Source organism: Pleuronectes platessa, chromosome 14 (assembly GCF_947347685.1).
Source record: "Pleuronectes platessa chromosome 14, fPlePla1.1, whole genome shotgun sequence".
Lineage (NCBI taxonomy): Eukaryota > Metazoa > Chordata > Actinopteri > Pleuronectiformes > Pleuronectidae > Pleuronectes > Pleuronectes platessa.
This window is the reverse complement of record NC_070639.1, coordinates 18221939-18366117: the sequence shown is the minus strand read 5'-3', so window position 1 is coordinate 18366117 and position 144179 is coordinate 18221939. Positions and strand designations below refer to the sequence as shown.

Here is a 144179-nt window from a genome sequence, read left to right as displayed (position 1 = left end):
GAACCGTGTCTCTAAACAATCCGAACTTCCCCTCACTACTTTCGCACACACGCATTATAACTGCCGTCGGGAAAGTTAAAGATGCAAACGACAGATTTCTGTTGTTTCCTGACAGAAAATTGTTTGCGTGACACAAACAATCATCTCCTAAGAGAGTGAGTCCCAAACTGTATCCTCTGTGTTGTTTGTACAAAACAGGGCAGTGTTGTGTACGTGTATATATAGCAAGAGACACAAGTTGCTCATTTGCAACATGAGTTAACACCCACTTCCTCTTCGTTGCGTTTTTGTTATCTCTTTTTTTTGGATTTTTCACAGTGAAGACAGCACAGGCTGTAACTGTTAATGAAAGCAGAAGCAGCAAAGTGTTAGCTCTGGATGTGAGCTATTGGACCAGAGCTTGGAGGAGGTGTTACCTACCAAGGTTACAACGTACCAGCCTGGAGCTGAAGAAGTCTCCCAGCTTCACAGAGCGTTCCTCTTTATTTTGGTGATAAGAGTTCATGAATTGGTGCTATGGATTCTGCTGATTGTAAAAATGCCAGAGAAGGGAAGAAAACCTTAGTTAGGATAGTAAACACAAAACTATTTGTTGTGTTCCATCTAACTTTACTTCATAGTGATAAGAGTTAGGGCAACTGAACTGGACTAAGAGGAAACATTGTGATAGTGGATGACATTGTAGATATGGGGGATTATAGGTTTATTGAGCTCATAATCATTAGCAAACACTATTAGCCCCGGCAATACAGTGTAGAAAACTGCAGGTTCTCCATTTTACCGATGAGCAGGTTGTTCATCGTATCAGCTGTGACCGATAAACTTGATGAAAGTCTCTAACATCTGGCAGAGGTAAAAACTCATTCAAAACTGGAATTATAGTGGAGATCCATCAGGCCAAGCCTCCTTTTTATACTAGTTAATTATAATCCATAGCTGTCACTTATATGCAATCAAATTACGCATGCCTGATTAGGCAATTCAATCAAACATCACCTCGTCTATGGACTGGAAATCGCTTCAGTAACTAGATACTGCAGCTGAACTGATGGGACTGTAAATGGATGACACAGAGCCAATGAAAGTCAATTACATTTTTAATGTGCTCAGATTTTAATAAAACATCATGCCTACAGCTTATTGAGAAATCCCTTTGATGAAAGGGTAAGACCTGGGGTAATACATTTTCACTATTTGAGCATGTTAAATAACAAGGAAATTCAATAACGGTCTGATTCATCTCCCTGCTGATCGTGTGTGCACCGTCCGTGTGCGGATGTGTGAGACTGTTACCATTTGAGATGTGTAGTGTTAAGTGTTAATAAGCTCATCATCTCACATCTCTGCACGTGTCAGTTTCTGTCCAAAGAAGTTCCTGGGACTTGTATGAGTGGGAAGTGTGAAGTGACAGGCAGACTTTAGCAGAGAAGTAAATTGTCTGTGGGTGAAATCATGTCACATTTGCATCTAACCGCGTGTCTGCCCTGACAACAGCTGTATTTCACACTAAAGCATTAGCTCGGTAGTTTATAGTTTCCTCAAGTGCTGTTTGGTTCCAAGAAAATAAATGTGATTGCAAACACTCATGGCTCCAATTGGTCACAAATGTATGTATGTGGTCACATTCACCATAAACCCACACAGAGTTCTATTTTCTAACCATTTTCAGGGTATTCTAAATATCCGATTAAGAAATAAATGATTTATGAGCCAAGGAAAAGTTTTGCCCCCGGGAAGTAGAAAGCTATTTGAAAGGGAATCTTTAGGGCTTCACGTTTTTCTTATGAAAGACCAAAGAGCCTAATCCTCTCATCCCTATTTCATTTATAGGGGCTGGCCGAGGCATTGTGCACGGAGCTGGCTCTGTAGCCTGTTGACCTTATTTGCAAATATTATTTCCCTTGCATGAGGGCAGCCTTGCATTCTTTGTGCTATAATTACACAAAACAATACTAAACCCAATTCATGACACAAACCTAAACAAACGACCTATGATTAGCCAAAATGACTATAGTTCATTATGTGGGGCCATGTCTTCCCTGCTTGATGCGAATTTATAATTGACAATTGTTATTATGGAACCAACATGCTACAGGAACTTAGTGGTTGTATAACAGTGCTAACTAGTCCTGTGTTGCTCAAACATCAATCAATTTCCTACAACCCTTATCTGGAAGCAATCCCAGCTGACATTGGGCGGAGTGCAATCTGGACAGATCGCCAGTGTCTCACAGGTCCAGCATAAAACCCTTCACTTTCATATTCACACCTACTCTCAATTTAAAGTCTCCAAATAACCTAACCACAATCTGGGTGTATTTGGACTGTGGGAGGACAGCGGGTACCCAGAGAAAACCCATGCAAACACGTACCAACAGAGTCTGATAAGCCAGTACATTTAACTACAGAAATATATACAAATATAAATGCACTACAACCCAAGCCTCATGAAATAGAAAGTAAACAATCAAGCAGTTATAGCACCAACCAACCTAAAACCCCCTCGGGGCCCAGGAGGTGATGTGGATAACCAAGAAGCACCATCATGCACTGGCACTCGAAACTGTGCCACATTTTTTGCAAGGAGTGATTCCAATCCCAAGGCTCTGGCGCTTGGCCAGGAGGCACTCAGCACCCGCACACGACACCAGACAGCGCCAGTCATTATCCCATTGTTTGGAGGCAAGCAGCCTGTCCCAATTAGATGCAAAGAAGCAGAGAAACGGGATCTAGTGGAACTGCAAACGAGGATGGAGGAGCACGCCACACAGCCTGCTGCAGCACGTTGGATTGAAATCACAAAGTACCACAAGATTTTGAAACAGGCAGATGGGCCATCACAGGGAAGACCTGCAACACTGGTCCTCGCACCCTGGGTGTCAGGGAGAAAGGGTTATATGGGATTGATAAAAGCTGATGGCAGCATCCAGCTGTTCAGAGGAGGAAGCATCATTTCATTGTGTTTCCTGCAGCTTCTTCCGTCTCTTGGACCTGGAGTCACACTAAACCCGATGATCACTGAACGTTCATCCATGTTTGAAAACTGCCAGGACTTGTCAATTGATTCAAAACATTAAGGCAGGATAAGTACAGCTTGAAATTGTATCTGGGTTGTGTCTGTCAGGTCTGTGTGCCATTGAGGCAGGTAGCCAAGACTTCAAACACTCTGTTTATTGTTGTCAGTACTTTCCGTGTAGCTAAATTTAACTTGTAAGAGAAACTCTGAATCCACTCGTCAGCGTGGACAGCTGATTTAAGTGTTTCGTGGCCTGGTTAAATGTACTTTCACTTTCATCTTTAAAGAACAGTAAGCATTTTAAATCTGCGAGTCAGAAAGTGTGAAGATGGAGCTGGATTTCATAGAAAATAGTCTCCTGCAGCACATTAGAGAGAGAGAGAGAGAGAGAGAGAGAGAGAGAGAGAGAGAGAGAGAGAGAGAGAGAGAGAGAGAGAGACTGCAGGGGAATATACTGAGAGATGGAGAAATAGGGGGAATGGTAACATCAGTAGAATACAAGCTTCTAAAGACCAGGGGCCCTGGGCAAACAAAACTATCATGCTAATGCTCCCACACACACGCACACACAGACACACACACCTTTTTAACGCACTGATACATATTTTGAAACTGTTAAGGCCGAGGTGAGGTCTCATTGCCAATGCGCTCACGTTTTATAAAACGTTCTTTCCAGAGAATGTGGCGGTTGTTGAAAGGGATTAGTGTTACATCTGTAAGTGTGTGGGTGTGTGTGTCGTTTACACACAATGGTACACGGTCAGACACGTGAATGGCAATAAAGTGTAAAAGAATAAATTAGGTGATGCGTTTGACACAAAGCCGTGAAGACATCAACGTCCCTGCTTGCACACACAGTCAGTGGTCGACACAGCGGCTCAAATGTGAACTACATTGAAATTCCATTGCTTGAAAAATCCAGTAGTACCTTGAACCTTCAGTTTATCTTTCCCTTGAACTGCAGTTTACTTCAAGTCAATTTGCTAACACTGTCCTGGGCCATTAACACGGCACTGAACATAATCGTCCACAGAAGTACTATTTATCCCTCGTCCTTTGAGTAACGCCCGACCCAGAAACCAATCATTTTAATAAAATAAGTTCATAAATCTGGAGTCAGATCATCAGTAGGAAGGAACAGATATGGCCGCTGAGAGCCACGAGAACTGAAATATTGATGCTTTAAAATATTTTCATTGGATTTGCTGAAAATAAGAAAATATAGCGAATACTAGCCGCCTTATAGTTGAAGGGATCCTGGAGAGGAGATCAGGGGCCAATTAAATGGGTTGTGTAATAAAATCTGTTACAGTATATTCGGATCCCTCAAAAATCATAGAAACAAACCTGGTGAACAGCTTAATGCTCAACTAATGAACACTCCATCCTCAGATGACATGTTTCAAATAGTTTTTAAGTGCCCCCCCCCTCTCTAGTGACGCCATTCTATACATCCAATCAGAGTTGAATATCTGAAATATAAAGTATTATAGTCTTATTAGCCCTGACAGAAGCCTTTCTTCTCTTTGTATGACATGTGCAGGTGTCTGTCAATATCAAGATGCTGGATGTCAATGACACTCCTCCTAACCGAATAGTCTTTGGCCCTGGTAACTGCAAAGTTTACATATCACGTTAGAGCCCCAAGGTTCATGTATTACATGTTCTCGTCTTATTTGTGGTTTTCACATCTACTCATCACACACATCAGACAGGACGCAGCAGCTGCATCAAAGAGGAGGAACTTCCCTCTTAAGCAGCTCCAATGGGAGAGGCTCCATCATCTTCAATCAAAGTCTACGCTGCTAACTGGTGAGGTATGCAACTTCCACGGGCCAGTAATTACCCGTGACATCATCTCATGTCAAATATCATCTTTTTTTTTCTAAATTCATAGGACACAAAAGGGCACATGAACTGATAACCGCTGCTTACCCCAGATTAAGTGCTGTGTCATCAGATCTGACGGAGCCGCTGCTGCACATTTCCATTAGAGCGACGGCAGGAGCAGCATGTTTTCACCAAAGGTCATGTTTTCACTTCAGGTGAACAGATCCTTACTTTTCTCATTAGATGTAATTACCACTGACACCTCAAAGACCGCAGGGGAATAACAGAAAAAAGGAGGGGGGGGTCAAGAGAGACAAGAGAAAGTCTATTCAGGAGGTGGAAAAAAAAGACGCATCTGACCATTATGAGGGAAGCGTATTGCAGCACTAATTCTATTATGTGCAAGGTAGATTTAGTGAATATAGCCAGTGATCCGAAGTTAATGGGGATGATGGAAGCCGGAGATCCAAGCTAAAGGCCAATGGGCCGTGGTGAGGCTGACTGGGTTTCCTTGACAGCTTCCCTCAGCTGCCTGACAAGTGCACAACGCCCACAGAGTATCCTGCGTGGCCCGATAGAAAGAGCAGCAGACAAATAAGCCCACTACTTGACAAAGACCCCTGAGATAAGGCTTGCTCAAGCTCCTGCATTTGTATTCCAAGTGGGTTGGGGGGGACTGGAGGCTAATGTAATTGAAATCTGTTGGGGTGTTTGGGGGTCAACAAATTCAATAGACTTGTGGGGGGGGGGGGAGTGTTTGTGTACTGAGTAGCCATGTGAAGTAGCAATAGCCCGGTCGAGCATGATGATTCTTCGGCTCAAATAATAGCTTCCAGATCCAACCGTCTATCAGACTGATGTAAAGAGGGCTGGCAGCAGGAAATCATTGTCGCTAACTTTGTCGAGGGTGCCGCCCACTAAAAGAACTTTCAGGATTTCTCTACTCGCGTTTTAAGCCACAGGGAAAAGCGCTGAGACTGAGGAAGAGACCCATTTCTGAGGAACAGAACCACATGCATCATCTTTACAGGTTTGAAAAGCAGGAACATCTCAACCAAGAACACTTTCCTCGAAATGAATGAAGCACAGAATGGACAGAGAGAAGGTGAGCACCACTGAAGGTCACTCACCTTGAGTGATTTGACCTTCTCCTGATGTCGATATGAGGCTTTACTGACCTGTGTCAGCAGAGGTAATGAGATTGAGGTATCACTGGATGCACCTAGCATGGTTAATCACTTGACAGCCGGGCGCTCAAGCACACACTCACACACACACACACACACACACACACACACACACACACACATAAATTCCCACATGTGCATCCACAGATGTTTTCATACGAGGAATCTATCTAGTCATCCACCCCGACATAAATCTAGAGTCCACACAACCCTGCTACAGTTATTCCACTGTTAATGACCATAGCTGTTTGTGAAGGGCTCTCATTCTACACATGCTACTCAGGAGGAATGGGTTGCATTTTAAAAACGTTGATAATTATACATTTTCTACGCAGATTGAATGTTTACACCGGCAGGTTCCCATGTGGTGGGGCGATATTCTCTCTGGAGCTGAAAGCTGCCTTTGCCTTCCGCCAGCGAGTCTAAATAAGTTTTGTTTTCTTTATGGACGTTTAAAAATAAACTGAAATCAAAAGCCAGGTTGAATAAAATAGCAGCAGAGAGGGTCTGTCGCATAATGAAACCAATTTTATTTTCCTTTTCAAAACAATTATTTACTTTTTAGGACTTCTCTTTTGTAGTGATCATCGAGACACATCCAGGCAGAACACCACACACATTTGACAAAATTAGGAAATGCTAAATTAATTACAGCAAAGTTGAAAGCAACTGTCAGAGTCAGTAAGTAAACTTGATTTGTGTTGAACTTGCTAAGAGTATTCCACAGGGGTCAATGACTTGTTATAGTTAACGTATGTGTTATTTAGAAACTGCTGCAAAGCTCTTGGAACCTTTAATTACCTGAAACAAACCCCCCTACCTCTTTCACCAATAACTGCTTAACTCGCAGCCAGTTTAATTATGATGGACACAACCCTAAAAATAAGTTAATCTGGTTTCAGACCTGCACTGAAGTGCGGATTTTACTGACCTTTTCCAAAAGGGCTGTAGGTGAGAGTGAAAATGTCCAAGTCAGCTCCTCCTGACTCCTGACTTTTCCTCCCAGCTTCCTTGTGAAATGTCAAGAAAAATGTCCCAGTGAGCCCAGGTGATGATGGAGAATGTCACAGCAAGCAAGTGGGCGTATTGATAACGTGATGGACATGAAACCAGGATGGGAAAGAGGCGCCACACATGTAGACGACACTGACGAACGTGTCAACTTGCAGAGACAACGAGATCCAAGATCTTTTGGCTGTGAGGGCCAACGCTGGGGTTGTGCTTTCCACAGTGGAATGAATGTGTCACGCTCCTGCTGCTCTACCCAGACGCCTCTTCTCACTTGAATATCCCAGACAGTCTCCTCCTGTCTGTGAACACGTCCGACCTGGAAAATGCTCCTGCTGTATTCTTCACATGTGAAAAGCAAATAGCGGAAAATTGGCTGAAAGTTCATGTTTGAAAACGGCCATTGTGTATCACTGAAAAAGCCGGTTTCAACACCAGAGGCTATTTTTTCCATTGAAATGCAGAGGAGAGACGCGTCTAGCCACAGAGGGTAGAAATACATTATTCTACCTGGGAAACTTTGAAAGTCTGCAGGGACTAAGTCACTGATATAAGAAAGACTTAAGGGAGCAAATCGCAGCTAACACCATGCTCAGACTTGGTAAAGGGTCGCCTGGATGACTGCAGGTGTGCAGCTGTTTTTTTAAGGAGCAGATGGTGCTGAATGTGGGTTAGCGTTCCCATGAATGAACCACAGAGCCCCAAAATAAATAAGCGGCAGTCAGCAATTTGTCTGGATGAGTCCGCGAGCGAGGCGAGTAAAGCTGTGATGAGTAAATAGGAAATTAAAAAAAATCTGCACCACCTCTCTGAAGGGCTCCTGTTGGTTTAAAACTGGCTTTGAACTTCCAGTGTTTGATGATTCTGATGAGAAAGAGGTCGACACAACAGGCCCACGCTGACACATCTCAGCTCAGGGTATTTTAAGGCAGCCATCAAAAGAGAGCTGTGACGCATGCTGTATTTTTAGATGTTTACAAAAACCTTCTGACTTATTTTGGATTTGCTGAGCAGACTTATGATCAAGACATCAAAAAAAAATATATATAAATCTAATTAAAAGATTGTCTGATGGATTTTTAAGAACGTATCAGATGGAAATTTTGACAGAAAACCTGACAGAGACGTGTCACCTCACCCAAAGCAACAGGTGAGAATCTCTTCAAACAGCAAACTCTGTGTCACTTTCTGACAGAAGTGAAATTTCTGTGCTTCTCTTTCGTGGCCCGAGTCAATTTCCTCTTGTCTGGTTTCATTATGGAAGACGAGTGAATCAGTAAACTGAGCTCAGACTCATCCAAAGATGATTTGGTAGAGAGCAAGAGAATTAGGCCTAAAAGAGAAAGAAGCAAGATTCCATTGAGAGACTTTGATTGGGGAACAACACCAAGTGTCTCTCTGGTCGATACCTCAGCATTCAAGTGACTTTGGCTTTTAGAAAGAAAAGCAAACTGGAAATAAAATACACACACCAGGTTGACTAGCTGCCTCTGCTTTCACATTAACCTGATTGGATAGCACCTGCAATTGAATGTCTGTTTAAACACAACTTGACTGGCTGGTGTCGCCTCTCGACTTCTGCCATAAGCAACGTAAGCAACACAAAGGAACCACAATGCAGTTGGGCAACACATGACGTCACTCCATTCAAAGTGAACGAGCAGCATTTTGGTTGAACCTGAGTCCAGCGTAGTTTCACGCATTACACTATTTCTTAAAGGTAAAAGTTCTGGTAATGAAACTCGCACCAGCATGAGAGTCCAGCAAACCATTCAACCTTCCTTCCCTCCAGTTCGTGCTCTTCTTCTCATACAGTCTGTCCTCGTACAGGCCTTCTCTTATTGTTTCTAAAGAGAGAGGCGTGCACAAACAACTTGGGTCTGGGTCACGGAGGCCTCACGGAATCCACTTATGTAATGATAATATTTTAGAGAATTTTTTTTTTCCGCCCTGTAGCTTTATTAAAAGCTGCCAAATAGATTGACTGATAGATTCAAACAGATTCTTGTTTGCATTCACTACCCGATAACTGATATTGGGCTTATCACACAGCTTACTGAGCTGCTGAGGAAAATTATTTCACAATTTATCGCTTCAAAGCCGCTGTGAGCCCGGTATCTTTTATTAAGTATTATTGCGGCGATGTACATATTCACTCCATGAAGCCCTTCTGAAGGCTTTGCAGATGCATCTAATCCTATTAGCATAAGGATGTCATTGACAAATAGCCTCCTACCTGCTCTGCCCTTTCATTGCGGATGTTCTTATAAACATAGAAAAACCAACCGTGCTAAATATGTGTGAAATAAACCATTTGTCCCCGGTTCATCTTTTTGTAACGAGCAAAGCAAGGGGGTTGTGTAACGTTCCATGTGCAACACAGAACAACCTGCATAGACTCAGTGTACTGTACAGAGATGACTGCAAACAGCTGTAATCAGTTTTGCCTCTCCAAGTGGCCACGGTTTGTCGTTTGGCTCTTTAAACAAATTAGAAACTGCGTCAACGATGTTAAAAGTTGGTAGAAATGTTCTAATGGGCCACTTTTCATTTATGAAAATCACTTTTATTAGCCCTTTTTTCTGAAAAGCCATTAGGGCATTTAAAGAATGCCCACACCTACACAATGTGGAAAATGCACTTAGGTAAGTTGCAGACACCGAGGGTGGCTGTGACTGATGTGATAAAACGGTATGTGGCTCAGAACAAGAGAAGACTGCTAATGTGTCACTTGTTGTTTTCACTATAACAACTAGTCTGTCGGAGCTGAAACATTATGGTTAAACAAATGTTCCAGGACTCTCTCTCCTCTCTCTCTTCTCTCCCCCAATCTTTCACCCTTATCTCCTCCCATCTCTCACTCTTCTCTCCCCCCATCTCTCACTCTTCTCTCCCCCCATCTCTCACTTTTCCCTTCCCTCTTTTCCACCCACCTCTTTTCCTTCCCTCACTCACACCGGTCGAGGCAGATGGCCACCCACACCGATTCTGTTTCTCAAGGTTTCTTCTGGTAAATGAGTGAGTCTCTCTCGCCACACAGTCACCAAAGTGCTGCTCATTATTGGAGCTGTCTGGTTTCTCTACAATTTCTAAGGACTCGACCTTCTGTGTAAAGTGCCTTGAGATAGTGTTGATTATGATTTGGAACTATAAAAATAAAATCGAATAAGGTCGCAATGTAAAATTGATAATAGAAAAGGCAGTGAATAGTCGTCACTCGGAGTGGAAAATTATGCTGGTTGTTAATGTGCTTGTTATCATAATTTCAGAGAGTTGCTTTAGTCTATTTGGGGTATTTTTTGTTTCTGTCTTGTAAAGAAAGTTATTGTCAAAAAAGTGGTCTTAAATATGATTGGACAAAACAGGATGGGACATGGGATAAATGTCCCATCATTCCAATGTAGTAATTTTCAGCCATCTAAATTCACAGTCATTATTAGTTGGTTTATTTTGTCACTATTTTGCCGTCTCTGACTCGGGGTCAGTTGATATAGCCCATCAGTCCAGAACGAAACAGCTCAACGACTCATAAAGTGAATTTCAACAAAGTTTCGCTGAGACAATTGTGGTCCCCAGAGGATATATCCTCAAGCATTGAATGATCGTCTGACTTTTCATCCTGTGTCATCAGCAGGTCAGTGTTTTTTTTTCTAATTCAGGAAACCAGTTTGAATGAACCACCTGGGTGGACACATATTTCTGAACTGACATTCATGGTTCCCAGAAGATACATCCTGATCATCATCAGGTCAAAGCATTCCTTTGTAATATGCATTGTGCAATATGCCATCAGCCTTAGCTTGATTTAGCATTAGTGCTCATTTGCAAATTAAATTAAAATAAGAAAGTTGGCATTCTAAACTTTAAAGGTGAACTTGGCAAACACTACACAATGCTATGGTATAAGTAGAGCCACTTGCCTTGCTGTAGGCTGCTCATTGGTCTACTCTATATTATATTGAATTTCTTTGTATATATTTAAATAATTAGGATGAATGCCACATTCATATTGTATACAGTACTGTATAAGACACGATGCATAGACAGTGTTAATGAAAATAAAGAGTGACGAGATCAATCATTTCAATACTCAATAAAATGAGCCGTTGGATGTGGGCTCTTCCAGATGGATCTGTAGAGTGAGAGTGAACAGGGGTTTGAAGTCACATAGGAGCCCACAAGGAACACACACAAAGCAAGTGGGAGAGTTCATCCCTCCTGTGGCTCCTCTCTCGCTGCCAGATGAGGTCTGTTTGCCAAGAGACACTGCTCTCTACTGTACAAACTGTAATGTAATCTCTTGGCCTTGGCTCCTGGTTATGTGCCCTGATAGGCTTGTAAAAGATTAATTATCACATAAACTCCAATATTAGCACAAATCCCAAATGATGCTGCAGGATAAAAAAAATCAGTACACACACAACCGCACACACACCATCACTATAGATCCCATGCTTTTCATCCAAATTCCTTATTTTCAAATATCACATTATCGATCGTTTATGGGGGTCGCTCACCCGGCCTGTAACTTGACCACGAGCTTCATCGGGTGGAACACACCCACCTGGCTTCAGAGGCTCCATGACACTGATACGCCGCTCTCGTGTTTCAATCTGGGCGGGATGCTATTAGCAGCGTGGAAGCGTCGTTAGGGTCACGTGACAGATCAATCAAGCACAGAGGTGGCTCACTCATTGGAGTGATTCACAGGCCCGGGCGCTTGTCCCCCGCTCAGCCTGAATCCATGCCGTCTATCTTCTTTATATGGAGCATTCAAGGCTGGAAATATGCATCTGTCAAACATCCCCCATTACTCCGGCTGCCTGTCACACCTGGGGCAGCTCCCAACCAAGCAGAAAAAAAAAGAGACTGAGTGTAGCTGTCAGCAGAGAACCCTCGGCGGACGGGAACACCCCCCCCCCCCTATTCCTCTGACTCTAATTTCCTCAAAAACGCAGATCTTTTTCTGGGTCTCCGGCTGAGTGCTGGGTTAATGACAGAGCCTGTGTCAGGGAAGTAGCTGAGGCAGCTTCTTTGTGCTCCAGATAACATTAAAAATTGTTTTATATTAAGGTACGGCAAAGCAGAAGCTCAATGTGCTATGTAAAGCACTACAGTCGTAATCCATCTCCAGGCTGGTGGCTGTGTGGCTGTAAAGGGAAGAATGCATCATTAACAGTGGTGTGAGAGCCACAGCTTGTATCATGGGTATTTTTTTTTGCAGAACTGTGTGCAGTGTGTGCCACCAAATGGAATCAGTGCAACAGAGCTGCTGGGCTGTGGGCTGTGGCCAGTGTGGTTGAAATGAGCAGGTTCCAGTGCGGGGTCCTGACGATTAGAGAACAGCTGATGGTTCAGCTCCTGCTGCTAATGTTTCCACTGCGGCGTGTCTGGATGTTCTCTCACCTCTGCAGCCGATGTCTTCTCACATCACAAAGCTATTTCTCTCATTCCTCGGCGCCCGTCCAAATGGAGCGCCGCAAACTATGTCATGAAAGAAATATAAGCACACGGCTGTATTACTTATGAGACCTAACGCAACTTTGCTCTGAGCTATTTTCAGATTTCATTTAAGTTCATCAGCGTGATGAATGTTCTCCTTGTGCAACAGACACGGGGCGGGAAGGCATCAGAGAATATTAGCTGAAGATGAACTTCAGAGATTACTTATCGGAGACGAACACCTTTCAACTCACCAGTAGCGTCCACATCAATCATTACAGTGGTGCGAGGCTCCTCTCAGTAATAACACAGCAGAGCAAGCATCCGCCAAGGCTCTAGTGAGACATGAATGAAGTGACACTAATGTGTTTAATTGCAGATGTACCATTGCATTGTGCTATTGTTAATTTAAACTTCAGGGGCTGAACATGAATTATTCTTATAATCCTTTATCCTGAGTGATTGAGACGAGAACAAAGGGCCACTTCAGTCAAATTTACATCTCAATTTGAGGCTCGCTGTTCGAAAGGCAACCATTTTCACCATCGCTATAAATATCAACGAATAACAATTACTACTTAACCTCCACTGTGACCTAACCCTGTATTACGCAGTGGTGGACTGAATCTAATTGCCGTTCCTCGCACACATGATTTAATGTTCCATGCACAGAGAGATATCAGTTTTTTGTCAATTAGTCAGGAGGGGAAAATCCATTTAAAAAATACAGCCACACATGTTCGGAGAAGCAGAGGGTCTGAGGGCAAACACCCTGCTTCCCTTCCCTCATCCTTGCACCACACAGAGAAAGAGAAAGAGAGAGAGAGAGAGAGAGAGAGAGAGAGAGAGAGAGAGAGAGAGAGAGAGAGAGAGAGAGAGAGAGAGAGACTCCCCAAGCGGCTTCTCTTTGCTGTAGATAAAGTCCCATCCGAACACTCCATAAATAAACCGAAGAGACAATCTTTCCTAGATCAGCTTCTGGATTCATCCTCAGCTTAGTTCTGGGAGGACGCCGGGCTCCAGATCAATAGATTGTCCACTCGTCACCTGCTGATCTGTGAACCATCACCTGAGCTCCTGCTCCTGCACTTCTCAACTCGCTTCCCACCACTTGCTTTGATCAGCGAAAGCCAATTCCCTCTCTGTCTCTATCTGCCGGTGCGTTTTTCTTTCATTTTCATCTGCCTCTGCCCATCGCTCCGTCTGTATGATGGGTCTTTTGTCTCATGCATGCTGTCCTCCACTCTCAGGTACACTCCCCCCCTGACTGAAGCCCGAAGTTGTCATTGCCACAGCTGACTTGCAATAAAAAGCACTGTGCCTCCACAGATGTATGAAACATTTCAAATTCATCGCAGCCAAACGGAGCAGGGAGAAACTTGAAATGGAGAGAAATCAATTTGTGCACGCTGGAGAGCGAGCCACCGAGGGGCTTCTGGCTCCTCCGATATAGCCCCTCAGTGCAAAGTGAATAAATCATTAAAAAAAGAAGAGGTCTTACCTGGGCTCTTGCTGAAGCCGCTGCTGTTTGTAACAGATCCTATCTCTGCTTATGGGACAGAGTCGGGGAGAAAAGGGAAGAGGAGGAGGAGGAGGAGGAGGAGAAGAAAGGGAAGAGAGAGGAGAGGGCGAGGAGAGGGAGCACAGAGGAGCGCGGAGAGAGAGGGAGAGGGAGAGAGAGAGAGGAATCCGAGCGAAGGCGAGAAAGTGTCTGTGGACACACAGACTGAGAGGAGAGAGAGGAGCGAGGAGAGAGAGAGCAGTGGCAGTGGCAGTGGCGCTCTCACACAGCGCTGCCGTGCACTGGGGGGGATATGCCGGCTCTGGGAGGTGGTACTTCTCAGTCAAATGACATCTGCCTCTCTCTTAAAAACCATTGGCTAAGAGAGATGATTTCCTAATAAGCTATCCCTGCTGTCTCCAAGTGAACACACCCCCCTCCTTCTTTTCGCACTGCACATGCATAAGTAGATGCGTTCACACACACACGCACACACACACACACTATACACACGTGCGCATACATTCTGCTCCTTCGCAGCCTATGAGGATTGTCTTGATCAACCCTTTTGTCTCTTCTCTCTCCTCCTCCTCCTCCTCTTCCTCTTCCTCCTCCTCCTCTACCCCCGGTGCTTTCATGTCTCTTTATTCTCTCAGGTCCTCTCCTATATGTGCATTGTCAGGTTTCTTTTTTTTCACAATTGTTGCAGGAACAAGTTCTTGTCTTGAAATTCAAGATTGCTTTAGCTTTCCATTGTGCCTTCTTTGGGAGAACATTTCCTGTCTTTACCAACGGCTTTTTATAACTGTTGTAACAAGAGTAAGCTTTTCTTACTCTATATATTGTATACACCCATCTCTGTAAAGTGTGTTGGGGTTCATCCGTTGAGAACTGAGCCCCCCGTGGTTTATCATATGCATGATGATCCCATCAACTTATACTGTTTGTGTGTTCAGGAATTGTTCCAAACAAACAATGAAACTATGATCTAATTGTTTGATTCTAATCACTTTGCATCACATTACTATAGTCTACTTCTATTTCAAATGTGTGGGATGTGGAATTTAATGGAATGCCAGATATGAATGCCCACGTCATTTTAAGTCTTCGAGTGTCATTGACTATAATGAGTAATTATAGCAAAGCTCTCATCGCCTACTCACAAAGCAACTGTTGTTGGTGGATCTGGGAATAATTATGTTTTAATATCCTTTCATAATAAAAACTTACGGGCTGTAGTTGTGTGCTGTTTAAGCCACATCTTGATTTAATGGAGATTAAAAAAAAAAAATGCCTTGTTGTATCTATTCCCTAAAGTGATTAAATATTGTTCATGTGCAAATTAATTTTAAAATGCTGTATGTATCTCTGTTTTTCTGTATTTGTAACTTTTAAACTAATTTACAAACCAATATGAAGTAAGAGACTATAAGCTGGGGGGAACTTATAGGGCTGTGACTTTTCATTCGATATTCGAACATTAATTTGAACACAGGGGGTAATATTTGTACTGTAATGATCTGTTCTATTGTGAAAAACGAGTTGTCATTGCTGCTCCCTCACATGGGACTCCCTCTTAGTTTTTTATGTAGTTTTTTGGTAGAGTCTCCTCACTCTCGTTGAAGGTTAAGAATCGAGGATGTCGCACTTTGTTAAGCCCTATGAGACAAATATTAATTTGTGAATATGGGTTTTATAAATAAAAGTTGATTGATTGATTGATTGAAGTAGTTTGCCTCATGGTCCAGCAGAGGCCGTTCAGATATATATTCACTTATTGCTTTTCCTCCTGAACTATCAGTCTATCGAGTCAGAAATAGTTTTTCTGCGATGAAAATGAAGGATGCTAGTGATGGAAGCCGTTCAGAGAAGACATTTAATTATTATTTCTAATATACTTAAAAGAATTGCATGTCATGTCAAATTCGGTCAAACTTGATTTTTAGATAAAGTGACAGACCTGGAACTTACAGCCAGAAATTGTCCTTTAGGAGTTGGTGGAGACCAAAACTGAGTTAAAATCAATGTTAATAGGAGGCTTGTGTTTGCCAAGTTACCAGAAACATGTGAATGTGGCTCCCTGTTGGCTGGTTGTGCAAATAGGCAACTGTTTGTTATCACCTCCAGTTTGTTGCATTGCCCCGAAAAGTCCAAAACACCAATGAATCCTGGTCTAAGTGAGGCAGGTGCAGTCGCTTCTGGATTCGTGAGTGTTTTCTTCTATTCACAGTCTTTTCTCATCTCAAACTATTCTATGTCTGTCTTTGTATGAGAAACAACAATAGCGATTCAACACATTCACAGACCAAGATATGTGACAAGCAATCGAGCAGTGTCAGTCAAAGAGGTCAAGCTCCAGGCAAATTATTGGATTTCAAATTGCAGGTGCATGAGTAACCCAAACAGCAGGAAAAGACACCGAACTGACAAATAAAAAAAGTGAATGGCTCAGCTCTACGCGGCACACTTACCACAGATGTACAAGCTTTGGAATTACCACGGAGCTGACAACCACTCCGGTAATGGAGGGAACAAACCATATTTTCAACATCTGCATGGCTTTCATGTTTTTTGACTAAGGATGCCTGCAAACCAAAGTTCCCACCTCCAACTGTTCCAACACTGTGCAGGATCTGTAATGATGTGGGCAGTCATTACTGGGCAGCCACGGTAATTGCATCACCTTACTGTTGCATAAAAGCACCGCTAAACAAAGTCAAGACTGGTTTCGTAAACAGCAGGAGATGGTGGATCTCGCAGGTCTCTACGTCCAAACAGCACTGGACTGTTCCAGGCTACAGAATGCAACACTCGTGTTAATAGTGAGCTGGAGGGGGAGTGCTACATGAGCAGCATCAGCAGCAGCAGGTTTGTGCAGCAGTAATAACAGACTTTGTAAATGCAAAGCAGGGGAAAAGCATATCGAGCATTACCCACTTAGATATTGAATACATGTTGCAGGAGGCAGGTAGACTTTGCCTACAGAGTTTGACACACATCCAAAACCCACTTTGACTACCGGGTGATGAAATATTTAGCTTTTAGCTGATGATGCAGGGAAGTTGTTTGTTTGCAGTGTAATGCATTTTTATTCTGCTTGAATATCCTCAAGCTATCGTTGCTTTTCATTTAGAGCCTGAATGAAAAGTCCATTTTGACCTTTGACCTAACTCTTTTTGAATCACCGCACTCATACCAGTCTGGCATCAATCTCGTTTTCCATCTGCCTGACAGGCCATCCACAAATAAAGTAGGTTTTTATTGTCCTGTAGATGTCATAGCAGTTAGCATTTTTTTCTTCAAATCAAATTTGTGGAAAATTGTGATTTGAAAGAGGGCAGTTTGTCAGTTGCAAGACGCTATTTCAGCTCCTTCCATAGACTCTATCTCTAGATGGATCCAAAAGTGAAGATAAACATCTGCGTCCTCCCCTGGTGGCTGGCTGCAGTACAGGTCATAAACCCGACCTCCTCCATGTTAGTAGATGGGAGCCAAACTAAGTCAAAGTACCTATAAAATAAACCTTTACAAATTATTATTGCAAATTGTTATTCTCAAACGGATTTATTAACAGTTTATGTTTCTGGTAAGTTTGATTTAAATTGTTAAACGCGATAAAAGGGCTCAAATGTCATTGTGATTGGCAGCTGACATACTCCTGCTTACACCACGACCAGTACTGCGCAGACTCTGGCTCCAAATCAGGTCAAGAGGGCCACTAGCCAAGATATTTTGGCTTCATTTTTCTTTTTTTATGGGCATAAGGGAAAAAGCATTGTCTATCTTTGTATAAATTATATTTGTCCGGGCTCTCAGTTAGAAATCTTTGTCTCCAGTTTCAAGTCAAGATGACTACGATGTCAACCCATTTAAAAGATCCGGAATTAATTTCACATCACACACACAACTATTATCCCCGAGCTGAGAAGTGGTCCCAATCACTATTCAACATATCTTGATGTGTAAAATCAGAGTAGCCACTTATCACTAAATTGTGCCACTTTTCATTTTGTATTCACTGCCTGATTGAAATAGCATTAGCATGTGTGAGTCATTCATCATTGGTGTATTTGTATCCTCTGTTGACACATCACCACCATTGCACTACACTACTGGTAGTTTCACATCCTCCATTATTGTATTTCTGAAGGAATCCTTTTGTTTGACCCATACGTTTCTCTCTGACCCTTTGTGGGATAATTGGCTGTGCTTGTGATAACCCCCTTGAGTTCCTGTCATTCTGCCCTGACATCCCTCCGCCGAACCATTCTTTTATCCAATGAGAAATATGACCTAGGATAATTGGGATTTTTCTCTTTCTTCAGCATCCGTCAACTTGCTTTCCTCGCTCCTCAGCAACAGGAAACTTCTCCTTGACAGGAGCCAGGAAGCAGCCGACCAATCACACAGCTCTGTGTGAACCGCAACGTATCTAACAGCGTGAATGAAAACAGAGTCAAGCTAATTAATCTGACGGCAGATTAGCCTTTTCCTTTCCTCAGGTGTAGATGGCCAAAAGATTGCTTTCATCATTTCCCTAAAAGAGTCGGTTCGCTAACGGTAAGGATATTCAGACAAACATTTTATCTTCAAGCTGTGAATAAAGAATCAGGGCCGACTTCCAGTGTTGTCCTTCCTTATTATTTCCTTTTGAAATCCACATGCGACTAGGCTGTGTGCTGGGGTGTGAGCGCAAGGCATCACTTTCTGGAGGTTTCACCCCCGCTCACAAAAGAGCACACGGGAGAGAACTCCTACAGTAATCTCCCAAGCTACACAGACTGGAAAACACTCCGAATAATCAGTCACAAACTGAAAAGCCACGGACCAAATCGAATATCTGGGGATGGTATTAATCCTGACAGTAAATTCAAATCACCACACGCTGCCGGGGCTGATAGCTGACTCTCTGCATCTCAGCCCGGATGCTCTGCTCCGCCCGTGGAATCACACAGAGTACTAGGGCTGGCTGCAGTTTGCCATCTGATTATGCATTTTATTTAAAGCCGCTCTTTCCAATCAGGCTTTCCCATCAGGTCGCCTGTCTGTTTGCCTTTGAGGCATTTAACATCCCATGTCAGTGTCAGTAAAGAGGCAAGCTCCTGCAGCCTTATCTTAAATGGTCGTGGTTAAATTAACTTATCATATGAGGTACCGGTGTTGTTGCTCGTCGCTATCACCTTCTTCATGCAATGTAATATCCCTTAAATTATATCACAGCTACTGGAGGGAGATGGCCTATCATCAATTTAAACCAGAACATATCCCTTGACATTTACCAAAGTATTATACTAATAAAAGGTAGCAAATAATCACAACACATATTTTCATAAAAAAGTATTGTGGAAAAATACTAAAAAACACATCTGTATAATTTAGAACGGTATTTCATTAACTGAGCAGACAGCACTCAAAAACCCTGATAAATAAAAACTTTTGTATAATGTGTCTTTTGTATCAATAAAATACAATTTTAATGTTACAAAATTGGTTAATATCAAAAGGTAAAAACATGGTTCAGTAAAAAAACACATTGTTATGGAGACTGACTGATGTTACTGGATGACCTAAGTTTGGAAATCACTTTTGCACATTTGATCAAAGTGCTATAAAATTGAGGGTTAATCTTTGGGCCTGACCAGATGGGAATACTCTGATTAATGCCATTGTGGACGTGCCTGTTTTTTTAACGCCGCTACACACTTGAACTAAACATTGGGCGTAAAGCAACCGCTGGTGTGATTGATGGGCTGAGAGCATAGTCTTCATTGTGCCTTTGACCCGTGTGTAATGGGATGTGGCCAGTTAAGCGAGGGCCGCAACATGCGTGCCGTCATCGTGGTGGGATTTGGCCGTGATTGAGCGAGACCACCGACGTGCTACCACAACAAATGCTGGTTGAAGATTTTAGATCTCAATGATAATAGGGGGGAGGAACTGACAGATAAACTGAGCCACGCTAAATGATCCGCTGCATTTTGACCTTGAATGCGACAGTTATGGTGAAGGAGATGATTTGATTCTTTGACGGCCGTGTAAAACCTGACCAGCCTGACGAGGTCAAACATCTTCAGTGGACAAACAAAGAATTATCTGAATGGTGCTTTTGGTTCGGCGATGTCCACCGCTCTAAGATTACCAAGAACTTACTGCTTGAGGTGTTATGGTCTTTTTTAATGGCCTTCATTTCAATTGAATCAGGCCAAACCCTCCAACAGGCCCTCGACTGACATGACGAAAATAAATAAATCGTCCTCTTCTTAAAATTATCTGGAGACAAGACACTGAAAGTACTATAGCGGAGTAAGACTAAATGACTACTTGTTGATAATGGGCTGAAGCCAGCCCCATAATGCCCAATGCATGAGTCCCCTTGCTGCTGAGTGGGCCCTGGTTCTGTAGCTCAGAACAGGAAAAAGAACATTTTACATTTCAACAAATCAATGGAAATTAATGCTATTCAACAAATGACTTAAGAACAATGGACACTGATTGCGGAGTTCATTCTAATGAGAACATTGATAATTGTCCTGGTGCACACTTGACACCGCTCACCCTCACCTGACTCACACGTGTTGTGTAGAAGCAGGCGTGGTACCTGCAGGGTCTTTGGGCCATGCAAGGGACTGAAGGTTTATAATGTCAGGAGGCAAAGTTTCGATGATGGTCCTGGATGTTCTTTATATCAATACACATTCACCTCAGTCTAGCTTGAAAACATTTAGGCAATATTCACCGTTTTTCTCCTGCTTTGCTTATATGTTCTAAACCAGTCCAACATTCATGCGGCTCTGGACAATTTGAAAATGTACCCTCAGGTACAGCTCTTATATAGAGGGATGGCCCTGCAGCTTATAAACCCACTAAACACTGATGATAGAAAATGATGAATTACTATATAGATTATTATTTAAGAGTGATTTTTAGAGAGATAAGATACATAGATCTCTTTATTTTTATTTTTTATACAATTATATGTGATACGTCCTTTCCTAACAAATATTCTGATCTAACATTTATCTTTTCATCCTTATATTGATTCCACTCTTTGTTCATTATATTTGTTACACTCTACCATTCCACGACTGACAGTTTCCGTTTTTGTGTAGTCTTCTTTTGAATTCTGTACAAATCTCAGTATTCCATAATATATACCTATATATTCTAATATATATTATGCTTTATGTGAGTCTCTGTGTTTTGAATTTCACCTGGCTGTAAGAACTCGGGAAAGTAATGCTAGATTTAATTTAACAGTGAACTTACTTAACTTACCTCATAGTTATATTGGCATTACTTTAATATTAGATGTAGCCCCCAAAAGTTTGAACCCCACAATCTCTTATCAATCATAAGCAACGATAGCAGAAGCAATCAATATGAAAGATTCCAAATTGAGTTGTAGTGATGTAAAGATCAACCCAACAGCATCTTCAAAACTTTTGCTTGATTTTTCACCTCATGAATCATATATATGCAATTTGGTGTCACTCTATAATTTTTCCCAGGTCATCCATACGCCCCATTGCAGTGCCACTATTCACCCACAGGGGGCCCTCTCCCCAGTTTGATAACCACTGGATTCAATGTTGGCTACATGCGTATTTAATAAGGTTTGTGGAACATGAACCATATAAAGTTAATGTTAAAATACTGAAAGTGTTTTTTGCAAAGAGTACAAGCAGTAGACAAGGAACCAGAGCTTTAATTGAACGGCTCCAGCTTGCAGGCTTCCTTTAATCACCCTTCATGCTCTATATTCACTTTCCTCATGCGACACACAAACACACACACCATACACACAAACACACACACACACACATACCTGAGCGCCCCCTTGTCCTCGGGAGACATGTTGACATGTCACAGCACAAGAAGCAGGTGTAAATGACAAAATGGAATTTAGCTCCTTTTGGTTTCAGGGTCCTGGCTCTGGTCCCTTTTTTCCACAGCAGACGTTTTGATTTGCCACAGCGAGGGAGAGGCACAGGTGAGACAAATCTCTATTAATGCTGCTCAGTTTCATCAGTTGTGAAGCACGACACCAGAACCCTGAGCTGCATCACCTGCATGTCCTTTCTAATGCTCTCAAATAGGATTTCTGCTCTTTCAAGAGCTACTTGCGGATTCACTGAGGCTGACTGGTGCATTTGAATCACCGAGCTGGCATTAATGCTATTTGCAGAACTCGTACTTGTGCAAGTCAAAATGTCAACCAAAGCAGTTCAGTAGAAATCATTATGGCAGCTAAGAATCCTGTTTCAATATTTAAAAAATGAATAAATAACTTTCTAAATAGATAAGTGTTTTTTAAGCGTGCTTTTAATATTTTTCCATTTTTTATCATGCAATGCATTTTTAGTGTTTGACACATTATAATATATTTTGGGCTGTTTCTTTCAAACATAAATTCTATAATTTTGTTTTAATGTTTCAATTAATTTTTCAATCTGTCCGCCCCCAGGCCCAGCAGCAGCAGCAGCAGCAGCCATCAAGGAGAATGTGGAAGCCCCGCAAAAAAACTGTGGCTGAAGAGGTTTGATCTTTCTTCATCAAAACATCAACATAAATAGAGTTCAATTTATTATATTTTTCTTTCTCTATTTTTCCTTCTCCCTCTAAAGGGTGTAATGAAAACAGTGCCAGCGAGAGACAGTGAGTAATTGCAGGCCTGGCAGTGTTATCCATTATAGCAGAGAGTGCCGGGAGGAGGGTGTGCTCACTGCTCACCCACAAATGCTGTTCCCCTATTTACATTTAGACAAGCCTCTTTCTGAAGCCCAGCCCCACTCCCTCATGACAGGGTTAACAGTCTTTTAATCTGCCGTCGACAGGCAGAGTCATGTGACTGATAAACTCAAGTTGTGGACAGTGGACGCGGCGGCTGTAGTGTTGGTGAAAGTGGAATAAAGCGTAAAAAATAAGAAAGCAGGTTTTCCTCTCTGGAAGGAAGTCACAGGCTTTTATCATTTTTCACCAACATTAAAAGGATCCTGCAGAGTGCTGCTGCTGGGCGGCTGAATGTGATCCATCATAAAAAAAAAAAATATACCAGGCAAGATTTATAAGCTTATTCATAATCATTGCTTCCAGATGTGATTCTTACACCAGCACGTTATCTTCCATTGTTCCTTCGGTTTAACAGCATCACTGACTGCATCACCAAGCTCATCACCTGTCATAATACACCTTTCCGTAGAGTTCACTGTTTTATGAAAAAGAAAGTCTTATTTACATATACAATAAAAAAAAAAAAAAACAGCTTCATTTTTGAGTGAAACTAAGACAAAGATCCAAAAGTACGGGAGGAAAATAATTTTTGCTATAAATATACAAATTCAAAATCTCTCCTGTATCTCAAGAAGCCTTCATCTTATCAGCTTCACACTTGGTATGCGTATTGTTTACAGCCCCTAAGAATTAGGTGAGATTTGGACACATTATACATTAAATATTAATAAACTTTGCTTTGTAGCAGTGGCGGCTGGAACTCGTCAACAACTGATTCTCCAGATCCTGGTTCTCCGCAACGAGTCAGGTAAAGGTCTAATAAGGATAAGAAGCTGAAATCAGAATGGGCATCAGCTGCAGTTTCAACGACTTGAAACCCAATATGATTTTGGATTTTGGACAAAGACATTAAAAGCATTCTTTCTGTCTTTGATGTTGTTTTTATTTATGTATGTATGTGTATGTATGCTTGTTCACATGCACTGTATAAACATATTTTACATTTAAATAACAAAAGAAAGGTTTGCTCCTGTATTATTGTATAAAGAGTGTTTATATCTTAATTATGTAAACTAATAAATAAAGTCAACCCATTCTAATAAATATAATAAAAACACAGAGTAGAGGGCTGGCATGTAATTACACGTATTATTGAATATATGCAAGTGACGTGGGCAGATTGCAGCACGTAGACAGACATGTGGCAGTTATGTGCAACAACCGTGAGCTATGTTTCACGACAAAACATGAGTGTTTGGTATTCCTCAGCTTGGTAGCTATATTTTTACAACAAAGAGCCGAGTAGACGCTGACAGTCCCTCCACCTCTCCGTCTGAAGCCAGTTTAAGTGCACACACAGAACATCCCGGCCGGAGCGGACAAATCAATCTAAAAATGCATTCAGTGCAACAAAGACAGGATTCTGCTGCAATATCAGCCGCCATTATAGCAAAGCAATTAGCCTTTATGTTGCTTTGATAAGGACCAATGCTCAGCAGTGGTAGAGTTGGTATCTGTGTGTGTGGACGTTGAATGGTCTGAGTCATGTGCAGTGAAGTCAAACGGTCAGTACCTTACAAAACCAGACCCTAACATAATACAATTATTAATAAGGGAGAACTATTAACTCGCTGGGTTAGAGGAGCAGGTGAGAAACAGCCTGTTCACCCTCTCAAACATCTCCTGCTGCTGGAAATACAAACTGGTTTGGCTCCAGAATAGCTCGGTGTGGCTTCACAGTGCAACAGCATCCAAAGCAACTTTCTGTCTCTGCTCAACTTTAATCTTAGTTCTTCTATTCCACTGCAGGACCTTCTGTGGGCTTTTCCTCAATTGTCTATGAGCATGTACAGGAAACATAAAAAGTTATCCTATCTTGCACTGGATTATTCACTCTCCTCCATCTCTCCTCCTGTTCTCCCACTAATGATTCACCAAATACTTTTAACATGATTTTAACTTTTTAACTTGATCCCCTCCTGAAACGTACTCGTCCTTCCTAACCCTCTGGTCTGCAAATGTTGTGTCGACTTCTCTGCTCTGAAAGAAAAATACCATCAAGCACATTTCCATCACTGTCTCATACTCTTATCTCCCCTTTCTGCACTTTGTGCACTGACTGAACTGAAATGAATTTATATTTACCTGGTATACACAGAAACACAATTCAAGCTAAACCCCACTGTTTCCTTGTGTCTGTTGGATGTAAATAGATGAAGCTGTTCTCTAACAAATTGCCCGAATCAAAGGGAACTCAGAGAGCAAATACATTACATTATATTAGATTAATTTAGCTGACTTTTTTATCCAAAGCGACCTCTTATAAGTGGATTCAATCATAAGGGTACAAACCCAGAACAACAAGAATCAGGCCAGTACAATTGTCTTCAAGAAAGCCAAACTACAAAGTGCTGTATGTCAGTGCCCTATAAGTGCAACTCAATATCATGTTTTTTTTGTTTTGTTTTTTTGTTTTGCTTTTTATCCAAGGTATAGTCTGAAGTATCTTTAGTTTGCGGCTGGAGATGTGCAGACTTTCTGCTGTCCTGATGTCAGTGGGGTGCTCGTTCCACCATTTAGGAGCAAGGACAGCAGAGACTGGTAATTTTGTTGAGTGGTTAGCTCCCAGTAAAGGAGCTGCAAGCCAATTGGCAGATGCAGAGCGGAGTGGACGGGCAAGGCTGTGAGGTTTGACCGTGTCCTGGATGCAGGCTGGACCCGAACCGATTGCAGTACTAAGCACCATCAGCTGCTTTATATTGCCAGATTCCTTTCATAAACATCTTTCTCTTATTTCTTAAAAAATGTAAAAAGAAATTGTAATGATGAGAGATGGCAATAATAAAAGGTATAACAGTGTTAGGCTCAGAGCTTGTTTCCCTTTGAGTGATGCCAAAAACATCAGACATTTTAAATAAAACTAATCTGCAGAGTAATCTTAGCATATTTCCTGTATGAGGAATGTTTTCAAATTTGATTGCCTGAGAAACATTCTTATTCCCTTTGAAACAACAAATAGAGGTTATGAAAATAGTCTCAAAATAATAGCAACAAATATTTCCTTTTGTTTCCATTCTGTTCATACGCTTTATCATATTTCTTTCCCCTGACCCCAGTAGGTTGGTTAAAAGATGATTGCTGTGACACTGAAATGTTCTCAAGCTTTCGTTTTTCCAGTCAGTACATCTCTGCTTATTCCAAACCACCACAATAGGACCATTATGAACTTCTACTACATTTATACAAGGAGCATATGCTGTTTAAAGGACGGAGCCTGCGGCTGCATTTTCCCTTCAGCCTTGGAATGCTTACAATAGGAATTAGAATTCAAAGGATCAATCACAAATTCAAGAAGCCATGCCAGGTACGCAGTGAGAATCTTGGGCATGACACTTTTTTTTTTTTTTTCCCGGTTGCTGAAAAGCCATTTGCAGTGACTGTATCAAGTAAAGCTGAAGGCTGAAGTACACTGACGCATGTGAGAGCTGCTGTGAGAAGAGAGCCATAATGGACACTTTCCACTGCCAGGCTTAATGGTACACTTACACAGACTCGCACATTTAGCATACATAACATCTGTGCGCCCTGTGATGCGTGTCCTCGGTGATGCAGATGCTGTCACGGAGCAGCTGACGGAGCTCATTTGCATTTGAAGGTCTGGATCAGGATTGAGATCTTGCGTCCGTGCACTATCTCACCTCTGCAGTCGGACATCAGAGCCCGGCTGGGGGCTGGATTTAAATTCAGCCTCACGAGCTGCAGTTCGTATAATCGCAGTCCTCCATTTTCTGAGTGAGCACGATTACAAATGTGTTTAAAAGGAAAGTACTGTAGCCATTCCAATTAATCCAATGTACCAGAAAATAGCATCTATTAAATAACTGCTCTGCCTAACTTGCATGGGTGGCTCGTAATCAGACACTCCTCCCTTTTGTTGTGGGGAGGGTTGGTTCTGGGAGACACAGTGAAGTATGAGGTACGAGGCCCTTGGAGGCCGGTGGGAGATGATTAAAGTGCTTCATCTAAAGGAATCATGTCGAAAAGCTAAAAAACTGACAACTCCGTAAGGGCTTTGTGTCTGTGGAGCATTATTTGAATTTTAATTTGGATAAAACATATTATGTCAACATATCCAAGCAAATATATGGAGGTGCAATGCGTCAAAAAAATTTAAACAAATCAACTCACTAATTATAGGAAATGAGAGGGGGAAAGAAAGATCAATGTTCCCTGATTGTTTAAGGAAGAAGCTAATTACCAAACAGAAAATGTTGAAATCAGTGTTGAGTTGTGTTAAAAGCTGAGGATTCAAAATCTTTGATACAAAAGAGCAAATTTAAGAAGAAAGGCACTTGCTTGGCTCAACAGTCGACTTATGAAACCACATTTAAATTCACTAAATCCACATTTTTTTTATATCTGCACTAATATGCACAGATTCATAACTATCAGTCGTGTAATGATTCTGTCTAAAGATCCTGGACCTGCCTCCTGATCTGGATCCACACCAGTATTTATAGAGTTCAACCCTAAAGTCAAGTCCCTGCCCTCCACAGACTATCATGGAAATCAGCCAAACTATCAAATTCCGACTAAAACATCATCTCCCTGCTAGAGATCATAATTTAATACCAAAGACAGATTTATTTGCTTTCCCCACCGATACTTTGGGTTTACAACAGCATCAATTAGCAAAGGATGAAACGTTGAACGCCTTTTTCCAGAATGAGCGTTCTACATCTCACTTCAAAGTCTCTGGCTGGGGATGAAAGAAGGTGAGCGGCTCCGGGACTGCAGAGCGGAGCAAAGGTAGTTTTAGGAGAAGAGTGAAACATAGCTTATGGTAAAACATATGAATTAATGCTCATTTAGATCCATTAGTAATGTTCATATGCTAATTCGGACGAGTTGTAGCCTCGATTTAAAACGATGAAATATATATTTGTTGAGGGCTGAAAGTAGAAGCAGTTTCCGACCCCTGTTTTAAACAGAACCTGGCAAAATAAAACCACCTCCGACAGTGTTACAGGGACATTTAAAAACAAATAAAATAAAGTTATTTTGATTCGGCAGCCGTAAGAAACACGCTGCTGTTGTGACTGTGCAGTGTTAGTGGAAAGTGCTTCTCTGTGGCCACTAAAAGCACAGTGGCTGTCAAAGAGGCCTGCTGCCACACAGCGTAACACTGAGCTAATGCTGTGAGATAAATTATAAACAAAAACACAGGCCCTGGACTGAAATGCAGCTAAGAGACACGTCGCACGGAGGATGAATAATTCAACTGCGTGTCGGAATGAGAAATTCGATTGGCCCGTGCGATCCGTGTTTTGAGGTGAACTCATCAGATCTGCCGCCTGCAGACTCAAGGTGATGTCTCCTGTGTGATGCTCCAAAGCCGTGAAACGTTGGAAGAGGGTCATCGGACGCAGGGGCTTCCTCCTCCTGGTTTGATGTCGGGATGATCGGTGGGAACAGACCATCACACGCGGGGAGGAAAATTTGTCTGAAATTATTCAGCGAGTCTTATTATCTCTGTGTGTGGGTGGCTGCCTGCAATAGTCTGCGATGTCGGGCCTGCATCAACAGTTAAAAACCACAGTAAGAATGGAGGAAGAGAAAACATGCAGCGTGAGAGTCGGGACTAATTTGAGATATAAACGTGAGATTTTCCTCCTTGAGAAACCCTCAGTGCTCAAACGAATGATGTCTACCTCGTGCACGCCTAATCTAGCTCCTTCCAGCTCGCCAAATCAGAAAAACATTGTTTAATTAACGTCCTTAAGGAGTTTTAGTCATATCAGCAGATCCAGCCGCTCCTCATCTCACCTGACAGTCTCCAGGCGACTGTTTGTCCCATTATTGCATCTTTGATACCTCGTCCCCGTGTCAGGTCGGTCCCCGGCAAAATTCACCCTGCAGTCAATCTCACCTCTGTCGTGATGCTGCAATGAGTGAGGTGGAGCGAGCTTGAGTGTGTGAAAAGAGAGGGATGGACACGTGAAGGAGAAAGACCATGAGGTCACAAGGTGGTGTTACAAGATGGCAGGGAGCGAACAAGCCTCCTGTACACGTACAAACACACACACACACACACACGGGGGGTGGGGGGGGGGGGGGGGCAGCATCAACTCTGACCACTGCAACCACGACATGAAAAAAAATAAAGGTGTTAGATATGAAACAGCAGCTCAGCGAAGGACGGACGAAACACCACAGATGGTAACTTTACAGCCAAGTGGTGTTCACACATGACATGACACACAAAATGTCCCTGGAAGTGATGTGTGCTATCCAACAGCAGCTGGACGGTCACTCCAAGAACTTTATTGTCTCCTCATATCCATGGGCCAACTGGTGTTGAGCACAAACACACACAAACACACACACACACACACACACACATATATATTAATATAGTCTTCCATTCAAACCTTTGACGATGAGAAGAAGATGTGCTTGGTCGCCGGTTACTTAAATTGTATTGGTTTTGGCTACACTGCTTTTTTACCCTTGAAACCTTTGTGGACTCAAACACTTCACCCACCCCCTCCATCGGCATAGTGGTGAGAAGACAATGAATGAATTATCATTTTTCGGTGAACTATCCCTTTAAGGTGAGGGTTGGGGCATGAATTGGTCACGGTGAAGGTCAGAGGAAAGGCTATGGTTAAGCTTTCCACAGTGATTTTGTGTGTGTGTGTGTGTGTGTGTGTGTGTGTGTGTGTGTGTGTGTGTGGGAGTGTGTGTGAGAGTGTTCACCACCAGCATCCACACATCTCAATGGAGCACGTCTCACTCACAGCTATATAGTCCCCAGCCACAGCAAGGCGACATAGAGCTGGAATTAAAAATGTGACGTGCAATCCTGAAAATGTCCGTTTATAAATTGTGGGGCAACTAAACGTTGGGAAATGCTCCCCCCCCCCCGTGCTTCGTCACACTGCCAAGGCAATTTCCTGCCGAAAAGGTTGGTAGTAAATAAAGTTAATGTGCTGAGGCGGCAATGCTACACCAACATGCTGTTAAACCAAGACATGAGATACTGGAGTGATTCTTGCCACAATCGGGACGTGTAGTCCTGAGCCGTAAATTAGGCCCGGGTAAGGATTAAGACCCAGAAGGTGAGCGTCGAGCCCCCATCCCAGAATATGTCAAGTGTTCAAAGTGAGACAAGAGCGACTTCATGAGGAGATGCCCCACCTGCTTTGTATCAAATGAGCCTCAAAATGAGTTGAGGTGCTCATGTTTTAATGTCTCTGTACAAGGGGGAAGCGGCAGGGAAGTGATCTTAACTCAAAATCACATTCAGGGCCATCAGGGTCAGCGTGCACACAGGAAGCTAGAGCTGTGGAGCTCCGTCGCTCTGTGATGCTGACGAGAGGCCGAGAGACCAGAGAGACCAGAGAGACCAGAGAGACCAGAGAGGTGAGAGATGAAATGTTCGGCTTTTTGTTAAAGGAGAGCTGACGGTGTTTTAGGCGACAGATTTTTTGCCTTAGATTTAAATCGGGTAAGGTCAATTTAAATAATCACACGAGGCTTTTAAGATGACAGCGGACGGAAGGGAATCAGGCTCACTGCAGCTTTGACATGGCATTTAATGACGGCGGGGGGGTAATGTGCAATGATCATTGAAACAGCTACTGACAGTTTAGTTTTTCAAACACATTTCTTGCCCCGAAATTGACGTACATCTTAAAATAATACCACCTCACGCTGTGTCAATGTCAGTCTTTAAAGGTTTTTCTGGATTCTGGTTCGCTGCATTCCAGAGAGTTGCTTGAGCCCTCAGAGCCACCGTACTTCTCAAAAACACTGCCAGCCACTGTTCAGGATCAAGTGGATCAGGCTCTTATTGTTAATGTGCTGCTCCTTGATCACACAATGAAATTCTCCTTGTGCCTGACGGCCTCTGGATGGACTCAGTGTTTTCTTTTCTTTTTCAAAAAATCATCCTCAATCCTTTTATCTCCTACTGCAATTTTCAAACTGAATAACATAATAAAAGACAGTGGACCGGGAGTGCAAGGTTTTTGTGGGTGCAGTGTCGACAGAGGCAGGGACTGTGCTTTTAAACACTGGATACGAGACATGAATATTAAGTTATCACATTACTGTTTAATTTTAACTGACATAACACAACAAATAAGAAACGAAAAAATGTTGTTCTGCAGAAATTGATCCCAGAAGTCAAAGAAAATTGGACTGTGCTGTTTAATTTTCCGATGCTGCACAGAAATCATTATTTCAACACCTCTAAATGTAACATGACCTAAATGACTGAGGACATACATGTTTTAATTATGGGAATCAGACCACAGAGCATTCACAGGCTCCTGGCAGCACAGTTCTAACCACAGAAACTATTAAACATTTCACCTGAGGCGACTGTGGCACAGTCCTGCATGATGATATCCTCAGTGTTGACTGAGTTTCCAGTAAAAACATTAACCTTTGGTCTTGTGGAATCATTTGTCCTGATTCTGTCTTAGTTTTGCTCATTTCTTCATCACTTTGCAGGTTTTAGCCGCCGGCGTCACCACCAGCTATACTCTGATTTGATTTTAGCCAGAAGGCGGGACTTTATTCCAAAGGTGCTAATCCCAATTTAATCATCCGGATTATGCATAGTCCCAAGCTTCAAAATGCCCTGTGATGGAGCCAAACGAGGAATCCTCAACTTCACAGAGGTCGCGGAAAAGTTTGTCAGATAAATTGGAATCAGACAAACACACACACAGACGTCTGAGGCCTTTTTTCCCTGCACAATATCTCCGAAATGATTCTTCAGGAATTTCTGGTTATCAGCGACCGGGAGAGAAGCTTTCTGAGCTGTTTCATCCCGGGCATTAAATCTCTCTCCAACCCTCTTGTGACGCTGCCGAGTGCTGCGTGGTTTTATCCCGTTAATGTCTCAGGAGTGGAAGCCAACTTCTCATGATTGACAGTTCTAACACTCAGACCTCTGCAGCGATACACTGTCGCCATCTTCACAGGATCAGCGCTCCATTTGCATTAAGAGTCTTCTGTCTGACGCTCAGACTTTTTTGTTTCACGCTGCCTGAATGTTAAACATCAATCTGGAAATTCAACTTCGTGACCAAATTACTTTGTGACCAAATTGCAACGTCTTCTATCTTCTTAGGAAAAAACACGAAACCTCACCCTATCAACCTTCAGCTGTCTGACGAGGGTTCAAGCTCCCTGCTGTTCCTCAAACTGATCCGACCTGGACCTCCGCTCGTCCCTCAGCTGTGGAGATGTGAAGTACAGCTGCTTCCATCGGCTCCAGCTCTTCAGAAGGACACAGTGGAGCTCAGTCAGTGGAGTTTCTCATAGTGTAACTTTATGGGTGACGATTTTTTTCTACAATATCTACTTTCTAGGAACTTAAACCTGACTTTGAAACTTTCACTAAGAATGAAGATCCCCTTTGAGGTTGAGGTTTTGTGTTTGGTTAGTATGACCGATTCAGACCTGAATATTTGTCTAAATTAATGGTTTTGTAACCTGTTCAAAATCCCATGATCAGGATCAACCTTTTTACCATCTTTTGTTATTAATGTCCGGCTGCAATCATGGCATCGCTCGGAGGGAGACAACGAAAAGAACAGAGTCCTAGCGAGCTGCTCTAGAAATGAGATCAACTGTGCAGAGTAAAAAATATAAATAAGAGATTTAAAAAACAATTGATTCCAACTTCTGCTGGAAAGAAATGTTATGATTGTGTATTCCATCCTTCAGGTATCGCCATTCTGTGCTAGGGAACACTTTTTGAAACCGACTTTTTCATATTTACTGTAGATGATGAAACACACAGATTCTGCATACACAGAGATGGAATGAGAGACAGTCACACAACTACACACTCACACAAATAATACCGCTAGTGTGTCTGTGTGTCTGTGTGTGTGTGTGTGTGTGTGTGCGCACTGGGCACTGGTTACTGGTCGCTCCTGCCAGATCCTCCTGTGCACCTGCTACTCATCTGTTAATCAAACACTCGTATGATTGCAGCGTTTAAGCTCTGGCTCTCCCACACGAACTCACCAGGTCCATCAGTCACATTAGCTGTGTCTCAATTCCCGACGTCCTCAAATGTCTGAAACCCAAATGAGACAAACTGGTCTTCCTATTGTGTCTCCAGGTTGTCGCTATAGCACGTAGCTGCAGACAGAAGAATGTTGAGTCGGTTGATTCAAAATGTTAAAAGCAGGATTTTATTAAACAAAATGTACCGATAGCTGTTCGATTGAGTACTTATATTTAAAAAATTGTCACCTTGCTTTTTTTCGCCATTACCTCTTTAAAAACTGTTTCGATTGGGTCTAGTCTAAATTGAGACACAGCTATTATGTGGTGATGCCACGGCCGGGCTACTGCTTCAGATTCTCTCTGTCAGTGAGTGTGTCTGTCTCAGTGTAAGAAGAACCTCTCTCTCTCGCTCTCTCTCTCTCTCTCTCTCTCTCTCTCTCTCTCTCTCTCTCTCTCTCTCTCTCCTGTGGTCTCTCACTTACCTCCCATGTCCAGGCTGCATCTCATCTGCCTTCGTTTGGAGACTCAAGTGGTGTCAAAATAATTGGAAAAATTAGTTCCTGAAAAATTCAAGTGAACTCCACATGAAGTTGGAACACCCACCTGGACGGTCGGTGAACATTTTGGTCCTCGAGTTGCTGAGTTAATGACGTTGTCTCTTCTGAACCAATTCACATAATGTTACAATGTTACTTGTGTGACCTTGTGTCCAATGCAAAGTGTACGTGTCTTTAAAAACGTACATCTCCTGGTGTTTTGATGATTAGGTGTACAAGTCTGAAATTATTCATATGCCTGCTACAGCTGATCCTTTTTCTTTGCTCTTTGTTACAATGCAAATATTGAAAAGAGGTGTCAGAGTGTTGTTTAAATGCACTAAACACATAAATACAACACATTTTGTTTACAGTCTCCAAACCATACAGTCAAAACCATTACAGGGCCTTGTGGAAACCACAGCCCTGGATTCTGGACCTGGGATCAGATCCGCAATTACTAGTTTTCACATCTTCTACCTGAACTGTACTGTTAACCTCTTACATCATTTTCTGTGGCAGAGATTTGTGTTCTGATCCAAGTCCAAAGGAAAATCTCATTCCCCTTTTACACCAAAGTTAGTGGTAAGTTCTAAATGCAGGTTTAATAAAAAGGCAATTGACTCTTTTCCAAGCCAGTAGAGGACTTTGCCTTTCTGTCATTTGTCCCTTGTGAGAAACGTTCAACGACACAAACATCCCAGAAACTGAGGAGCTCTGTCTCTGTCGTTGTCCCAGAGAAAACAACAAGTAAACAAACGTTCAGACACTTCCAGGTGTGTGTTCTGATGCTTCGTGCCTGACCTAAGTGAGAGTAACAACAGTTTCTGCCACGGGCAACAGAGTTTAATTATAAACTGCAATGAAAAGTGAAACTGCATCGTGAGAGAGACAATGCCTTCGCACCACAATGTGGCCACACGTGAACCAGACTTCCTTCAAATGTGGTGTTCGCGATCGGATCTCACACACGTCCTCAATGCTCCCCCCACCCCCCCCCCCATGATTGGAGCTGTCCACATGTGATTGGATCACCCTCGATGGATGTCTGAACAGGGCCTTTTTCCCCTTTTTCACCCTCGATGAGTTCGCTTGTCTGGGAGCTGCCGGGCTTCTTCTTCCCCCTTCCACTGTCACCGCCTGCACAGTGGGACTCAGGCATCTCGCTCCTCAGCGTCTGGTCGGGTGACTTCTCCGTAGCTGGCTGCCATGCATCTCGGTGACAGGAGACAGATGGTGGTTGACACAGGTCACCCATGCAGCGCAGTCGCGAGTCTGCTCCATCTGTGGCAGTTCTCAACTCCTCCACCTATTCATTATTCATAAACGAGTCAGTGGAAAGAGCCGTAATTGGCACAAATTACAGTCTACTGAAGCCTAAACGTGATGCAATTTACATTTCTGAGACATTGTTTTTAATGACTCATCAAACTTAGGAAGTGCAAGTTGGCATATGACTAATGCCGATTCAGAAAAGAGCATTACGCTGTTGTCATTTCACTCTGTTTCATCATGAAAGCCTCTGAACGGTTTCTTCCTAATAGAGCAAAATCAGTGGAATCCAGAACGTTACTTTCCTTGACAGTTCTGTGCAAACTCATGAAAAGAGGGGGTGAGGCGAAGCGTTTCACCTCCACTTCATTCAAACAAAAGGAGAAGCTGGCATGCTTTGCGAGGAATGTGTTGAATATCTTTAAGTGACGATGATCCTGCCTGTGCTGAAAACAAAATCACAAAAGTGTCTCGCTTTCAAGGTTTTCCCCCTCTGGTTAATAGCGTAGAAAGAAATTAGAGATTGCAGAAACGCTGTAATTGTAATGACACCACGGTCCAGAATCACTTTTAGTTTTTGAAGGCCTCGTTATGTCTGTTCCCATTGTCTCATGAGTTTCAGTGTATAAGTGGATAAAGTGTTCAATGGTTCGAAGGGTAAAGACGGGTGAAGCCTCAGACCTGCACACGAGTAACAGCCCCTCTCCACACTCCACCAGCCAAGGAACCCACCTTCAATTGTGCTTCTTATTTTTTTTTTATCACCACTTCTGGTCTTTTCAAATGGTGCGGAAACAATGAGCCTTCTCTCAATTTCACAGCAACCTTGGCCCCTCCAAGCATTAGCAGTCATTTGCGATTGTGCCCGGTAAGCATTTCAGCTGCTAGCTTTGCTCATGTTATTGCAATAAAGGGAAATGAAAACAGCAGAGTCCGGCCCCGATAATGGGCCGTGCAGCTGCTGAAGAGGGTACATGAGTGAACGGGAGATAACGGTCTATATCTTTTGCCGGGACGCGAGGGGGCTGTGGCGCTGGCAGGCCTTTTGTTCCCGACCTTCAATGCAGCGAGAGTTCCATTCTCTCCCGGTGCGAGGCCATTTCCCCTCCATCAGCAGCAGCACACGTAAGTGCAGGCCCCACAGACAGAGATGAAGGAAGGGACAGAGGAAAATCGGATGTGCCGAAACGCCGGCAGTTCCCCCAGGACGTGGAGGGGCTGGTTTAATGTCAGCTCTCCACCCCACGGCTCTGACAAAGGAGCAGTGTCCGCCTGTACAATGAAAGAAGAATGGCTCTGCCAGGCAGGAACAGACGACCTGGTGACTGAAGAGTTTCTCTGCAAACGTACGACCATTGTGCTGTTGTGATAACATACATTAAATCAAGTGGAGACTGAGAAGTGGTGTGGCTACCTGACAGCAGCCACGTGGGTTTGGCCGGGTGCAGACAAATAATCTGAGGTGATATTCGGATTGGATCAGGTTCGGTCACATGGGCTGGACTGTCTAATGGACTCTTTTAAACCTGATGTGTTTGTAATAGGGGGAAACATCAGGCTTGGGTTGGTAGACTGAAAACAGAATGCCTGTCAGCTTCAGGTTGGGCTCTATTCGTTTTGCAGGAAACAGCAGCCAGAGCCGCTCTCTGTTCGGAACACGGGTTTGGAATTCATTGATGTGTCATTTACCCCGTCCTGTGTGGGGGGGAAATGTTGGTTTAGATAATTAAAAAATTTAATAAATTACTCTCTTCAAAGTTCTATCAAAGCTATGACAGATTGAAAGAGATTTGATGAAAGTCAGAACATCACAAGGACAAAGTCGCAATATAAAAAATAAAAAAAAACATATTATGAGAACGGGATCCAAACTCCATGATTTCCAGTCTCACTGTTTCTGCTGCAAATCCCGATATCACACAATTTCAATCAATGATATTCTTGCAGCCGCCCACCAGCAAACATTTCCTCCTCCACAAAGGAGTCTGTGTAGTTCTTATTTAGGAAGAGACACAGTTTCTTGCATACTCTTTTCAAAGTCCTGATATTTATGATAATGTGGTGCTTCACTGCTGGTAAGACTGCTGGATTCTTTTCAACAGTTATTTTCCCCGAGCAGCTGCAAAACCAACTCCATCCAGGGATTGGATTTGGTCTCACAGGAGCCGCAAGCACAAGCAATTTAGCTACATGTGAAATAAACCATTCTGCTGGCAGTGGCATCTTTCACAAACAAAAATGATAAGAAGCTTTTAGTGTTCATAATAACTAAAACTCTGAGGCATGGCACACGAGCAGCAGAAGCCACAGGAAAGGTCACCAGGGTTAAAAAGGCCTCCTGAATAACATGCTGTAATAAAGCCTAGACCCTCCATCTCAGCCAGTTATTATGAAGCCCTGGGCGCAAACCAGTGTCAGCAGGCGGCAGACAGTCCATTAACACATTACCTGGAATGGCACATAAAAACTTTACTGCCAGGACATCTTTCATTTATCAGACGGTCACCTCTGGTTTCAAGGCCTGGAAGAACCTTTGTGCTCCTGACGGCTGATTTAGAAGCTTGATTTGAGGTCTAGACCTCTTCTCTTGGAAAAACGTGGTTGCCTTCAAAAGAAAAATAATCTCCATTCATTCCACCTCACCGAGGATGTACTTGGAAGCATGTTACCTTGATAAACGCCATTTTACGCCGATTCTGCTGAAACACTGTTCACGTCTATACCCAGTGGCACATTAAAACTTGTGGGATTATGCTTCCCTAATTTTTATTTTACATTATCAAACTAAGAACACACAAGGACCTCTGAATGTTGAAACACCCGCCAAGTAAAGAAGTGTTGTGAGCAACAAGACCTGGAAAACATTCAGGTAAAAGCCTTAATTAAAGCAAAAATAAATTAACACAATAATTGATAGGAATAGAAAATACAAAAGCAATGAAATGTTAATCATCATCAATAATTGAGAATTATAATCGTATACAGTGACAGTTAAAGAGAATGCCTTAGCTTGTCTTGGGTCTGAGAGGTTCTTATATGAATAGGTGACTCAAAATGTATTCAAAATATATTGATTACGTTTGTTCAACATGTTTATTGCAATTGAATAAATGTAGCATGTTTTTCCGTGTAGATGTTTGCCATCAATTTCAGACCTTTTCTTGCAGATTCAGTGATTTCATGTTTTCATTTTGTAAATTATCCTTGTGTCTCACTTTTGTGCATTTTACTTCCTGTCTGTTTTCCTTCCTTCTCTGATCAAAACACTCCACCCCGGTTACTCTCACCTGAGTTTTGTTAGCTCCTGTATTTAAACCCAGTGTTCCTCTGAGTTCCTGCCTACTGTGTTTCCATCTTGTTTATATCCTGTTGTTTTGTGTGGTTTACTTTGGATATCACCAACTGTCAGCTTGTTTAGCTTCAGGTGATTCAAATTGAAAAAACTTGCATGTGTGTCCTCATCTGTTTTCCAGTGTAACTTCAGATCTGCCCTGGAGTTATGACTTTTTGGACAGATAAGAAATTTACAGTTGGAATACTTTAAACACATGATGGTAGATATTGCTCAGTTAGTGGCCATCGGCTGTGCACTACCTTTAACAATTCATTGTGGGAAACAATGAGAGAACCATATAGGGTATAAAAAAAAATCACAAAACATTCGAAGACCACAACAAAATAGCAAACTCATTAAATAATGGATCATGTTGTTTTTTTTAACTAGTTGCCCTTTGGCCACAGTCTGCTCTCTGGGTCCTGTATACCACAGATCAGGGGCTTTTACCTTCTGTGTGTAGATTTGAGTCTGGCTCAGTCCACAATTCCCCGTCCAAACCCAACCAAGCTTGGGAAATCTAACCGAGCCCAACCCGAACCAAACAGGCATTCTGTGTTCTGTGTCCGAACCTGGTGTTTGTACTAAATAAAGCTTCTTATGATGTCAATACGTGAATATGACCCGACCCCAATGATTATTTAAATATTCCCTAAAGGCTCAGGTTGCGTATCAATGCTCTCGTGTGGATTTCTGAGGAGCTATTGAAGGATGGAAGTGATGGCAGCATTTTTTGTAATTGGAGGTAAGGGGTTGTCTGGCAGAAATTCATATCTCCCATAACACTATGGGCGTTTGACTAGTCCTGGATGAGCTTCTCTGTCTGTGAAGTTGATTTTACAACAGCATCTGTGCACATGCATTGTTTCCTACTCAGGGCATGTGAGGTAATGGAAGTTATTCTGAATTTGTTTTCCAGTAACTTGGTTTAACAAGACACACTGGAGGGAAGTAGGCTGCAGCGTCTTTTCCACAGCCTGCACCGTTGAAGATCGTGGGTTGTTGTTTGCCGTACAAAGATCTGTGGGATTTACAATGTATAGGACCCAGGTTTCCTGTAACAGAAGGTGCTGTGCAGACAAGAGTTCATAATGAGATTTTATATGGTCAACGTGGGCCGGTAGTGATCAGATGTTCCACGAGGTTATTGTGAAAACTGAGGGTGAAGTGTGCTGTGGTTTGCTGAACATCTCACAGTCTGGGCCACGACTTAATTGAGTTTAAAGTAATTACAGTATGAAGAATTGTGACAAATATTATACCTGTGAGAGCATAGGGCGCTGGATATTATTGCAGGCTGAACAAGGATGGGTTGATCTGGCTTTTGAAATTCAATTCTGTGAGCAGTTGTTGCACTTGCATGCGTTAGCAGGAAATGTATCTCTGTGGTGCTTGATGTGTTTCTTTCTCGCAATTCAAATTTAAAGGAAGTGGCACATGTAAGTCACACTATGTCAAAGTTGAGACCTTGTGTTTTGTCTCTACCAGTGTTTTCCTTCTTAAGATTTGTCTGTGCTCTGGTTTACAAGCTTTACTTTTAAACATATATAATGTTTTATGTGCAGCATCACATAACTGAAAATCAATTACTTGTAGCTGTAGGATCGCTTGAAGAAAGCTTCTAAGATTCATAATATGTTGGATTTTCTCTTTATGGATTATTTTTTAAAAGGTTTGCTTTAACTATGAAACTGTGCATGAACCATTTAATTTGACAGGACTGGTTTGAGATTTGGATTCAACTTTTTCGGGTAAAAAGCCACTGGTGAAAGATGTGTGGAAGTGGGCAAGATTTTCGGTCTAGTGATGAATTCTTCTGTCCTTTTTCGTTTTCTTACATTTTCTTACATTTTCAATTTTATTACAGGCAAGAGCAGCAAACCCTCTTTTGTGCATGGTGGCAAATCTCCTTTCACATTGAGTCGTCTATTTCGAAAAGAGTGTTATACTCGTATGAAATTGTCTCTGATTGTGTAAGCCATATTTGCCATCTGGAGTCATCCCCATCTCCACCAGGGGGATGACATCCCAATAATGCTCTAAAAGATGGTTGGAATTCACCATCTGCTATTTGTTTAGGTTCGTGTTAGCGTGTGCAAATGATGCAGAGTCTTGACAGGAGGATGTTATGTTGTGGATTGGATCTGGGTAGTGACGAGGAAACATCGTCGGCCTGTTTGTGTTCAAATATTTGTTTATGAATGGGGTCGTTAATCTTGTATCATCGTCATCACAGTCGCAAAGATTGGTGCTTTTAAGATCAGATCTTTGGTGAATCCCATCAATTTGTGTTTTCACATTTTGGTCGATGTTTTCATCATCTGAATAGCTTCACTTTTAAATGAGAATTTGCAGCAAACAGGATCCTTTTGTAGTTGCCCCTGTACTCCGGCTGGTTGAGCTCTTGTGCTGGCTTCTGCTTTAGTCACGTGTGATTTACTTAAGGTGTTGTTTTCCATTCAGATTGTAGGTCTCCTTCATATGTAAGAGTTTATATGGCTATTGTTCCGGATGTCTTCAGTCACTAGCTTGGAGAGCCAGGGCTTGTGGTCATTGTACCTGCTGAGGGTGGTTTTTGTTGGGATCTGCTCACAGAGGTTTTCCCAGTGTATTAGCATACTACACATAGAGGGGTTGTCCTTATAGGGCCTCTCAGTCGGTGGACTCCGTGATGGCCTGAGGTATTTCTGTTGCTGCTACAGTCCATCTCTTTACTAGAGTCCTGGATGCTTTAACCCTCTTCAGCGGCCGTCTGTGTGTTTGGACCATATGTATGATGCTATGATCCGAGTGTCCAAAGGGGGGCTCAGGGCGAGGAGCACTCTGCATATTTTATGGTGGAGTGTAAGTGCTTGAGTCTAGTAGCCCCCGAGTGTTGCATATGTCTCCAGCTGTTTGGAGCTCAGCTTAAAACTGAAATGGTTTAAACCAGAAAGTCTTTGCTATAGTGCATATTGGGGAAAAACATATGTATTTACACAAAGAGGTAAATATCGTGGCTACCAGTGAAGAGAGCAGTGCTATAGACTGTTGGGGATCAAGAGTCAGCAGATAATCCAACCAGCATGCACATTGAGCCAGGGGTCACTGAATGGCTTGAGTAGCTTCTCTGCAGTCACCAGAGATCAGCCTCACTGAAACCCGACGGGAGATTTGGAATTAATGTTTCACCACTTCACAAAATACAACAAATGAATATCTTATCTATGAGAATGGTGTGACATCCCTCCAGGAGTCTTCAGAGACTTGTACAGTTAATGTAAAGCAGCATTGAAGCTGTTCTCCCTCGGCTCATGTTGGCTCAACATCTTTAAGATATTTAGTTCCCTTTAATATGTCACATAACTGTTTTACAACAGATATTGCAAGTTTCTGTGACGTTTGAAATCTCTGGAATTGCAACTGGGAAATCTTTTCCTCCAAATGGGAAGAGTCTGGTTTGACGCAGCCCTTATATTGTACATCACTTGCCACTCGCATGCAAAGGTCAACAATTAATTATTAAAAACTGTCCCATTAATACCAATACATCGTTATCTATCTAAATGTCTGTAAAGAATTTTGTGAGTTTCAATTAGATGAACATTTTAGCGCTCTGCATAAAATCCACTGCCAGATGCAAAACTACTGTACCACATCTGGACTGTATACTTTCCTGCCGCTTACTATAAAAGTAATTATTTCTTTTCTACAACTTTTACTAGCAAGGTTGAAAAAAAAGGAGAATTGTAGTAGGACACAAAAACGGTTGTGAGAGAGGCTGGATGTTTTCTGCGAAGCTTGTAAGTACAAATGCCATGTTGTTAGGACAGGAAGGTCAGTTGTATCCATCACCCTTGATGAGATGAATGAGCACATGTGCTTCAACAAAAAGATAAACTGATTAGAGTCTAATTCTGATCCAAAGGAAAACACCGAGGCAGCCGAGTACCTTAAATTTAGGCCGTTGTTTCCACTCCCAACTCAAATCAATCTGTGAGGCAGAGCCGTAAACACTAAGCCTTTAATTAGTATGTTAAATGAATGCAATCCTGAACTATTATCCATAATTACCAGGTGTCTGAGATAAGGCTAGAAGTGGATTATTCATTCATTTATCTATTTTAATTAGCACAAAGGTGACCTATGAAGAGGGCTATTTATAACAATGATTATGTGTAGACGACTCAGAGAAAACCAAAAATATTTCTCATACTGTGACAGTTTCCTTTAATAACAGGCTTCTTTTTCTTTTTTTTACTCATTATACAGCTTTTCTCTGAGGGAATAAAAATGATTTATTCTGAATTCTATCTACCAATAAATATGTAAAGGATAAATACAGTGTATTTCCCCTCCAGGTGTGCTCTTTAGCCTAAACAAAGCTGACACAGACACAGGTCGGTGTGAAATCTCCGAGGGAAGTCTAGTTGGGGAGAGTCCCGCCCCCCCCCCCCACCCCCGCAGTCGATGCTTGAATAATGTATGAAGGATCTGGAGACATCACTTAGAGATGCTGCCAATATCAGCTGGGGCCCTGCCCACCCCTGTGGCTGCTGCCCTTTACCACAACCTTTAAAAGGTGGAATCCCTTAATACGCTCACTCTTATTTTCTAAAACACCCAAACGTGAAAATATAAACCATTCGGTTTCAACATCAATGATCAATATATAAATATTAGAATTGGTACTTCTCTCTTTCAGCTGTGTTTATTATGTTTTTATAAAGCGAAACCTGGAAGAAATCCTGTTTTCTGGCTATTTGTTTTTACATTTGGAACGTTTTGAAATATAACATGCTTACAGGGATTTCTTCTTGCAGATAAAAATTCTTCTTGTTATGTTGATTCGTACAAATCAGTTAAATATGGAGACCGGGATGAATTGCTTGAGATCGTTTCATGTAAGGCAAGTTTAATAAACTACTCATCTGAAACCTGCTTGTTCCTGAAAATTCATCCGTAAATATCCTGTAAAATAATGTCTGTTTGATTATTATACACTTGACCTAAATCTTTGAAAGGGATCATTTGGATCATATGTTTTAATTATTGTTTCTAAAGTAAATATAAATGTTTGTGCTTGTCCATTTCAACTGTCTGTCTCCCCACACTATCTGACAGGAATGTTACATATCTGGAAAATTCCAAAAATGTATCTTTCAATTAAATCGTGCAAATTGATTGACAAACAAGATTCTCATCCCATCTGCAGAGCTTTCTTCTTTCTAAACGTTTGACTTTGTTTGGAAATTGGTTTATCTAGTTTACCATTAGCTGCCTGGTTTCTTTTAATGAGCTGATGAATACACTGTTCAACCAAAGGGAGGTGAGGATGAATCAGATTATTGATCTAAGGCTTCATCAGTTGGAGCCAAAACTGGATCTAGTCTTTCATGGCTAGACTTATCAAAGGATTCAGTCGTTTGCTGTTCTTTTCATACACAGCACACAAAATGAATAACTTCAAACATTAATCGAACTAGCCCCAAATTTTTTGTGTCATTAAAAATAAAAAGCAGTTTCAAGGGTCCATGTTCCCTCTTTTCATGTTGACTCCCTACTGAGCATTTCTGCCCCTTTATTCTATTCTTTTTCATTCTCAGACAATGAAGAAGTTATTCTGTGTGAATGACAGAGACCATAATGAAGACAAAGGAGATAACGTTTTCTACAGTGGGAGACTTATTTCCCTTCGGATACAGGATATCATGGCTAATCTCACTTGGGGGTTTTTCAGATATCCACGTGACTATCGTGGGTAGATCTTATGAAGTGGACCAGTGCTTCACAGATGGTCTTACCAAGGGTTTTTAAAACATTAAAGACATTTGAGATTAAAGTTATGTGAATCTAATCCAGCAAAAATCTTAAATATCAATAAAAAATCTTATTTTAGATGCAAAGTCTTGTTTCCATTTGACAAGCACTTGTGTTAATCATATATGTGAACTGTGGCAGACTTAATTCTGATCATTCGCTCAGTCGGTGACACACAGACTTGAGAGACAGAAGCCACTGGGCAATCATCAAAAATCCAATCCACTGATAGTGAACGACAATTGACTCGACTCAATGTGGTACCACATAATGAACATGCACAACACAACAGGTGACCAGCCATCGGAGCAAGATCTTCCCTGTCAGGCAGAGATGGGGCTGGAGCTGGAGATGGAGACAAAAGAGACCCAGCAGACCAGGTCGAGGAGCGAGCCTGAAGTCTGAAGGAGAGCCAAGTTAGAGAAACTGAAAGACGTCCATCTGCCGATATTTCTGAAAGCGAAACCGTCCGACGCCGCTAGGCTTAATAAATTGGTAGACCTGGAAAAATCCTTCTCCGAGCTTGACAAACAAGCTAAAGATTCAGGAGCTTGTCTGTGGGGCCCTGGAAAGAGAAGCTGTCAGGCTCTCTACCAGTCTGGAGGCAGATCGTAAAAAGAAAATGCTCAGTAAAAAAAAAGTGTCTTACTGCCTAGCTGCAGAGCGAATGCACCTTGAGACTGGAGCTGGGAGTTCAGTCGCAGAAACTAAATGACGTCTATCAGCAGGAACTTGAGGCAGTGAAAAAGTCCAGTGCTGTGCCAGAGGCCGTCTTTCAGGAATGCATAGGACTGAAAAAAACAACTCGGTGCTTAACAAGCTTAAGATAGAGAGTGACAGCATCACGGCCCATTACAAGAAGTTGCCCGGATGGCTAGCAGGCTGGAGACGGAGACCAGAAGGGGATTCTTCCCTGAAAAGAGGAAGAGCATATTAACACTAAGCTGCAGATGGAGCGCCGTCAGGACAGTGGAACTTGAGGCAGTGAAAAAGGGGTGAGGGTCCCCCACTGGGAAATGAAAGGCCAGAGAGCATCCAACCTTGAGCTTGTTACTATACTTGAGGAAATGCTCAGTTGGGACCTCCAGAGAGAAACTGCCAAGTTCTCTATCAGCCCAGAGGAAGAGACTCAAAGGAGCAAGTCTCCGTCATTACAGGGAGAGTCTCATCCCACTGAGTTGCATAAAGGAGCAGACCTGAAGAGTGAGAAAAGTCAAAGTAGTTAAATAAAGTTTTCAGTTCTTACCACACTGATCTATGCCCGAGTGTGCATGTATCAGCGGCATGTGGCTATCATGGCTTCATCCCTATCTTGGCTTCATTTGTGGACAGCTGGAAGAAGTGGAGATGCGTCGTCCATCTTTATATTCACTCTATGGAAACAAGTTTAAAGATAAATTTAGAAGGGTCATAATCTCAAGTCCTTTATAAAGCGGTTTAGTCCATCTCTGCAGTTGAAGATCCAGACATGCTCCTGGTTTATGAAAAAGCTCACAGTGTACTCGGTGCTGAAGTGGAGCAATATGCTTTATTTTCACAAGAGTCTGGAAACTTGGTGATATTTCTCACTGTTCTTTAACCATCGGCTCCACATTTGACTCGTACACACCCTCAGCTCCCAGGTACCTATTGATGTCTAATTGAAGAGTCATACTTTAATTTACTGAATTGGGTTTTCTGTTAATTAGTATATAAAACAAACGATTAACAGATCTGTAGTCTGCAGCACGACAAGCATGATCTTAACTGTCAACTTTTGCAGGGAAAAAAATAAATCTGCATGATTTATTCAATCTGTAATCGTCTGTACTCCTTCCAGATCGGGCAAATATTTCAATGTATTCCTGCGTTAAAACGTCTCGAGTGTTAAGCAGTGTCAAGCAGATTCGAAATACCTTGAAGCCCAGTCCACTCATTTCTTTGTACTGCTTGTCATGGTGTCAGTGGAGGATTTTGCTGATGGCTGCTTTGGAGGCTGAGTCTTGGTAACTGTCCAAACTGGTCCGGCACTGTCTTTCCCCCGAGCAGACAGATTCCGTGACAGCTGTTGCACTTGTTGCACTTCTCAGCATTTTCCCCAAGTTATCAGGCTGTTTCCTGAATCATCGACTTCAACCCACAGGCTTGACTTCACTGCCTCAAAGGCTTGGAGCCAAGCAGCCGAGCGATACGTGACAACACTGAGAAAACCACCACGGCAACTTGAAACCAACCGGTGTAATAAGCAGGTAATTGACTAATTGCATTCTGGGTTGTGGTTACATTTTTTATGTTGAGAGAGCCTTTTCTTCTGAGAGCAGATGCAGAGAAGATGACATTTTGACAAGTTTGAAGTCGGAGCCGGGCGGAGCGGCATGGAAGATCTGACACAGTCACCCATGTAGATCTGACAGTTCACCAGTGAGAGATGATTCGGCAGAGTTGAGGGGGCGGGGGGGGGTTCATTATCTCCTAATTACACACGATAAAGCAGAGGCTTACTGAGCTGGAGGAGAAAAGCACCTGCAGACATGAGTGTGTCTCCTCAGATTCCTGTGCCAAGCCTGCAAAAATGCTTCATACCATCCAAAGGATTATCGTGTGTATGATGTTGTCTGACACCTTTGGGAGAAGAGCTAAAACCCCCAAAAGAGAAATGGGAAGGTGGTAATTGGTGTCGTCTGTTGTTACTGAAAGTGCTTTCAGCCCGTCTGGTCTCTAATCGAATACACGCCTCTGCTTTTTTCTCGGGAGGGGGCATTTGCAGTTGCTCCCTTCATCCAGAACCAAACTGTCCGCCAAACAGATTCAGCCGCTGCAATCGTGATCATGAAGCATCTGCTCTGCGGCCCGTGATCTTTTCAGAAAGTGTCAGACCCATCTGGCCACAGGACACAGAGAACCCTCCCAGCTTGACTGCATGTCACACCGCATTGTTAACAAGGAAAGTTTGTTTTTCCGCCGAGCCATGGTGCAGTTAAATGAAAAAACTTTTTCTTATTCCAAAATCCTCTCGAGCAAAATTCATATGGCGGGGCGAGCCCATTGTGGATGGCTGACACTGTGACAAGGATAATGTCCTTTGTGGGAGAGCGAAAGTCTGAAGGAAAAAAAAACAACCCAAAACAAAGCAGTGGCAGCTTGCTCCAGATGTTGTTTGTGTAAATGCACCCAACTGCCCACGGAGAGGAACGCTTCATCTGAGGAGCTTCTGAGAAGAGGCTCCTGCAGCGTGCTCCCCACTCAGCAAAGAGTCCAACGGCCTGGTTCCCTCTGCTACACACTCTCACTCCAAAGCATCACAATCTGTGTCTGACAGTAACACAAAAACTTGACTCATCAGTCGTCCAGCGCCGTAAAGGCATCACAGAGATTTGTCTATTTTCAAAGTGAGATCCAGTTATGATAGAGTCCAGATGGTGACAGCATGATTTCTCATCCGCGAGCCGGGTTGTGTGAACTAAGTTAGCCGTTACACAAAGGGTTTTCAAATTGGATTGCATTCGGTGCCTCATGTGGATATAGGCTCCTGTCGCTGAATGGAGAGGAGCCCCCCCTCCTCCGCTGCCGCTGTATAATGAGAATATACTCTGCCATCTAGTGGACGCCTGGGGAAGGACGGCACTGTGATGAGTTCCCAAAAACCAATAATGAGGTAAACAAGTAGCTGAGTGCATCCAAGCTCTGTGTTTATTTACCAGCCTCCTTTAAAAAAAAAAAAACGAATCTGTCTCTCCAAACAGGACTAAAGAAAAAAGCTGACTGGTGTATTAATGAGGCAGGAAGGCGGGGCGACCGGTTTAGAAAGTGTTGAGTATCTTCTCGCACCTGAGCATATAAAATAAGGCTTCCATTCATCTGGGAGTTATGAATATTGGTTAGGTAATATTGCGTCACTTTGATGGAACGCTGTCAGATGACCTGCAGGTTTACATCTGTCTTCACGGAGCTTGAGTACGAGTACAGGACCGAGTGGAGGAGTTAAAAACACACTGTTTATTTTCTCTTAACACAAGGAGCTTTATGCAACAACGTGCCGGAACAAAACTCCGGCACTCAAGGGTTAAAGAGGCTATTCATTTGGTTCATTACCAGTGAAATTACACATCATGCCAGTGATGTAGTGGGGCATCCTCTCTTTCAATGGAGGTCGGTTTTAGAGCAGAAACAGAGGGGGGACTCTAGGAGATCTAGACCCGCACGAGGAACTATAATAGCCGACACGTTGCACCTGATCTTCTCTCTCTATGCTCATCCGCAGCGGATCTCATCCCCCATGACTCTAATGGGAAGCAGCAGACGGACCTGGCCCACAGAAACAGACAGCGGACCTAGACTGGTCGGTGCATCCAATTAGCAATCATGGCAAATCCTCAGCCCGGGGCTAATGGAAATGTAGATAAAATCCACTGGACAAATTGGAGGTAGGATATAGTAAGGGACTGGCAGATGGAAACCAGGAGCCGTATAAGATGCTATCTGACACACACACGCTGACTGGCTTTGCCTCTGCTGACCAAGCACTAACATCAGTCTTCACCCAAAGAGCAAGAGGAGAAGAAGGGATAATTATGTCATATAACAATGAATTACACTGGCACCGGGTCAGAGAGCTGTGGCGTTTGTCAGCACAACTGCTTCCTTTATGTGATTTTCCAATTTGGTTGAGTCAAATAAAACCCTGGCAGTGGGGATTCTATTCACACGAGGCCATCTTTACCTCAACAAAAGGATTTAAAAGAAATGGAGAGAGGTGGCCGTCTCCCTTCTGTCACAATGTGTGAAGTCAAGCCGCTCTGGCCCTGACGCGGAGGCCAGACTCTGCCTCCTGGGTTGTATCTCGGGGCAGCAGGGAGATTTCATGTTAATTGCTTTCTAATTGCATCAATGAGCAGTGAACGGAGAATTGCATGCGGCATGTAGCGGCTGGCGCGACTTGAGGGCATGACTCAAAACACGTGGCGTCCCGCTCAGCAGAGTCGATCGCTGGGGACCGACTCTCCGATTGTAATAAAGCTCCAGGAGGCTCGGTGGAAGGGGGTGGTGGAGTAGGGTGGGGTAGGGTAGGGTGGGGGGGGTGGGGTGGGGGGTTAACTCTGCATGCAGCCGTAGGTGATTTGTCAGTATGGTTGAGAATGTGGAAATGTAATCGCGGGGGCGGATCGCTCTCTGGGTGTCTGTGCGTGAAGATGGTTTCCCCTGTATTTCATCACCTCAAATTATCCTTTATGTCTTCTTTCCTTTTCCCTTTCTGCTGTTGCTTGTAAGCAAAGAATTGATTTAGCCTGTTATTGTGGACTGATGAAGGTTCGGTTCCTGAAGAGGAAGATGACCTCAGATTATTTATTCAGTCACCAAAAAAATTTGAAATCAGAGCTCATAGCCGGTTTGTCAAACTGTCAGAATGTACGTGTTTGTTCTGTAGTGATCGACATGTTGGCACCGAAAACCTTTAAACTAAGTCATGGGTCCCTATACTTTGCTTTGGACTCCACAGTTGGAATTCGTCTCCTCCATTTGACTGGGATACACTGCACGCCATGTGTGCCAGATCTGTTAGGGTAAGCGGTGTGTTACATCTAATGAAGGTAATTAAACAATACTAATTAAGCATCCTAAACAAACAGCTAATTACCTCAACTCCCGCCTCTGTGAGACAGAGCAAAGTCGCCTCCTCCCGAACGTCTGAGGTGAGCAGGAAAGATTAGCCAATTTTTCTGGTTGGATGCAGCGTGCATATTCCTTTGTAGCCTGGCTGCCTTATAATTAGAGAACATCACAGAGAAGACACGGCTAAGGCAGATATTTACCTCAAGCAGCTTTTCATTTAGCCATGTCTGAGCTGCATTCAAATCTGCTCAGAGACTCTTTGTTGCCAAGCAACATGAACCTGGGGTACTTTATGGTATTCGAGTTTTCCTCTTAGACTTTGACGATTCATATCTGAGATATACACTGAAGATCCCGGCTTTGACCTCAACAAAGACGGGGATCTTCAGAATTACACGAAACATGACTGAGGGATTTTTCTGTGATTTGTTGTGGAAAATTTCTATTGATTTTTTTATTTATTAATTATTTAACTAGAATTATTTATGTGTAGAACAAAAGAAAGAGGGTATGAAATCATGTTCAAGAGAAAAGTACATGTCAGTATCACCATGTTGACATTCAGTCAGGATTTTTCTAAATCAGGGCCATAGAGGGGCTGCAATGTACACAGAGGGGCCATGTCCATGATTCACTGAGGTTCACATTCAAGTCATTGTAAACTGTCAGCTATAGCTTTGACCCATGACCCACAATATTGAATATATTTAGAAATTGATACTCCTGATAAAGTCTTAGAAAACAAAACATCTTAACACATTCTCATATTAATTGTTAATAAACACTTTATTAACACTTCAGGGGCCGATCAGGGGAACCATTAACTGTTTGTTTGTCTTTAATATCCGTTATGATATAAGGGCCTCTTTGTGGGATCCATCTCAGAGTCTTGGAACTGGGCAGAAAGAGTGCAAAGTGTTTCGATCACATATGACTCTGGAGATGCCAACAGGGGCGGGTCCAGGGACACTTTAGGGGCCAATCAGATTTCAGAAGGGCCCATTGCCACCCTGGCCCTTGACCCACCCCTGTTGGCATTTCCAGAGTCATATTTGATCAAAACACCTTGGACTCTTTCTGCCCAATCCAAGACTCTGAGATGGATCCCAGAAAGAGGCCCTTATATCATAACGGATATTAAATCATAACATTATATCATTATGTGTTCACTGTTGTCTCTTATGATCTGGTCACTTTCCTGGTCACTTTCCACTATTGCTAGAAAGCCAGTTTCGAGAAATTGTCAGCGGGGCCAAGCTGACATGTCCGAGGCCGAAGATTGTGAATGTCTTCATGCACAATTGAGTGGAAAAGTCGTTCCTCACTTTCGGATACGATATGAACCAGAGTGGCCCTCTCCCATCGTTGGATGCCGTCCAGATTAATTAGGAGACACCAGAGAACACAGAGTTTACTCCTGCAGCAGACTCCCCCCCCCCCCCCCCCCCCCCCCGCCTCGTCTGTCAGGGAGGCCGTCTGGAGTGGATATCTATCCAGGGGATCTCGGAGATCCAGAGCGCTGCATGCTTTATCAGGGATAATTCTGCGGCCCTACCTGCTGAATTTGTAAACAACACGGATCAATCTTGGAGGCGGCTTTTACAAATGGCTGCAGTTTCTAAAAATGACAGATCATTACCATAAAGGTTGAGGGGCAGGAGGGTTGCTAATATGGATCATGACCTGGAGATAAACTCAGATGGATTCTGAACAGCTTCATTGATTTCCCATGCATCAAGAGGACCAACCTCACAACATAGAGCCTCACAATAGGGGAAACACTGGGGAGAAAAGTGTTGAAAAAGACACACTGGAAGAAAAACCACATGGGACAAAGGCAGCCGCACATAATCAGTTTGTGATTAAACAGAAAGAGCTCCACTCTCTGTGTAACAGCAGCGGCTCCGTGTCGAGCATCTGCCCCAGAATTCTGCTGAAATCTCGTCTCTGCATATCAACTCCTTAATCTCCGGATGTGGAAATTTAACACTGCGCGGCGTCGAAGCGCAAACTCATAACGCCGGCTGAAAAGATAGAAAGGCTGATATTTTAGGCGTCTCTTTTTTTTCCTGCAGATCAACTGATGAAGAAAAACGTTCTTCGCGCTTTGATTCAGCGCCGTGTACGTACGGCCAAACTCCTGCTGCATAGAATATGTAGAATAAAACTAAAATGGAATAGAATGGGACATTTTAAGAACAACGCGCCTTCAACTTTTCAAAAGAGCTGAAGAGCCTGAGAAGTAGGGCAGAGCAGTTTCCCTTGTATGCAGCCAAATGAACCGCGAATTGCCTGAGGAGCCGGGAATCATACTCCAGGGTAAAGAGCAGGAAGGAAAAGTTCATTCAGTACTCAGATCAGCAGCGATGAGTGGCAGGTCATCGTTAGCATTCAGAAAACAAACAACGGCTGCATAAAGAGCCTCGCTGCTCGACAGGGGCCGACAAACAATGAGCCGGGAAGTCACCGGGGACCGAGGCTATATAAGAAGTAACGCGGCAAAGGGCAAGAGATTTAAGATTCTTCTGATAATGCAAATGCTCTCGGCTTGTAATTAGAAAGAGAAATTGATTTTACTTGGTGTGGGTGATCAGAGTCTAATACAGTGTGCATAGGAATTACATGGAACCTGTGATCTCATTAGTGGTTCAAAAGCTATGCAGAGGAATGAATTTATGACCTTTCAAATTCCTGTCTCATATTTAGCTCAGTGTCGGTTGTATAAAAAAAGGCTCTTATACTTCCTATACTGGCAGCCCCCCCCCCCCCCTCCCACACCATATACAACCCGGCTCTGTTCATTGCTGCAACAATTGAGCCGACACAGAACAATGATACCATTCATCAGGAGTTGTGTTTATGACCATCGGTTGAATTTAAATCAATAGTCGCTTCTCCCTGCAGCTCTGCTTTGGTCTCAACCAACTCCTGAAGAGGCTCGTTAGGATTAGCTGCTAAAATGTCCACTATCGATTACCAGCTGTGTCTGCAGTACAATAAAGACATCAGATGGCTTTACTAGACGTCCATCCATTCATTAGCTATACTTCTTATTCTTTGAGGTTGTCGAGATGAGCCGGAGCCAATCGTGCGTGGGCGTGCATTGATCCACATCGGACAGGTCGCCGGCGTGTCGCTGGGCCAACGTACAGAGGCAAGCAACCATTCACACTCACAGCTACAAACAGTTTAGAGCCTCGAATTGAACTGATCCCAATCCACCTGTCTTAGGACTGTGGGAGGAAGCCGGAGTTGTGTATAGCTAAGACCAATATAACACAGGGGGGGGGGGGGGGGGGGACATGCAGATTCCACACTGAGGGAAAGCAACCAAACTGGGATTCTAACTGGGAACCTTATTGTCCATTACACCACCTTGCCGCCCACCTGATGTACAATTAAACATAAACTCAGGGGGAAATCCCTTAATTTGAAATGAATGTATAATAATGAAGATGATAATTAAGATGGAAGTGAAGAATTAAAATAGAATTGCATGAGACGGAAAATAAAACCCACTGAATAATCAAAATTAATACATTTTAATACAATTCTAATAAAATACAACTTTTTAAAAGAAGTGCACAAGTGTGAAGCAAAGCTCTTTGAGAGGTGGCTTACCTGCTATCTCCAGATATGGTGTTATACAGCTCTGAGGCGTAATTGACAAAGGGTCCGTCTCTGATTTTCTTCCAGCAGTTGCAGGGAACCTCCATAAACCAGCAGCAGGCGATCCTAGTGTTCTCCAACTAAGACAGTTAATGAGAGAAATTGCGATCTCGCTCGGCAATTACCCATCGTGGGCTTTGTAGATTAGGAGAGGGAACTTAAAATCAATTCTTAATGTTACTGAACAACCATCCAGAGATGAAGAAAATGGACAAACATGCTCCTCTCTCTCTCTCTCTCTCTCTCTCTCTCTCTCTCTCTCTCTCTCTCTCTCCCTCCTCTTGCCCCAGGTTAATAGCTAAGCTGCAGAGTTTTAAATTAGTTACGAATGTTTTATCAGGAGTTTTCCAGTAATTGAATCACCTTGAAAGAAAGGGGTGAATTCGTTTTTTTTTAGTACTTAGGAAATGTTTCTCAGGAGGAAAATGTATGTTTTCATCGCCCGGTTAATGTGGGACTTGAATCTTAGATCTGAATCTAATATAACACCAGGATGTGTCGTTTTTATAAATAATCAATTGAGTTAATTTCTCCAGATTATTAAACAGCATTTCTCTTTTTGTTTTAAGGCCAAGCGGTGGGATCTCAGCTTTGTCCTTGATTCACTGAAGGAAATTGTTGCTCATCCATCCATTAGATAGAGAGTAACTGGTGGTGATGGATTGTGTAGCTGCAGCATCATTTAGCTCAGAGGAGAGACGTGCAGTTGTGGGTCATCGGCACATGGAAACGTGCGTGTGCTGTTTAATGAAGTCAAGGGGCAGCATGTGTAGTGAGAATAACAATGGATCCAGGTCGCTCCTGTGTGTAACGCAGAATTACGTGTTTCTCAGACTGAGACCTTTAAGACGTCTCCCTCCAGAGAGAAAGACCAACCACGTTTACAGACCACTGCTGAGGATCTCATGGTCAGCTGTATCAAACGTTGTGATTGGGTCAATACCTTGATTTTCTCCGGTGTTGAGTCTATACACTGTATATAGTAAGGAACAGTTAAATTGCATCTGTTATCTGTACAGCTTATCCTTTGAAAGTCATGAGAGTGCTGAGAGGTGGGGTATACACTAGGCAGGTGGCCGACATATGGCAGGGCCAACACATAGAGACAACCATTCACTCTCACATTCACTAATAGGGTCAATTTAGAGTCTCAAGTTAACAACCAATCCCCAATGTGCACGTTGGATATAGATGCTCATGCATTACTTTCTACGATCAGTTTCTTTTATAAGGATCATACAGCAGATGTTTAACAGGTATTTAGAGGGATGTTTTACAAGAGTTATTTCTGTGTTATCTTTAGGACATGACTTGAACAACTGGTTAACACCCACTTTAAAATGAAAACATCCAGAGACTATAGGTGAACGCATGAGGGGAAAAGAGGTGCACTCATGCAAAGCTCAGTTGATGTAATACAGATACAATTTCCATTGGTTACATCTTCTTTGCAGGGTTTTTATGTGTAGGTGTCATCCAGTTGGTTTATTCAGGAGAAATCAAAACAGTAAAGTTTCGACTCATAAATCCCCAGAAAGAAAAAAAAATGCGCCCTAGACCTGAGGGGAACTAATTACCTGTGGGATTGTGACTAGAAGCAACAGGCAAATGTGTTTCTTTGATTTTCATTAAAAAGTATTGGTTTGCACAGCTTGTTGAGATAGAATAAAATGGAGAAAAAAAAAAAAATCCTGCACAGTAACATGCATAATTTGACAAATATCTTTGACAAGCTGCACCACTCTCGTCATAGTGAGGTGAAAACTTTTTTTTTTTTTTAATTGGACTTACAAAAACAATCCCCAGAGAGATGTGCTGTTGTTTCTTTCTCTGGAGATGCAGCGTCCACATGTGAGCACATTGGTCCCTGTTGGTTCAGCAGGTCTGTTTGTCAGTTCATCCACCAGCAGCTTTACACAAGAGGAAGGTTTCATTAAACAGAAGCAGTTAAATACTACGTTCCGTCCACACACACACACACATAGGATGTTTTTTTTTCTCTTCCTCTGCCCTCAGGCCAAACATTCCTCTTGTACAACTCTCAATATGTAACAGGCAAATTAATGAGATCTGCTGGAGCCTTTCAGCCGGCGAGTGTCATCAGGTGCCGCAGCTGAGGACATGGCTGCTGTTATGCACCGACTTCTCCGGCAAACTGTATGTTTCGGATATTGCGTATGTTTAATATGCAAATAAACAGAGAGAGTGGGTGGAGCTGCCTCTCTGTATCTGTTGACCTGCAGGGGGGACGTGATTAAAGGTGCTGCATTCATGTTGTTGTAGAAGGAGGTTGAGACAGACTGTGTTTGAATCATAGACTGTATGACCTGGTTTAATTTAGATTAATTGATAAGGTTCAACATTTGCGGAGGCGTTATTCTTTGTAAATTTTAGGTACAAGGGGCAATGAGGAGTCCCCACTTGCCAGATGATTGTCTCACATACTCTAATTATCCTGTTTTCTTGGCAGACACATTATATAACAAACAGAACAGATCTTTTTGGATTTAGAACTGTGCTTATTGCTACACTTTTGACACTCCACTGTTTTCTCAATGTGGCGTTCACATTAGAGCTGCTTTCCCGACATGTGCTGAGCTCCTGAGATTATTTGAACTAAAATTGGGAGAATCCAATGTGAGATCACAATGGGGGATTCATTGCGAGGGAGTGGCGGAGTTGATGATGCTTCTAACAAGCAGCAGATGCAAACATTTCTAAAAACTTAAAGAAGACAAATATCTTCGACACCGTCAAGAGAGTTTGTGGTGATAAAGAAAATCAAGTGATTCTTCAGTACAGAGGCCCACTAGATGGACCGGACCAGGTGTTGAGTCAGCATGGGGGAATGGGATTTCTTTGTTTGAGGTTTTAGTTGTTATATATATTATTATTTCCCCGTATTTATTTCAAATGGTTTGGTCAGCCAGTATCTCCCCTGTAGGTCAGTTGTTTTATTTAATGTCCTATTTTGTTGTCAGCCTTTTGAGTAGAGTTTTGTTTGCTTGTCCTCTTTTTAATGGACCTAGTTTCTGCTTAATTTTTCTTTGTAATTGAAATTTTTTGGGGGATGTAATAAATCCCATCTTCTGAAAGATAATTTTGTTCTTAGAGTGCTTGGTCCTTGAGGCACATTAATGGAAAAAAAATTCAAAATGAAAAAAAACATGAAGAAAAGATGCTTTATCACTGACTCTGCAGTGCTTCATTCTGCCTCCAGTGAGCTGAACCTCCCATTCAGAGACCAGCAGCTCTTTACCCTCCTCCTACTCACACAAGCAAGCTCAGCTCTCTGTTTGTGGTAGTGCAGAGACAGATGGCTCCTGTAAATTACCTTAAAACACACGCACCGCCAATAATGGCTGTGTAAGCATTATGGGAATGATTCACCGCAAATCAATCTGAACAATACTGTCAGTGTGGAGAAGTTTTCTACAGCAAGCAGAATACTCTTGAGCCGTTCCATTGTCTGTCATCACTTGACATGACACAGAAGCAGCATTTTTAATTGTGTTTTCAGGGTTACACAGCCTGTCTGTCAATTCTCTTTATCTTCCCCCATCACCAAGTGGTTTGTGTTTGTGTTTTTGTTGCCAGAATAGTGCCGGAAAAAAACGGAATTACTACAATGCTGATCAGTAGAGTGCATATCTCCCCTGGAACTCAAGCAGGCTGCACCAAATTGTTCACATTTATACGTATCAGTTCCCTCAAGGTGAGTGATTTGATCCACAAGTGATTCACACCTGGGATGCTCGCAATAAAACACTTGCATTGTTAAAATAAGTGGAATAAATCCGCTTCTTGATCTGGATCTGCACCAAAATGTAGGTTCTCAACTGACCCATGTCACATTTGTCATAATCCATCCAACAAACAAACGGACAAGGATGAAAACACAACCTCTTTAGCCGAGGTAATGATTCCCAAGTTCTGTCAGTCAGTCATTCCCCAAAAAGTGTCACCCTGCAAATTAGGTGAGTTAAGTTTTCCTGCGTTCACAACAGCAACGAATCCATTTCCAAGTATTTTGAATGAGTGTAATTTAAGTTAGGTTTAGGAATTGATCTGATCTGAAAAGCTAAAAATGCATAGTGACATCACGTGAAATGACTTAAGAGACAAGCGGGTTATTCATTCACTATTCAGTGAAACCAGTCTAGGCTAAATGTGTTTTTTCTCACAGTGGGCCTCATCACATCTCAGGGTGTCCTCTGGAATCGTCTCAACAGGAACCTCCCTCACATTCTCATCTTCTCCGAGATAAATTGGCTGCCAGCGAGCTGGTTGGGATCACTCCGGTCCAAATGAAGAATGAGACGGAGGAGACGGCCTTGTCAATTTGTTCCCAATATCGCGGCTCACGGTGCTCCCCGACCTGCCCACTCCAATCCTCCACACTATAAAGAGCATCTCAATCCATGCAGAAAGGAGCGGAGCCATTAAAGCAAAGTCATGTCGAGACATTCGGCTTTAATTATCCGCGTATAAAAATTAAAATCCTGATATCCTGTCCCCGTGATGCCAGGGGAGGGCTGTCTACTGGACCCAAGGGGGCGGCTTTATTATGCAATAAACTCTGATGTGTGGTTTACTGCACAGTCACTTTGGCATATAGCTGTCACCTTTCCATTTCGTTCAGATAAATGCTCCCGTGGCTCCTCCGGCACCCCGTCTTCATCGCTTCACTCTCCTTTTGGAGACTTTATGGCAGTTTGGTAAAGGGAGCCGGCGCCCAGACAGGAGGGTTTAGAGCAGAGGGAATGAGAGCCGTTTCTCCAACAACAACTGATATAAATGCTGACAATGTAATTTAAAGGCTGGTGTAACCTTTGAACAAGCAAAGCCAACTGGTCCCCAAATAGCTTTACTGACATTTGGAAAAAACAATCTACATTTACCTTGATTTGTGTAAACCTATTTCCGCGAACAAACTGCCCGCGCCGAGAGATTAATGAGTTAATCCGAGCCGTTCCCTTGTCCTCCGGGTGAGGAGAGGAGGTAAATAATCATGGATGTGGGTGTCATTATGTACTGAAGGTCTTTAGTCCCCCTGAATGCTTAGTAAAATGAAAGAAGTTTATCTCAATTGTGGCTGATAAACAGAAAAGTGTTTGTGGAGACGAGGATGAATGTCTCAATGAATCAGGCCCGAGCAGACACGTGGATTAGGTATCAGTGGCCCACTTACAGTAGCCACTCAGGATCCGCCAGTGATTGAGACGGAGGTGGAGAACACTCCATCATGATGAGCTGCTTTTTTTTATCTTAAGGGGAAATTCCTCAGAGTTGTTCAAGTGACATCATATAGAGTCTGCAGAGCCGTGAGTGAAGCAGGACATTCTCACCGACCTGTCTATAATAACTATAGTAGCATCTTTAGTGTGTAAGGATTATCATGTAACTAAACTTAAACGGCTGATCAGCGATTTAATTTTCATGTGTTACATAAAAAGTCATATATTTAGTTATGATTCAAAGTTGCATGCAAAATAAATGCATAAAAGCTGCAGTAATAACATTGTATTTAATTTAATTTATTCGAGTGACAAAATATTTTCAATGAGCCAGAATTAGCTACATAAGCTAATTTTTGTCCCTAGCCAGTTGTTACAAGGCTAATAAACGGGCCGATCTTATATTATTACAAATATCTATGGATCATTTATAATTTGTGTAAATTCTAATAAATTAACAAATTAATCAAATGGCAGAAAAGAGAACCAACGATTAGACAGTACGGCCGATAATAATAATACGAAAACTAATAACCTACGATTTAATACTATGGCCGATATTAATAAAAATTGGTAACCCACAATTAAACATTGTGTGCACACTTTTATTAAAAAATTAAGATCGCAAATAAACAATCAAATAACCCATGAGTAAAGTACATTATGATAATTAATATACATTATAATAATCTAACAATACAAGGCAATTTTCCATCTCATTTGATGTTCCTTTGTGATAGAATAAAAGTTAGTAAAATCTAATGTATGAACAAGACATGATGTGTTTCTGTTTCCTTTTTTATCTCTAGAGAAACGAATCTTATTTCTCTAATACAACATGCTACAATTATTATGTGACCCTAAAATCCACATTTTAAATTTTAACAGACAAATAATCACATTCTGTAAGTAAAGAGAACCCAAGTCTTTACTTATATATTCAATAATTCAGATTGATTTACTATACACTGTAATTAATTATTTTAAATCGAGTAAAACTTTTTTTCTGAGCTGTCCAAGGTTTTAGTATTGTTAAGAATTCTCTCTAATCTACTCTTTTGAACTTTGAGTATTTATAGATGACATTAAAGATCCAGTCCAAAGTTCAACAGAGTTTCTATGACACTTTCTAGAGTGCGGTGTAGCTTGACATTCTTTCATGTCCGTCACAAACAAACACGTCCAAAACTACTTAGTAAGCCAGAGGACACGTGTGAAATGAAAACAACAACAGTGTCACGCACAGTACAACTTGTTCTACCCATTTGAGGAAGTGGTTTGCTCAGCTGACTGTGTCACACGCGATCCTCATATTGAAATCATTTCACTTTATATAAACATTAGTTAGCACGATGAACAGGGAAATAATTAAAATACCAATTGACATCTCATTTCCCTGTTGTCAATATTTAAACTCAGCATCCTGCTTATTTTCTCTATCCGCCATAATTCAACAAATACCCACTTTTCATGTTTTTAACAGGCTTGTTAATCAGACTGTGTAAGCCTGAAAGAAAAGGCTCTTCTTGTTTGTTCTTGTTAACTAAGGCCGGTTTGCTCCAAACCTACTGATGCATAGAGCCAAACAAACAGAGGGATCAGAGAGAGGCGGGAACACGAGGAGGACAGCGGCGAGCGGCGAGCACTGTTCACTCCGATGACACATCTGATGCTTTTAGTTTGGGATTAGGCTGCAGCTTGAAGAGCTTGAACGACTAAATCTCGGTCACAGCAGTCGACTCAGTGTCACTTTAATTCAGTCGTGTGGTTTCTTATAATTCACTGCACTATTTGTATTCTCTCTAATCTTCTTCCTACAATGAGAATACTGTAAAACAGCGAAACAAAGGAACACAGGAACAAAAGCAGAATGAGACATTTTACACAATATGTAGCTTCTTTGAAAACCAGTCAATGGCAATGCAGAGTATTGTGATGTAAGTTAACATGGTGCCACTCAGTCTGTGGGTTTATATTTATTGTTCGCCACCAACATCAATTACAAGCAATTATGTCCTGTATCATATAATACAGGGTTCACTGTAAAGAGGACCACATCTCGTGCATGTCTGAAAGCAGCTTTTGTGTCAGTCATATGTTTTCTCATGATTCACACATTTCCAGAACAGTATACAACAAGTTCTAAGTGGAAAATCTTAATTTAAAAAGTAAATAATAGGAATAATGGGACCCAACTATTATATCACTTGAAAAACGGAACAAAATGAAAACATAACGAACGCCGGTGCTGACAGTTTCCCTGTAGATGAAACTTGTTATTTCAACAATGAGTTGGATTCTGTCCTTCATACAACTTTAGAGACACATTTTTGTGTTAAAAACTTATTGATATATCCTAAAGTGGTTCCTATAATGTGGAAATAACGTTGTGCTCTAGCTAGTGTAGCCTGCAGACAAGAGCTTTAAAATGTTAATTACTGTGTGCAAAATATTATGACAGAATATTTGAAATTATTATAATGACATACAGGGAGAAGAAAAGTAGAAAACCGTGCATGTGTTGATCTGGAGAGGGAAATATTTTTGCAAAAACTAAATATCCTGCACAAATTGTTGTTTTCTTTAATGCCACGTTCTCCCCTCACACCACAACTGTAGGCCACCCATTACCACCAGAGAGGTCTGTAGAGTGCAGTACTATAATTTCGGTTTTAAACCGAGAAATCAAAACAAGTCAAGTTTAACACGGGGCGGCGTCATCACTCATCACAACCCACTTGTACAGCTTTTTATTTTGAAGGGTCACTTCACCCAAATTCAATTTTTGTCTTGACTGCAAAGCTGTGGAGGTAAATAGATTCATAGATTTATTCAATGGTGCTATCAGTGTGTAAATACAACAATTTAATGATTCATCAGCAATTACTCCTTCAAGAGATTTTGTGTTGGTTACTCAATTTCTCTTTCTTTCAAATAAATTGTAAGAAAATTGTAACACTTGGTCCGTTTTTGCACCGTGGTCCTGAAGAAACAACTGACCAAGCAAGGAGCTGTTTTCCTGCTTTCAAAACAAATGTAAACGTTGGGACAGGAAGCTGCTGCTGAACATCACTGGGCTGTGGTTGGATGACTCATCTGCTCAAAGGTCCAGTGTGTAAGATTTAGGTGAAAGGGATCTAATGGCAGAATTTGAATATAGAATAATCCTAGTGATGTTTTCACTCCTGTGTTTTATCTGAATTGTACGAATTGTTGATGAGCCCGTTAAATTTAAATACTTTATACTTACATCAGGTCCTCTTTACAGTGGCCGCCATGTTTTTTTACAGTAGCCCAGACTGGACAAACTAAACGACTTTTGAGTTTTTATGACAACCGAAGGCTTCCTAAGGTTCTCTCTCATGTTTGGAAGGGGAGGGTGAGGTGAGGGGTAAAAAGCTGCAACATGCAACTTCACCACTAGATGTCACTACATTCTAGATACTGAACCTTTAATCAGTCACAAAATACCTCGTCTACATCATTTGCTGAGAATCCATTTTTTTACATAAAAAAACATGTATCTTCAGAGAATGTTGTAATATTGAATTTAATGGTCACGTATAGAGTTAGTTCTGTATCAGTCAAGTTTTCAATGACATATATATATATAATGCAAAAAGATTGCAGATAAATATGAACGTAGTACCACCCAGTCTTTCAAATTATCCCTCTGCCCTGACACTAATTTGTGTGTCAAACCTGCACATGCATTGTTATCAATAATTATTTTTCAATTCAAAGAATCAGCCTCTCCACACTTCCTTCACTACACCGACGACAATTTTCAAAAAGACTCTTTATTAGGTACATTACAGATCAAATTTGACTGGTACCTTTTATTCTTTTGTGCGTTTGTTCTTGACATTTTACCCATGAAAGAGTGGCAATTAGTGTTCATGGCAACCATCCAGATCCGTCACTTAACATTCATCCTAAACCCTCATTTATCCCAGACCACCACATAAAAGCCATCACCCCCGCTAACTCTGAGTGGGAATTATTGGACTCGGTGGACAACAATGGACTCATTGCCGACAGAAACAATGGACTATTTTCTCTCAGGGTGGAATATTGAATCGGTTGCTGTGAAGTGAACATCACTGACTCACAAAAGAGGGAAATCTGACATATAGAACAATGACTGCGTTCGACTGGCCAAGGTCCATGTGACACAGTGACGATAAAAGTGAATCTGTGATGGCTGGGAGAATCCATGTGTGTAATGACACGTGTGTTTCCACTAGATGGCCCTTGCACCCTTGCACCCAGCTGTGCTGCCTCTTAAAGACTCATGTATGAACAAGATGTGTTTCTGTTTCCTTTTTTATCTCTAGAGAAACGAATCTTATTTCTCTAATACAACATGCAACAATTATTATGTGACCCTAAAATCCACATTTTAACTTTTAACAGACAAATAATCACATTCTGTAAGTAAAGAGAACCCAAGTCTTTACTTATATATTCAATCATTCAGATTGATTTACTATACGCTGTAATTTATTATTTTAAATGGAGTCAAAATTTTTTTTTTGAGCTGTCCAAGGTTTTAATATTGTTAAGAATTCTCTCTAATCTAATCTTTTGAACTTTGAATATGTGTAGATGACATTAAAGATCCAGTCCAAAGTTCAACAGAGTTTCTATGACACTTTCTAGAGTGCGGTGTAGCTTGACATTCGTTCACGTGCGTCACAAACAAACACGTCCAAAACTACAGAGTGAGCCAGAGGACACGTGTGAAATGAAAACAACAACAGTGTCACGCACAGTACAACTTGTTCTACCCATTTGAGGAAGTGGTTTGCTCAGCTGACTGTGTCACACGCGATCCTCATATTGAAATCATTTCACTTTATATAAACAACTTACAATCATCAGCTCGAGCAGAAAATAACCAGCTGCTGTTTTCTGGCCCCCGATGAACAACGGCCTGACAAATCCAACACGCTAAAGCCAAGAAAGACTCTGTAGGACGGGAGATGTCAGTCACTATCTGGCGTTGGACATAAATTGCTCTCTCCACAATGATGGATTTCCCTCCCAAGGCCTCTCATAAACATCTCAGAGCCGAACGGCTTTTTTTCCCCCTCGGCCTGTGGGCTCTCACTCACAATATTACAAGGTTTCTTTTGTTTCTTCTGGCAGCACGGCATCCTGGGATCCATCTACACAGTGCCACATGGGACTACTGGGTGTCAGAGGGCTGCTCAGCCTTGACGTAGCTTCCAGGCAAAAGCTGAGCCGCTCTGGTATCGCTGGTGCCCATCCCCTCGGTGATTTATGGTGCAGAGATGATGATAAAATAACGTTTCTTCTAAAGGAAACAGTAGACAGCTAAGTAAGTGAGGGAGGGTGGATAGTTGGGGGGGGGGTCGGGGTACTTTGTCCGAAACTAAAAAGTCGTGGACTGCAGGGCAGGGCGGGACGTGGGAGTGTGTGCAGGTGGTGTGTGTGGGCTCTCCGGCCTTCATGCTGCCGGGGTCAGCTTACCTCTCTGTCCCCACACGCTGACCTTTTAATATGGCCTATACCTCCTCTCCTTTCACCCTGGCTTTTATGGCCCCATGTAAATCTCTCTCCGGTAACACAAGCTTGTCAGCCCTCCTCTATCCCCTTTTCTTTGCAACGCATTTATCCTCGCCGAGAATTCAAAGAGGCGCGGCCGCAGAGAGAGAGAGAGAGAGAGAGAGAGAGGGAAGGGTAGAAAGAGAGAGAGCGAGAGACAGAGGGGAGGTATGTGGGTCTATACTCGACCTGAAATAGATTGAAAGAGGCTGAGGGATGATCAAAAAGGGAGAAAGTCTGGAGCGAAACCTTAGACATGGGAACGGCCGGACACCCAGATGAAAGGGCAGCCGTCCATCAATAAGTCATTAAAGCAGACATGTAGAACCCAGAGACAAGAACGCTGAGGATCCCAGTCGCCCCGGCTCCAGAGTGTGAGCTCACAGGGCGGCGAGGAGGAGGACGAGGGGCGTGTGCACGATGAGACTGATGCTCGCCCTCAAACGAAATAAAAGATGATTATGAAATTAATAACGAGGAAGTGATGAGCTCCATCTGGTGGTTATTGTTTTTTTTGTTTGGCCTTTAATTCTCTGTCAGTGAAGGTCGGAGTGAGGAGGTCACTAACCGCTCAGACAGGCTTCCCTTTTACAACGTGATGTAGAGCAATAAAGTACCACCCAGCTCAGTCTGGCAGCTTTTGTCTTCAGGGCTGTTGGTGCTCTACTTCTAGATAAAGACCAAAACACTCCACTTCTTCTAGTTTTCTGCAGCTGAAGATGACACATGTGGTTTCGTGTTTTTTAAATGCGCATTTCTGTGTGTGGTGCTGTGAGGGAAAAGCGTGTCACCGAACATTAATGGGCCTGTAACTTTATCGGCGGCGTCTCTGACCCTGATCTGTCTTAGTTAACTAATAAAAGTTCTACCAGTGTGACAGGGGTCAGTGCAGCAATTATTCATGTGGCTAATGTCACATGTTGAATCTTCTGGAGGGAGACGTAGAAGAAAAAATTAACTAGGCAGTAAATCCAGCTGCAGGTTCACTGACGGCCCCGCGCTAAGTTTTATCCCATAAAGATCTCGGCGCCGCGAGAGTGAAACCGTAGCAAATTCCTTTTTGCGGTTGTCGCCTCACAAACATATTTCATGATGTTTCCCGTCTGATATGATTGCCTTTTTTTTTTTCTCGGCTATTTCAGCCGTAACGCGGCGTATTAACCCCAAGACGCTTTAATAATTTAAATTGTGTTGTAGCTGCTAAGTGTTGTTCACATCACCTCTCCAAATTGCTTTGTGTTTTCACAGTGAGGCTGCCGTGAGGTGTTATATGCATCACTTCAAAATTACAGAGACGTAACTGCGCTCAATAGGCTCGTGCACCGAATCCTAATCAGCTCATAGACTCCCAGCTCTGAGACGACTAACGATTTGGGAATAGCTTTGTGTTGCGTCGTCTGTGGAAAGTAAAAAAGACTCGGGACCAAACAAAGTCGTCGTCCAAACGCCTTCCCTCCTTTTCAGCCGTTAGCCGTTGGTCACTTTAACTACCCACTCTCAGGGCCTTTCATGGCTCTGTGCCTTAATGACTCGAAAGTCCCTGGACAAACAGAGTCCGAGTGGAGGTCAGGCGGCTCCACTTTCACCCCTGTCACTGCGGGGTTGGTTTTGTTTGTTTGTTTGAAGGGCTCTCACCCGTTTGACACAGAAACACACCGAGCTAATCCCGAAGGAGGGGACTCCAGAGGCAGAGGGTTGTTGACCTCCAATTAAACTTCCAGGATGAAGTGAGCGGACATAATTTGGTCCGAATCGCCCGTATTCGCTCGTTGTGATAAAGTGTTAGATGGAAGTGCTCGTGTTGAAACTTAAAATAAAGCGATAGATTCAGCTCTGCCTCGGTCGGCGACCTTTGACCTGTCAAACAGAGTGGCTTGTTGTGAAATTATGTTAAGTGGAAACTCAACAGTACTCACTCTTTTCCCTTAGTTGCCCTTTGGAGACTCTGCACCGCTGAGGGTTTTAAATACAGTGGGAAGCAACCAGGAGAAATATGAAGTGATCATTCACACGGTGGATTCTGTTGAGGAGACACATTACTGCAGACAGGCCGTCAGTGGGAGAGTCTCTTCTGATTGGATAATCAGCTTCGCCAAGAGGGTTATGTTTTCTTCAGCCTTTTGTTTGTTTGTGTGTCTGTTTAGTTAGAAGCGTTACACAGAAACTGTCAGGCGGATTAGCATGAGACCTGCTGGGAGGATGTGGTACTGGTCGGGGGAAGAACCCATTGAATTTCGTTGGAGATCCAGGGATTTCCTTTTTTACTTCCTTTGACATTTGGGTTTTGGGTCATTTTCACCAATTTCCCAGAGAGTGATTCACGGATCTTGATTAAGAAAAAATAAACATATTCAGGGGAATATTATGTTTGAGGATTTCGATACATGAGTCTGTGGAATTTGGGGCAGATCTAAATAAAAACTTTGACAGAGTGAATTTAAATGTGGGTTCATGAGGGAACTGTTAAGGGCATAAACTCTACTGAGTGCTAATCTACATCTATTCATGTATTTCTAAATGGATTTATTTTCTTATATTGATACATTTGTAATCTTATCATTGTATTATAAATAGTTTTGCATTAATTTATCCTGTTAATATCCAGTCTGAACGTGTAATTTGGAGATATATCCTCTCAGAAAGTGATTAATGCACATTTGAGTCATTTACTACAACATGTTAACATTGTTTTGTCTAATCTGTGTTCAGAACTCACAACTCTGCTATTCAGGGGACTGCTATTTGTCAAATTTGGTGCAGCTTGATTACTTTAAGGAGTCTATAGGGCCTTGGTGGAGGAATGCGCCCTATTGATTGCTAGTCTAGTTACAATTTAAAGAGAAAGACATCTGTTGTTTAGAATTAGGAATTTTCAAATCCTGTTCTTTTTTATATTTGTGCGTCTGCCTGTGTGATGTGTCTTCTCTGAGCGTCTGTCTCCTCCCGCTCTGATTTTGCGTCCATGCATTTTGTTCCCCTCGCTTCTTCTGGTTAAACACCGATCTGTGGTCCCTGAATCTTCTGCAGTTTTTTAAATCTAATAAGGATCTCTGATGGACTCTCCGAGAACCGGACGCTGACGGGGGGAATAATCGGATGTGGAAACGTGGATTGTAGGTTTTCCTCCTCTGCGCTGGAGTGGACACGGGCTCGGTGTTTTGTTAAGTGATGTATCATGAATGGTGAGCAGTGGGGCAGCGCTGGTCTTTTCCTGGCTGGTGAGCAGCTAATGGTGCGGAGAGCATTTCCTGGCGGGGGAAGACAAACACTTTGGGCTATGATGCCAGATGTGCTGTCAACTTCTGTATTGTTGGCAGCAACAAAGCACACACACCAGGCTTAACCCTCGTCGGGGTATTCACACTCACAATGAAGACCACTGCCACTAACAATTGTGCTCCTTTGCGCCCGTCCGCCCACACGGGGGGGGGGGGGACAATAAAGCTTGAGTTTATTTTTCATATCCAGCATTTCAGCGTTTGTTTCCTCAAAACAAGATAAAACTGTCAGTGCAGTTAGACTTAATTCCTCATCTTCAACACGGCAGTTTCTTAGTTACTATCAACCGTCTTTACAAAACATGACGGATCAGTGTGTGAGCGTAAAGGACATTACAATTAAGTTGAGTCCTTTCTTAAAGATGCTGAGTTATTGTGATGAAAACAGTTGAGATCGTTTCCTGTTCTGACAAGAAAATCTGAATAGGATTCAAGTATCGAGTCAACACACACACACACACACACACACACACACCTTGTAACTTAGTGAGGACACTCATTGGCACGATGGATTCTCGAGCACATTACTCCCACCGTAAAGTAAATGTCTATAACCAAAACTTAACTTTCACCCACTCCCAGAAACCTTCAATCAGCCCTTTGAACACGAGTCAGAAACTGAGAATACGTCAAAAATCTCCTCAGATTCTTATCTCAAAATGGTCCTCCCTAAGATATATGTACAAGTACACACACACACAAACACACACACAGAGAAAGACAGACAAAGGTGAACACAGACACGACACACCCATACATAAATACTGACACGCACTCCCTCCCCCATCACTGATGGAGGGTCGACCATCTGCCCTCGGAAGCAGCGGCACAATGACCACATCACATGAGGCGACTAATGAGCGAGACTTTCTCTCTGCTGTTAAAAGATTCATTCGCTGCCTCTTTCCCTGTCCGACAGCCCCAGCGTGTCTCTGCAGCCCACGCTCATCCCCCCCCCCCCCCCCCCCCCCCCAAAGTAAGGCCCACTCTGTTTGTTTCCAAAGCAGCGGATCAACCGCCTTAGTAGCAATGACTTAATCACCTGTGGCAACACATCAGAAAGGTCGACTGCGTGCGCTGGCTAGGATATGAAACCGTTTTCATTGCATAAGGGTTCGTGGCACAACACCTTGTAGTCGTGTCAACAACAAAAAAAAAAGAAGGGGTGGGGGGGGGGAGCCAGTGTTTTGACACAGTCTGACGCCATCGTGGCAGCAGCCGCACGACGAGACGAAAACAAGCCTCTCACTCTCTGCAGCAGTCGATAGTTCATCTTTTCAGGAACCTCTCACGCAACCCGAGATCGAGGGGAAGTGCGACTCGGCCTGAGAGGACGGCCTCATGCTCCGTGGCTGAGTGGGGGGGTGGAGGCGTGGGAGGTTATTGATCTGGCACTGTGGACATCTGTGGCATCTCTTAGGTGGGTTGTCAGTCATCCGAGAGGGGAAGTGAGGGCAGAGTGGCAGCGGTGTGTACGTGGGACGGAGCAGGCAGACAACAGCGGCAACACAAACAGGTTCACCGGGAGTTCAGCCCGTTTGTCTGCACGTCCAACACCAGCCACTTGTTTTTCTTTCTCAACCCTTTCAGTCATATTTCTGTTTATTTCTCTGTCTCTGTCTCCCTGCAGCCTCGCTCTCAGCCGGCCTGTGTGTGTGTGTATAAGGCTGAAGTGTTCACATGCACTTGAGGAGTTACGTTGGCGTGTATAAAAAAAAAAAGCAGCAGTCAAAGAGATAAGTGGCGCATCTGCAGCTATATTTAAATTATCAAGGCAGTGGAAAATGGGGCTTGCTCGGGCCGAAGAACCACAGACGGTGCCAACAACAATGTAGATGCCTGACATTCTTTCTGAGATGCAGCCAAGCCGCCGAGCTGCATATTTGTGTATTTGTACGAGGTTTTTGTCGAGACGCTGTATTAATTACAGAGGAGATCAGTGTCCGTTGTAAACCTGCCTGTTTAGAACGGGCTCTTCTCTCTCGCCCCCTGTGTTGATGCTCCGGAGCTCCCTGTCATTAGTGAGTCCTCCTCAAACAGCTCGACAACACACTGTCACTTTTTATTGTTTGTGTGCATGATGTCGTTTGCAGAGCTTTTTTTTTTAATAAATAATCTAGATAAACTTCATCCTACCTGGTTTATCTGCAAACGAAGATTTTATATTCAGTTAAAAAGAAACTGAATTGTCTTTGTTACTCTTCAGGTGTGTGAGTTATATATATTATATATGTATAAGTTTAAAGGATTGTCTAAACCAGTGTCATTTTTCTATACATTGAGTTTCGGCTATTTCAGAGGAGCAATCGACACAATCTTCAGACCCAAGTTCACAACTTTTCATGATAAAAGCTCCCGTAATTCAGCTCGATAGGTTTTGTCGAGATGCTGTCACGTCTGGTGCTTAAGAGATTGTCTGATTAAAAAGATCACACAACATAAAATATACATTCAAAGATTTCTTAGCTCCGCGTTGCCCAGGTTTGTGTTCAGATTTACAAATGTTTTCGGGAGCATCTCCCACAAAACCACATCATATCGATACAGGACACACAGCGCGGAGATAGATGGGAGCACTTATCAGAGATGTGCATTATATAACCAAACCTAAAATGGATTCTTTTAAAAACTTGACTTATGTTTTCTTGCTGCCTCTGTGTTACAAAGTCGCTGCGCTATCATTATCTACTTGCGAGATATAGAAAAGCCCCGCCGATGATTTAGATGAGCGATGATGGAAGAAACGATCGTTCTCAGCATGTTATGGTGGCAGCCAGCCGGTGGGCATTCAAACACAGTCAAACGTAATGATTCACGGAAAGGACAGGGGGGGGGGTTGAGAAAAGAGCAACCCGATAACGAAAACCTAGCTGTGCATGATGACGGGAAAGCAGAAAGAGATAAAACACAGTGGGTGTTTCATGAGTCATCTTTACCGGAGCCATTGTCAGAGTCTACGCAGATGATGTTAAGGTGAGTAACACTAATAATAAGTCAGAACAACACAGAGGTGAGTGAGCTCAGGTTACAGGTGCAAGAGAAAGTCTGCTTTCTGTTTACCGGGGCAATTACCGGTGCGTGTGATTACATGCACCGGGCAGGATCCTGTTTGACCTGAGCAGCGCACACATGATAAAGTGTGATTACACGTCTGTGGTAACACAAATTAAAAACCAATTAATTTCACTTTTAGGTTAAACAAAGAGACGTCAACACCTCGTCCAAACCAAAGCTGTACTTCGGAGAGAGGAGAAGATGGATTCCTCTCCCGCTCGTGTCTGCTCATCAGATGAAGCAACAAACCAGCAGCATTACAACACAAAGACTGGAGACAGGCTTCCACAGCCCCAGACAAAGAAATGCCTCCAACAACGTCTAACGCTCACTTTCTAAAACAGAGTTCACATTTTTTGTTTCGCACAACTGTAAAAATGAAAACTGACCTCTTCAAGGGGAAGTTGTGTCAACACCATGACTGCCAGGGAACCACGTGCCCTGAATGTGAAGCGGCCGGGACATAACCCAATGTAAAACCAGTTGTTAGTACAGATTCAACAAATATAAAACATGCTAATCAGGGAGATTTATACATATTTAAGACAATATCTTTATCATCTTTAAATATTGGTCATTTACAAGCTATCATATTTCCCCTGGAAAAAGATTGATAAAAACAGAAGTATCACATGTCATTTAATCTTATGACAGTCAAATGGAAAAGTGCCTATGAAAGAGGAACTGCTGATTTGATATCATGCACTCAAAGTTTGACGTCACTCAAAAAACCATGTCACTGTGTTCTTTGAACGGCAGAAGCAGCAAACAGCAGGAGAAAATGATGACTGCAGCAAAGTTTAATATCTCTCTTTTCCTGTTTGTCTCTCTCTGTTAAAGATATATTTATATATGTGTGTTTGTATGTAAAAGCAGATGGAACACTCCCGAGGGAGACAGGGCCCCCCCTTTAATTCTATTACCTCGCACGCACACACAAAAACACACACATCACTCCAAGACATAAGCAGCCAGTTGATACCGCAGCGGGTTGTTCTTACAGATCCGGAGGTGCCCCGAAGGCAAGAGGCCCATGATGGATCAGACATTGATTTGATTTGAAGTGAGTGTGAAAGCCGCCCGTCCGTGCCCTCTGCCAGAGAGGTGAACCGTGATTGAGCAATGGCTGTCTGGAGGGTTCACTCAGGGAACTGTAAGTGGACAGGCTGGTAGCGGCTGCCAACAATCACCTTTTGTACAAAATCGTCCGGAAATGAATTGTTGATTCACAGAGAAAGAAACGGGGAGAAAAGTTCCCAGCTGCCACCGACCGCTCCGCCGCTGCTTCTTCTGCACAAACAGAGATAGAAGTTCAGGTCAAAGAAAAGTGAAGTATTATGTAGTTTTTGTTTTAAACTGATATTTTTCCCGGGATTAAAGCTGCAATGAGAGTAAATGAAGAATTCAACATAATATTAAAAGCAGACTCGTTGAGGTGAACATTCTATATTGAGTCTGTTCTGTGTGGGAGACTGTTGGTGTAAAGGATCAATTTAAATATTCTTTCTCATGTATTTAATGTTTTCTGTGATTTACTGTGAAGCCCATGTATTTTCTCTAGGAAATGTGCTTTATAAATAAGAATCGATTTATGATGCAAACGCGATATATATAGATAATATAGATTCAGTTTCACCAAATTCAGGCAATAAAAATGTAATTTCCTCCACCAAGGAGGTAATGTTTTTATCAGCATTTGTCTGTTTGTTTATTTTTGTTTTGTCTGTTGGTTACCAGTATTACTCAAAATCTACTGGTGGGTTTACTGTGAAACCCGATGAAAGGGTTTGGTATGAGTCAGGAAAGAACTCATTCAATTTAGGTGCAGAAGCGGATTCCTTTTTTCCCCCACTTTTTCTAAGATTGCGAAATAGGATGTTTGCTCTCACACTTAATTCATGGATCTTGTTGTAAGTTGGAAAAACAACTAGTTGAGCAGAATGATATGTGTTTGGTGCAGATTCAATCAAAAATCTGGAGCTAGTGAATTTAAATGTGGTTTAATAGGGGGGCTGCTTCTCTTAGTGCTGTTCTACTTTTAAAAGATGTGGTAGTTAGCCAAGAGTCCCCTTGTGTTTGCCCTCTGCCCTAAATGACAAAAAACATTGACATGGAATTTACAAAACCCTTTGGAAAACCCTTTGGAAAACCCTTTTCAATGTTTTCCTAGGCTTGATCTGCAACCATGTCCCCTATCTGTCATCTTCAGTGTCCCCACTGGTCTGTTCTCATTAAACTCTGAACAAGCAAACTAAGTTTCTTTTACAACCTGGTTGGCACGTCACTAGACTTCTCTCAGCCTCTCTCCATTGTAACACAACAAATGTCATGATCTTCCTCGAGCTTGAGAAGGTTAAACATTCTAAAAGGGGCTCAGATGATAAATTAGTTTCAAAATGGCAACTATTTATATCAGCTCCCTCCCGAGGCTACCTTCAGACGATGTGTTTAGTGGCTCTGTTGTTGTCCCCGTAATTTTCAGATGCTGTTTTATTTCATTTGCGTGTGTATTTACCATGTTTAATTCTATTTCATGCCTTTTATTTTATTTTAATATAGTTTTATTTTCTTTGGGAAAGTTTGATACTTTTTGAAGCCTCAATTTTTGTATTTGTTCACTTTTTGATCCAAGAAAAACTGAGATGTTAAGTTATATATTTGTTGTTTAGTCAAACCTGTTGGAAAAGTTGGTGAAAGTTGTCAAACTTTTGACTGACACTGTACTATTGTTTTTTTTTCATGCCTTTATGACATTCTCCTGTTTACCACTAATAAAATCCTGGTGCCGGTTATTCTCATCTGACATCCACCTACACACGATGATGAATCCAAACTTCACAGAGAAATCCTAATCTGTCTCCAAAACAGCAGCGAGCAGCTGTACCCGCCGCAGATAGAACCGGTGCCTCTCTGCTCCCTTCGCTGTCTCTTCAGATAAAAGCGCCACCGAGAAAAATGGAGCTGGGAACAGCGGTTGAAAAAGGTTATTAGCAAAAAGCGACGAAAAGATCAAAAGTAAAAGCAGTCATTATGCAAAATGGTTTCTGTCACTGTTTTACTGCAGCATATTACTGAAACGTTATCAACTCTACCAAGGAAGTTTTTGTTCAGTTTGTTTAAATGTGTAGACAAGGAATCAAATAAAGACAGAGCTCAAATATGGTGGGGAGCCTTATTAAGTGACAAAACAAAGGGATCACTGTCCAGAATAAGTTACTGCACAGATAAGTAGAATCAATATTGGAAGAATGCTTAAGTTTTTTTTATATTTTTGCATCTAATCTACATTTTGATGTTTGTTTTTTTTAAAACACATATTGGGTTGTTTGGCCTTGGTGGAGATATTTGCCCAACCGAGGTCAAACACTGTCTTTATTGATGCATTATCTTCCAAATAGAACCTTGAGGTCTAGTGCAGTCGGTAGAAATTGAGCTAACTGCTTAATTATATTTCTGTAATATTTATTAATTCATTCATCCATTTAGACAATGATAATTATTGGGAACGTCTGACAAATCTTAGTTTGAAAATGTCATTTGTAACTTATGAATGGGGCTTAATCAAACAGTCTATGGAGCTAAATCAACATTTGACTTATTATATGACAGGTGGTAAAGTCTGTTAAAGTAAATCAGCAGTTGAGGGGGAGAAATCCAGAAGGTGGTTACCTCAAAGATGTGCTAAAGCACAGCAGTTGAATAAACGTACATAGTTACATTACACCATCGGAAGTTTATACTTTACAGATGTTGTGTAATTGTTTGTCACCAGAATTAATGCAAAAACTACTGAAAACTTGGTGGGAGGATGTGATAATTCATGGATCTTGATGTAAAAATCAGGCAATATTTAGAGAAGTGATAAAAGTGTTTCATTTCAAGGCCTTGTTTCTATAAATGAATCAGTTTATTACGCCGCATGAAAGCTTTTACGTCTCCGGATGAGCAGGGAGTGATTTGTTTTCCAGCTGAAATGTGTCTGCGATAAACAGAGAGGAACAGAAAGAAAAACTTCATCCATAGAGCCTCCAACACTGAAGCACCCCAGTACAGTGGGGCTGACAGGTGGTTTCTGGGACAGAGCCCGGCCGAGGGGGCGCTCGATAACAACAAATTTACAAAATAAAACGAGTAAAGATTTCAAGGACGAGGACGTTGAAGAAGCGGGGTGTGTGTGTGTGTGTGTGTGTGTGTGTGTGTGGAGGTCACCGGGTGCTGTGCAATAAACACTCCAACTACACAAGGCTTTTTATCTGGGTACAAGACAAGAGTAAACAGTGAATCACAGTGAGACGCGGGCGCTGACTGAAACACACACGTTGCTCTCTCGCCGCCGTGCAGATGTTATGGATGATAACCCAGAGGCTTTGTTGACACTCCTGATAATTACTCATTCCGCCAGCAGCCTCACGGCCCTCCTCTCTCTGGCCACCACTGCTCAAAGCAAATATCCAAGTGTCCCGCTGCTTGACACATAATAATCCGTCTCAACCCTCTGAGTTCACAGGAGCTCGCTCCCTGCCCGAGGCCTGGAGCACCTCTGTCTGTCCTCAGCACGGGCAGCACTCCACCGCATCCTGCTCCTCCGGCTCGCAGTGCCAACGAGACGCCAACGAATTCATTAAAAGTTATTTACGGACAAACGGTTTTCGGAGGAGCGTGTGTGTTCCTGAGAGGAAGCCATGTGCACCATTTCCAGAATGAGAAATAAGACTCAAAACAAGCCGCACCTGTCATATCCTGATCAATGGCCCTTTCCTGCGGGGGGGGATACAGTGCTGACAGAGTAGCCAGCGCACCCCCGATTCCATTTCCTGCCATAAACAACTCTTCAGGCACAGTCCTGCTAATCAAAATGTCAGAAAGCCCCAGATGCTGATCTGGCTGCAGCAAATCCAGATGTATTATTTACTCCGCATCTTTGTTTACACATAACACAGTAATCCTTGCAGATTTGGGGCAGTGGGGTGGAGGGTGTGTGTGTGGGGGGGGGGGGGGGGATCTACAGTCTTTAGAAGAGAAAAAAATGGGAATTCTATTGTGCTGAGAGAATAAACCCGAAGGCAGCCGAGTACAAAGGGGCTGCGGGTCCCAGGCGAGCACCTTCAGAATCCGACCGAAGAGTCGGCTGAAGGAGGAAACTCTATCACAGGGCCGAGGGAGCACAGAGAGTTGGTTTGTTCAGCTATAAATACTGGTATTTTCTGTTTTCTCACCCCTTACAAACACAAGGGGCCCCTCCCTGCAGTACAAACACGAAGAGCAACAATCTTCGCCTCCTTTCAGTGGCATCGTGGAGCTCTCTTTTTTTTCAAATAACAGATTTTAGACGAGGTGCTTCCTTTTGTTTTCACGCTCGTTTAGTGTCACATCGCCGACCGGCGCCGGAGGAACACGCTCAGCGGAGAAACCCTGCACCTACCTGCATCTACTCCAGGTAGAGCAGAAAGTTGGCACGTCGTTTAAATTGCTTCACAATAAGGCTCCAGCCTGAAGAACAGGCAGTGATTAATTTGTGTGAGTCATGGAGCGAGAATGAGACACGAGGGCAGAAAAACAAAAATGTCTTTTGTGTGCGTTTAACGACAGTGATGGTTTATGCTCCCCTTTGCCCTTTACCTGGAGACGGCAGGAAGAAGAACATAAAACAACTATTTGTTTTCTTGTAGCTTCAGGCAGCTGACGTAGACGGTGTCATCTGTCAGACGAGGAGGCACCGGCCGGAGGCGCGGCAGCATCCCTCTCACCAGGTCTGAGAGATGTTTCTCCATCTCTGCTTTGTTTTGGGTCCGGTGCCGGATGCTTGCCCCCCCCCGTCCTGGATCAGGGCCCCCGTGTCCAGGTGGTGCCCATCGACGGGGACGCTCGCATGCACAAATCCAGCTTGTCAGTTTTCCATCCCACTGTTTAAATAATAAATGAAGCCCGTCTGAGTGGTGCAATAAATCAGCACTAACACCAAAGGTTAAAAATGTTAGGTATGCTTCATTAACCCAAACCCTGAGAGTTTGTGCTCAACTGTCGACTTGTTTATTATGACACTCCTCAGAAAGAGATGCTGAGTGACAGCACAGCATTGGTTCTGACTTATAAGCAAACAACAGTTCTTCAAAACATCAGAAATAAAAGATAAACTATTATTAAATAATAGGGCAAAATTGAATGGATTTTTCTCTCTGGCTCATGCTTCACCTTTCCATGAAATTTCAGGGGAATCAGTCGAGTAGTGTTTGTGAAATCTTACAAACAAACCCGTTTGGAAACATCCTTGGCAGAGGTCATTTAAATAATCCTTTTAGAGAATAAATGGATCCTTTGCTAAATAAAATGTAACCAATAACAGATTAGTTTATTTTGATTTACAGTGTTCAATAAACGTGTGAGTTACTGAAGACGAAACTTTATATCTGCCTCGTCTTTGGGAGATTGAAATAGAACAGATGCTGACATGTAATTTAAAAAACCCTTCTCCTTCAGGACTCTTGATGTTTGAAGTAATGAGGCAGTCTGGCCTGACAGCAGGTTGAATCTCACTCTCCCTCCTCTGGTCACTCGACTCTGGAGGGAGCTTATCTGCTGTCATCTGGCCCATTGTTCCCATTATCTGAGGTGATCAGCCCCTGTTCGCATCTGAGCACCTCCTCCACCGTGCACATGCAGCCAGATGGAGGACCTCCACCTGCAGAGAGCTTGAAAGAGCGCTCGCTGTGATCTTCTGTCGCATGGAGATTGCAGCGCAGGGATCTCCCCCATGGTCCGGATGAAATAGCATCTAGAGGAACTGGTTGAGTTCCCACTATACATGCAGTGACAGATGTATAACCTTGTTTCCCCAAATATTCCAGAAAGGAACTCATCATGCAAATTATAACATTAAAACATTGAAACGTGGGGGAGTTTGCATTGCTTTGGGTGATGTATTCACATGAGAGACAAACTCCACGAGGCAGAGGAGGCTGTTTTGTTTAATGCTACTGTTGCAAGGCAAAAACCACAGTGGAGACGTTGGCGAAAAAGGAAAGTGAACCCCGGTTGCGTTTATCATGGACTCATAGAAAACACCCTTCCTATGCCACAACTAGCTGCGTTTCTCAACCAGCTGTCAGGCTTGTTTTGGATCTGTGCCACATGGAGGATATATTTACCCCCCCCCTCTTCCTTAACTGCTCGAGGGTAGTGTCACCCATTTTCAGTTTTTTATTGGTTCATGCCCTCTTGACTTATTCTGCAGGGAGTCCGTGTCGGGACAGGCAGCAGCAGGATCCTGGGTAATCAGTGTGAAAATGTTATTTGGAAATTAGAAAAAAAGAATGTTCGCTTCCAGTCTTTTGCCCACCAACGTCGTCAGACTGGTGGTCGGGAAGCGTCTTAGTATTCAAGTGAGGAAAACAAATCTCCTGGGCTTCATTTTGAATGGGAGACCAGTGTGTATCACCATCCCACTGTGCTCCCCCAAAAATAGCTTTAGCAATAAAGTCAGTCAGAATATTGAATGCACTTTAATCTGAATATGGAGATACATAGTAAGGCGAATACTGAAAAGCTTTTTCTAATTGGGTGATGAGACTCCAGGAAGAGTTTGGGGACCTCTCCTCCTGCACTGACAGATTTTAAAACTTTGTTCAGAAGACTCTGGTTAATAAACAAATTAAAAATCATCGTTCATATGGACGGAGATTAAAACTGGAGTCAGAACACGTTTTAGTTTGAAACGCCATTTTCCAACTAAAACGATTTCTCAAAACACAAGAAATCGTTTTAGTTTGAAACGCCGTTTTCAAACTAAAATGGTCACAGAGAAGTCGTCTTCTACCAGTTGTCAGTCAGCTCACATTCTTGTGTTTTGGGGGCGTGGCTGACCAATGGGAGGAGGTGGGATTTATCGGTTGCATAAAGTGTAGCTTTCTGCCGCTAGTTTTTCCAGGATTACCAACCCTGGCTTTAAAGCTCAAATCCCCACCAGTGGAATAAACTAATGCATCCATTCATCTTGCTAACACAGAATTTAAAATGGAACTATCTCATGCAGAAATATCATTAAACAGCTTCACACTACATTATCAAACTCTCAAACACAGGAATGCCGAGAGTAATAATTAATGCCAGTTCTCTTGAGCTACAGGCAGAGTTTCTCCACATCCCCTTGAATTTCATCCAGTAGCAGTGTGACCTTGACTGAGGTCAGGAAAAGGATTTCTTTATTTTTTTTAAAGCTCCAGAAACACTTGCAAACCCTGCAGCAAAAGTAGGAAGTTTAAGTGGGTGTCGTTCAAAGATAAGGAGCGAGCTTTGTCTTTAAAGTGAAGTCCATTGTTCAGAACCTAAGCTCTTTCTCCAAACACAAACATTTTAAAGCAAGCAAGCAAAATGGAAGCTTTCACAAATATTTTTCTTTCTGTGTAGAAATATAATCCTCAATGTTTATCCGTGCCAGCTCTGTGATGGATTTCCACTGGCACTGACAGCTCCTACATGTCAGTCAAATGCTAGCTAGAGACTCTTTGTGAGATTACGGTCACTCCTGCACGATATCTGCATCCGACTCCTGTGATAGGTTTGAGTATCGTGTTTCTGGTGTCAGGTTTTACGCAACGAGGCTTGATTCGTCTTGTCTTGGCAGAAGACGAAAACCCAAACACAGACTCGGAGAGCATGAAGGGTGAGCCGCTCATCTTCTTGACTGAAGACCACCCCGCCGCCCCGCCGCCCCACAACCAGCCTCCTCCTCCCACTGGAAAAAAACAACAAGCCCTACACGTCAACCATGGAGGGATGGGAAAACAAAAGCGCCCTGAGAGAGCCTCGGCTGATAGATAGATAAAGAAGTTATGCATTCCTGGGTGAATAATGAACATAACTCAATGCACAAACATGCAGGGACATTCAGATCTTCTTGAGTCATTTATAAAAAAACATCAGATTCCACTTTTCAGCCCCCCTGGGAATATTACAGAAGTCGTGGCATTTAAATAAACAGAGATAAATACAAAATATATGCCGCAAAACTGATTTAATATTCAGACAGATTCTTTATATCGCGGTGACAGTGTAAATAATGAGGGTGGGGATGCCTGATGGAACAAACAGTGCTCCTAATATGTTTTTTTTCCGCAGTAAATCAAAGGAGCAGTGCGACTATCTCAACACACATTAAAGCCTCTTCTCTCACTGTAACACAATGCAGTCTAATGCATCGTCAAGCACACACACTTCTCCTGTGCAATGCAGGCCATTGAGTCGAAATACACGACAACCGCTATTCAGTGCTCAGACAAGAGATTAAAGGCATTCGAGTTGCCCAAAACCCTATTGTGCATGGGAAACACCCAACGTCAAAGCATCAAAGGCTCCATGTTGTTTTTCCATGTGTTGATTTAAGAAGGGGAAAAAAAGGTTTGGTGCAGGAAAGTGAAGGTGATATTTGAGCAGAGGTATCATTATGAAAATGTAAACCCTTGCCAACTTGCTGTGGGGGGGGGGGGGGGGGGGGGGGGGGGGGGGCAGGGATGAGTTGGAACTGGAGGGCTGGCGTTGACTGAACAGCACTCCCTCATTCTTCTCTTTATCTCCCTGGCATTCTTCTGCTTCATTTCAATAGCCATTCTTCACCGAGGACCCCCCACCCCCCCTCTTCCCCCCCCCCCCCCCCCCCCCCCCCCCCATTCGCTGTCGTTCACACTTCTTGTTATTTGTATTCTAAGTGGCTCACAGATCCTTTGTACTCCGTGGACGATAGAGATCTGAATCCTCACGCCGACTGTGGAGGCTGCAGATATCCTGCCGAAGCAAAAACAAAAACAAATTTAGGAAAAGATTCTTATTTATTATGAGGAGTGAAAACTCTCCTGTCGAGATCCTGCAAAACAACGAGCTCCATGTACACACACAGACGCCGAGAGGTGCACTGGAAAACTGGATTGACAGCAGTGCGCTGATTGCACGTAGCCTTTTCTTGAACTTGTGTTGTTCTTTCATTAACTACATTACTTATTTAAAGTCAATGAGCAGGAAGTTATGTGCAAAAACACCAAATCTCATGCTAAGTCAAGCAGAAAACCTGCGTAACAGTATTTTGATCCATCTGGGCCTCCATCCAATCCCACCTTTGGCTTCCACGTGTCCTGCACCTTTCGACATCTCATGCATCCTTAGGACCTTCTTTAAATCGCACCAGAAATAAGAATACATAACAGCAAGCTTGAATTGGAGGTAATTATTCCATATGTAAGAACAACAACATTCATGTCTTTGAACACTGTAACGCTTGGTTTGTTGTTTGGAGTTGGAATCGTCACGTGACAATGTCAGAACTGAAATGTTTCACGTTAGTAAAACGCTCCAGTGTCCCACAGCTTCACTCATTTCAAGAGTAGAAAACACTGGTTTCAGAACAGATGAGAAAACATTATGCTGTTTAAAAACAAGCTAAACTTCAGAAATCCAAGTAAAAAAAAAAGAAAAAGGAACCTTCAAGCAGTGAGTCAGTGGAATTTCACTCAGTAGAGAGGGTGATTTTGGGGGGGAATGTGAAAATAATAAACGATATATTCATGTATTTCAGCAACGCAGATGAAATCCAGGGGTCCTGCCTCCAGACAGATAACACAGCAACTGTCTGTGTCTGAATGCCGTTGATAAGAGCATCATACCAATACAGTGGCCTTTCTCTGGGCTGCAGATTCCCCCCCTGTTCCTCTCCTCGGGAGTCTGACTGCAGGTGGATGTGAGGACGCCGAGCACAGAGGATTAGTCCTCAGCCACTTTGATCAGGCCAAATTCAGGATAACTGCATTCATTTAAACCCACTGACATGTTTTTAACACGTCTGCCGCAGCTGAATCTGTAGATTGTTACAGCCACTGACGCTGTGTTATTATATTAGGGCAATGATCACTGGGCTCATCGTTTGTTTATTCGTCTGCACCGATGCATTTTCAACTTGTAAATCAACCTGTGTGAGAGTTTCCTGGGTTTTTCTGGCCACTCTCCTCATTCTGAAGAAACAGAAAATGAATAATGTGTATTTTTCACAAGAAAAATACAGTTTCCCCCACAACAGGGGATTTCAGCCTCACCAGCTGTGTGGAACCGAACATTTAAAAAATAAAAGACTTCCTGATTTGAATCACTTTTCCTTTCCTTTTCTGATTTTCTCGGTAACAATCATATGCAGCTAGTCTGCACCGGCTTCGTACTCTGTGCCAGTCACTGTGTTTTATGCTCACAGGAAATCACCTTTCAGCCACAACATGTATATCTGTGGTTTCCACAGGTGGTGATGTTTATGAGACTGTAAAGTGTAATGTAGCTGTAACAGAGCGGTTAAAGTTGCTTAATTTTACCTTAACCAACCTCTGACATCGTAAGAATAGAAAGTTGTGAAATGCCTCCCGTGCTTGAATGTTTTTTTTTTTAATATTACAAGCTGAAAAGGGGAACGAAGAAAAAGCTTATTATCATAACTCCTAATGCAAAATAGAGACACAAATGTTGTCCTTTGAAATGTGCTGACGTCCTGCTGCTCGGCTCTCGTGCAGCTTCAGGGAGATGACATCAGTCGAATCAATGATGCGGCTTGACTCGCTGAATCCATCACTTCTCTCATATATCAAAGACATGAACGTGCACGCCACATGGAGGATATTGAGTTTCATGGCACCGCCAGCTCCGTCTGTGAGGAGGGTGGCTGAGTTTCGTGTGGCCTGGGCCCTGTCATCGCTGCCCTAACTGAAATCAGAGACTTAAACATCTCACTTGCAGACGGTTTGGATAGAAATCCCACATTATAGGGCGTGTGGCTCTTTTCAAATACACCGGGGGGAGGTCACTTGGAGCGCAGACATAACGCCACTTGAGAAGTGACAGGGTGTGTGTAAAGGTGAGGACAGATCCGGACCTCAGCTGATGAAAACTGTCATAAGACCCAGTTATGAAGTGATTTGTAGAGAGGAAGACGAGACGAGGAGGAGACTAATCTTAATGTCATTCCTTTGCCCCGTGCACTCCGAGGGGGGATGTGGAGAATGAGAGACGGCTGAGTTATAAACCAGAGAAGAGTGTAATCCAAAGATTGCTCTAATTTCCCAGTACCACCTCCTGGAGGGACGTCTGAGGACTTAACATAGTATCTATTACTTTTACATCAGAGACTGTATAGAAACTTTGCAGCGTGCTTCTTAAGCTGTGGAAACACAATGAAGGTCTTCAGTTAGAAAGAATATTATTAAACTGACATCTGCCTCCATAATAAAAAGAAGTCCCTGCAGGAATTTAACTATCTCTTCATACAGTTTAATGTTGTTGTTGTTGTTCTGTTTAGATGTTTTTAAAAGATTATATCTGTGACTTGGAACATTATAAATGATTCCCAAGACTTGCCAGAACAATTCTAATAAAAAGAAAAGTTCTGTGATTCAAAATTTGCATCGAATTAGTCTTTATGTTCATATAACTATTTTAAGTTTAGTTTATTTTAGTTAAATTTAGTTTAGTTGGTTAATTTCTGTGTAATAGACAACAACTAAACATGTCACACTTACATACACATTGCATGCACAAATAAAAGCGCAGAAGAAGCACAATATTTTACTTCCTGCCCTTATATAGATGACATAACATAAATACAGCCACCCTTTTTTTCAACTTCCTTTCTTTTCAAAAATCACCTTGAAAATCCTCAATAGCTTAAACACTAGCTGTTATCACGACATAAACAAAGAAGTGCACAGTGTTTCATTATTTTCTCTTATACACTATACTTTGTAAAATGAACTAATCCACACATAAAGAAATACACATCTGTTTTTTTGTAGAGCATAGATAAGTATTCTTGAACTTATACTTCTTCCTCTGATCCTCGTCAGTTGATGTTAATGTAAACTTCTGGTTTTTAAGTGGCGACTCATTTCAAGGTTTTTAAACATAGCCGCTAATATATTGAAGCAAAACTACATCTTTAGGTTTATACACATGTGGCATGATGAACAACAAAATTAGGGATAATGGCTCAGACCTGAGGCTAATCTATAATTTAGGACTAATATAACCCTTCTGTTATGCCATTAACTAATTTACCAAGGTGGCCTAATAATTATATGAAACATCACTTTTCTTTCTTCCTTTTTTTTTTTTTTGACAGAAACAAACTTTCCCCCAGAGACGCCCTCACCTCACGCAGACGAGCAGCTTTAATAGTCGGGCCGTTTTTGGAAAGTAGCGCAACCCACTGCTCCTCCTCACGGGGGCGGGGTCACGAGACCGGGGGGTATTTATTGTGTTGGTGTCTCTCGGAGAACAGTTTGACCATCAGGACAGCAGACACACACACGCGCGCCCACAACGTTACAGGCAGAGTGTAATCATGCAGGTGAGTTTCTCTGTTGTGGCTTTTTTAACATGCAGCATGTAATGTGTGTTTCTGCTTCAGGCTGTTTAACGGTAATTGCTGCAGTTTATCATCTGTCACCCGTGTTTACTAAAGTTTAATTCACCATATCCTCACGTATTGTGTCTTTCTTTTTATAATAGTGCTTTTAATGATAAAGTTTGCACCGAGGAGAAAAGTCAAAGTCAAACTTTCTCTAACCAGAAATAAGGGATTAGATTTAGATTTGCTTTTTTGCTCAGGAGAATTCTTTCCTAGATTTTCAATGTTTTCTAACTTTGTTTCCTTCTTCTTCTTCCAGTACGACTTTGCATACGTGTATGAGAACGGCACTGACAACATCTCGGAGGAGTCCGGGGATTATGACCTGGGTCTCCAGGAGCCATGTGGGAGCCTGTTGAGCAGCAACTTCAACTCAATCTTCCTCCCCACCGTTTATGGAATAATCTTCATCCTGGGCGTCATCGGTAATGGATTAGTGGTTGTTGTGATGGGCTACCAGAAAAAGCTCAAAACCATGACGGACAAGTACCGGCTCCATCTCTCTGTGGCCGACCTCCTCTTCGTGCTCACACTGCCCTTCTGGGCCGTGGACGCGGCCAAATCCTGGTACTTTGGAAGTTTCCTGTGTGTGTCTGTGCACATGATCTACACAGTCAACCTGTACAGCAGCGTGCTGATCCTGGCGTTCATCAGCTTTGACAGATACTTGGCAGTGGTGCGGGCCACCAACAGCCAAGCCATGAGGAAGCTGCTTGCGGACAGAGTGATCTACTTGGGAGTGTGGCTTCCTGCGGCCCTCCTGACCGTGCCCGACATGGTGTTTGCCCGGCTGCAGGACACAGGGTCTTCAAACTACCTCTTCACAGATGAGAGCATGGAGACCGGAGAATCCAGGACTATCTGCCAGCGTATCTACCCACAGCAGGACAACCACATATGGGCCAGCGCATTCCGCTTCCAGCAGATCCTGGTGAGCTTCCTACTGCCCGGCCTGGTCATCCTCATCTGCTACTGCATCATCATCGCCAAGCTGTCGCAAGGTGCCAAGGCCCAGGTTCTGAAGAGGAAGGCGCTCAAGACCACGATCATCCTCATCGTGTGTTTCTTCTCCTGCTGGCTTCCGTACTGCATCGGTATCTTCTTGGACACGCTCATGACGCTGAACGTGATCGTTCCCTCCTGTGAGCTGCAACAAGTGGTGGAGATGTGGATTTCTATCACGGAGGCGCTGGCCTATTTCCACTGCTGCCTGAACCCCATCCTCTACGCCTTCCTGGGAGTAAAGTTTAAGAAATCCGCCAGGAGCGCTCTGACCCAGAGCAGCAGATCAAGTCAGAAAACGACTCTTATGACTAAAAAGCGAGGACCGATCTCATCTGTGTCGACCGAGTCCGAGTCTTCAAGTGTTTTGTCAAGTTAACAAACCCTCAGGACTGGAGTATGTGACTTCATATTCTCAGGAGAGAAAAATAATTAAGCTTTAATTTCAAAGAACTAACTACATTTTGTACAGATGTAAAAATAGATTTTTTTTATACAGTTTTATTTGTTTGCTTTGTGTCCTGCTATTTTGTGTCTTGTGAGGGTTTTCTATTGTAATGTAAGTTTGATGCTCCTTAGAGCAGATTGTATCTTAAGACGATGCCTCAATTCAACTCATTCAGCTTAAAAATCCTGGTCCATTTTCCCAGTTTTCATCTTTACAACCAGTGTCGCTGTACTGGGCATACGATGCCCATTTCTTCTTCTTCTTCTTCAGGGATTGGTAGCTGCTTTTGAAAACCTGTACATAGTTTGTAGCATTTGTGTGTTTCGCACTTACGTTGTGTGATTATCTGAAAGCTATTATTTATTGCTGTCACTCACACTGGAAGTTTTGTAAAATATAGAAAGTGCATGCTGTGTTTTTCTACCTTGTGTTTTTTTATGTAAAGAATAAAAAACGATTGCAGTGCTTCTCATAATGACAGTGTGGTGTTTGTCTTCACCTAGAACCAGCTCCTCCTCCCCTCAGGGGCCGGGGAGGGGGATGAGGTGTGTTCCTGTGTGTGTGTGTGTGTGTGTGTGTGTGTGTTTGGGGTGGGGGTTGGGGGTGGGGGTGAGTGGCTCTTAACACAAATGTCTCCACCTGATCTGGCAGTAAAGCAGAGGGAGGACTGAGCAGACAGGCCCTGTAATTGCAAGAACATCTGTGCACTTTTACATCTTAAGCAGCTATTGCACAAAAGCTAAACTCCTGAGTTATAATTAGCACCCACAGGCCTGCTTAACAAAGAAAATAGCGTGTTAAGTTCTCCTTTAACTTCTCTCCCGTTTCTTTTCACTCTGCAAGAAATAAAGCCCCCATTATTTACGACAAATAAGTTTAATGCTCATTACCTTTCCGGAGTGGGTCAACAGGTCAGCTCGGCTATTCCCCAACTCACAAAACAGAAGTAGACATGGTAAGACTCACAGATGATATATTCTGAGGATGCAAATAGACAAAGTTGAGGACTCATGCAATATATCACTGGTAATAAATCTTTTGGAATGATAAAGTGACAGAGTAAGACATAAAAATGACAAGTTTGAACCCACTCCTGTCAGTGTCTCCGTGGATTCCTCTTACATGATAGTGATTCGAGTTCAAGTTGGAGACCTAAAGGAAGCTGGGAACAATAGACGTCGGGGAGAATGGAGTCGTCAAACGGCCGCAGTGCAGCGTGGTGTTGGCCTCTATTCAAGGCTCCAGCGGAGATTTCCATTTCTTTACATGCTAAAAGGGGCTATGAAGGGCCCCCGTCAAGCCACAAGGTTAATGGTCGTGTTCGGTCGTCCCGGCCCTCTCACAGTGAGACAAGCTGAAAAACAAGTGGTGCTTTTTTTCACTTGGAAATGTTCCAGATGATTCGGGATTAGCATATGAGCTGTGCTGCCTCAGCAGGGAGACGTGTGCAGGGGAGATTTTTTGTGATTAACACTTCACTGGGCTCAAATGAATCCTTTCAACAGGAGGCCTTGATGGTGGACTGGGTCAATATCAACCAGCACATACACAGAACTGTGGTTCATGGGCAAACTGTAGGATTCACTGTAAACTGATAGGATGTGTCAAATATTAGGTATTGTGCATTGGAACTGGTGAAAACCTGAGGGGGTACACAAAGAAATAAGCGATAAAAGAAGACTTTAATAATCCTGAAGGAAATTGTTGTGCCAACTTGCTCCAAGATTACAGCAACAACAAAAAAATGCATTGAATTAAACAGTATTGAGGTGAAATATAAATGAAAAGTGAAAATTAAAAGTGTGTACAGAGTAGGACCAATGCCTGATGACAATGTGAGACAGTAAACTACTGATAAACAAAAGTGACAGTAGGTAGTAATGATAATGTAAGTAGTGATGATAATGGGTGTAATGATAAAGGAAGTATAATGATATTGGGATTAAGTCAGTTATATTATGAATATTGCACATGAATAGTAATATTGTGCATTATGCTCGAGTTTGTTTTAAATAGGTCAGAGCTCGAAGTGTGTTTTTTCCACGTCATTTCTTTCATTAATTTGATTATATGCTTGAATATGTATTTTTGACCTTTTTCTAAACTCTCACCGACTACATCATCATCATCACCATCATCATCATCATAAAATATACATATCGGGGGACACACTTCCCATAATTGTCCAGGATCCATATGAGTGCACTCCTGTAAAACCCTCTGGGAATTCAAGTGGGTCCTCTGCCATTCATAATTTAAGCTTTTGTTCTCTTAAGTGTGATGAGGAAGAAACAACATACTGCTCAACAGCCGCACATCTCTAACACTGCCAAAGTGTTAATTGTAGATGCACTAAGCCTGTCTGAGAAGATGATCCTGAAGCCATCATCTCTTGTGAAACGCAACAACACAATTTCCCTGTGCAAAGCTGCGAAAGAACAGATCTGTGACAGTTTTTATATCCGTTTAAACAAACTCACGAGGGTAAGTTGCAGTGCTTACTGTAGTAGTGAGGGATTCCTTGTTTGCTTTGCTGGGTCAAAGGCCAAAGCTGTTGAAGTAGACAGGAAATAGTTCCTACTGGTGATTCATTACCAACATCTTGAAGACCATTGTCCAGCTCATTTGGGTTTTTCGGCAGAGATGTGTTTTAGATTATGAGTGACAGTATTAGTACCCATAAGTACAGAATCCATTTTAAAGAGGCTTTTTGCATACAGAGGATGAAAGGAATACAAATACATGGGGGTTCCTTTTGGGCACTGACCCGCCCCACTAATGGCTGCATTGTTTTGGCTGGAGAAGTGAGCAGCAGGAAGGCTGTTTCCTGCGTCAGGAGCTCCTGTGGCCAACAGCCTGAGAAAAGCTTTGATGACACCCCCACTGTATTCAATCCAGCGGCGCTTGCTGTGCATGGCCGTTCCTGCAGAAGGTCACTGGATACCTGGATGTCCTGACTGCGACCGGTCACAGGCGTGAAAGTGATTTCATGGAGATCTGGTCGCATTTAGTGCTCATGTGGATGTGTGAAAAATGTGTTAAACAGGCCACACATGGTGGTCACATGTTGTTTTGCTGTTATCAGCTGTGCCAAGAGAGGTTAAGTTTCCATCTGTATGTTTAGCAGGATAACGCAAATGAGATTAGACATTTTTCTGAATTCTCCGATTTCTTCTCTCTGATGTTTGGCGGAGTGATATTTATGAGTGTATTTGATGTGGTGCGAATCAAAAAGAAAATCTGGATCTAGTGAATTTAAATGTGGTTTGGGCCTTGGCCGAGGTATGTGCTTTACTGAGTGACATTCTAGTTTACGTCATGTATTTCAAAATGTATTTTTCTTTATATTGTATTCATGCCTTCATATGGTCACATGTATAACTATAATTTGCACCTGTCTTTTTACTTTGCAGATAGGGACACTGAAAACAACCCGCGGCACACTGCCAATGGGTGCAGGCAAATCAGCTCCAATTATTGTCTATTATTACCATTTATTATAAATGTTTTTACATTTATTTATCCAGGTCACCTCCAGTCTGAATATATAGTTTGGAAATATATCCACATTGCTTAGAAGAATCACTTGTCAAAGTAGCCTGGGAATATGTTTGATTCTAATAAATGTACTTGTGACTCATTAACTGCCACAATAGACTCTTTGACTACGTTTATATTGTGAGTCATTTACTGCAAAATGTTTACATTGTGAGTCATTTACTGCAACATGTTCACATTCTGAGTCATTTACTTCACCATGTGCAACAGCATGTTTTACCCTTTGTAACACAATGGATGTGTTATAAGATACTATGTTGTATAATTTATTGTGATCATTATCTGCATAAAAACGTATAAGTTATTTAACTACATCCAAGGTAACGGCCGGACAAACTAGCTCAAGCGGAACCACAGTTTAGTCATTCGTTTCTAGCCGGAACCTAAAGCTTCCGATATTCGGTGCTCCCTGTAAACAGGTTCTTCCTTCCGGTTGCCGTCCATGCAGCGAACAGCTGATTTGGAGTTTCTCTCTCTCTCTTTCTCTCTCTGTCAGAACGTCGTGAAGTCTTTTCCTCGTCACTCCGTGAGACCGTAGCTCGACATGACGAAAGACGAAGTCCAGGGGTAAGAACGACGCGTCGCAGCTCACGTCTCACTCAACGCATTTTAAACCACCACTGTTAGCACTGTTAGCCTCTAGCTAGCGTTGCATTGACATACAGCAGATTGCATCATCTGACAGCTTCAGCAAATAAATCATTGCGTTTACCTCACGTGAGCACAAACGTCTGAAATACACTCAGTGTAACAAATAAACACAATCACAGCACGAGCCATGTTGTTAAACCCGCGTCACATTAATCTGCAGGAACAAAGTTTGCAAGTTTTGAGTTTGTGTGATTCAGACGCGAGTTGATCCAAAGTTGATCCAAGTCGAAATTGAGTTTCCGGGTGAATTCAGCAGATGCATAATATGAATATGGTTGATATGAACATGAAGTGTCATGGTTTATAATGAGCATTGTGTCTGAATACACGCAGCATTGAAATCTGAATCCTTTACAAACACAGATCATTACAATAACAACCTTTTCTTCCACACTAAAGTTTATATACTTGCACTATTACATGCATATAGGTTTTTAAGGGGAGTGTGCACATCCCAACTTGTCACTTCATGCTTTTCCACATTCCACTGTTGGCCTCCTGCAGTTTCCCCTCTGGTAATGAACCACTTTGCTTTTTGATAATACCAGATGAATAAAGACGTCACGACCTGGTGAGACGAAGGCCCAGGAAGAAGCGACGTGCTTGTCTTGACCTCCCCACTATTCTTCTTAATCATCAAACAATTAACACCAATTCAGCAACTTTTAAACTGAAGTGAAAGTTGTGGTTTAACACTCAAAACACTTGATGAGCAACAACACATTTTAGAAACGTGTTGTCGAGCATTAAAACCACAAATGTACAGTGTCCTCACCATGCCTCTGCTGTGTAGCAGCAATATATCGACACAAATCCTGTCGTATTGCTATTGATAAAAATACTATGGCCATTATTATCCAAGTTGTCTTTTCACCTATTTGTATATCGCTTTGGATGTAAATGCAATTTATCGAAGGTATATTTCTATATTTGTGCCGCCTCGTTTACTTTCAGTTTTGTTGTGACATATTGTACTTTTGATTAATGTCCCTGCGACGACTGATAACATTGAGTTTAATCTCCTCTCGTGTCAACGCTTGGGCTGTATTACACCTGTTGGGCATGTGTCATCATGGCATCTGGTACCCGAGCTAACTGACTGGTGGCAGTTGCCAACTCGGAATAGGTTGATTATGTTTAACCGTACAACATCAAATAACGTCTCAGACAGCGTCGGGTTAATTCGCGTTGTACAGCATTTAATAGTGAGGCTTGTTTGTGTATTGATATAACAGCAGACTGTGTGTTTTTTTTAATTTATTTTAACAGTTGCTCCCCAAACACAGACTGACTTCTAGCCTGAAGGCAACAAAGTTTGTAGACTCAGTTGAACAGACTCAACTGGCTGTTGGATCATAAATAACGTAAACAAGTCAAATAATCACTGTTTTAATGATCTACCTCACGTCTCTGTTTCAACCTGGTTCAGCCTCATATCAGTAAAACAGGAGAGCGCTGGGTTATCCCATTTTTTTATGTTAGTTCATTTGTTAGCTCCATTGATGCAGAAGCTTACTTCACACCTTTTCTCCTCAGAATTGAAATGTCTTAATATCTTGTTTTAATGATTGAAGACAAACGCTGGCTGTTGGGACAGTGTTGTATAGGGGAGGTATATAACCTGTTTTTTGTCTGTTGGGACTTGAGTTTCTTGTTTAGACTTTATTGCTATTCATAGTTGGCCTTTGGTGCTTGTTATTTCCTGCAACTAAATAGGAGCCGCTCCGATATTGCTCTTTGGCTTCCTTCAGGTCGACACACCTGGTCTAAGGAAAAAACCAAGCAGCCCTCATTCATTCGTTCCCCTGCAATCGCAGCACACTTTTGTTAGTGAGTTAGTGCAAGTCTGATTCTGCAGTGTGCAATTTAAGTTTATTATATCAAGTCTGTGACTCATTGGTTTATTGCTGCTTTATCTTTTTACAGCCTTCAGGTCTTTGACCTAAAGTAAAGGCGGATCACTTTCCTGGGAAGCGGCTTGAGACCTGAATCACTTGCACTTGTATTTTATTTTTCGTCTCAAAGGCAGTATATCTAATTTATTAAACATTGAATGCTTCATACGCACAACAGAGGCAAAAATTTAAAAAAACTAAAAGAAAACAAACATCTCCTGGTGAAAAAGCGGTGTCATACACGTAGAAATTGAAATTGACCGGACCTGCTGTCCTGTGCATTGTATTGTGAACTAATTGTTACATCTTGATAAGAGAGTTGTGTTGTGTTGACTTAGTCTACTGTCCTTTTTTCCCCGCAACAGAACAAACTTTACTTTCTAGGCAAATGTCGCTTGCTTATCAGGTCTGACATTGTGTTGACACTGTACGGGATCTTAACAAATAAAGACACCTTTACTTTCAGATAAGACTAAATGCTCTCATAATCACATAATCTGTGTTGTTCAGACTTTAGAAAAGTGGATTAAAAAAAGTGTAGGTGAGACCACTGTCTTCTCAAAGCATCACTGTTTATTCAGCCAGTCTCACACTGTTTGCTTTTAGCTCTCCAACCTCCCGGCCCTCCATTCACAAAGGCTACAGCTGTTTTGTCGTGTGAGAAAAAAAAACAATGGGGTTAAAAGTTGGGCAGACTTAAAAGCTCGAGGTGACCGTGGCTCAGGATTCATTTTCCCAGGCGGTCAACAACTTCCTCGTGGGGCGCAGGAAAAACTTGGTGGTGGAAGTGGACTTGCATGTTTATCTTTATGCCTCTTCCTGTTTCAGGGCGACGGAGGAGGAGCAGCAGGCCCAGTCAAAGAAAGGCCTGAAGAAACAGCAGAAGGAAGCGGAGAAAGCCGCAAAGAAGGCTGAGAAACAGGCCAAGCTGGTCAGTGTTGTGTTTTTGTTTCCCCCCTTTTTTTGGTTTGTTTCCTAACATCCGTGCCCCCCCCTCGTACAGCTGGTACGGCGGTGACGTGCCGGCTCGCTGGGTATTGCGGGTCAAAGAGGGTAGATTAGCCGGCAGGGGGGCAAGAGAACCCATTGTTTAAGTATTCCTGTCATTTTGGCTTTGTTTAGTTCTACCCAAAACAAAGTGCTATTTTCTTCTACACTAAGCACACAACATGTTGGGCCCCTTGTTAATGAGCAGTTGCAACCACTTTACACAGTAAAGGTCAGACTTACAAATATAGCAGCAAACATGTCCATTTCACTGCGGCGCACATTTGCATCATGGTTGCGGATAGTGGTGACATTTTTTTAAAGGTCACCGGAACTTACAAAACTTCTTCTGTGCATTGCCAACTCTCAAAGTCTTCTCATGCTAATACAAGCAGTCATCGCTTCCCCACATTTCAACTCTATAGCTGTTTCAAACATGACCTGCGGGTCCAGTCAGGAGAAGTGGGTACAGGCTTTACCCGCAGTTTGCTTTTCACACATGCACAACGCAGCGAGAGGTTCTCTGCAACAAATCCTCGTCAATGTTTTCTGTGTGTGTTGTTGCCCCCTTGTCACACCTATATATTGGTTTTGTTTGAGTTTTTTTGTGTCTTTCGAGCGTGAGAAGCCTCAACCCCTTACTCGCTCGTGGTGAATCTAGCGGGGATCCACTGCGACATTCACACCTCAAATTCACCTCACTTTCTACAGACTTTATACTAGGAGATCATCCAGAGCGTTTCACTTTGACTTTTGCTTTAACACAAGCATCTCCTCCGGATATAATACGGAGGATCTGCAGATTTCGATGCCTCAGAATCACTGTAATCTTTCATATACACGTGTAATTCAACATGATGGCTGAGACATTCAGACACTTCTTTATCTAGACATGGGAGTATTCTGATTAGGTTGTCATAGAGATGACCATAACCTAACTAAAACATGGAACAAACATGCATTGTGCTGTACGGTTACTGATGTGCTCAGATACACACTCGACAAACAGGCTGAGCTGCTGTGATGATCAGCTTCAATGCTGCTTTTCCTGTCTCGTCCCGTCTCTCACACTAAACAATCGTTTGGATCTGCAGTTGCGTAAAGTTAGATGTTAATGAGATATTACATCAGCTGCTCTCCTGAAACCGTATTTGAACTGTACTAATGTCTTACATACATTCCTTTGTCAGTGTACAGTTGCCAAATGACATCCATACAAAAATTGCAGAAAATATAATTGATTGCTGACATAAGGCACATCTGACGCATTTGGGTATGTTCAGACCTTAGCGCTGACCAATTGTGTTTGTGTCACTGGGGACAAAATATTAAAGTGTATTTCAAGTCTAGAATTTATTTTAACCTCAAGATTTGAGAAGCATCCAGCCGCAGTTTGACTTTTCCAAGACTGATCTGACACCTCATCCGTTTGTCTGTCATGCATCAAGTGGCCTTTAACGGTGAAAGCATCATGTTTTCCTCTCCTCGAGCCGGATATACCCGTCAGCATGTTTCTTGGAAGAAGCAGGTGTTGTCATCGTTTAATACACTTGCTACGTTGTCTGTATTAGTGTGTTGGAGCAAGTGTTACCTCGAGGAAAACCTGAAAGCTGAGTTGGAATATTTATTAGCCTTGTGATTTTGTGATGTGCTGACACTCGTCACGCTCCGGTGCCGGCCAGTTGCGTCAGGGTTTGAGTCGGTCCATATTCACTTGATAGTAAGATGCAATATCATCCATCATGTGACTGTATCATCACATCAAGGTTGGGTGATTCCAATTCACTCCACCGCCACCAGCCATTTCAGACTGCAATATCAATTTGCATAGAAAATGGAACTGTAACTTTGCCAAGACTCGATCTCATCGCACTGTGGGAGTCATTTGCCGGCGCAGAGATAAAAAATATCTGTCCACTTACGCTCTTTCTATTATAAAGCAATAGCTCCTGCTGCCATTGCTCATTCTGTGTGATGTGTTGTAATGGGTAGAAGAGCCGGGGATTCCAGGGATACGAGGCTTTGCTCCGGGACTGAGCCATGATTTATTAACTTTATTCAAATCCTTGATAGCAAAGGAGGAAAACGCAATTTACACGACTGTTGTGGCCAAACGTTTAAAGTTGCTCCATTTGAAGTTGAGTGTTTTTCAAGATTCCGATGATGTTTTGAATTTAATAGTCTTCTTGTTGTTATTTGCCCTTTTAAACCCCTGTCAACACTTTGTGTTTCAGGCTGCCGAGCAACAAACCACAGAGGAAGATGTAAGTATCCAGTAAAGATCATAGCACTCTGACCTGAGACCAGTTGTCTGTCTGTTTACCTCTGCGTTCACACCTTTGCTACAGTTTGAATACAGCTACCAGCAGGTTGAAGTCTGTTTTTCTCTGTCCTACAAAGATCAAGATAAGGCTCATTATCTGGTCTGTCTGTATGTTATCTCGCATGCAGTAGACAGACTGACGCACAGAAGATCAAGTGGTAGAACGTCTTTGGAGACATTGGACTGTTATTCAGCTGTTTGATGAAATGCCTGATCTCAACTGCTAACGTCACACTTGTGTTTTTCAGGACTTTGCCAAGGACCAGTATGGTGTGCCGCCTATGGTTCAGTCCCAACAAAAACTGGGTGAGTATTTAAGCCACGGCTGTCACAGGCAACAGCAACCAAATACCCATCTTTAGCAAAAATGATCCTGAATAATAGAAGAAAACCAAGGATGATTAGTTTGTTTTTGGTCAAGCATCTCATCTCATTTTCAGTTCCCAACTGTGGATGTGGTTCCTTTCATTTCACAGATCAAACGTGGTCTATTATTTTGAATAAAAATTAGCAAGAGGTAAAACCTTTGCTTTGCCCTATAATGTAATGACCATATACCCATTTCTCTATGATAATAATTGGTGTTTTAAGAGTTTAAACAATTTCCGCCTGCTCCTGTGTTGGTACATTTCCTCCTTTTAGATATTCCATTGTGTGTCTTCGTCTGCATAATATCAGCACAGTGACAGAAACATATGCATTCCAGAAGAAGTTATTTATTCACACCCACATAGTGTAAAAAAACGATTCAGTGAATACAGTACAGGCAGTAAACAGAGGGACTCCTTTGGTTGGAGTAAATGTCTTGTTTTATTATTATTTCAAGGTCTCTGAGTTTAGTTTGTTTGGCACTATACTCAGTTTTCTGTCAATCATCTGACACCAGAAGTGTAAATCGACCCGAGAATATAATCCTTGAAAACTTATTGTTTCCTTTTCTTTCTTAAGAGTTTCTCTCTCTTGCTGATTGTACGATATAACTGACAGTGTATTTTTATAACATTTGAACACATTAATGCTAAAGAAAGACAACCGGTACAAATGTAAACTCGGCTCGAGAAACCAAATGGGTTTCAGATCTCGTTCGTCTCTTGTGACCTTTACCTTCAACTTGTGCGACAGACAATGTGAGTCAGTGTATTGCACCTGAACCTCCGCTCTAGAAGTGAGGAAATGACAATATAATGATGAAATGGAGAACGCGTGCGTCCCTCAAATTTCATGTTTTGATGCAAGATTACATCCTGAACCAGAACGTCCTGGATAACACTCGCCTGCCTGTCAAGCGTTAGCGATGTAACATGATTACGGCTGATGCACATCAAGAAAAAATGCTTTTAGACCCCTTGTCCCGATAATTGCAGTAACTAATAGCGTGTGTGATAACTCCCGGATGAAGGAGGCAGCAGGCGGACCTGTCACGCTCGTCAGTCGGTCTGTCTGTCTGTCTGGATGCTCTTTCAGCTCCAGTGGCAGCAAACAAAGTGGGTCCTCCCTCACCTGCATGCCAAGCTCCGCCATAGGGACGGGGTGGAGGTGTGTGGGATGGAGGGTGAGGGCTTTAGTGTGGGTTGACGCAGAGTTCCCAGCCAAAACGGCGGCTCTGTTTTCCTTAGTGCAGCCTCGGCGTCTGCCTCCCCTGCTCGGCGATAATGAGGAGAAAGCATGGCTCTGAGTGACACAGGTGAAACTAGAGTCAATTTGTCATGAAGCCCACAAAGAATAGGTGCGTTAGACAGCTTTCAGCAGGCCTCCTAGTGTGTCTTATTTATTAGGCACGTCTGTAATTTGAGCATTTTATTGTGCATCCGTCTACACACGCACATGCATGCTCCCTCACATGTCTTTCTGCCTTTGGGGGTGTGTAGGGGGGAAAACGGGAGGGTGTTGAGATTCTTCTTACAGAGGTGGGGGAGGCAGGAAAGTTCCTTTTTTGAAGTAATAAAATGTCCATGTGTGCGTTTTGTGTGTGAGCCAGACAGGGCCTTGGTACGAATCCAGGACCTGACTCCTGAGAAAGCCGACCAGCTGATATGGCTGCGTGCCCGAGTCCACACCAGCAGAGCCAAAGGTGAGATCATCGCCCGTCTTGGTTCCCCATCTTTTGTTCTAGCACAACTTTCTTTTGTGAGGAGAAAAAACAGCCAGACGACCCACGTGCAAATCCTCTGTGTTCTCTACTGATATGTGTTAAACTTCTTCAAACCAGGTTTCCACATCGCTCACTTCTCTAAACTGCTCTTTGTGTTGTTAGATTTCTGTTGTTAGACAACTGAGATCCCTCTCTTTAGGCTGATCAATGTCAAGGTTCAGAAACAAAAAAAAGGAAACGGACAGATTCTACAGTGAGGAGTGATTTATTGGTTTGTCTGCCTGGCCGCAAAATTATGCAAAAACTACTGAAATGATTTCCATGGAATTAGGTAGATGCATGAGTTATGTGTCAGGAAACCCCAGCATGATTCTTCGAATTTTACAGTAACACAGAAATATGAACAAAACAACTGAACACAATTGTTTATGCCATACAGAGTTTTATTCCCCCTTGTTTCCATGTTAAGCAGAGTTTGACAACCTGAGGGTGTTTTTGATATCATTTCATCCGACTAGCTTGCCAACTGAAAGAACAGATATCTCTTTTAGCTGGGTTACAGCCACTGGCAGCCATGTAGCTGCTCTGCTTGAGCTCAGTGAACCCACCGAGTCTGCCAGGTTACTGCATCTCTGTATGAAACATCAAGCCTTTTTACTGCCCTGCTAATAAATCTGTCGTTACAAATAAAGTCAGGTCTCCATGATGATCTCCTTTGCCTCAGCCTTTCAAGATAACTTCCACAGTTCAGAGTCACTTCCCCTCCGCTCATGTCTTCATTCTGCGTGCCTGCTGTAAGGATGTACGTGTGAGCAGAATAACATCCTGATTCGGTCGGGGATGAGGTGCATCTGTTGGTGGGATTGTAGCATCACTGTTCTCCCCACCACCCCCCCCCCCCCCCCCCCCCCTCTTTCTCACGGGCAACAAACATCAAAGTACCTGGGTGGTCTGACTGTCCTCGGCCCTGAGTTTGTGTTGGCTAAGTTGTTTACACTGATTCTAGGTGTGTGTGTTTGTTAGGAAGGTAGCAATCAGCCTTTCGCCACACAGTGCTCTTCAAAGACAAGACTGTTCACAAATGTTTGACACTTTACCTGTAGATTACAAGAAACCTTCCAGCTGAGGGATACCCTCTTCATTCCGAGTGACACGTAGCCCCTTTGGACTGCACACACTGACGTAACAGTCAGAGTTAGCACCAGAGTTTTTATTGTGACAAGCTTCTTAGGCTTGAAAGAGCTTCTACCACCCTGGCACTATATGTTGTTGTTGTTTTGTTTTCAGGGAAGCAATGCTTTTTGGTCCTGCGTCAACAGCAGTTCAACGTGCAGGCACTCGTTGCAGTGGGAGATCGTGCCAGCAAGCAGATGGTCAAGTTCGCTGCAAAGTGAGTACAGAGACTGCTCTTCCTGTCGGAGAGGGCAAAGAACAATGGTGGGAAAATCCTGGGCCCTAATCGCCCCCGTTGATCCATTTTCACACATTCTGAGCGAGGTGGACGGTGTGGAAATCAATCATTTTTCACTTGACAACAAAAGCTGGCTGTTAACAGGGCGGGATACAGCAGCGTTTTAATGGAGCGGTTCCTGTTGAGATGGCAGATACAGCAGCTCGGATCAGAGGAGGAAGAAATACTTAAGACCCGAGCTCCATTAGTCATGTTCAACTCTGAAACTCCAGCCACATCACTGGTAGTCTATGAATTTGCACAACTATCAGCAGAAGTGCACTTTATTAAACGATTAAAAGCTAAAGGGGGTGTGGCTTTTGAAATAAGTAACATATTGGACTTTCACAATTAAATTCCGGTTATTTACTAAACAAAGTGCTTTAGTAAATTACTGTTTTCCTGTACTCCTGTTGTCTGATGAATTTCCTCATATGCCGGAGCAGTTGTGACATTTGATAATACAGCGACTTAGAGCTGTTTAAACCAGCCCGGTAGTTTGGCAGCAGCTGTTAAAGTCGTCCAGCGTCACAAAGAGCTGCCAACGAGACTGAAGACAGAAGAGAAGTGTCTGCTGTTTCAACCTCCCAGAGAAACCGACCAGAGTTGAAAGGGAACCGGCTTCATTAGAGCTGTTAATTAAAGAGCACGTCACTGATAGAGAATGCAGTGTCAAACTTCAATGGAGACGTTTCAGGCCCCGATCATTGTTCCCGACATGTGACCTCATACCCGGCGCGGAGAACGTGACTCTGTGGTCTGACCAGAGGACGAGCGTTTCTCCCTCGGATCATTCGGGACAGAGCTGCGCTGAAAATAAATAAACATTAAACAGTAGCACAAACATTTCTTTAGTTCCTGTAATACTTTGAGTTAATATAGTCATCCATTCCGGACAGACGGGGCCGATTTAATGTGGTGAATAATGAACGATGGACTTTATGTAGACACCAGCCTGAGTCATATGTAAACAAGTGGGAGCAACTAAATGTTTGATGAATTCCAAATGTGCATAAATTACCATTTAACTTGCGTTCATTATACCCGTGCTCCGTAAATCAGACCCTCGGAGCCTCTCAGCCGGTTGTTGACGTTCACAAGGATCTCAACTCGAACAAAAGTGCATCAAGTTTGTAATGAGGGCGAGGTCACTGCTGCCCACACCTGAGCCTCGACCTCTACTGACCCCCACTCTGCCAGTGTCATGGGGCCCTGACCAGGGTCGTAGTTCCTCTCAGTTGCTCATCGGAACACCGGCTTCTACATTCAGCTTTATTTTCTGTTCTCCTACAGCGAGAGGCGAGCAGGAAAAGGACGTGATCTCAAAGTGTGTGACATGGTGGAAAAGTTAACTGTCACACAGGAGGATTTTTCCATCTTCTGTGTGTGTGTGTGTGTGTGTGAATCAGCTATGTTTCAATAGGTTTTTGTAACCGATGATTTATTGTATGAGCGGTAGTTCCTTAATCTGGTTTTGCAATACTGCGGTTGGACGGTTAAATTATTGAGCCACACATCGCCACCTGGCAAAAGAGCGAGTGAAAGTGACGCCACAGGCAACATGGTAAAGTGACCAAGAGGCCGTCTGATGGTCACGGTTAGGATCAACATGTTATGTGTGTTTTTATTATTTAAACATTAAAGAACAGGTGGTTTCATGAGCTCCTGTGGCTTTCTGCCCCCCCGTGTCTTGTTCCACACACTTGGGGCGATGATTGATAAGCGGAGTAAGACCCTGGATTACAAGTCAATCCTCTCATAATCATGTCAAGGGCAGTGATGACATAGCTGAGGAAGTCTAATTTGACATATTGTATATCCAGGACATCCTCCGCTCACTCACACATTTTAATTAAGTGATCTTTAGACTCGGCAACCGACTCGAGCACCTCAGGCGTGTGGAGTGTAGAGCACAAGAGAACTGGGACTGATGTGGCCTCTGAAACTAGATTGACGACAATCATGTGTAGTTTTTGTGTTTTGTAGGTTCAGTTCACTTTTGAAGGGCTTTACAAGTCAGGGCTTTTTGATGAATTGTTGATTCAAATGATACATGTTTGAGTATGTGTGTGATCTTCACTGGCAGTGAGAGCAACAGGTGTACCACTGCGTTCAAGTCAGCTTTACTTTCCTTTTTCATAGTTTCCACAGCGTCTTAAAAGGTCTAGATATGTGATAAACTGAGTTTTAGGCCTTAAAAAATAATTAAATAAGTGAAAGTATTATACAGAAGGTCTAGTGTTGGACAGTTTGTTCATGTAATGCTACTTCTGTCACACGTTTCCTAAAGAGAAATGTATTAGGTCATGCATAGTTTTGAATTGCTGTCTGGGTTGTGGTTCTCTCTCAGTGGTATTAGCTAACTGTTATAAAACTTCTAACAAGACCAATGTGGAACTGATAACCGATCAGATCAGTCTACAAACATCCCAGACAGAATTTGGTTCCGGCTTCTGGCTCTGCATACCGACTGTTTCTGTCTGTAGCTTGAGATAACGTGGCATTTCCAGATTTATTCCCAACCAGGATACTTCACTTTATCTTCAATTATGGAAGTTTAATTCAGGGACTTTTTTTCCATATTCATTCATTTAATATGGTGTAATGAAGGTCTTAAATTTAATTTGTCATATTGACACCTAAGCCTCTGAAGGGTTGTGTGTACAAATGTTTTTGTTACAATGGTAAAACGTTTATAATTTAGTGTCTGGTATATCTTTACCATATCCTCATACAGCCCATCAACAATATATCTAAATGAAGTGCAGGTTTAGTTTAGTGATCTTAATCCTAAAGTTATAGTAAAGATACATCATCTCCAGCAATGCCAGCTTTACTTTATTAATGTCTCTCCACGTTATTCTACTGATTCCAGGCAGCACTGGCCCCAAATTAAAAACAGATTCGATGTGAAAATCGAAACTCTTGTGTTCTCTGAGATGTGTTTCTCTCTGTCAAGTCCCAGTCTTGGGTTAATCAGTCCGTTTCCCTCGGTGTACGCTGGATGTGTTGTCACCGGGCCCTGCAGCGGAGGTTATTAATGCAGGGATTTATTTATCTAACTGATCTCCGACTAGAGGGGAAGGACTTCGCCGGCAGCTGTCGTGGGGCTGAAGGGACAGCAGTTCCCCAACGCTCAGTCCCTCATTACTGCTTTTTAATGAGGAGGAGTGAAGGATTTCAGCAGGTTGCCCATCTGGCCCTGCGCTCCATGATGATCAGTGTTGTCCTGCGCATCTCTAATCTGAGTTGCAGCGAGGAAGCTGCGTGGGAAGATGGTTCCCCTTCAATACACTGTAGTTTACTTTCCTCTCAATATCCAACTGTTATTGTTGTGGTGCTGGGTACTTCCCACAAGCTCTCACTATGATTTAGGTTACAAGCCCGTTGCTCCAAGCTGACACTCACTTGTCTCGTAGCTGGACAACCCTCCTCATATTCACCTGCTTATATGGATTTACCACGATATACAGTTGTGAAAGGGAAATTAGGTAATTTACAATTGTCAATTAGCTGGTGCTGTTTTAATAGTGCACACCTTAGAGTCTGTGAACTTCTCTTTCACTCTTAAGTCAGTGTACCGCGTCACTCAGAATCTGCTGCGCGTGAGAATGACCTTCATCCGCATGCAGATGCTCCCCTGTGACCTCCATAGATTGAATTTATTCTGTGGGAGATGCTGTAATTTGTTGAAATTCTATTCGCCTCCTGGTAGCCATCAATAATTCAATTTTTCAGAGGAAAAAAACCTGCTGTAAACACTATCAATCATTTAATTTGGGCCAAAATGAAGTGATTGGTTTGCAGACCTGTCGGTCACAAACCTCCCGGCCTGTTCTCTTCTTGAGTCTTCAGCTGGAGAGACATACACCACTGAAGCAGAGACAAAAGCCTGAAGATGGCGAGCGAGCGATGGAAACGTCATCTTCTCGCGGTTGTCAGAAATGAGCCTAGCTTTGACAAGAGGCCCTCTTGTCAAATATGGGGAGTGGGACGGATGTATTGAGTGTGTGTTTTTAAAGTGTAACTTGCTCTTTTGACCTTTTCCAGGATTACTAACCCAAGCTTTAATAGACATTTGGGTCTGTTTATAGTCCTCAGAATCAGGAGTAGTGTGTAAAACTCTGATTTAATTGTGTATCTTAGTTCTCCCACTGTGACTCATTCTGCAACAGTCAAATTTGTCTACAGTATGATGTGTGGAAACTTTAAAACATTTTCCTCTGCGATGCAGCCTGTTGGTTTGAACCTAATGAAAGTAGATGGATGCATGTTGAGCAGAGAAAGTGTAGGAGGTGGGCGTGAGGTGCCGTTTCTGTAATGAAAGCTATATGCTCTTGTGGGATCTTAGTCCACTTTACCCCCCCCGTGTTTGCAAATGTCAACGCAGCCTTTGTTCTCTTCGGATGTGCAGTGAGTTGAATCAAAAACAAAACCCACCACCTAACTCAGAATCACTCACCCCACACTGTCCCGCACTGCACACCACGAAAAAATGAAAATGCACGTCGACGCGCGTCAAGAGTGTAAGTGAAATATTGTTCTCACACAGTCGGCCTCCCACACAGCAGTTTGTTTTCTAAGTGATGTCTGTTGTTTACCCTCCACCCTTCCAACTGTCTCCACCAGCATCACCAAGGAAAGCATCGTGGACGTGGAGGCGTCGGTGAGGAAAGTCGAACAGAAGATCGAGAGCTGTTCCCAGCAGGACGTGGAGCTGCACGTCGAGAGGGTGGGCAGAGTTTTCACTGCAGTCAACAGTGCATGTGAACACAGAGCAGATGATACAGTCTCTCTTTTTGTGCTCTACGTCTAAATACAAATACACAATCGCACACATCGATCCTCTTCAGAATCATTCAAGCAGATTAATGCTTTTCTATTCACAAAGGGACAACACAGATTCATACACTCAGCATTTAACTCCTCAGTTCCTCCCTCAGCTCAGGGCATGATCTTTATTTACTCCAAGCCTGAAAACAGGTTCAACTTTGTAATCCGTACAAACACTATACTAGTTACACTTGATGTAGTCAAGAGCTGTCGCACACTGTCCATATTAAGAAAATAACTAAACATGAAAGTGAGATTTGCTGCCTGGCTCAGTGGCTTGCACCGGATTCTACCCACCAACTGAACATGACAACCCCAGTGGTTTTCACACGCAGGTCAACATTTCACACCTAGATGAAGTTTGCACACGCTCGATCTCTTTCACTTTGACACATTCAAGTCGGTGTGGAGTCTGGGTACTTTCCATTACCACAAACATATACTGGAAACATTGGTGCGCTGTGACCCTGTGAATTTTAATGCTCTCGGTTTCCTTCTACCTCCCAGATTTTTGTCGTCAGCCAGGCGGAGGCCCGTCTCCCCCTGCAGTTGGACGACGCCGTCAGGCCAGATGGAGAGGGGGAAGAGGTGAGGAGGAGTGTAGGGAGGGGTGCAGGGAGGGGTGGAGGTCCTGTGTCACCAAAGATCCCTCTGATGGGGACACTCCGGTGCCATTTCTTCCCCCCCCCCCTTAAGTATTGTATTTGCTCAAAACCGAGGCTGATTCATCTTTCCCATTCTGCAAAAATGAAATGTTTTCTGACTGTACATCTGACTGTACAGATTATTATTATGACTCTGTGTGCATGTGTAAGTGCATCATCGTGTAAGTTCGAGAGAGAGGGGGAGGAGAGACTAAATCAATGAATGTATATCATTCTATAATATATAATGACTGCCAGATCCTAAGTTAATTATTTATAGAGTTGAATTAATTCTCAAGGAGGCAGACTTTTTATTAGTAAAATGAAATCGCCCGAGATATCGTCCCAAAAACATCTGGCTGTGGACACAGCCAACCGCAGACAGACGATATTCTTCCAATCACCTAACCGTAGACTGAAATACATTGAGGCTCCATGTGAGGTGCATTAATGAAGTGAAACTTTTTACTGTCAGGTGAAAGAATGAGCTTGAATTGTCCATAAGACAGCTCAGTCTGAGCTGAGGGAAGAAAAAGAGCAGCTGTAGACCCTGCTCCAGACTCTGCTTTCATTTAAACAATTTTGACATCAACTTCTCAGTGTGGGAAAGAGGAACTGACTGTCTGTGTTCGTCAGAGTTCAAGTTCGGTCGGACCAGACAATGGAAACAGCATAATTAACCATTGAGCCCCAATTCATATGAGCACTTTATATAGAAAGCAAGTTTGCAGTGTAGCCGTGCTTTATGATTTATTTGGTCTTTTCAGCTATTTGTCAGCAAGGAAAATAGAGGTCTGTGTTTTTTGGCAGAGTTCAGGATGATCTCATAAAACCTGCTTAAATTAAACAAGATGAAGAGCAGAGTAGCTCCCACTGATTAACATAACAGTCAGGGAGTAAACTCACCTCGATTGACTCACCTCTGTTCGTGCGAAATGTGATTTCATCACACAGTGTTGCTAAGAGCCGGCAGCCATGGTTTATGAAGCTCTCTGAATTCCAATTATGCAGAGATGTGCATCGATACTGAATCATTTGAGATGATACATTATATAAAGAGCTATTATTTCCCCACCTACAGTTCAGGACGTCATTAGTTGTTATTAAACTAACTCTGAAGCTGCTGTCTTGTGGTGTCAGTCACTGGCTTAACAGCAGGTCAGTTCAATACATGATGGTTTCAGATTCAATTTAAACGGTTATTTATTTGATCAGTTTTTCAAAGTTTAGTGTCGTAGCGGTTTAACCTAAAAGATAAAAGGATATTTTAGCCAAAAACTTTATAACCTTTAAAAAATGTATCCAGCAGCACAAATATCCCGTGTTATAATTTCTCACTCGAACTGAACCTGCAGGAGACAGGATCGCTAGAAAGTTAATTGTTGAGTCCCGTCCTCGTTCTGCAGGTAAAGCTGCTAAATAACTGACTGACAACCTCTTTTCCCCAAGATGTAAAAAACAAAGTACACAAGCATTCATGGCTGTTTACACCTGGAAGCTCAATGCAGGTCATGACGTCATGCAGAAAAAGTTCAGGATTTAGACTGCAATTATAAAGAAGAAAAGTACAGAAGGAAGCTGGAGCCAAGAACAACTCCAGAGTCATTTGACCTGAGAGTGAATAACAAGTTTCTCCATTCCCATTACAGACCAAAGCCAGATGTTGGTTTTTTGACCAGCAGAGCAGCGGAAATGTCATCTTCCTTTTTTAGGTAGAACAGCGACTGTTCCTATAGGATTTCCACTGAAGGGAAGTGCACATGCAGCTGCTTAGTAGAGCAGCCAAAAAGGAGGGCCCTCTCTCTGAACTGCCTTTTGATTGGTCCAAGTCACCTGTCAAGGTCCAGACTTCCCCCTGGCTAGAAACTAAACCTAGTGGAAGTGCATGAATCGACTTTTCACTCAGATCACTTGATTTACATGAATCCAACGGTTATTTATTAGAGAGCTACTGCTCATAAGGCCAGAAATATGTTGCCCACAAGCGGTTCATTGAACAGGTGAACGTATCTCGCTGCAGCCTCTCATGTTGCCTCTTTAGAACTGGTAGAAATGCTGTGTTAAGCTCAACAGCTAGGCGGATAGTTTAGTTTAATTGGATGGATTATAATTCCTCTTGCTGCAGCAGTTTCTCAGGTTTAGAGCAGAAGTTTCAGAAAGTTGTCTGAACTTTTTGCCACCCCTCTAAATTATGATCAGCGAATCTTTAAAAAAAGCTGCTGTCATTATCTCTCATGCTCATCTGTGAAAGGTGAAGTTGTTGAGCTGCAATAATCACACTAATTCAAAAAGGGAACAGACGATCGCCTTCTAGCTGCTACAGTTATATTAGCAGACAGTTTCAAATTCCCTCTTCTAAAAGCCGTAGTTCTTAATTATGCAACGTTTGTGTATATATTATAATGAGAGAATCTATATATGGCTGTCACCATATGAGAGAAAGCTCATGTTTATCCTGTTAGACAATCCCAGGTGTTTTCTTTGGGGATTCCATGTATCTCACACTTGTTGCAGCACCTGTCTTCCCAAGAGACACAGGCCTTAACAGCCCGGTCGGTCTCTCTGTCTGTCTCTCTGTCTGTCTGTCGTTTATTTACTGTGCACTGGGCGGCTCGGAGCAGGATGTGAAGCTATTAGCTCAAATCCAGTGGGTCCTATGAGGAAGCCTGACATCCATGACCCTGGAAGCAGTGGTTCCTCCTGTGATGAAACATTTACTCTTTCATTTGTGTTCTCTATTATTGCTTCATTGCTCCACGCTGCAGATGTCTTTTGTTGTAGTTGACCTCGTACAATTTGTTGCATGTAACAAAGCAACTGTAATATATTTTAACTGGCATGTGTTAGAGCTGTATAATCATGGTGTTTGTTTAACACCCGGTGTTTTTTAGTTTTACTTGTATTCATCGTTAACCTGTATTTTCTGTGTGTGAGGGTAGAAAAACCTTGAAAAAGCGTTTCTACATCAGTGGCCATGACACTCATGTGAACACGGACTTAACAGTGGCTGAACATTTCATAGTTGGAGGACGTTTGTTGATGTGATGATGTTTGTGTTTGCCCACAGGAAGGCAGAGCCACAGTGAACCAGGACACCAAGCTGGACAACAGAGTGATTGATCTCAGGGTAAGTTGTTCCCAGAACTGAGATGAGAAAAACCCCTGAATCTGTGACAAAGGCTGCAGAGTGTTTGTCTTGATATATCTAATCTCACAGGTGGCATGTTCACATTAGAGGCTTGTGAAGTCGTCTGGGGAGATGGAAAAAGAGCTGTTGGTTCAGATATTTGAAGCCACCCCAAGTTTTCAGGGCTATTATTCACCATGTCAAAAATCTTTTATTTTAGAAAACGCATCCGTTTTGCTTTGCAGCAACAAAACAAACCTATGTTTGACATTAAAAGCTCAGCAGACAACTGTATGATCTACTGTAAACACATTGAATGCAAAGCAAACCACAGCGCCTCTAAAGTGGAAAGAGGGTCTGTGATTTAATGGGCAGGTGCTTTCACTCGTGTGCAGTGTGGGAGATGTGCAAAGTCTACCCGAGCAGCAGAAGACACCAAGCCACAAAGTGTCTCATTGTTTTGATCTGTGCCTCCCACGTGGATGGTGCTACAGGCAGGAAGGCGCAGACACCAGGGCACAGAGCCACGTAGCCCACAAGCCTCGCAGCAACACCTGTTTCTCTAACACTGCACTTTGAGCTCACAGACTCACGGCCTGTCATCAGTTTTTTACACGCGGAGCCCAGTGAAGCTGTAAAGTGGTTCCCACACTTGCAAGGGGAGACTCCTAAAGGGAACCATAAAACCAATCCAATAATAATTTAGTTCCTATGGAGCTGCCCTTTATAACTTGACCATGTTTAAACAAGGCTCTTCACACTAAAACCCTGTGCTCACAGCTTTACTCCTGCTCACGGACCCACAGTCACAGTGCTGGACAGTCATCCTAGTATTCGCTGGTGTTGAGAAGCATGATAGACATGTAAGGAAATACTCTTTAAGTGTATATGAGAATCAGTCCAAGCTTTAGTTTAATAACCATTGGTAAAGCCATTAATTTTGTGTATTCATTTATCAGCTTTTAGCATCTATCACTTGTTTGGTTAATAAATCAGCATCGCAACAAATAAAAGCTGTAAAAGTATTAAATTATTCAGATTGGATGGGTCTTTATCACCAATGCCTCTCTAGCCAGTGTGCTACCTAGTTTATGAACATGGGTAAATGCAAGTTTATTGATAAGTGGTGGTTAAAGCCAGTTTTTTGGTTTGTGTTTCCATTATAAGATTTAATTTCAAGTGATTTAAAAAAAGCCCTTACATTTAACTTGTTTACCACTATAGACGCACCGAAAGAGGAACATTTAATTGTGTTGTCTGAAACCTGCCTGTGGTGGAGCGTCACCGCAGTAGGGCTGCGAGCACACTCTGCCACTGAGAGGTGCCTCAGTTTCAGGGAACCATCAGAAGATCTGTCAGTTTCTAGTAACTAACCACCAGCCACCCTCTTACCTGCTCACTGCAGACGTGCTGTAAACAGGAAGCGCTTTCTAATCTTCGAACATGGTCCTGCACATGCTGTTTTAGGTCGATTACCCCCCCCCCACATTTGAAATGGGGCACAGCCACATGTGTAATACAAGATACAAATGAGTCATAGGAGTTTTGGGGGTTGAATGAATTATTAGGTTCACTGCTCTTTAAAGGCTTTGATCACAGTGTTTTGAAGCAGGAAAGTTTTGTTTTTCTTCACATCTTCTTTTTGCAGACTGAATCACTGATGTATTCAGATTAGAAATGTAAAAAAAGTTCCGTCAGACGGCCCTGAGGCATTGTCTGCAGATTAATGAGCTTCGCCAGTGTGAAGACATTATCACCTTTCATTTCTGCCAACTGCTAGTCAGACAAGGCTGATTCAGGACTGGACAGGAGCCCGAGATGTGGGGAAACAGAGAGCAATGAAACCTCTTAATTCGACCTGGGTGTCCTGTATTGGCAGAGCCGAGGCCTGTCTTCATGAAGATGTATAATAACTGGAGTTGAAAGCCAGTAGAGCTCGCTTCAAGAAATCTTGTGGTCATTTGAGATGAATCAGTGGATTCTAGGGAGTGTTCTCTTACGTTCTCACATGGTGTGTCGCCTAACTGTTGTAGCTTTGGGGATTTTGGGGCTTAGGTTTTTACATTTATCAGCTGGCTTACAGTTTGAACCCTTCCTTGATTCCAGAAATAAAGAATAATTTGTTAAAAATACATAGTGATAACATTAAACTCAGTTATTAAAAAATAAATATAATAAACTCAAGGTGTGACAGATATGTATGAACACAATAATATGGATTTGGGTAAAATATTCGTATCGGTTTATTGGCGGGTGGTAACAAACGTCAAGGTGCGTTACCACTGTCTACTGTGTTGGTGCACCGCTCCTGGAGTCACTGCAACATCCAAAATTGGGTTTATTGGGTAAAATCTTGAAATGTGATACGATGAAGCTTGGATTCCAAGGAAGCTACTGACCCAGCCAGCCGTATTTCCTCAGGCAGGGTATTCCAGAGCAAGGGAGCTCTTATTTCAAAGGCTCTGTTCCCTTTACTCTTCACCCGAAAATCTGCGACAGTTAATAGTTCAATATTTCTCGGGACTCGTGCTGGGCTTTGGATTCACGTCATTGTTGTGTGGAATGATTGTGTAGAAATAAATCTTGTGACTCATGCTAACCATGTCTGTGTGTTTGTTTGTTTGTTTGTTTGTAGACAACCACCAGCCAGGCCATCTTCCGGCTGCAGGCGAGAGTGTGCCAGCTCTTCAGAGACACCCTCACCAATAAGGGCTTTGTGGAGATCCAGACCCCCAAGATCATATCAGGTACAAAGACATGATCCTGCCTCGTGGGAAAAAGAGACATTAACGTGCACCGAGTCTTTTTCAAATGGAGGCACACCCTCTCCATATCATATCACCACCCACAGATGTCCCGTGAGTCATCGCGTGGCGGTTGTAATGTTCACTTCCTGTTTGGGTTGTCCGTTTCTTTTTCTAGATCAGGAACCACATTTCTGTTGAAGCTCCCAAAAACGGTTTTGTTGGTTTTAGTGACTAATAAGGTTTATGAAACCAGACTCAGATAAACAGAAAAAACTTTTTCTGACCAATGCGAAAATTTCTTCCGTTCCTGTGGGAATTTTTATTAAACTCTCATATCTCCACACAATGCCCCTAAATTGACAGCGGAGGTTTTCCTTAAGCCGGCTCCCCAAAGGCCTTATCCCACATCACAGGAAGAAGCAGAAGACCAGGGGAGAAAAAAACCCATCAGATTTAAACAAAAACCTTCCCACCAACATTCAGAAGATTCAGTTATTAGAGTTTTTCCCTGCTAGTGTATCACTCATCCTTGAAAATCTATTCTCAACAGCAGGAGCCTCATTTATAAAACAGTGTGGAGGATCCATACTAAAAATGTACATGCGCACAAAAGCCAAAAATGGTGGGATTTATAAAACCGTGCACATGCACACCTGCAGGCGAGGTTCCCTTTCCAAATCACCACAGTCCACCTGCACACGTGCACATGTGGATCAGCCTCATATCCTCCCCTCCTCTATACACCCACATTCAGTTGTAACTGGTCAATACAGAGCACCTCATAAATATGATGCATAGAAATGAGCCTGTGATGAATGGTTCTTCATGGTGACTCATGGAAACCAAGAAAAGGATTTGTGGGACACAGAAATCAAGGTCTTCCCTGTGTGAGAGCTGAGAGCGCGTGCACTGCAGCTATTTAACACAACAACCAACAAATAAATAATTTGCTAAATTAATCTTGAATGCTGCTGGATGTTATTTTGCAGCCAACATTGATAATTTAGCCTTTTTTAAAGTGGTAAAGGTACCTCGCCTCAATCCTGCCATCATCATACATATGCCTCTCACATTTAACTTCACAACCCGGCTTCTATTCACCACCTCCTCATCTTCGTCACCGATTTTCCCCTGTCTCCAAAATGTACACACGCATGGTTCAGTTGGTTTTCCTTTAGGCGCAAACATTCTCCTGTCATGTTTTATAGACCCCAGCTTTAGCGTGGGAAGTGGCGGACATCTTTTTCAGGCCTCATTTCTTACAAACACAATTCTTGGACGTTAGGCCCCAGGTCTCAGATACCAGTATAACTTTTCAGTTCTTCAGCTGAAATGCGGTTTTTCTCAAAAGTCTCGAGCAGTGTCTCTCATATTGAACTGTGGCGAAACCTGTGGTGCGCCCACTTCCCCTTTTCTTAACGAGCCAATCGTGTTCTCACATTTAAATTCAAAATTGCCGCTCTTGGTTTTGGCGGCACCTGTAGATCAACAGTGAACTTTTAAATTTTTTGTTTGCGAAAACCACATCTTCCTGTGTGCCACCACCCAGAGCACACGCAGTGGCAGTTTGTGTCGTGTGAGGCACCACCCAAACCCTATTTTGGACAAGATGAGTGTCAGAATATGCCCTCTGACGTCTTTTGAAAAAAAGGAACCGCAAATGTGTCATGTAAATCGGGCGTATGCTTTATAAGTCTGCGGCTTGTAGTTGTTTGTTTTTAAAAATATGCCAGACAGGTGTATGCCAACGTCCAAATATCCCTATTTTCAAAAAGACAGTTATTACTGTAAATGAAAACTTTGTGTCTCATCTTTTGTGGCAGTTTGAGTTTGCAACATGACAAACATTCAGTTTCCATCAGTGGGTCTCTTATCTGGAATTAAGTAAATCATTAGATAGATAATTTACCTTCACCATTTCTGTCAGTATGTGGCTTGAATATCTCAAGAACCATTCATTTCATCAGCTTAACACAAGCCATTTGTTTAGTTTATGGCCCAAGGAAGTGCAGTTTTAAATTTAGCAGGATTTGGACACACGATACGCTGAATATCAATAAACTTTGAATAAACAGGCGACCAGCGCTCTGTAGCAGCGGTGGCTGGGACTCATCAATGTAAGTGACCTCATGACAATGGGCGTGTTCACGATGACCAATTCCCCAGTTCAGGGTTCTGTGAACTGGGATTAACTGAGCTTTGAATAAACAACTGAACAGCTCTTTGTACAGTCCTTACTTACCACGGCTCAATTAGCGCAGGTCACTGTAACAGTTTCAGAAAGAACAGGCAGGTTTACAACATGCACTGCACTAGTTTATCAAAACCTCTATCATCTCCAGCGGCTAATGTCATTTCTAAAAGGTGTCCACTTTGTCCTCTCTCAGCTGCCAGTGAAGGTGGAGCCAACGTCTTCACTGTGTCTTACTTCAAGACCAGCGCCTACCTGGCCCAGTCTCCCCAGCTCTACAAGCAGATGTGCATCTGTGCCGACTTTGACAAGGTCTTCTGTGTGGGGCCAGGTAAGTTCCAGTCTCCCATCTGTCCCCTCCACATCCACTTGAGCGAGTGAAATGAGCAGCAGGAGTCTAGTGAAAATCTCTCGGCCCCATTAAGTGAGAAGTCTGTTTCAGAAATGGCTCTTAATGCATTTAGATTACTGAACTTTTAACAGACATCCCTCCTTTTGTGTATTACTTTAACTGTGTTCAGAGCTGCTGTGTAGTTTAGTGTGTTAGCGACACAGTGGGGCTTGTAAAATACTTTATGATGCTGTACGGGATTTAAGACTGTCCTCAGATCTGTGGGTAAGCAAACACTGCCACCGCTCGATTATATACAAAAAGTCACTCAGAAACATCTTACTTCTTTTTAACATGACACAAAACATCTGACCTGAGATAAAATGAGACATGGTGGAGATGGATGCACATTTTCTCCACCGGCTGAACCGGGGTCCTGGTTTTCTTCTCCGCACACAAAGAAATCAAAGGACTTGAGGTCATCAAAGCTTCAGAGGCAGCGATGTGCTCGCTGCTGTTGCCTTAGTTACAGTCCCACCGATTCGGCAAGTCAGGAGAATCGAGATCAACTCTCCTCGAAGCCCTGGTGTCTCTGTGTTTAAGTTTATATGGTGCCACTATCTAAGTCCAGCTGAAGAGGACCACAGGGGGAACAAAGACGTGAACACAAGGCCGGTCTGCAGCACTGAGGAGCAGATGTCCTGTTAATTATGTTAGGTTTATTATATCGGCTTCAGTAAATGTATTCAGGGGTCAGATGCATAAAACTGTCAGTCCTTAATTAGCACTACAGCAGAAATGTGCATATCCACATTTATAGCTTTATACGTACACATGGGGGTCTCCATTGAGCCACGTGTGGGTGTTGAGATACATTAAATCAACTGTTTGCATGAAGGCGTGTCACTAAGACACGTTTCACAATTAAGCTGCTGTCAGACCTGCCCTGACGTGATTGGATGTGAGAACACAAATTTCAAAGTCAGTTTCTCCCCCCCCGACTGGCAGATGTCTTTGTGCTGTGGATACAAACATGTGATCTGTGCAGCAGAATGTGGTCCTGCCGGCTGTATGCTCTACCCAGCTGCCACTTCTCCCCTTCATGTGCAGACAATTTCTTGTTGTTGTGAAGGCGTCTGACCCAGACTGATCCTTTGCCGCGTTTCTCTTAAGTGGAGGGCAAACACCAGCAAATGTCTGGACCCAGTTTGACTGTCTGAAAGCAGCTTTTAGTGAGACCTGAGGTTTACTCAAGGCCTCAGTTGTCTGCAGCTGAGCATCACAGCACTGACCTGCAAACCATCAGCAGCAGTGATGTTGAAAATCATCATCACAGAGGTGATCAGTGCTGATTCAGTTCAGAGGACGCATGGCACACAATGTGATTCATAAGCAATACAATGAAAGCTCCTGAATTACAAACTGTTTGAGATTTGAAAGCTGCCACTTCTCCTCACACTGATTTGAAATCTTTCAGTTTTCCGGGCGGAGGACTCCAACACCCACCGTCACCTGACTGAGTTCGTGGGTCTGGATATCGAAATGGCCTTCAACTACCATTACCATGAAGTGATCGAGTCCATCACCGACACCATGGTTCAGATCTTCAAGGGCCTGAGAGACAAGTAAGATCAGGACTTTATAAAGTGAAGCTCAAAACTAATAGGCTGACATTTTTGTTCTCAACACTTTAGTTGGACTTAAACTTTTTGTGAGTTCAGGTGACGATTTGCACCAAAACCTGATGTAAATGAAATGTCACCGAGGGTTCACACTGAATTTTAACAGGAGCAATTCCTGATGCAGACGTTTTTATGGCTGATAAAAGGTTTGAATATTGTATGTCTTAGTAAAATCATTTCATCTGTTGAATCCAGATTAAGTGTTATCACCCACACTCCTGTCTTCTCTAACACAAGGCAGACATTACCACACACTAGATTTATTGATGTGGCTCTATTGCCTCCTAGCGTTGTGAACTAGTACTGCACATGTAATGAACTATAATAGGAGATGAGTATGGAAGATGTATTTATGGCTCCAAATGTCCGTGAATGACAGTAGTTCTTAGTCTTAGTCATTTCCAGACATTTCCTGTCCAGTCATAAACCTTCTGTTTAATTATTGACTGCAGGCAGCACATGGATGAGAGCTGCACCTCCTTCAGTCAACTAATGACTCCTCAAAGCCAACCCTTAAATAGTTCCTTACCCATTAATTACTCCTTGAATATAAACAGCTCCTGCTCTCTATTGTGCACATTCACACCAAAACCTCCTCAGTAAAAAAGATAGTAACATTGAGATAGTAACATGCACCTACATAGGCGGCTGGACAACAAGTGTCCACTCCTCCTAGTACCTGGTGAATCAGCCTTTACAACAGCAATCCATCGAGTTGCACTAAAAGGAAAAGAGAGATCCCACTCTTACTGGTTTATTGCATGTTACACAAAAAACACACCCTTGTTTAAAGACATTAAATAAAACCATTATAAACCATGCACCTGGATTGCACAGTCTTTTCCCACCATCAAACTACCTAACGTGGATTTGGACCCGCCCTGAAGACTTCAGCCCATGTGCTCCCAGGGGTTAAAATAAGCCAGTGTCTGTGTGAAACATCGATTCAGACGTGAGTCACATTCAATCGCATGCTGAGCTCGCCGCAGATGTTAGCTCCTGTCATACTAGTCCCCGTCAGTTAGTTTCAGCTTGTGACTATTGTTCCTCTTTCTCAGGACACTCTGGCGGTTTGTCTTTTTGTTCTCATGACCTTACAAACTCTGCCTCTCTGCCTGTTTGTGGTCTTGGGTGTTTTTTTTTAAACGAATGACTCAAGTCAGACGTCTTTTAGAGCTCTTCTGTTCCCATATCTTTTTTTCCAGTGTGTTTGCCAAAGACATCATGTTGTCACATCTGTCTGTCTGTTGGTTCATCTGTTAACAGGATAATGCAACATTTTTCAACATTTTTGTCAATTTCTCAGGATTACAAGTTTGATCTATTCGTATATTTTTCGTGTTGATATTGATGAGTCGGTTCAAATTGTTGCAGATTATCAGACTACTTGTTGTTGTTTATTTTAAGAGCTAGACAGACATGTAGGATTGTCTGGCCTTGACAGAACTATGCACTCTACTTGTGATTTAGTTCATACTGTCTTTTCCACTAAAGTATTTTAGCTCCTCCATGAGCTCTTATGTTCTGTTTCTGGGTAGAGAGCCGGTATAGTGGCCAGGAGATGAGTGGCCTTAAATGATTCAAATCTGTTCTAACAAAGTGACTGACCATGTGGGCTTTGACCCTTGCTTGGTGAGCAACCAGAGATCTAAATCCTGATTCCTAAGTTTGAATGTGTCTGTTTCTGCATCAGCTTCCAGAACGAGATCCAGACTGTGAACAAGCAGTTTCCCAGTGAGCCCTTCAAATTCCTGGAGCCCACTCTGAGGCTGGAGTTCACTGAGGCCGTGGCCATGCTGCACGAGGCCGGCGTGGAGATGGGTGATGAGGAAGACCTCAGGTCAGAACACGTCAGACCCCCTGTGACCCACTTCCACCTCATCATGTCATATGATTATATTTGAGTTTAAAAAGAAGTGAAACATCAGACCGATAACTCGGCAACATTTTACGATTCAAGTAAATCTTTTGATCAAACGGTTCCGTTGAACTATTCACATTTGTAGTGGACATAGAAACACGTTGTCTAACTTGGTGTTGTTGTAGATACACTAGTGGAGCATTATATAGATTTATAGTGTCGAGCTGCGAGTTACAGTCGAACACAATAAAATACAGCTGCTTGTAGAAATATTGAATTCTTTCTCTGTTGTCCTATAGTACCCCCAATGAAAAGCTGCTTGGCCGCCTCGTCAAGGAAAAGGTACGTTCACGTGGCCCTTTTGGTTTAATATTGGTGTAAAAATCTGAATATATCTTTACTGGACATAGACTGTACATGATTGTGTCAGCGGGTTCATCACAGTGCTGCACAAAAACCCCATGTTTAGGATAATTTATTTACAACATAGCTTTCATAAGTGTTGCACATGGCAAAGCAAACATATTCTGAGCAGTGTTGGCGAAAATAGGCAGATTTGACAGAATTTGTATAACTGTAAATAACTATAACATAAGTAACTACAAGTACCTTTTGTAATATTCCATCGGTTCTTTTGTATTTCCTCAGTATGATACTGACTTCTACGTGCTGGATAAGTACCCGCTGGCTGTCAGACCCTTCTACACGATGCCAGATCCAAGCAATCCTGTAAGTTGCTCCCTTCTACACACACAGTGACTGGCTACGTAGTCCGAAACAAATGTTATGTAAATTTGTGTAAATTAGTTTTGTGGTTGACGGTGCCTAAACTTAAAAAACTGTCCAGAGAGCAGCCGTAGACTGAGCCAAACACTCTGTCTTCTGCTGGATATTGGGATGTGCCGAGAGAGTCTAGTCCAGGAAATAAAGCTCCTTGCTGAAAATTACGACTTGGACAGTTTGCTTTTTGCTTTTTGTTTTTGTTTTAGTTGTGTTTCTTTTAGTGTGTTTGCAAATTTTCTTGAGTTTCGCACCATTTGTGTGTCAGTGTCATTAACAGATATGTGGATAGCTTGATTGTGGATGTCACATGAAACACGTCTTCTTGTTTTTCTGATCAGAAATATTCCAACTCCTATGACATGTTCATGAGGGGGGAGGAGATCCTGTCTGGAGCTCAGAGAGTCCACGATCCTCAGCTGCTGACTGAGAGAGCCGTCCACCATCAGATTGGTAAGAGCACGTGTAGAAATGCTGTTAAGAGACATCTTGCATAGGAACATGTGATTTGTCTCCCTCTTTAGGTGGCCAGTGGTAATAACAACACCCATAACAATTTTTTTAATAATTGTCTCACATGTAACTTTGTTTTCTTTCTTTTTAAACGCTGAAACTCTTTCTGTTTATTTATGTCACCATAGACCTGGAGAAGATCAAGTCGTACATTGACTCCTTCCGGTATGGAGCCCCCCCACATGGCGGTGGAGGCATTGGTAAGTGATGAGCTTTACTGAGGAATTCCTGTTTGAAAAGAGCATTATTATCATAATAAACTACATGAGAATATGACCCCAGCTCCACGTGTTATTGTGAGTAATAAAGATTTGCTGATTGACTGTGATCTTCCTCAGGCCTGGAGAGAGTCTGCATGCTGTACCTCGGCCTCCACAACATACGTCAGACCTCCATGTTCCCCCGTGACCCCAAGCGCCTGACACCTTGAGCCTTCGTGCAAGTGGACAAACCCAATCATCCGGGACTAACACACAGATGCTGGTGACGGGAAACAATAGTAATCCAGAAAAGGAGAGGGTATAGGGGTTAGTGCCACCCTAGACACTAACGTGCCACTATGATTAACCAATAAGATGCAAGAATAACGCAGTCGCAACAGTAGGGTGTATTTTATTGATTGATGTTCAACAACAGCAAATGACAAAGGGAATAAAAAGAAAGAGGAGCTGATCTGTGATTTAAGGAAGTTGCTGGAAGCACACACTTATTCCATCTTTTATCCAATGAGTCAGTGTTTGTCGAACTTCTTTTCTATGTTTACAATGTTTTGAAAATCACTTTAATCCAGATCTGAGTCCCCCCTACTACCAGCACAGATTTAGGACTAATGATTGTGGTCTCCAGTGGTTTGCCGGTAATTATAGGTGTTTTGTTAATGGAACTAAAATCAATTCATTAAATACAAAAAAATCCTTGAGCCATCAAGTGTTTGTCTCCTTTGTTTTTTCCAACTGTTGTGTGTCTGTGTGTGTGTATTTTTGCTTTTATAGATCAAACACAGTTTATGTTCATATAAGATTGATATCTTAATGGCGTCACTATGAAATCCCAGTATATCAATATTAAAAAGTTGGCATTGCCTGATTGGGGAATAGTAGAGGGGAATAACAGAGTGCCTTTCCAATGCTTATTCTTATACCTCTGAACAAGGATCAAACACTGTTTATTAATTCAGTAATGATCAGGTCAGACAGATGTAATCGATCACAGACTACGACACTATTAAGATGTTTTTATTTTGTAAGGACGATCTACTAAAATACCACTTCAACACGAAAAAGGAACATAACATGTATTATTAATTTACAACTATACAATCTGCAAAGCTCGAGAATCTCTGTTCATTCACTTTTGGGTAAATATAAACTTTAAATCGACTTCCAGCTTCATACAGTGAGGAGATCAAAGTGCTTGTGTGTTAATGTCACTAAAAATGATATACAGTTGACAGTGGAATTGATAGTAATGGTGCATCCTAATTTATACACTTTGCATTTAGCATTATGTTGAATGACAAATACAGTTTAAAGTCTTGAGATGATGGGATGCGCTCTGACCAGGGGCTCAGTCAGTCGCTGCTCCACTGACTTGAAGGATGAAGAGGAAGATGTGAACGATGTCCACGTAGAGAGAGAGCGCTCCGTAGATGTACTCCTCGGGGCTGATGGCCAACTCCCGGTTCCCAATGAGAAGCTGCGTGTTGTAGACTAAGAACTAACAAGACGCGGAGAGAAACAAAATGAGGTTCACTTGTCTAATAAGATGTTTCTGATGAGGGCACAAGATGCAGACCCTCAATTACTTCAAAAGCATGCAAACGTGTTATATACTTTTTTATCTCGGTCCAAGGGGAAAGTGTTGATACTTTCACTATTGAAACACTGAGTCAATCTGAACAACTTCCCACAGTTATGATGGCGACCTTCATGTTCCACATTTTAATCTTTTCATAACGTTTGACATTTCAGGCTAAATGTCTGTTTCCAAGTTTCCATCAGTGCGCAAATAAGGCTGATGCCTACAACTATGCTTGGGTACCATGGTATATAGACCTAAATGCTAACTTCAGAATGCTAACATGCTCACAATGGCTATGTTAATATGTTGATGTTTACCATGTTCAACAACCACATAAGAAATTAAGAGATCACTAGTGAGCCACACTTCTGGCCATACATTCATGAATTGCCAGGATATTGAAGACACTGCCACCTTGTGGCAACACTACAGGGAACATTAGCTGTAGTCTTTGTAGGGTCCATCATCTGGGGACCGTGACGATCCATTAAATAGGTGTTAATATAATTTGGAAAGATGGTGGACAAACCAACAGAACAACATTTGCTGTTGATGTTCAATATCCCCAGAAAACGAACTCTTTCCAATGCTCCATCTCTTCGGCCTTTCATCCAACTCTCAGACTAAACCATTGATAAACCATAAATTATATGACTTAATAATTACCAAATCATTTCTGGTCCTAGAGCGGAGATAGACCTGATGTAATTAAGACTCATTAAGTAGTATATTGTCCATATGTGGTTTGGTCTGATGAATAATTGTGTATTTCAGGGTGTAAGAACGACTGTGCCTCTTGTTATCCAACAACAACCTTGTGATACAAGTTGTCCTTAAGAGTCACGGGGGTGTAGACTCACCAGAGTGTAAACGACGGCTCCAATTGCGGCGTAGAGCATATGCAGCCAGGGGACCTGTGGAGTGACACAAGAAAGGCCGGTGAATGTGAAATCAGTCTCACAGATACACCCAACTGAGCTGCTACTCTTCCCCCCCCCCCCCCCCCCCCCCCCCCCCCCCACACACAGAGAAACACGAGCAGAGAGAATAAATGAAAAGAGTTGACCAAAGAGAGCTCACATATTGGAAGGAGAGGACGACTGCCGTAACAATCCCTATGATCATGAGCAAAACGGCGGCAACAGAGAGAAGGCCCCCGCAGGAGGTGAAATCCACCTGTGATGAGAAGCAAGTCATTAACGGGATGAAAGGGAAGTTAATAGGCTTCAAGTCACATGAAAGAGCAGTGGAGATCAGTTCAGAATAAGGGTTTAAAATAAAATAAAAAAAATTAAATAATAATAATAAACCAGGGAGGATTTGTCGTGCTCCAGTCAGAAATGTAACTCATTCGTCTTGGGTTGCATCAGACGGAGAAGTTGGATTCACATCTTATCCCGAAATGTTTTAAATATTTAAAGGAACCCAGAGCCGCATTGTAACGCGAGACAAAGGAGTTCTTTTACACTGACAACAAAGACAACCTCTGACAAGCCACGAGCTACTGAGCCACAGACACACACAGACCACGTCTCCATCTACCTTGGTTTGGAAGCAGAAGATTGTGACAGCTATACAAACTAATGCTGTTATTCCCATGGCGAGGAGCACGGCTTTCGTTTCATAATAGCTGTGAAAGACAGAGATCGGAATTCAAACGATTAAACAGAACGTAAAGATGATATGAATACGTCACTGTGAAAATGTGACTCTCTTTTGTGTGTTCTGATGCCAAGAACAAACCTCGAGATGGATCCAGACATGTAAGACAAGGCGAGAGTCTGCGAGAGAAAACATGAAAACAAGGTGTTACAGAGGACAGAGTGGATTCTTTCCTCTTTCATATGCTGCCTTTGCTTTTCCAGTTTTCTTAGTTTTGCCTTTGCTGGACTGTAATCATTACCATGCAATAATTAATCAATATTGACAATACTTACGAATACTCCCAACAGTATAAGATTGCACGGGAAACGTCTCCTAAACAAATACATTTGAATGTTTTAGGTATACAAATAGAAATATTACTGGTTTAAAATATTTGAAGACATACAATTTGTAGATGAGTTATACTGCGTCAGGACGGGGGGGTGCTCACCTAGGCTCTTTGCAGCAGATGAGAATGCAGTACACCACAAAATACACCACACTATGGAGAGATCAAACACTCTGATTGGTATTGTTACGTAACATCAGGAGAAACACAGGAGCGGAAATATTGAGTTGCTCTTCTAATTGCACTTCAAGTCTCCTTTCATTGTGTTGCTGGAGTGTAACTCACAAAGACGCCCAGTAGACGCCAGGGTACTTGATGACAAACAGCCTCACTGGGTCCCTGTGAAAAGCACAAACACAGAAGACTTCCTCATCCTCCGGCGCACACACAGAGTAAGTAGAAATGTTCCAATGCACGGGGACACTTACACAAATGTGAAGACGCCAACGACTGAGAAGGTGACGGCAAGCTGTGCTGTCAGAATTAAGTAAACCTGCCCAAAGACACAAAACCAAGAAGTTCTGTTGAGCACACAAGAAAACACATTTAGTAGATTTAGATGAGATTACTGGGATTTGTGATTGTCGGTCTGAACAACAAAACAACACACAGTGGCAGTCTTACCTTTCTGATGAAGCCGTGCCGAATAGATGTGCTTTCCCACTGGGCGCTCAGAAGATCCTCCATGTCTCCTGCAGAATTGGGAACAGCGAGGTGGTGATTTAGACTGGTTCGTCTTTCGGGAGCTTATGTGAATATATTGCAGGAAGTGATTAACTGAAGTCATTCCTCAGAACCTGGGTTGGACGCGTGCACTCCAGCAGACAGAGTCGGTATTGTGGTGGGCATCCCGGTTGGAGAGAAGCCAGGGGCTGGTGCCCACATGGCGCCCTGCGGGTAGATGCCCTCCTGGCCCCAGTAACCAGGCGGGCCAGGGTACATGCCGGGACTGGGGCTGTAGGATGGAGGTGGTGGGAGAGGGGAGCCATGCTGGAGCTGCTGGGGGTAGTTTCCATACTTCGGCTGTTGTATTGCGTCCTCATAAGCTGGAGGACTGTCTTCTTTAGACGACATGTTAACCTTAAAGAGAGAATAACTCAAACTGTACATGTACTAGTGGAACGTCACATGATGACTAGAATATGAGACGTGTGTAAGGTCACTATATAATCAACAGTAATCACGTTTATTGTACTTTTCAATGTCACATTTACTGAATAAAGGCAGGTCGTGATATTATTGTGAAAACCTTATTTTAAACATTAAAATAAAGAAGAACACAATTTAACAAAGGTACAAATTCAGTAGTTTTAACAGTTACGGGATAAAAATCACCATATTTCTACTTCTAACAAATACACACACTGTGTTCTGTAAAACAACCTAGTCAAACAATAAAAGGCCGGAGAAACAAATGAAACTGTAACTTACCTGGCAGCGTCAGCCTGGCAGCACTGTGGCCTTCGGTCCTTTCTCTCCTCTGGGGTTTGCCTCCCCATGGGGGGGGATGTCATCTTTGTAACAGGATCTGCTCGGTGAAACTCACACTGGTATCCATGTGTGGTGGTTGGGACTGGCTTCGCTGGCTCCTGTTCAGAATAACAAAAATACCATTAGATAAAAAAAAAAAAAACACCAGACTGTCTCTCTGTCTGTCTCCTAAAATACAATTTGTTAGATGCTAGGGATTACAAGACACACACGTAATTTACTAACACACACAATATTGCAATATTACAAATTAAAAACGTGTGGCGAAAAGAAAAGCCAAATCAATAAAAAGGAAAAAAAGGGGGTATATCAATGAAAATCTTGAAAAGCACAATTTTCAAGATTTTCATTGAAATACTGTCTATGTTTTGTGTACAATCAGAGATGGATGGAAAGTATTGTTTGATATGAATGGTCAGTTCTGTAAAATGTGGCTTTCTGTGTTTTTGGTAAAATAATAATACAATGAATCAAATAAAGTCTTAATGAAACAGAACACTCGAATCTAAAGACGAAGCGGAAGCAGCAAATAAATATAATATAATAAAAAACAATAGAATCTCAAATAAACGAGAGATTAAACAAAAATGCAAATTTAAAAAAGGTGCAAATGAGTATTGATTAAAAATAAGAAAAAAGAAAAGTGAGGGGAAGTTATTTCTGTTGTTGTTTTGTATTGTTGTTTATTGTACCTACGTGGTTTCTGCGCGTCCTCACTTCCGGGCGGTTGCTTGCGTCGCCTGTGTCGTCACCGCTCTCCTCTGCAGGGCAATGGCGGAATGATGCCAGCGGACCTGACGGCTCTTACCGCTGCCGCTTCTCTCCTCTGCTTCCTCTGCGTGTGTTTCGGCTACCGACGAACAGGACGCGCGCTGTGGAGGAAGCTGTCCACGGGCGTCATGGCGCGCACCGGGAAGCCGCTGTTCCGCATCGCGTGAGTACAACGTGATAGTGTTTAATACGAGCGTCGTTGTCCTCGAGCCGCGCAGCTCAGCGACGTGTGTCGGTGTCACACCAGACCCCGTTGGAAACATGCCGCGATTTAAAGTTTAGCATTGAAAGCTGGTGAAACTAATGCGCTGACATGTTGGTCGAAGACATTTCCTAAACACACGACAGCTGTTGTTTAATTCGGCAGAACTAACATATATGTTATATGTTAAATGTAAATGTACCTGTAGAATCTGTTATATAATAAGTAGGAAGACATCTTCCTCATTGATAGATGATGGTGACTAGAAATGGGTTATTTGCATTTGTATGGTAACACATTCCTCATTATTTATATTATTACATATTGACATATTCCGGACATATTTAACAGGATTGATGGTGTTTTGAATCTGCCTCTGTATTTCTAATCACATTTACCTTAGTCTGAGGCCTGTCTGGCTTCTTATTGGCTAGTTCAGTCCCATTAGGGAGAGCAGCAGGAAGCGTGTGTTAGCGTCAGGTTAGCATTGACCCAGTGCTGTTTCCCCTGCAGGTACGCACTGTACACCAGCACCAGACTGGGCTCCATGTACTACAAGAGGCAATTGAGAAAAGCCCGGGAGCAATACCCCACTGGACATTCCACCGCTCGCCCCACGCTGCTCAATGGTATGTACCAGCATTCCTATAGTTTGGCACATGTCCATTCCACTGGCATGTTGGACGCAGGGGTGTACGATCTATACTGCAGTCAGCCACCAGGGGTCGATCAAGATGCTCTGGCTTCACTTTAAGAGCGCTTGTCATGTTGTCCATCTTTATACACAGTCTGTGATACTAGTATTCTAACATTACATCCGGACATATATTAAACATGGATACGTTTAAAACTGCACACAGATGTTTAATATTAAATTTGATATCTTGTCTTTTCTTTGTGTCTCGACAGATATTAAGATAATCCCCATCCCAGTGCTGTCTGACAACTACAGCTATCTGGTCATTGACACAGCCTCCAGTGTTGCAGTGGTTGTTGACCCTGCAGACCCTCAGACAGTGCAGGTAAACACCTCTACAATTACAGCTGTTAATCCTCAATCGCTGTTGTCATTTGTGAAAGTGCGCGCCGTCCTGTGTCAACAATCTGAAAGTATTGTGCCTCTTAATGGGCTTCTGTGTAAATTGCTGCTGATGTTGACTGATGGTTTAAACAGCACTTGTAACATTTCAGGCTGTCCTCGAGGAAGAGGGAGTGATGTTAGAAGCAATACTCTGCACACACAAGCACTGGTGAGGTTTATAGTTTGGTTGCATGTGTATTTTTATTTTATTAAGTGTTTTCTGTTAGAATTTAATATATGGAAAAATAAGGAGATGGTGCTAAATATGCAAGACATACACATACATTGTATATCGTGGAGTTTTCATGAAAAAAATTGCTAATCTAAGGAGAGGAAAACCCACACTACATGTATTTGAAACAACATTTATACCTCAATAAAATGTATGTTGTTGAAAAGGCTTAGTTTCACCCGAAGGCCAAAACAAATGCACAGTTGTTGTTTTTTTGTGTTTGCAACACTGGCAAGCTTCTGCTTTTTGTTCCATTTGCAGGGATCACAGTGGGGGAAACAAAGAGTTAAAAAAGCTTCACAGCTCCTGTCGAGTTTATGGAAATGCAGCCGATAACATTCCTGGCCTCACGCAGTAAGTCCCTCCTCACATGCAGCGAACTTTACATCATTTTAACACATCACAAAGTTTCATTCCATACTTCATGTCTTTCTTTCTGTTTTATTACACTTAGAAATATGAAAAATTGTCCAATAACCCAAATTGACGAGATAACGTGAGATGTTTGGTGTAACAAATCAGCGGTATTGTGTTGACACCAGTTGTGTGTATTGTTTTGTATCTGTGATTCCAGCCCTCTCTCACACAAGGAATCTGTAACAGTTGGCCGTATGCACTTTAAGGCACTCTTCACTCCTGGACACACAGTGGGTCACATGATCTACCTCCTGGAAGGACAAGCGGCCGGCTCCCCCCCCTGCCTCTTCTCGGGCGACCTGGTCTTCCTCTCAGGATGCGGTGAGTTACACAGAAATCTTTCTCCATGGAAATAATCATCCCACAAATCAGTTAGACCGAACAGTCTCTTAAAGTTGAAAATAATGGATTAACCCCGGTAAACTATCGATGTGGCACTTTTGTACTTTTAAATAGAAACAACTGTGACTGCTTAACCACTATGAATTCTACCAGAAGACAACAGCCCTAACAAATATATGATTTTATGATCATTTGTGGTCTTTGGTGCACTACTGTCGTATAGTAGCATAAAACCAGCTGACTGGTCATTTTTCAATATATTACACTGAATCTCTGATCTGTCAGAAACTGTTTCACAGCAAGGGACAAATTTAAATCTCAAAAACGTTATCTTAGGATTCAAGCTGAACTCGAAGCATCTATGAAAATATCTTTAAACCGTTTGAAATGCCTTTTGAAATTCAGATAACCCGCCACAAATGTGCAGATGTCCTGTTTTGAACTCAGATCCAAACCCATTGTCATTGTTTTCAGGGAGGATGTTTGAAGGCAACGCGACAACAATGCTGTCATCTCTGGACACAGTCAGCGCTTTAAGTGATGATACGCTATTATGGCCGGGTAAGGAGAATCTCATCCCTTGTCACTCTCTCTCTCACTCTCACTCTCTCTCTCTCTCTCTCTCTCTCTCTCTCTCTCTCTCTCTCTCTCTCTCTCTCTCTCTCTCTCTCTCTCTCTCTCTCTCTCTCTCTCTCTCTCTCTCTCTCTCTCTCTCTCTCTCTCTCTCTCTCTCTCTCTCTGTGTGTGTATGTGTGTGAGATGCTGAGCTTGTTTGAATGTGCAGGGGCTAGATTTATGTACTTTGAGAGGCGTAGTGTGTCAGCGATGCACTTACTTACAGTCAAAGTCTTGAAAGCCTTAGCGCAGGGACTACTAAGAAGCGTAAGATTTAAGTATGGCTACTTGTGTGGGCATGATTTTTGATTTTTGTGTCAACTGGCTCTCCCTCAGGTCATGAGTATGCAGAAGACAACCTGCTGTTCGGCGCTGAGGTTGAGCCACACAACACTGTCAGGGAAAACAAATATCAGTGGGTGCTGCAGCAGCGAGGCCAGAAGCTGTGCACGGTAAGAATGATATATTGCCATTGTTATGCCGCTCAAGCACACCTTCCCGGAAAGGATTCACGTTGTCCAGCACCTGGGATGAAGGGCTTATCGCCTGCGTACAGTGTTTGTGTTGTCGGTGCCCAGAGTGCTCGCTCTTTTCTTACTTCCTCCCCTTTCGGCCTCTCACGGTTGAGCCTCGTCTACGATAGCGTCTGCAGCAGAGCAAAGGGTCACTGTTGAGGAAGGCGCCTATCTGGAATTTAGATGAGTTTTGATCTATACAGCATGGCGTATAGAGGTGGTGCTGCAAACTTGCAGTTTACTGAACTTTCACAACCAAAACATATCATATGACTACATCTCTGCATCATATGCATTGTTGGAACATGAAATGTGGCCAGTGTTGTTTTTCAACATGAACATGATGAGCAGATCAGCTGCACAGTCAAAGAAAAACATATTGACAAAGATTACAGATAGATTTGTTTTAGCAGAGCAACCTGAAAGAGAGAAGAGTTTCAACTGAGGCACTAAATAACCTAAAATGCTGTTGTGATTTACTAGAAGGGCATTAATAGAGTGAATACCTCCACTAAGGCTTACCCCCCATCTCTCCATGTTAAAGACAGTAAAAAAGAAATTCCCGGATTGGCCCATTTATCCAAATCTGCTCCAAAATTGAATAGGTTCCTCCTTGGGTCATGCTCCACCTACCGATGGATGTAATATCACTGCCATAGGAGATGGAAGGAGAACCTGTGCTTTTCCTACTCTGAATTCAAATGCACAACTACAGTAATTTATGTAGGTTACTTTAGTATCTCAGCCCTGGGTTCTTTTAATGTGTTACTTGTGCTTGATATTTATTAGCCATCTATCTGAATTTGCTTTGTGGTAGGAATCTAGGTAGATTCTCTCCGAGTTTTACATTAAGAATAAGAATGCAGAAAATGCCATGTGTTGTTTTAACAACTTTTAATCCGTATGATCCAGGTTATCATCTGGGTTAGCAAATGATGTAGATGATTCTCTGCTAATTGCATGAGATGGAAATGAAAGACGTGATTTAATGCTGACGATCTAAAGCGTTGCATCAGTTGAACTGGGGCAGAAAGACAAAGCTGCGCTGGGTCAACTTGGCAGTAATCCCTTGCTACCCATAATGCTGTTCTTTAAATGAATGAGTGGCATGTGAATCCTCGTGGCCACTAGAGATAGGCTTTGCACATCAATTTTGATGAGGGTTGTGTTTTTTTTTGTTTTTTACACCTGCTTTATTTTCAGTGTCCCTCCACTATCGGGGAAGAGAAGCTGTACAATCCTTTCCTGCGCAGCCACTCTACTGACCTCCATCTGACCCTGGGCCTCCAGCAGCTCCAGGACGAGGACTGGACCCAGTACAGGGCTCGTGTGCTGGAGGGGCTGCGGAAACGCAAAGACCTCTTCAACAGGAAGTAGTACCAGCGGGCGTTCACTTAACAGCAGGGAACACAGCGGCGAGCTCACCGGGGACAGTGGTACAAAAAGCAGTGGTTTGAAGTAATAAAATCATTAAGGCTGGGCTCAGAGGTACTGTACAAACACCTGACCGATTTGGAATGTTCAAAGGGTCATATTTAATAATTTTTTACATGTATCAACCTGTAGTGAACCTTAGGATAAAATCACACTTTTGTTATTGCATAATCTAAACTCTAATAATCCTGTTACCTCTCCACATGCGGTACATTGTGGTAATTCTGTGTTCATAGACAGAGTAGTGCTCATGTATTGCCTCTTTAAGATGCCTTTAATAGAGGCATAAACCATAATGTAGTACTGTCCTGTCTTTAGTAGTAGGTATAACCAGATTTTTCCTTCTGGTGTGTGGAACACCGGGTGGCCACGTGAGGTACTGTATTGTCTACTACACACCCTGGTTTGTTTTTAGGACGAGTCGTCCAAACCTTTGGGAAGATGCTGTATTTGATTCGATGGTTTCACATTCAAATGCTGCTGAAGAGTAATAAGCTTCTCTGTGGAATATGTGACTTTTTGACTTTTTGATTTTAAATTGTTATAACAATTGTTCTGATAGCAACAAGAGGCGTTTCCTGTTTCAAGCGCTTTGGTGCACAACAACAGGCTGAGTCCCAACAGAGCCGAGCAAAGTGACTTCAGGAACTTGAATCTGGTTTTAAAGGAGTGAGACCAGTCGGATCTTTGTTTCATCATCACATAGCCTGCAGAAATTTCATAATAGCACACTCAACATTCCACCATTTGTCCCTCCTCTGTCATTTTTTACCCTTAAATGCATCTTCTGCTAATCTCTCCTTATAATCATTTTCACATAATTTACAATTACAGAGCCATGTCTCATGATCTAGCTCATTCCAGCTCACGTCAACTTGCCATGGAATAATAATAATAATAATTATAATAACAACACGCCTTTGGTTTTGGTACATTTTTTATGATAGCAAAAATATGAGGGAAAAAGTTGTACCCTAGCCTGAGAGGTGAATGGTTTTTTTGCTGTATCAATGAGCCAATTTAGTTTTGACCTGAAACACATCTGCTAAACATTACTTAATAACAGTGCATGTGATTATTTGCCCTGAACATTTTATTCAATCTTTCACTCATGGAAACATGGATCTATGTGCTAGTGGGCCAAAGGTGAATCATATGTCCAGTCAAGACTAGAAGAATTGAATGTGTCTCCCAGAAAAATACTTTCGCTGAACTTATTGTACATTTAGATTTGTATTTTTGAAATGTTTGCAGTGGCACTACATAGACAGAGAGGTATTGCATTGTTGTGCTTGACTGAATTGTTGGAAGAGTCTGTCAGTGTTTGATAAGTCACGATGAAGGTTAAGGTACAGACCGACGTTGAATCAAGTTCTTGATGGTTGATGGTTAAAATTTGTCAGTTTTAAGTTATTAATTAGTTATTAATATTTCGTTATTCATTCCTACTTTGACCCTCAAATGAAGGAATGTTTTATAAACCTGTTAAATCCCAAATAAAACACATTTTTAATATTTTGAAGGCTCTTTTATACTGTGACTGTATAGAAGAGGAGTTATTAGTTATCTATTGCAATAAACATTGTCATCTGTTGCTTTTCCGTGTCTTTAAATGTCTCTCTTTCTGAAAGAGCCTCTGTCGAGGTGGCAATGGGTCACAAAGCAAAGAAATAAACCCTGAAACTTTTGACATGAACGTGCTTCAGATTTTCTTCCTTGCTCCGGTACAGGAGAACGCACCAGAGCACCACATCCCCTGGTGATCGTCGACTATAATGTTATTCTGCCTGTTTGATGCACATTCCCACCCTATTTGCATATGTTTGAGTTACGAACACCACTGCACGTTGCACTGTTTTACCTTAGGTCATGTTTTAATGAGGAAGTAAACTCCCCCATTATAGCTGTGTATGTGTTATTTGTTGTCTTTATGAATCTTCAGAACTGACAGCTTGAGTTATTTTTTCTCCAATGCTGCTGTGACTTCCCACCACTCAAATAAGAGCTTAACCTACTTAACGCACATTTACAAGAGGAAAGAAATGAGCAGAAGTTTCTGGTGATAAAGCAGAGCCAGACGACAGAACAACAAGCTGTGGGGTTCAAGGTGTGTTGAGGATCCATCTCAATTTAACATCTTCTGTATAAATTAAGAGGAACGCTGATGAAAGTAGAATGAGTCATTTATAAGATATAAAAGACACCATTTGTTTTGGTTCTTCTATCAACATTTTGAATCTGTGGATGCAGTGAGACACGACTTTGCTCCTGAAACTCGCACCACTTTATTAAATACTCTAAAAAAAAATCCTAGCCAGAAGCTGACGTTTTGACTAACACAAGTACTAACCCCGCCCCCTCCTCTGAGCTGTGGATTTCCCCAAAATAAAAGTTGCCCTTAGCAACTTTGTCTTAAAAACGACTGATATGATAACGATAGGATATATAGGCTAATAGACTGTATACAGGCAAATACCTTAGACTGTACATGGGCTTATACCATAGACTGTTTACAGTGTTGTGCATGAACGAACAAAAGAACGCGTTCATTGAACACTTTCACTTTTATGAGAACGATGAACTGAACGACAAATAATGAATTTGAACGGTGAACACGTTCATATTGTAGCGTCCTCGCGTATACATATAAAAACAGGAAAAAATGTATTAAAAAAAAATAATTTAAAATTAAACTGATCGCGCAATTCCTGCGCAATGGGCTTCTGCGCAGATGTGCGCAATGGGCTTCTGCACAGGTGCGCAGTGGGCTTCTGCGCAGATGTGCGCAGTAGGCTTCTGCACAGGATGTGCGCAATGGTCTTCTGCGCAGATCTGCGCAATGGGCTTCTGCGCAGGATGTGCGTGCGCATTTTTTTTTTTTTTTTTTTTAATACTTTTTTTTAAATATTTAATTTAATTAAACATTTTTTTTTTTTTTTTTTAATATTTCATTTTTTTTAATTTCATTTTTAATTTTTCATAATTTCTCCTCGCTGGTTCAGGGGTAAATGATGCTGGTCTTCATAGGTGACTGACCTACGCAAATCCTGTAGCCGCCACCCCCCCACAGGAGATTATGTGCTTGTGTGTGTGGCTGCGGCGCTTCCTGGTTCTTCCCGGCACTACGCTGCCGGTGCGAACAGCCAAAGTATTTAACATGGGCGAGGAAAGGAGGCTTCTACCTCCAGTGCGTCCCCGGGGTTAGAGGATGATGGTGTGACGTTAATGTATTGTTTTACATTGCATGTGTCACGTCTTGATAAATCAGTCTCCTATGTCGCCTGTACCAGGAGCCGCCCCTGTCACTGGTTATCTTGGCTCGCTGTCTGGCCGGTAACCAGCCGTCCGGACCGCTCCGTGAAGAAGGAGGAGGAGACGTTTCTTTACTTGGAATGCGGCCACTTTATTTCTCGGATATACAGCAGGAGCAACACTCGAATCACCTCTAGATGGTCCGTCACTTCTCGTTATTCAAACACTTTTAGCGTATTTTCCCACAATACCCAGGTGCACTACGTCACACACTACAAACTTTCCTTAAAGGGGCAGACCATACCTGCAACACAACAGCTCTCGGACTCATACAGATGGCAAGAGAAAGCAGAGAGGGATTTTTACACACTGTCTGATAAACATTCCGACAGTAAAGGCAAGGGGTAGTTATGAATAAGGTTTCCTTTAACAAGTTAAGTCTTTCATTCTCACTTTCCACCTTAAAACTATGAAATGAACTGAACTATGAACTAGTTCAGAATTTAAATGGTTAACTATGAACGTGAACTATTCATGTTTACTTGTATGAACTGAACTTTGAACTAGTTCATGAGAGTAGTGAACTTGCACAACACTGACTGTATATAAGCTAATATACCAAAGACTGTATATAGATTAATACAGTCACTCCTCTACTGTGACGTCACTACACGTTGTCAAGGTAGTCGTCTCGTCGACGTCTAAGCACGGAAGTGGAAGCGGAAGTGCCGTCGGAGCAGCTGTAGGTACTAGGTAGTCGTCAGAGCAGAGTCAGACTGACAGGTTTGTGTGTCGGCCCACAGCTCCCAGTCGACATGTTGAAGGCGGTGGTTTTGATCGGAGGTCCCCAGAAAGGTGAGAGGAAACTACCGTCGTTCTCTGCTCGTGTTTACAGGCGTGTGTGTGTTCGGTGTGTGTGTGTGTGTGTGTGTGTGGTGGAGGGGGAGCTAGGCTGCTAATGCTAACAGGGGCTGAGCTGCACAGACCAGCTGAGCTTGTTTGTATCACTGACGTGGCAGAATGACACGATCACAACAACACACACTCATTCAGAACCTGCTCATCTCACCGAGACCTGTAGTTTGACACATAGCACAATAAACTGTGTGTTGTCAACCCAGCACTGGTCTAATAATGTAACTGGTAAATATTCCCAGTTATCGTAGCCCTATTGAAAAAAACGAAGTATTTGGGGATTATTATAACCAAATGAATATGTCATATTTAGTATAAATATATGCGTGCATTTTAAATATATGCTGCTTTTTATTTTTTTATATGTACTTATGATAGAATCAACTATTGACTTCTTATAAATGAAGTTTCCCATATCTGATCATTCCTGTGATTACTTTATGGTCATTGCCCCTGATACCTTATGTATTAATCTGAGGAATATTTCCCAGATTAACTGATTTGCATTTGGTTTATAGAATATCATGAAATAGTAAAAATCGTCTTATATCCATCCTACGAGGACACATTTTGATAATCCTGTTCCTGATTTGTCATTACATATATCAAAAGATATATGTAATGACAAATCAAGTTTCAAAATAATCTTTGTGTTGACAGATCAATCTACTAACAGCTCACTACTAGATTCTTAGTGCTCTGCAAAACACTATGGTGTCTATAAAGATGGGTTTAAAAAAAACCCACAGTTCAGAAAGGATATCTCATAACAATACATCTCCTATAATGAAGTTAAAAGTTTGTTTTGGTTTGATGCCCGCTAACATTATAGAAAGCTATCGGAGTTTTTATTGTTTTTTAAAGTTAAAAAAACTACATTGCTTTGCAGGCACAAGGTTCAGGCCGCTGTCTTTTGAAGTTCCCAAACCCTTGTTTCCAGTAGCTGGTGTGCCCATGCTACAGCACCACATTGAAGCATGTGCAAAGGTGAGTGTCGTAGTGATACAGTACCACTGTCATAGTACACAGCAATCATTGTACATCACAACTGCAGTATGAATTATGTACGATATACTTTTTCTGCAGCACTGGTTCCATGTGGAAAAGTAGATAATCTTTTGGTTAACACTGTAAACAGGTTTAAAATGATAAGTTTACTTCATTCGTAGTGTATGAACGTTTATCAGATTATGTTGTTTGTACTTATTTTATATTCATCTTGGTATTAGTTTAAATTTAATATGGTATTGTAAATTGTTAACCTGCATATCACAGAAAGCTTTAAGTTGAATTTGTCTAAACTCAATTGAGTAATACTGAATCATTAAAATCTCTCTAGTCAGTGTCAATAAGTAATCCTTTAATGGAATCAATCCAATATTAACATCTTTTGTGTCCCAGGTGCCAAACATGAAGGAGATTCTGCTCATTGGCTTTTTTCAACCAAATGAAGAACTGACCAGGTTCATGATTAATGCGCAGCAGGAGTTCAAGATTTCCATCAGGTAAACCAGCTTTTCACTGTCTCACCAAACAAGTTCAGATAATCATCGTTAGGCTTCTGATTGTGTATTTGGGGGATCGTGGGAGTTTTAATAATGTTTTACTAAGGAGTCAAATTCTTTCATCTTTATAAATTTGTGTTAGTGTTACAAATGGTGCAACACTATCACTGCTAAATGACTGTTTATATGCTGTTCTTGTGGGCTGGCCACTGCAGGTATTTGCAGGAGTACTCGGCCCTGGGTACCGGAGGAGGCATCTATCACTTCAGAGATCAGATTGTCTCCGGCAGTCCGGAGGCTTTCTTTGTCCTGAATGCTGATGTGTGCTCAGCGTTTCCCCTCACAGAGATGCTCAGCTTCCAGAAGGAACACGGAGAACCAAACAGCTCAGTTATCCTGGGGACAACGGTAAGCTCCTGTTGTCGGCAGCTTGTTAATGTCTGTGAAACAACTTGTAAAAGGATTTGAAAGTGATCATTTTACTCCTTAGTACCTGTTGCAGTTGATTTTGTCTAGCGTTAGCATCTTGATTATATTGAAGTATTCGTTATCTGATGTCAAAAAGAAAAATGTATATGTGTTTAACCATATCATCACTCTTCTGTTACCAGGCAAACAGAACACAGTCCTTGAATTACGGCTGTATTGTTGAAAATGAGGAAACGCATGAGGTATTTAAATGTTCCTGTTTAATATCCCTTCATTGTCATTATTGTCGCTATTCTTGATTCTTAACCCCGCCTCTTTTTTTTCCCGGCAGGTCCTGCATTACGTGGAAAAGCCGAGCACGTTTGTGAGTGACATCATCAACTGCGGTGTCTACCTCTTCAGCCCGGACATCTTCCAGCACATCGGTGCAGTCTTCCAGAAGAATCAACAGGACATGTTACTGTGAGTTGGACACGCTCCCTCACTGGGGATCTGTGCGTGGGAAAGCACCTGAATACCATTTACTCCATTTTCTTTGGTCCTTTTCATGGTCTCTTTTTTCCCCCACTCCCCTCTCCTCCCTGCCATGATTTGTTTCCCCCACACACTCATCAGATATCCGTACGATGGGTAAGTTGGTACATCGAGGCTGCACGGTGTGGTTGTAGAGCACGTAGTGTACAGTGTGAGCTGTAGAAATGAAGATGCTGCGGTTGCATAGGATGCTTTGTGAATCTTCTGTGCTGCCTATGCCCCTTTTTCTGTGCACTTTTTTGATAAATTGTAAGTCTCCTATTGTGGACTTTATTTATTTGTTTCGGCTTTTTGGCTAAATTTGCCCTTTAATGGGACAGTGACGATTAATTGGTGGAAAATCTCTTTGCCTGTCAGAGATTCAACGTTTGAAATGTTAGGAAATACACGTTTTTTGCTTTCTTACTGACATTTAGATGAAAAGGTTGAAATGTGAAGTTACAGCCAGTAATTGGTTTGGTTGGCTTAGCTTAGCTTAGGGTGAATAGTTGAAACACAGAAGAACAAAATCAAAAATCTGCCTAACAGCACGTGTAAAGGTCACTGAGGACAAACAATTGACATCTTGTTTTTTTTATCTGTACAGAAACAGAAGTTCAGTAGAGCATCTTGTTTCATGTTGTCCCTGTGGTTTTTTCTAGTTTAGCTAACAAAGTCTAATATGGTAACATGGACTTGGTGAAACTTTGTGTTTCACAGTTGGTCTTGTATCTTGTGAATTCTTGCTGCACAGTTTTCCTTCTGCCTAGAAGAAGCTTTCTGTCCGATCACAGCCTAAGTGTGCATGTGGACAGACGGGACCCTGGTCACTCACAGAATCTAAAACACATGGAATAAGTTCAAAGTTTTCAGTGACACTGTTTTCCCTGCTGGGGTTTTCTTACACACGGGTGTAGTAGACCTGAGGTTTGGCACCCCCCAAGGACACTGGAAATTTATAGCCAAAAGTCGAACAACAGCATGCATAATTTACCTGCTTACTTCAAAAGCACTTAAATCAAACCGGGCACTGCATCAGCAAAATTGTCGAACACATCATAGATACTTCATGGAAATTATACGTGTTGGACTACAAATTCTCTCAGGGACTATTCTGCCTCAAACCACATCTCCTCCTTTTTTCCCAAAAGTTCGATTATGGGTGCAATCCCTTAAAATATTCTTTTCATCAATATTTAACAAGCCGTTTCATCTTGGGACTCTCACAAAACCCTATGCCAGAGACCCTGATTAACATGGAACACATAGATTCTTTCCCTTTTGGCTTTTGGTTCCCTGCTAGGTTATCAGCTCTGCTTTCAACCCATTCCTGACACCTTCATGGTTAGTATGAATGATGCATTTTAACTCAGTGCTCTCATTTACTTCTGGGCAATGGATTGTAGGTCAACGCATGTTTTTCTTCAGCATCAAAAGACTTGTGAGGTAACAGAGCCACTGGGTTAGTTTGTGCACCCAACTAAATATTTAAGGACTCTCAACAACTGTTCAAGTACAGGGAGGGTGAAGAGAGAGTCCACGAGAACTCTTTCTTGATTCTTATAAAGTATTATTTTTCTCATTAGTACAATTTCTTATAAGAGAAAACGATTTAACTACCCACTCCCCAGACTTGAATAGTTTAGATTATTTAAGTGAGGTAGTCTGGAAAAGTGGGTTTGTTTGGTTCAGGCTGAAAGAAAGACCCCCAGATCCTGTCAGTCCTCATGTTTGTGTCGGGAGCATCTTTGGCTGCAGTGAATCATTAGTCATTAAGTCATTGATGACATATTAGAAAGCAAGGGGCCTATTTAAAACAAATACAATACAATTCTTTGCCAGATGCAGATGAATTATACTGTTTGTTTTGCCACCATACTGGATACGGCTGTCAAATAAGTAGGCAAAACCAAACCTACCAGGAAAATGAACACTTCGGTGTGATAAGAACTTCCTCCTGTGCCTCGGAAGGTAAAGGATCGGCGGTTTGATCCCAATCTCCCACATTCCGCATCCAAAAGTGTCCTTGGGCAAGACTCTGAGCCCCAAATGGGAGCAGACGGCTGTGCTGATACCGTATGAGACATGAGTAATGAAGTGCTGCACAGAGATAAACCGTGTGAATACGTGTGTGAATGGGTGGAAGGCAAAACTGTACTGTAAAGCACTTTGTGTTGTCATCAACACTAGAACAGTGTTGAATATATACAGACCATTGACCTGAAATTCATGAATTCATCATCGAGACAAATTTATTTGACATCTTTGATGTTTAACTTTGGTTCATGTCCCATTGGCTAACATGGAGGAGGCCATGTATTGTCGGGAGCCATAATGTCGACCACCTTTACATACAGTCTATGGTTTTTACATATGACATATCATTTTAAATCAAAGTGATTTCTGAATTATGGTATTTTGTTTTTGTTTTACAACTTTGTCTTGGATTTCATTCTAACATGCTAACTTCTACTCCAATATTTTAATTTAATAAATGAGTCCTCTGGCCCTGGTTTGTAACTCAGCACCATAAACTGATAATCTGTCTCCTGCAGAGAGGAGCCAACCAACGGCTGGCACAGAGCAGAGGCCATCAGGCTGGAGCAGGACATCTTTACGGCCCTGGCAGGAACAGGCAAACTCTACGTGTATAAAACACTCAAGTTCTGGAGCCAGATCAAATCTGCAGGGTGAGTGAAGGGGTCATAAACACTGTCAGGTTCAACCGGACACAGAGTCATCATTACAACATGTGTGACCCCCTTGCCTACCTAATGCCAGGAGAGGGGAGGCATTGGACGAGCATAAAAATGATTTAGACATTGACATTAAATTCTATTGACACAGTGAACCTCAGCAAACATTGTCATTGCTTGGAGACAATATCCATGATACTCAAAGACATTCTGTGCTCAAAACTAAATGAGTTTTTTGTCATTCCCAGGTCTGCAATTTATGCCAGTCGATTGTACCTCAACCAGTATCACAAAACCCATCCTGAAAGACTGGCGTCAAATAAGGAAGGAGGACCAAAAATAAGTGGTACGATTATTGAATCGTCTTTAGCTTTGTTGTTTTCTCAATATTTACATAAACGCAACTTATGTAAGCTTTTATTTGACTATTTATCCTTCTTGTTTGCGCAGGTAATGTCTATATCCACCCTACAGCCAATATTGACCCCACTGCTAAGGTAAGACTTCTTTTATTATATGATCTTAACTCTGTGCATACATACAAAGGAAAAGTGTCTATATTCAACAGCACAATGTCTTGATAAACATTAGTAAATTACAAAAGACAATTCTGTATAAAACAACAAAACAACATTTACCAGCAAACAGTACATCACATTAAAAACATCATATCAAATATACATGACATAGTCTCCTTGTTGGAATAAACAATTGACCTTGAACGAGTTGATGATGTTTCTAACCCGTGAAAGACGCAAAACCATCTGTGTCACTGGTAATTTCATGTCCTCCCTCATAACTAGAGGGTTGTCGTGGACTGGTGTGACCAGTTAAACTTGTGCGGTGGTTGTAACTTGAGATGACTTCTAATTTTCTCTGTACAGTTGGGTCCCAATGTCTCCATTGGCACTGGAGTGACTATTGGTGCAGGGGTCAGGGTTCGGGAATCGATCATCCTCCATGGTGCAAATCTGCAGGTGAGCCTCTTTGAATATGTTGCAAATGTCATAGTTTACAAGAGGAACTTCTTCCATTGAAACAGGACAGGCTAACATGGGGCTCTGGATCTGTGCATGCACACCACACACTCTGCCCTTTCTTCAGCCACCCGAGGGCTTTTCTAACAGCTTTTCTCATTTGGTATTTTGGAGCCTTGCCATTCGCTGCAGTGGGAGTTAAGAAGTGTAATTTTCATGTCACATCAATAGGTGAACTCTCTCTAAAGTTTAAAGTGAGCTTTATTGGTCATGTAAAGTATGAGCCGCCTCTGAAATGTTGAACTTCCCTCACAGTACAAAACACCAAGTCTGGATTCAAACTGAACCTCCAACTAATTTAATTGAAGGGAAATTTATCTGGCCCTTCACTGTCGGTGACATCTTTACATTTTATGACTGACGTTATCCACACTTCAGCTGCGACTTCTCTGGAATTTATTCTTAAGCTCCACTGTCACAGCAGAAATATTGTTGCCTGTGCCTCTCACAAAGATGTCATTTTTAACGATTCTGAGTCTGGCATAATTTAATCCCATGTCTCCAGTGATGACTGGTGCCTCGAAAATGAATTTAGGCTGTGGGTGACTTATTGGCTTTCATTTCATATTGCCTACCAGGACAATTTATTAGCAGAGGTCTCCATCCACCCCCTGTTTTTAATCTGGTACTTTAAGGACAGTCTTTTTTCACATGTGCTAACAATTTCTAATACGTGAGGGAGATGCTTCAAAAGTTTATCTGCTGATGAATTCTTGAACATTTAAAAACTTTTTTCTGATCTTTTTCTCCTTGAAGGATCACTGCTGTGTTCTGAACAGCATCGTGGGATGGGATAGCACCGTCGGCAAGTGGGCGAGAGTGGAAGGAACCCCGAGCGACCCGAACCCCAACGACCCGTATGCAAAGATCGACAGTGAGACGCTGTTCAGAGAAGGGAAACTCACGCCCTCCATTACTATTCTCGGTAAGTGTGCTCTGACTAAGTGACTGTAAATACAAGTTTATGTTTGATGTAAGTATTTTCAAAATTATCATACTCATTATCATAAGTGCTGTTTGTCTTCAGGTTTTGGCAAGTCACTTCCCAGATATCACTTTGTACAACAGTTTTTTTGTCTTCTTAGTATTTATTTTTCTTTGTCTTCTTCTTTTTATTATTATTACAATTAAATTGTAATCATTATTATTTAACCCTCTTTAGCTACAGTGCTTTTTTAAGTTAACTTCCCTTTTCTTTTTCAAGCAAAGCAGAAATTAGGAAACACCCTGAATGCCCTGAGTGAAAATGCACCACTGATCTGTCTCGTCACTTTGCTTTGTCTCCTCAGGTTGTAACGTGACCATCCCCTCCGAGGTGATCATACTCAACTCGATTGTCCTCCCACACAAAGACCTGAACCGCAGCTTCAAAAACCAGATCATTCTTTAGCTAATCTTCCCCGTGCTCCCGTCCACTTACTGTCCCTGATGAAGGATGCGGCTGAGCGGCCGCTGCCACTGCCTCTGAGTTACTGTATATAAGATGTCCAAAATGAAGATATGGGACATTCATTAAATAGTTTTGAAAGATAGATTTTTATATATTTGTCCCCAGGCCTTATGCATCATCGGATGGCAGCAAAATTGGTGAGGGGCTGATCATGCATGTTGATTCACCTTGAAAAGTGCTGTGATGCCTGAGGTTTATATTGTTTTTCTATCAACGTTACCGAACTGTAAAACGATTGCAGACACTGTTTGGTCGGATCTATTATAATGTTTCACCCTCGGCGAATCCTGAGACTTGTTACTGATGCTCGAGATTAGAAATGACTGGCAAATAAAGATCTCAGGCTTCAGACTGATTCATTTTTTCGGAGGTGATTATTTATGCGGAACCTTGATTAAAACCTTGAGCATCTTCATTGTTAGGCACAAAAATTGACCATTAATCTCCCGCAGCTTCCAGATTTACACTGCAATCAAGCAATGCTGCCTTTTTTAAATGTGAACCCAGCAGGGGGCTGAGGGGGCCCCAAGACAAAACACGAGCAGCGGCAGCAGATACTTAAATTGGGGATTTGCAATCACTGATGTGGCTGCTCCGATTTATGGATAGAGCAAATGAACATTTACTTATTAAGCCTTCAACCCCCTTACGATCACTTCGGCAGTTTAGCTCCAATCATTGCAGCGAGTGTGTCTATCATGGAGTGATGTGCATTGTTACACTGGAGCTGCAGCTTAACATATTTTTAATCAAGTCCCTTCACAAACTAACCTCAAATGAAAGGTTAAAAAAATAAGTGGATGTACATTGGTATTCATAACTATGTTTATTGTAAGTTTCATATTAAATTGCAGGTAAGTGACTGACAGATTCTGCCCCCAGTCCAGGGCCAGTCTTTACTGGGGTTCTCAGAGGTATGATGTTCATCAACTGTGTTAAAACCTCTATGCTCCTCACATGAAAGGCAATCCTGATATTCATTAGATCAAACAGGCGTTCCAGTCCCATACCAGTGAATTGCATTGATTTTGGCTACGCGAGGAGCTGCTCACAGTGGGGGTCCAGCTCGTGGATTCAAATTCCAATATTATTTACTGAGCACTTAATAACAACATGTCTGGGTTGTTTTTTTCTTCTGCCTCTTGAGTGGGGGAGCGTCGTCGGCAGAGGAGTCTCAAGAGCCGGGATGCTCGGTACTAAAAAGAAGTGAACACACAGGTCGGGTTGACATAAGCAATCAGGAGGAGACGACAGCCAAGGTGACATTTGACAAAAGCTGGATTCAAATTCCTCCCGTGCGGACTCACGAAGGACATTTCAGTTCAGTGAATCAGAGGACATGTCTGCTGAGAGAGTGTGTCCCCGCCTCCTACAGTCAATCTGGGTTTTTAAAAGCATCTCCGCTCCTCTAGTTCGTGTCAACTTGTCTCTGTAGCTTTCTGGAGGGTTGTCTTCAGTGACTTCCTTATCGCTTCGTTTAGAGGACAACATCTAGAGGACTGTTGATGCCATTAATAATTAATGATTTCTCATATACAAAAACTAAGAATGTGCACGAAATGTGTTTATTTGGAACAGTGGTGTTTACTTAACTACTATAAAACATCAATGCTACAGTTTAGATATTATTAATTATGAATTATTGGCCACATATGTTAATTTTTTCATTCCCTCACTGATACTCAAAGTAGAATTGTTTGCATCTCTCATGGAAAATAGGTCTGAGCCCCCCCCCCCAATCTGAAACACTAGCACCCAAACAATCAGTATACTAACCTGGTATTAATCTGGTCCATTGTACATGATGGATTCCTTATCATCATGTACAATTACTGCATGACAATAAACAGTAATTACAAAGGGGACTTTGGTTATCCCTTGAACACGTTTAATCTCTTGCTGCCATGAAATATTACTTAATTCAATGCCTCAATATTTATATAATATGTATATCACAACAGTAGTAAGTACAGTACAGCTCTACAGAATTTATGTGCAGCACTTTCTCAATCACACATTAGTGGCACAGCCATCAGGGTCAAGTTTGGGTTCAGTTCTGGTTAGTGGACGACCCGCTCTACCTCCTGAGCCACAGCCAGCTGTTGTTGTTTTTGTCTTATTCTGAAAAGATTTAGTGGTAAAAAAGGTGATGATTGCAGTAAATGAGGTGTGAAGTATTCAAACTCAACTCAATGCCGACATCTGGACTCATGTGTGGAGTAAGAGTAACACGTTTAGAAAGCTTGACACGCAAATCATTTCCTGAATACCTGAAGCCTTCGTCAAATGACTGAGGAAGTGCAACGTGATGACAGGCCTTTGGTTTCTCTAAAGCAATTCAGAAATTGCTCCACTTTGCAGAGCATAAAAAATATATGTTTATCCCCCTGCCTGCTCCCTCGGAGGGAAGCTATTCTCAAATGTGAAGAAAGGGCGACGTGGCAGAAGAGAAGGAGAATCATACGAGGAAGAAATACCCATTCTATCTGTTCTACCTAGATTTGGAACAAAAAAAACACAAAGTGAGATTATCATCATTACTGTTATTAAACATTAGACACATTTACATCGACACCAACATTCTAATATTAACCTGAATATTCCGAGTAAGACACTTTCATATATTAACAGCATGTTCACCTTGACATGAATAAGGTCACTCTAGTAATAAGCAATGATCAAATTAAGACGTGGAGGGTTCTGTCACATTATACAGACATGTATGAGTCTTGATCGAATCATAACGGCCGACTGGAGTTCTCACACTGTTTTCTGACATTGACATGTATATATATATATATGTATATATATACATATATATATATACCCCTTTTTCATGTCTAGATGACCACTAAAAGTGCTTCACAGTACAGTTTTGCTATTCACCCATTCACACACACATTCCCACAGTGCATCTGAGTGCAGCACTTTCTCTATCATACATCACTCGCACACTGCTGACACAGCCGTCAGGGGCGAGTTGGTGTTCAGTATCTTGCCCAAGGACACTTTGGCAAGTGGAACAGGGGGAGACAGGGATCGAACCGCCGACCTTCTGGGACGACTAACGACACGAATGTGTGATGGATGAATGTTTCTGATTGGGGTTTTTTATACTGCAGACTCTGTGATGTCCGAAGCAAATTTCCCACTGGGACAATAAATCTCGTTTTACTATCTTATCCTCTGTGAATGGAAAAGTCTAATAACAAATCATGTGAACATCATGATCAGAGTAATGTCGTCTTCAGAAGAAGGTTAAAGTCAAATTATCGTTTTAAATGTAAACGCGGTCATTGTTTGAACCAAGCCTGAATTAGATTTATTTTTGTCTTGCGTAAAAAGTTTTAATTCCATTTCACAGTTTCCAGGTCCTGATGTGACAATGAATTAATATGGCCGTTGTTAGATAAAATAACTAATACCGATACCAAATTGCAAGCATTCGAAAACAATACAGTACAATTACGTATATCCAGACAACTGGAGGGTTGAAATGATTGGCTGCAACCTCAGTGGACAAACCCTGTATCTGCTCGTATGAGATCATAAACAAAATAAAACCAGCTCCAGGTAAGGTGTTAGTGAGAGAGAGAGAGAGAGAGAGAGAGAGAGAGAGAGAGAGACAGGGAGGGGGAGAGGGGGGGGGATTCGAGTGTGCGTGTGCAGAGAGGAGGCAGTGGAGGCCAGACTGACTGTGGGCAGTGGTCCAGGGATGTTTCCACCTGAGAGGACCGGTGGAGGATGTGCGTGTCTCTACACCGAGAGGTTGATGCCTAACAGAGGCCTAAAGGACTGACAAATGAGCTGTCATATAGAAACTGACATCTCACACTGCTCAAATTCACACGGCAACAGAAAAAAAAAAGGAAAAAAAGCATTTGGCTGTCACACATCACCGGTGAATGCTAATGTTTTGCTAAACTGTGCTCGGAAACATCAATGAGCGGCGGCTCCTCAGATCCCACGAGGGGGGGGGGGGGGAAGGAAAGCAGGTGGTTTTGTTCCTCACTCAGCAGATGTGCTGCGTTCCAGAAACGTTAACTCCGAGGTTTTGACTCCCGACTTTGATAAATGCGACGTAATAACCCCCCCCCCCCCCCCCCCAGAAACAGGAACGCCAACTTTACAACAAATCTCGACACTGAGGATTTTTAAGTTGCAATAATGTCCCAAACATGAAATACCGTCAGTGCTGTGCAGAAATACGGGTTTGAACCTATTCAAAAATCCCCACAGTGTCATAACTGGACATAAAAAACAGTGTTTTCTGCCACTGTCTTCTCTCTGAAAGTGTTTCGGGCGAGCAGGGCATTACTTTAGAGGGAGAACTTGCCAAGGTCTCTGGCAGAGTGTATTAAAAAACAAACAGCAAACCTGAGATGTGTCAGGCCGGATATATTGTTGTGTCTTAAATGTGAAGTTGCACTTGATATTGTGTTGGCAAAATAACAAGAGTGAGCAAGTTGAATAAGGCAAATCAGTTCATGTGTTACTTGATGAGATGATGTGTCCAAGGGGAGGTGTCCAAACAACATGTGGTCATACCAGCTGCTGCAGGGCGCTCGGGGTCGAGGTTTAACAAGATGAAGACAGCCCCGACACGTCTTTGCTCAAATGTTGACAGTCTGACTAATTTCGCTGTGGTTCGAGCCTTCATCGCGCTAACTTACCAAAAACACCCGTCTGTGCTGCAGTGATTATGCTCCTCCAGTTGATCACTTCCAATGTGGCATTAGCAACACCTCTGGAAACAGAAAGACGAAAGTTGCCGTGCAGTTTGATAAAAAAAACTAAAAACGAAACAGTTTTCATGTTTTTGTGCCTCCATTTGTATTTTTTTTGTGCCAAGTTTAATAC

The 144179-nt window shown here is 42.4% G+C and overlaps 5 protein-coding genes across 5 annotated transcripts; 4 read left to right on the top strand and 1 right to left on the bottom strand.

The window, feature by feature from the left end:
- Positions 1–83292: 83292 nt before the first annotated feature.
- cxcr4b (chemokine (C-X-C motif), receptor 4b) lies at positions 83293–85439 on the top strand. Its single transcript, XM_053440178.1, has 2 exons — positions 83293–83454; positions 83774–85439. The coding sequence occupies exons 1-2, from the start codon at positions 83449–83451 to the stop codon at positions 84893–84895; spliced, it is 1128 nt and encodes a 375-aa protein (XP_053296153.1). The 5' UTR covers positions 83293–83448; the 3' UTR covers positions 84896–85439.
- Positions 85440–88928: 3489 nt separating this feature from the next.
- dars1 (aspartyl-tRNA synthetase 1) lies at positions 88929–117548 on the top strand. The gene is made up of 18 exons (XM_053439397.1): positions 88929–89089; positions 91897–91999; positions 94290–94319; positions 94627–94684; positions 96357–96449; positions 97758–97860; positions 102550–102652; positions 103261–103341; positions 106465–106524; positions 109160–109271; positions 111659–111793; positions 113271–113418; positions 115169–115315; positions 115636–115678; positions 115985–116065; positions 116458–116569; positions 116758–116829; positions 116968–117548. Exons 1-18 carry the CDS (start codon positions 89067–89069, stop codon positions 117057–117059), a joined length of 1596 nt encoding a protein of 531 aa, XP_053295372.1. The 5' UTR covers positions 88929–89066; the 3' UTR covers positions 117060–117548.
- LOC128455656 (protein lifeguard 3) lies at positions 117025–121496 on the bottom strand. The gene is made up of 12 exons (XM_053439398.1): positions 121355–121496; positions 121220–121294; positions 121047–121114; positions 120851–120915; positions 120708–120761; positions 120525–120575; positions 120367–120406; positions 120173–120210; positions 119972–120059; positions 119510–119605; positions 119290–119343; positions 117025–118345 (listed from the first exon to the last, which is right to left on the bottom strand). The coding sequence occupies exons 1-12, from the start codon at positions 121494–121496 to the stop codon at positions 118196–118198; spliced, it is 921 nt and encodes a 306-aa protein (XP_053295373.1). The 3' UTR covers positions 117025–118195.
- A 1169-nt stretch (positions 121497–122665) lies between these two features.
- On the top strand, positions 122666–129218 carry pnkd (PNKD metallo-beta-lactamase domain containing). Its single transcript, XM_053439396.1, has 9 exons — positions 122666–122847; positions 123400–123515; positions 123796–123908; positions 124078–124136; positions 124461–124553; positions 124774–124937; positions 125433–125519; positions 125910–126025; positions 127292–129218. The coding sequence occupies exons 1-9, from the start codon at positions 122693–122695 to the stop codon at positions 127463–127465; spliced, it is 1077 nt and encodes a 358-aa protein (XP_053295371.1). The 5' UTR covers positions 122666–122692; the 3' UTR covers positions 127466–129218.
- A 2244-nt stretch (positions 129219–131462) lies between these two features.
- Positions 131463–139668, top strand: gmppaa (GDP-mannose pyrophosphorylase Aa). The gene is made up of 12 exons (XM_053440312.1): positions 131463–131629; positions 132579–132676; positions 133091–133194; positions 133410–133602; positions 133806–133865; positions 133955–134085; positions 136692–136826; positions 137081–137178; positions 137283–137329; positions 137717–137809; positions 138626–138794; positions 139159–139668. Exons 1-12 carry the CDS (start codon positions 131590–131592, stop codon positions 139257–139259), a joined length of 1269 nt encoding a protein of 422 aa, XP_053296287.1. The 5' UTR covers positions 131463–131589; the 3' UTR covers positions 139260–139668.
- Positions 139669–144179: the final 4511 nt, after the last annotated feature.

What these genes read in the sequence shown, in the direction of transcription:
- dars1 (XM_053439397.1), top strand. Translation starts at nt 89,067, where the DNA reads ATGACGAAAGACGAAGTCCAGGG. An exon ending in ATGGTCAAGTTCGCTGCAAA is followed by an intron (nt 97,861 to 102,549) that starts GTGAGTACAGAG and finishes TGTCTCCACCAG; the next exon opens with CATCACCAAGGAAAGCATCG. An exon ending in GACCCCCAAGATCATATCAG is followed by an intron (nt 109,272 to 111,658) that starts GTACAAAGACAT and finishes GTCCTCTCTCAG; the next exon opens with CTGCCAGTGAAGGTGGAGCC.
- LOC128455656 (XM_053439398.1), bottom strand. Translation starts at nt 121,496, where the DNA reads ATGTCGTCTAAAGAAGACAGTCCTCCAGCTTATGAGGACGCAATACAA. An exon ending in ATCTGCTGCAAAGAGCCTAG is followed by an intron (nt 120,407 to 120,524) that starts GTGAGCACCCCC and finishes GTATTTGTTTAG; the next exon opens with GAGACGTTTCCCGTGCAATC. An exon ending in GAGCCGTCGTTTACACTCTG is followed by an intron (nt 118,346 to 119,289) that starts GTGAGTCTACAC and finishes GCGTCTTGTTAG; the next exon opens with TTCTTAGTCTACAACACGCA.
- pnkd (XM_053439396.1), top strand. Translation starts at nt 122,693, where the DNA reads ATGATGCCAGCGGACCTGACGGCTCTTACCGCTGCCGCTTCTCTCCTC. An exon ending in AAGCCGCTGTTCCGCATCGC is followed by an intron (nt 122,848 to 123,399) that starts GTGAGTACAACG and finishes TTTCCCCTGCAG; the next exon opens with GTACGCACTGTACACCAGCA. An exon ending in GGTCTTCCTCTCAGGATGCG is followed by an intron (nt 124,938 to 125,432) that starts GTGAGTTACACA and finishes CATTGTTTTCAG; the next exon opens with GGAGGATGTTTGAAGGCAAC.
- gmppaa (XM_053440312.1), top strand. Translation starts at nt 131,590, where the DNA reads ATGTTGAAGGCGGTGGTTTTGATCGGAGGTCCCCAGAAAG. An exon ending in GAGTTCAAGATTTCCATCAG is followed by an intron (nt 133,195 to 133,409) that starts GTAAACCAGCTT and finishes TGGCCACTGCAG; the next exon opens with GTATTTGCAGGAGTACTCGG. An exon ending in AGGAGGACCAAAAATAAGTG is followed by an intron (nt 137,179 to 137,282) that starts GTACGATTATTG and finishes TTGTTTGCGCAG; the next exon opens with GTAATGTCTATATCCACCCT.